Source organism: Anastrepha obliqua, chromosome 4, assembly GCF_027943255.1.
Source record: "Anastrepha obliqua isolate idAnaObli1 chromosome 4, idAnaObli1_1.0, whole genome shotgun sequence".
Lineage (NCBI taxonomy): Eukaryota > Metazoa > Arthropoda > Insecta > Diptera > Tephritidae > Anastrepha > Anastrepha obliqua.
In genome coordinates this window covers 7,975,651-8,119,829 of record NC_072895.1, presented here as the reverse complement: position 1 = coordinate 8,119,829, position 144,179 = coordinate 7,975,651, and the positions used below count along the sequence as shown (strand labels likewise).

General features: G+C 37.2%; 1 protein-coding gene across 1 annotated transcript; it reads left to right on the top strand.

The window, feature by feature from the left end:
* Window positions 1–57,330: 57,330 nt before the first annotated feature.
* On the top strand, window positions 57,331–141,273 carry LOC129245922 (calcitonin gene-related peptide type 1 receptor). The gene is given in 10 exon segments (XM_054884366.1): window positions 57,331–57,943; window positions 63,154–63,267; window positions 92,823–92,929; window positions 93,032–93,123; window positions 101,650–101,776; window positions 102,125–102,351; window positions 102,492–102,668; window positions 106,868–106,991; window positions 129,778–129,906; window positions 139,143–141,273. Coding segments are annotated over 10 exon segments (2,190 nt in total). The 5' UTR covers window positions 57,331–57,570; the 3' UTR covers window positions 139,863–141,273.
* Window positions 141,274–144,179: the final 2,906 nt, after the last annotated feature.

Here is a 144,179-nt window from a genome sequence, read left to right as displayed (position 1 = left end):
AATGTTCAGAAATTAGATTTGAGCTGTACGAATACGTATTCATATACGAGGGTTGCTCTAGAAGTCCCTGAACATTTAAAAAGGGAACAAAGCAGCAGAATTTGAGATTTGAAAATTTCAAAATACACGCCGATATTTGCAGACAAGCAGTAGTTGCGGTGAGCTATACAGGGTTTGATTGAAAAGTAATGAGCCTTATTTTTTGTAAGCAGTTTTATTAAACCTTTTGGCTTATACAACTAATATTCTTCAAAATAGGACCCTTGAGCGTCAATACACCGCTGGTAGCGGTCCTTCCACTACAGGAAACATTTTTTAAACTCATCCGCCGGAACCGCGTTTAATTCGGCTGTCACAGTTTTTTGGATCGCCTCGATGGAGTCGAAACGCCTGCCCTTTAGCTTTCTTTTCAGGCGCGGGAACAAAAAGAAGTCCGGAGGGGACAGGTCTGGGCTGTAGGGAGGGTGGGGAAGCACCGGAACCCCCATCTTGGCCAATGTAGAGGTGCAGAGGAAGGCGGGGTGCGCCGGCGCATTGTCGTGATGAAGGGTTCAATTGTTGACGAGTTCGGGCCGAATCCGGGCGACGCGGTTTTTCAGCCGAAGGAGCACTTCTTTGTAAAATGACGCGTTTACAGTGCTTCCTGGAAGTACAAACTCCTTGTGGACGATGCCTCGAGAGTCGAAAAAGATGAGCAGCATGGTTTTGACCTTGGACTTCGACATGCGCGCCTTCTTGGGTCGTGGCGACTGGCTCGTGTGCCACTCCGCACTCTCTCGCTTGCCCTCAGGATCGTACTCAAAGCACCAGGTTTCACCTCCTGTTATACAATTGTCTAAAGTATTATCCTGTTCGTCAATTTCCAATACTTCACGACTCTTTTACACACGCAATTGCTTTTGTTCATCAGTCAAAACCTTTGGAACCAATTTGGCTCACACTTTGCGCATTTCAAGTTTTCCGGTCACGATTTCCCGCACATTGTAATAAGTTAAATTTAACTTTTCACTGATCTCACGTAGACTAGCACAACGGTCAATGTTCAAAAATTCACGAACCCGGTTCACATCTTCGTCTGTTTGCGTCGTCAAAGGCCTTCCAGATCGCTGTTCATCTTCAACGTCTTCCCGACCTTCCTTGAACGACTTGTGTCACCGTTTTACCTGGGCACTGGACAGAGATTGGTCCCCGTAAGCCTCCTTGAGTAGCCCAATGGTTTCGGTACTCGTTTTGTTAAGCTTTGCGCAAAATTTGATCGAGTAACGTTGCTCCAACGATCGCTGTATTTTCGCCACTGCAAAATCCTAATACACTTTTAAAACAGCTTTCACTCGCGAAGCAATGTTGACTGCACCGCTGTTGCCAGCGAACTGGGACCGGTTTCTAGTGGAAGGTCCAACGATAACTTTCCCCCACCAGCCGATTCGGTTGATCGCTTGTCAGACGCTCCGCGCGGGAAGGCTCATTACTTTTCAATCAAACCCTGTATCTGAACCGAAGGTAGTATTAGAAAAGTGTGGTGGCGGAAGTGGCAACTTTTAACACAGAGGATCATCATCGGTTCCTGTTTCTCCCACTGGAGCATAGGGCCTCAGTAAAATACCTTCATCTGATTCAATTTTTTGCAAAAAGCTTGATTTCGTTCCAAGTTTTTCCTAACATTTCAACTTCCTTCTAGACAGTTCTCCACCAAGATATTTTTGGACAGCCACAGTACTAATAGCACATTTGTCGTAAAGATTCGTAATTTTGTACGTACGCTGAGGATGATCGAAGACCAGATAGCTCGGAGCTGGGCATACGCGCCGTTTGCTTTATTTATTCTGGCGATAACGTCTAGTTTCACACAGTCTTCAGCGGCAATGATACTACCCAAGTAGGTAAAAGTGTCAACGTTCTCAATTTGATCACCATTTAAGAGAAGCGGGCGGCGGCTGGTCGTGTTTTTTCATGGCTTTCGTTTTCTCGAGATTCACTTTCAGTCCTGCATTCGACGAGATTGACAACAGATCGTCAATTTTGTTGCGAATGTCGGTGTGTTTGACGGAGAGAAGGCATATATCATTAACCCCAGCAAGGTCCTCGAGATTTTCATAGAAGTTCCAGTAAATACTACAGCTTTTTAGTATACCGTCAATAACAATTAAAAAAATTAAAAATAATCAAGAAGACAACAGGGTGCCTTGCCATACGCGAGCACTAGTGGCATTGCTTTCCGAGAGATTACCATTGTGTAAAATTCTGCATTTAAAGTTGTTGTAGTTCGCGCGTACGAGAGATATTAGTTTCGCCGGGATCCTTCGAGTGTGAAACGCGTTCCATATCTTGTTACGAGAAATGCAATCAAAAGCTGTATTGTGCACATACTCGTACTTAGTAAAGCGTTAAAATCAAAACCGAAAGTGTTAGCGAAATGAGAATTTGTAATTGTATTTAATTTTTTTTTTTTTTTGGTATGCGGACCTTGGAGGTGAAATCTTCTAAAGATACGTATGAGCCGACTCATACATATGCCCGATTCACATGCGGTATTCCCCGGCTCTTTTTAACTGAGTTTCGTAGTGCCTGCGGACTAAACCACCCCTTCGACTCGCTGTTCTGCTCTTATCCCCTCGGTATTACCAATTCAGATATTCCTTCGAGGGGGTAGGATGTGTTTACTCACTCATGTCTGCGTTCATTGTCATCATGTCACAGCCTTCGCATAATTGTTGGGGCTACGTTACAACCATAGTCCCACGTTTCTTCAGATTCTAGCATGCATTTTAGTACTAGGTTAGCAGCTATCATGCTCTCGCTGATATTTGAGTGCCATATGCTTCGTTCCCCATCAAATCTAGAGCATTCTAACAAGACATACTCAGGCGTTTCATATTTTTCTTGGCAGTATAGGCAAAATGAGGAGTCTGTGGGCTTGTATTTGTACAAATACTGCCTGAAACAGTCATTCCCAGTTAAAAACTCTGTCAGCATGAAGGCAACGTTTCCATGTGTTGTCCGGATCCATTTCTGTATGTCGGGGATCATAGTGAAAATGGTTCTTCCCTTCCCACTATCCTTCCATTTGGACTCTCAGTTTTGCAGAGCGGTATCATCGATCCTCTGTAGGTCGTACCCACGCGTTTTTTGCATGCTGGTATTTTTGTTTCATGCATTCGAGGGGGATTCTTGCTATTGTCCCTGCTGTTTTGTCAGATATGGTCCTATAGCCTCTAATGATTCTGACCTTGCATAATCTGTACACCCGTTTAGCCTGTCTCAAGTAGCTGGGATATTTCACTACGTTGCCCCACACTTCCACAGCGTAAAACAGGATCGAGTTGCAGACGCTTTCTAACAGTGCTCTCATTTGTTGTCTTGGTCCACCCATATTGGCCATCAGTCGCGATAATGCCGCGCAGGATTTTGCAGATTTGGGGCTTGCGTATCCCAGATGCTTCTTAAAACTGAGTCTTCTGTCGCTCATTACCCCTAAATATTTTATGGTATCTGTTGATGTTATATTGTGACCACTAACCTTTATTTGAAGGTTTTCAACTTTTCATATAGAACTTTTCGGTCTTATGGTCTGCTAGTCTTAGCCCAGCCGAAATTGTATTTGATTGCTATATATAATTTCCTTTGGCTCCTGTTGGGCCGTAGGGTCAGAACAAAATGATTGAAATCATTTCGATTGAGAGCAAATTGTTTCAAGGAACTCTTAGTAGAGTTTGAGTTTTATAGATGCGTCGCCAGGAGGTATTTGGCCTTCCACGCTTCCTTGCACCTTGTAGATGCTACCACTGAGCAGCGCTGCAAACTTCGCTGGCACCTTTGCGCCAAGTGTGGCCTATTCGGCCAAATCGTCTGCGCTTGATGATGAGCTCGATTGGGGGTTAGTTAGTCGAAATAATCAAATCCTGGTTTAAAACAACACAAGACCACCAGATTCTCAAAATTATGCGTAAGCACAAGTTGATGAAAGATTGCAGCCTTCGGATGAGCATGGATGTAAGCGGCCAGGACTCGCAGCCATATAGGAACACCGATTTTTGATTTTTACGTTAGAAGTGAAGATTCGCAGCTTAGGCTTTGGCTGATATGGAATTTGAAACCCATATGTTGTACAACTGTGAAAATGCTGCACGGGCTTTGTTGATACGGTGTGCGATGACTTCAGTCGTTCCGCCTGCTGGTGGGATTTTACTTCCGTCTTACGATTGATCTCTTCTCCATACACAGTGAACCGGGGGTCTAGATTTGCGAACAATTTGAAAATAATTCAGTCTTGCCTACGTTTATTTTAAGGCCAACTTTGCTTGCGGCGGCGCAGAGCTGATTCAAATTTGTTTGCAGGTCTGACCTTTCGACGGACAAAAGTGCTATGTCTTCTGCCTACGCTGATTCTTCTAAATGTTCATGGAAATTCAGGGGTGCGCTGCGCTCGCCTGTGAGCGTTTTATTCAGCACATCGTCGAAGACTATGAGAAATAGCAATGGCGACAAGAGGCAATCGGAATTTACACACCGGATGGCGGGCGCATCGCAACCGAGAGACATCCGATGATGATGACTTTTTCTGGAATTCCTCTAGAAGGCAATGAAATCCAAATAGCGATCAATGCTGTCAAATCCGATTCTGAAATCGATCAAGCAAGCGTGAATATCCGACTGTCATTCATTGATTTGTTCTAATATTATGCGGAGAGTGACGATATGATCCGAGCAGGAGCGTGAGGTCCAGTTTCGCTTGCCTGAACGACAATGAAAGTTCTTAAAGACATTTGATTATAGATAATGGATAATGATTAGATTCTGCGGAAGATTTTTGGACCTTTGCACGTTGTTGATGGCGAATATCGCAGGCGATGGAACGATGAGCTGTATGAGCTTTACGACGACATAGACATAGCACAGCGAATAAAGATCCAGCGGCTACGTTAGCTAGGTCATGTCGTCCGAATGGATACAAACGCTCCGGCTCTGAAAGTATTCGATGCGGTACCAGCTGGTAGTAGCAGAGGAAGAGGAAGGCCTGCTTATCCTTAAGCGCTTAAGATTGTACGCCATGAAAAGTTTTCGAGGCTGCAATAGCCAAACAAAGGACTCACTCTGGTAACCATAGCATCCAATAACCATTACCGATATTTATCGCCGTTGACGGCGTCAGCTCGATTTGTTATGTATATGTGGGATGTGTCAATTACACCTTTCGGGCCCACAAACTGCACTCAACGATAGTTAATGCCCTAATGTAAATGCGCCATTTCGCAAACTCACAAAGCCAATGAGCCAGAAATGAAGCTCATTACCGCCTCCAAACGCACTGCGAATATTTTTCACTAAACTCTGAACATTGGTACTGATTTTGCAAATAAACTTTCGCAATTTGCAGACTTTGCTCAGATGCTTAGCAATAAGAAGTGAATAATGCGGATTACAAAGAGGGATGACGACGCATCACATTAATTATCATAATATCAGAGTATTTCGCTATTGGAAAAGGGTTTTAATAAATACACCGCGTTATAAATACACAAAATATGCGCATGGCCATTTCATGGCGCCAGCCGTATAGAGTGAAAGGAAATTTTTCAACTATGTCGGCAGAGGCGTTAATGTCATTCAATTTGCATATTGTGTGTGAGGTGCCTGATGATATGGTGCATTTGGGCGACAATTTGTGTGTTGATGTTGTGGAATTTGACGGGGTTTTGAGCCCTAATAATCACTAATTTGTTTACTTATTTTGCAATACGGCATTGGGGTGTCAGGATTTTAATTTTTCACTTCCAAAAACGTCATCGCTTGATTTTGATGAAATTTAGTGAGGATGCTCTACTATAAAGTAGCGTAAATTGTGCAAAAAGAAGTCGGATGTATTGAGTGAATACCTAGAAAATTTAATTAATGAAAAAAAAGAAACACATTTTTTTTTTTTTTTAAACAGAAGAAATCTTATAGAAATTTTTTATTTCATTGTTTTTTCCTGTTTTATTTTTGTTTTGGAAAGTATTAAAAATTAAAATTGTAAAGTAAAATAATTGGAAAGAATTGCAGATGAAATAATTGGCGATAAAAAAATACAAAAATACATTAAGATTTCTTAAAAAATACAAAAAAAAATGTTTTCCCAAAAAAATACAAAATAAAAAGTTTCTATAAGATTTCTTACATTTAAATTTCTTACAAAAATTTTTCCAAAAGATTTTTTTTTTAATCTTAAATTAATCTTAACATTGTAAATTAAAATAATTGGAAAGAATTGCAGATGAAATAATTGGCGATAAAAAAATACAAAAATACATTAAGATTTCTTAAAAAATCAAAAAAAAAAATGTTTTCCAAAAATACAAAATAAAAAGTTTCTATAAGATTTATTACATTTAAATTTCTTAAAAAAAAATGTTCTAAAAAAATCTTTTTTTTTAATCTTTAACTTTATTTTTAAATTTAAGTTTTTTTTCCAAAATTGTAATTTTTTTTTAATTTTCTAAAAAATTTTTGGAAAAAAATTTTTTTTTTTAATTTAAAACGTTTTTGGAAAAGTTTTGTTTTTCTTTAATCCAAAAATTTTTTTTTCTTTAATCCAAAATTTTTTTTTTAATTTTCCAACATTTTTTTTTCAAAATTGTAATTTTTTTTTGAATTTTCTAAAAAATTTGTTATTTTTTTAAGTTTTTAATATTCGATTTCTACGATATTTTTTAATTATGCGCAATTAAATAAGTGGACCGCCGTGGCCGAATGGGTTGGTACGCGGAATTCGGAGAGAACGTCGGTTCGAATCTCGGTAAAACCCCAAAATGAAGAAAAACATTTTTCTAATAGCGGTCGCCCCTCGGCCGGCGATGGCAAACCTCCGAGTGTATTTCTGCCATGAAAAAGCGCCTCATAAGAATTAAAAAAAATACCTGCCGTTCGGAGTCGGCTTGAAACTGTAGGTCCCTCCATTTGTGGAACAACATCAAGACGCACCCCACAAATTGGAAGAGGAGCTCGGCCAAACATCCAAAACAGGTGTACTCACCAATTATGTAATCCATGACAGAAAACTAACGCGGAACTCCAACATGCAGGAGAGGATTAGAAAGGCAACAGACGTCTTCTATGGATGCAGATGTGGATCCTCGCCTAGAGTTACTACTACATATTCTGGCTTGAGGGTAATATTGTAAAGCCAATTTCGTGTATGGAGACTTCATTTGATGGAACTTGTTGGAGAGGACATCGCCGGTGAAGAAGCGGGAGAAAGTCCAAAAGTCTGTTCTCATTGGTATCAGTGCGGCGTTGCGGATCACCTCTGCTCTAGCACTTAAGGCAATGCTGAATGCGGTACTCGCGAATATCGCAGGCAAAACTACCACTGTATATGCCGAAATCACATTTAAGTGTCCGGTCTACAAGCTAAACTTAAGCTACGGACACTTCAGTATCTGTAGAAACTTTCAGTACATCTTTATGTAAACTTATCTATGAATACGCAGCCTCGCTGGATCCCTGGAGGACTTTTTTCATTCTTATTTCATTCAAGGGAAGGATAAGCGGGCCACTGTAGTATCTTCCGAGCGAAGGTAATCGCGATTAAAGAAGCAGCTGAGTAGTTCCTTGTTTTTTTTTTCTTTTGTCAGGGCAGACTAGCAAGTACAGTACTCGAACACAATTAAGTCCATTGTACTGCATTCAGGTTTCCTATTTATTTTCTTCAAATCTACCCGACCTTCGAAGAAATCTGAGTAGATCTTGTGGTACCAAGGAGAGAAGGTGATCGCTTCTTAACACATCAGTGCCAAAGACCTCAAGTCTGATTCGAGTGAAGGCCGAGCAGATGCACAGAAAATGATTCGCCGTCTCATCCTCCTCTTCACAATCTGGGCAGAGTGTACTGTCTGAGATGCCTACCTTTCCCATGTGCTTCGCCCATAGAAAGTGACCCGTCATTATTCCAATCGGCTGCCTACAGTCCCTTCCGTTTAATGATAAGAGGATCTGCGACAGTCGGTCGTACACGATAGGTAACATAAGTTTTTTCTATTTCTAGCCTCTCTCAGCCTCCCAAACTCAGTTGTGGGTTAGAGTAACTCGTTTGCTAACCATGGCTTTGATGACCTTAGAGCCCATTCTGGCTAAAGAGTCGAAGATCCATGTTAGCATTAGGCTGTTATGTCTACCGACATAGTTCAGCCTGGATTTAGTTGCTTACTTGTGAAACTACTGTCAAGGAGGTAAGCATTTATTCCCACAGTCGACCGGCCAATAGGATGCTGGGCTCGTTCTTAATATCGAGGAATACCTCTCGACTATATCTGAATAATACATCATTAGACTCATTTTAGTACCTGATACAGGATATTACGGGAAGCTGCTATGCGGATGAGCTAGCTAGATAGGGAACCCTCGAGGAAGGAATATGGAGAGAATTGAGTTGGTCTTAAAAGCCGTGGTCTGCTCCTGAAAGAGTTGGATTTGCTTAAACTAAGCGAGTTCTGGGTAAGTACACAAACGTGAAAAGTCACGAGATCCTTCTGGCTACGGGTACATCAAAAGCACTCAAGTGGTGTCTAAGGCCAACAACGTCTCAGCTATTGAATATTGTGTATGTGTCATTTCCGGACAGTGCCCATTAGGTATAGCACTTTTAGTGGATGTATATATCACACACAGGATGAATTCCATTAGTAGTATTAAGCGTTTAACACAACTGTAAGTAGTCATCATTCGGCCTTCGCAGCCACTCTCAAACGTAACCCCAACTCTCCTATAATAGTTTATTTCCTTTTTTATCCTCTCAAAGCTATCACAAAGAACGAAATTTGTGTTTCTCGTAGCGGTGGGCAATTGCATGTGTTGCTCTATGACCTCTATGATGGAATCATCCCCTGCAACACACAATTAGTATGATTGCACCTAGACTCGCCTCAATTTTTGAGGCAGCAGTACGACTTAATTATATCCCCAAGAAATGGGCTGAGTTAAAGTGGTCTTCATTTTCAAAGCAGGAAAAACCACACATACGAAACCGAAGAACAATAGGCCGATTAGCCTATCATCCTTCCTGTTAAAAACGTTAGAGCGATTGCTAGATGGGCACATCACAGGAAAGATTGGCAACAAGCTATCACCCTCTCAACATGCATACAGCAAAGGTAAATCATCAGTAGAGACAGCACTCCACTCGCTAGTCGACACGATTGAGAAATCACTTCACTATAAGGAATACACTTTTGCTGTCTTTCTGGACATCGAGAGTGCTTTCAATAACATACACCCGGAAGCAATTACCAAATCGCTAACGGAAATGAGAGTAAACAGAGCGCTCGTCTCGCTGATAGAACGAATGCTACTCGGGCGGACGATACGCGCAGATTTGGGTGAAACATCCATTAAGAAATTGCCGATCAAGCGTACACCTCAGGGTGGGGTGATTTTCTCACTTCTGTGGAACCTGACCGTCAATAATCTCCTTCAGGAACTGGAAAAAATGGGAGGCAAGATAATTTCATATGCCGATGATATCGTAATAGCAATCTCTGGCAAACACCTCCCAACTATGTGTGATTTTCAACAAAGTCTGTTGAGCGCACTATGGTGCAAAAGTCGAGGACTAGAAGTGAATCCCGTCAAAACGGAAGTGGTACTGTTCAGCAGAAAACATAAAATACCTGCTCTTCAACAAATACTTTTAGGAGGAAAACCCCTTAGGGTAACAGAAAACACTAAATATCTAGGACTTGTACTATGTAGATAGGAAGCTAAATTGGGGGGCTCACAGTCGCAGATAGAGTAGGTAAAGCTACGACGGCGTTATACTCCTGCGGAAGGCTTATTGAGAAAGAATGGGGTTTGCAACCCAGAATGATACACTGGTTGTACACAGCAGTAAGTAGACCAATTCTCTACCACGGCATTGCAATATGGTGGAATGCCCTGAAGAAGGGCGTGAACATTAAAATAGTTGACAGGGTCCACAGACTTGCATCTGTTCTCATAACCAGTGTCAACCACACCATCGAAAGCACTATAAGTGATATTAAACTTCCTTCCGCTAGAACTGCAGGCAAAGTACATTGCGCGCAGTACAGCAATAAGGCTGGGCACTTTAAGCAAGTGGTCAAACACAGACTATGGCCACGGGAAAATCCTGGATGGCACGTTGGAGCTTCCCAGAAAAGTGGGGAAGCTTTTCTCGCCACTACAACGTTCGTGACCCTCCTACCCTCCAGGGAAGAGTGGGAACGGGACGTGGTAAGAAAGGATCTTGCGAAATTTTTGAATAGCACACATTGATTTCAGGAGGGATAGGGGCTAGTTCCCCACGCGGCATCACAATGGGCCAAGAGCCCGAGTGTGTCCTACAATGGACAACCGCTTCAACCTAGCCTAACCAACTCTATGACCTAATCTCACCCTAATCTAAGGGTGAGCCATATAGCGTTTGCTTTATGAACCACCTATTTTTTTGAGAATGGTAACACAAATGACATGTCCAGTGTGTTCATAATTTATTTAAAGGTTTGACATTTACGAAATGAGACGCTATACGCTGGAACAAAATTGGGAAATATTGAAAACCTATTTCCAAAGTGGTGAGTCTTCTTCTTCTTTTCTGATTTTCTCATCGGTGGCTACGTCAATAAGCAAAATTGTCGGATTTGAGGCTCAGAAAATCCACACGTTACTGTAGAGAGGCAAATGCATCCACAACGAGTCACTGTTTGGTGCGGTTTTTGGCAGGCATCATCTGGCCATTTTTTTCGAAAATGAGCGAGGAGCCGCGGTTACAGTAAATGGCGAGCGTTACCGTGACATGCTCAACGAGTTGTTTCCACAAATTGAAGAGGATGACATGGACGACATTTGGTTTCAACAGGACGGTGCAACTTGTCACACTGCCAAAGTTACACTCGAACTTTTGCTATCGTTTTTGAATTCCGATATCAATTGGCCGCCTCGGTGCTGTGATTTAAGCCCGTTGAACTATTTTTAGTGGGGAGCCGTTAAGGACAAATGCTATGCGAACCATCCAGAGACGATTGATGCTTTAAAACACGAAATCGAAGTTGCTATTCATGAAATTGGAGCCCAAACAATCGAAAATGTGCTTAAAACTTGGGTTGATCGAATGGCCTACTGTAAAGCCAGTCGTGGCAGTCATTTGAACGATATTATTTTTCATTCATAAATGGCAATGTTCAATCTTTAAAATAAAAAAAAAAGTTTGAAAAAATATTTATTACTTTTTTTTTTATAGCCGATTCAAAAAGCAAATTTTACATGGTCAACACTATATTATTGGTCCAATTTTTTTGGCAAATTTTTTGTGGCAATTTTTTTTTTTTTATTTAAAATTTTGTTATTAATTTTCGGTCAGTTTTCAAGCTTTAGGCACTTTTGAACCAAAAAAAAAAACCATTTCAAGGTGTGGTTTAAAAATCTGCAAATATTTAAGTTTCAGTTGAACTACAATACATTTTAGGAAGATGGTCTCTTGCGAAATGGTCGTGATTCTTTCGATCTTAAATTCGCTAAAAGCAAACTAAAAATGTGTAGCTTTAAGTCTTAGTACATTTTTCAACCATGACTTTTTAACAAGAAATATCTTACTCTGCTAAAAAAACAGTTCAAGAAATTTGCTAATATGCGTCCTTTGTACCCAGCCCCAATTGTATTCGAATTGTACATTGCCATAAATGTTTACGCATACAAATGTCACATATCCACGCAAGTATGTAGTGTCGGTGCTCAAATTTTAGCTTAAGAGATAACATTAATGAAGAGTCAGCAGCTTTTCATATGGAAATTAGACTGCTCGAATAAATGGCTTCATTGATTTCATTGAGTTGAATGAGCTTTTTGAATATAAAGAAGCTTATGAAGAGGAGCATACGAGTATACATATGCAAATGAATTTATGCATATCTTTTCATGAACGCATAATTGTCTGACTTTTGTGTGAGCGCATATAGATATATGAAATCATACATGCATACATACAACAATGAAGTGTAAAACATTCAATATCACTGGCTGACAACGAACACCCCAAGTGAGCTCACAACCATTAAAAGCGCCTACAAATGAGCTTGGCACTTAACACGACTACTGCTACTCACTTCAGTGCACTCGCTCACAAGCACATACACACGCGTACAAACAAGTTCACTTTCAATTCAATCAAACACAGACACAAATGTTTCTTTCTCACCATTGACTGCCAAGTTAGTCTAACCATTAGTAAAGAAAGCACTTCTCCTACTCCGCCACGCAATCACTGCAATGTGTCAAGCATTTCAGCAGCTCTGCTTCTACGAGTAGTCTTACAAAAATATCATTGCTTCTCGCTTGTGCGTGTGTGTGTATTTATGTATTATTCATGCTTAGCATCTTTTCATCATTTCGGTGCTTTTCTTTACAGATTTTGTTTTTTGTATTTTTATTTTTTTGCTGCGCACAGATTTTAGTCGTCTCATACTTTAATTTCGCATAACAAAACCGTTGGCGAAGGTTGTGCGTGAATATTAAAACAACAATAACAACTGTAATGAGAGCATGACGTTGCAGAGGCTGATGGCAGCCGCTATTTTCATTCGCCCCATTTCGTTCATAATTTACAAATTATTCTTGTCGAGAGCCAAGAGAAATACGCACATGGATGCTGAACTGAAAGTGAAAGCGTAAGAAAAAGAAAAAGCAAATATCGGACCTTTTCTTTATTTTAATTTTTTAATTTTTCTAATCTGCCACAAAGTGCACTTGCATACTTAGAATATCGCGTGCAATCAAAAGTTTTCGCAAGAAATCTCAATTGACATAAAAAATGCTGAATAACCACTTCAGCCACCTGAAGCGAAAAATTTTAATTTTAATTCGTTGTTGAATATTTTTTTGATTAGTTTAAAAGAAAAAGTATCCTTGGTCGTTCTGCTCTGTTTCTTAATTTATTTATTTTTGCTCTTCTAGCATTTTTTCTTTGCTTTTTCGCACACTCTTTGAATTATAATTTTTGCTGATGGTTAGAAGTAATTAAACTTAAAACTTTTACATTGCAGTTCTTCTTGTGACACTCATTGGTTTTTGTGGCACTCATTGTAGCGTGGCAAATTGAAAATATTTACGAGGTGTGGCAGTTAAAGAAAGAGACCGACGCTGTAATATACTTTATTTAGCTTTTATGCATATTTGCTCTCCTCTTCTATTTTGAAACCACTTGAATTTTAAAAACTTTTTCAGAGCTTTCACTGACTCAAAATTTATTCCCTTTAATGTAACCGCGAGAATGGTTGAGAATCCATGACTTGACTTGTCCTTCCACAAATATATGTACTCATTGTTGCCTTATTCGAATAATTAACCAACAGTAAAATTGAAGTTAAAAATTGTTTCGATATTGCCATCCATTTTTCACGTCGAAGTGCGATTTAGGCGTGAATCATCTTCAACGTCTTCTCTCCCATCTTGAAAACGCTTAATCCTCCGTTGGGCACCAGAGTCTGATCTTTTTTAGTCCTGTTTCAGGATCCTTTTGAAAAGTTTACATCCACAAAACGATAGCAAATTAAATTTAAGGAAACTACCTGGAAGCTCAATTTGTTATCTATAATAGAAATATGTTAAATTCACGTCCAAAGTCGAAAAAGTTTGGCCAGACCCAGGTGCCCAACGGAGGGTTAAGCCACTAAAAATCATTCGGAGTTGAATAACTCCAAAACATCGATTTATCGCATTTGAACTGGTCATTTGGGCTTACGAAAGGTCTGGTCACGTTTCATTCCGCACCAGTTAACTGAGGACCAAAAATTGCTCAGAATTCAACATTCGAAAGACCTCATTAAAGAGGCGCGAAAAGACGATAACTTCCTTAACAACATTGTAACTGGTGATAAAACGTGGAGTTTCCAACATGAACATGAAACTAAGTGTCAAAGTGCCGAATGGAAGACCCCAGAGAAGCCACCACCCAAAAAATCGCGTTTGGAGAAGTAAAAAATCAAGTCGATGCTCATTTCTTGTTACGATTCCAAGAGAATTGCCCACACGGAGTGCGTGCCGATGGGCCAAACTGTCAATCAAATTTTCTATCTTGGTGTTTGTGGCGTTTGTTGTATAGCATTCATCGAATTCGCCTTGAATACCGTGAAGGAGGAAACTAGTGTTTATTGCATGATAGTGCACCATCTCATTGATCCACTCTGTGACTAGTTTTTTTACTAGAAATCGCATTTTTACCATCAATTACTCATCGTATTCGCCTGATATGGCTACCTGTGACCTGCATTTGGCCATAAAAGAGAAACATTTTCCGTCCGTAGAGGCCGCCCATTCCGGCATTCTGAAGGACATTCCGGTCAATGACCTGAAACACTCTTTCGAAGAGCTTTTAGATCGCGCAAAAAAGTGTATCGAGGCCAGAAGGGACTATGTATTTTGAATAAATCAACTCGAAGTTATCAGAACAAAGCTCATTCTATTTTAGCTCAGTCTTGTTTGGATTTCAACTTATAAAAAGTTACTCAATGTGGTAAATATAAAATAGCGCAATACTAATTAATGCAGCTGCTACCATCTGTAGACCTCACTAGACTCGCCGTGACTGTACTTTTTTATTAATGACCGCAACGAGCCACTTCTCAATTAAATGTAGTCACAGCTTTTAACATCGTTCGTAATATTCTTCATACGATTTTATTGCTTTGAGCCAAATAATTTATTGTATTCCTACTTGTGCCACTTTGTACGTCAAACCAACAGCTAATTTCACACCATTAATGTTAACCGAGAATTTTCTTCGGTTGAGTGTCCGACAGAAAGTTCTACATACATAGAAAATACCTAGTAAATGTGCTTACAGAACTAAATGGCTTGGCGTTAAAACTTCCGGTTTTATGAGCATAATTGTGAAATGCACACAATTTATTAGCGCCATAAACTATAAAATTAAGTATTTTAATTGGCTGTTGTGTTTTTTGTTTTGCTTCCTCAGCATCCTCTTTCCCAGTACATTATTTCTGCTCATTTATTTGCTAGCAACACATTTCATAGCTATTTGAATTTGTACTGGAGTGCTTTGTAGCAACAAACTAATCGCAATTAATTCTCAACGCCTTATGTTGACGTCTCATTTGCCCCCGCCACGCCGTTTTGCCACCTCCGCCCAACCCTATCATTTCTCATTCTCACATTTTTATTCCTGCTTAATAAATTTGGCCACAAGAAGCCTTTTGTTAGCTGTTACGAGTTAAAGGCAATTAATTTCTTTAAATATTTCCGGCCAAGCCAGTACATCTGTATATGGGTGTATTGGTTGGGTGGATATATTAGGATGGAGTGAATTGTGCAAGGGTGCAAAATATTATTTTCCGCACTGCTTGTTAAGAGGTGCGCTCGACACCTTTCGTTTTTGAATAAAAGTTAAGTCAACAAACACTTGAACTCATTTTTGGTTAGTGTTGGTGTTTAGGTTAGGTAACTTATAATACTATTTAGTGTTATTGTTGTATTTGGTGACCTAAAATAACTTTCGGTCATGCAATGAACTTGCATTGGAGCTATGGCGCCCGGAAGTTTATGAATTTTTTTGCAAACTTTCGTTTATTTTTCCAAATTTGATAAGGCTGGAGGCACCTCAAAACATCCTAGGTGAAGTTACGTATATCTGGCTGATCTGAATAAATCTCACTTGGACCACAAAGGTCCAAAATGTCACCAGTGTTGTTGGAATCGAGTTCAACATAAGTTAGTTTGGAATGGTTGCTCAAGAAATGGATGCTCACTTGCACGAAGATAGATGGATTCGTCCTTTGTGATACCATTGTGGGGGAGGAAAGGTGAAAGAGAAAACCGATGCGATGAAAGGAGAGGACGGGGAGGGATGGTGGTGGGATGGTTAGAAGAGTGGGTTTAGAATGTATGGATTATGAACGATGGCTGTACTGCGTTTGCGTAAACAGCCTAGAGCTGCTGAATAAATTCATCCGATTTTTAATATCAACACCAGCTATATCAGCAGGCGTACCAAAGCAGTAAGAGCTAAGATGACTGGATCTGAACCCCGCCAGAGCAGGGCAGCTATGTCCCTTGTCTGCCCAGCTCATCCGCCTCGCAGTTTCCCGCAATGTCGCTGTGACCAGGAACCCAGATGAGGCTTATGTCAAAGAATTCGGACGCAGGCAAAAGTGAGGACAGTTAGTCATAATCCGTGATACATCTCTTGGCGAGTAGCAATAAACAATTTACACATTTTTGTCAGCAATATGCTTCTGATATGAAAAGTATACCGATCGCAGGCAGTTGTAACGAGTTCTGCTTAGAGCAAAGCTGTGATAAAGGAGGGGTTTTAATGTATCCCTTTCTTTTTCGCCCAAGTTACACGCGCCGTTTTGGTCCGATCCCATTTGAGCTACGTGAGATGGAGTGAGACAATCTCCCGCCACTCCTCCAATCAATATTTTACATTCTTTCCTTGAGAGGGTTGTTTTCGTGTTGCACGCTTATAGCATTATTATGGCAAACCTGTAAGAGGTCGAGGCTTTCGTTAACTCCCTCATTTCCCTCATGCTCTGGTTGGTTGGTAGGTTATATTGGTGATTCAACCAGAATCCAACTAGCGCTCCAGCACCATTTTGCTGCCACATCCTCATTACCAGGTATTTTAGGGAAATTTTATTCTTGACTGCACCTACTGGTGTGAACACCTATTCTGCTAGAGCGTTATTCATGGTAGATCTCCCTCTTGATTAAAGTAACTTTATGGTTTTCACTCAAGTTGGAAAGGCTATTCTTACTTTGTTCCACCACCATATAGGTTGTTGTAGCTGAATCCAGCGCCTGGATTGCAGCTGCGCTATCCAAAAGAATAGCGATATTGCCCTGAAAAGAGAAATCAACGATTGGAGACCCACAAGCCTTCACAATGGCCAGTACTTCCGCCTGAAACTGCAGTGTTTTTCATTACCTTAGGAAGACGTACAGATTTTTCAATTTCAAGTCTATGAGAATATATACCTGCTCCAACACCGCAATCCATTTTAGGGCCATCTTTATAGACTGTAGTGTCGAAGGTGTTAAGTGAGAGGCCCTTACTCCATTCCTCCCGCAATGGAATGTGAGTGTCAAAGCTTCTATTGAATGTTACCGTCGGGATAATATAATCAGTCCTCTCTGAGGTACCTGGTACCTAGTAAATCGTGTCTGTTTATACTTGCAGAGCGCTTCCATTTGGATCTATACGCATTCCGAGTTAGCCATTATTGCTTTAATAGCTGCGTGACTATCGATGAAGATGCTTGTGCGAGTGTCGATGAGAGTAAATTCCAACGCTAATTCAGCTGTTTTGGGTACAACATAGATCTTAGCTTAAAATATGCTGCAGGGATTGGAAGCCGGAAAGGCTTTGGGAGATCAAACTACGGGAAGAGACAGCCGCTCCTACTCCTTAGACGTCAGTTCGGATACATCTGCAAAGAAATTGTATGCGTGTTAATCGAATTCAATTCTCATTGAATGGTGCTACTCTCTTTATTTCCAATAATGCTGGTTTTATTTCGAATTCACGTGATTTTAATTTTTGTGTAGTATTTCATAATAGGCTAGGAAGGCGTTTACTATGTCCCTTTCGTGCGAAAATGTTGCTTAAAAGTCGCTAGGAGAGGTCTTGAAGGGCTGAAACTCAATTGGAATTGGTACGGCCCCTGTTCAGAATTGGACAACGAAGATGGCATGGAACTCGACCCAAGGACCCTCTCCATGCCGCGTCACTCTATGCCATCAGGAGGCGTACTTGAAAAAAAAATACAGTGTGGTGCTGCCGGAGGCTCAATTGTGGTCAAACTCTGGAAATGAGCCCGGCAAATACTGTTTTCGCATTTGCACGAATGGCTGCAGCACGGCTCCGGCTCTGTTGTCTACGTGGAATCCACCGGGGCAGAACTGCATTTTACTCTTGGAATGTATGTACGTATCTGTGTTTCAAGTGGAGGTGTTTGCTGTTCAAGAAGTAATGAATTTGGTTGTGGAAAAGAGATGAAAAGGCAGATCTGTATGTGTCTGCACCGACAGCAAAGCTGCGCTCATGTCCTTAGATAGCCCTTCAACCACTTCAAGGTCCTGAGTCCAGTAAATTCAGGCTGAACTAGTCGGTAGACATAATGCCCCAGGACGCCTGGATATCGCAGATAACGAGATCTCTACCTCTTGAGCCAGGATCCGTTCTGCCAATCCCTGCTGCAGCCATCAAAGCCACGGTTAGCAAATGGGATACTTCAACCCGCAAGCGAGCTTGGCAGGTGAACGCGAAAGATGGATAGAACTGATGTTACCTGTCATGCCCGATCGACTGCCACAGATCCTCCGGCCATTAAGCAGAAGGGATTGTACGCAGCTGGTTGGACTGATGACGGGCCTCTTTCTATGGCCTTTTTGAAAGCACATAGAAAAGGTAGGCATCTCGGACAGTGCACTCTGCCCAGCATGTGGAAAGGAGGATGAGGCGACGACCCACTTTCTGTGCATCTGAACAGCCTTCGCTCGAATCAGACTTGAGGTCTTTGGTGCCACCAAATCTACTCAGATACCTTCGGAGGTTGGGGAGATTTAAAAAAAATTGAAAAGGGAACCCAGCTGCAGTGCAGTGGACTTAATGTGGTCTGAGGGCTGTACTTGCTAGCCCGCCAAAAAAAAAAAAAACTGAAAAAAGTGAGTTACCCCTTTTATCGATAAGGTCCCTTAGCATAGCACCTACTAATCAAAAGAAATTGAAGATTGCAAAGTAGGCATAGTAAGGTGGACTACGGCAAAAATTGTACGTTTTTTTTGGGTTTCACTATACAACGACATGGAAGTTAATGAAAACGCTTATGATCTATCCATAGGACGGTCTTGTTAAACAACACATGCGCTGTGGATCAGGCGACCCTCATATTTACCAATAAGCGTGCAAGAGTTAGAAACTAGAAAACTAGTTTTGCAATTATATTTTTTGCTGATGCTCACAGACTAAGCAATTCCCATTAATTTTCCACGCCAATAAGGTCAAGTGTCATTAGAACTTGAACTACACAATAGACTTGGAAATGAAAAGAAACCATTTACGAACAAAGCAGCGGTCAATCCCCACAGCACAGCAATTCCCCATGTGCCAAATCTGCTGTGCCATTCCGACAAACCTGAGTTTCTGCGCCCTGCTTTACATTTTCTAGCTGCACTTAAGCCAATCAGCCTCAATGAAATTCTCAAACTTAAGTAATTGCCGGCAGAAGACTTCAAACTATGCGTAATTAAATTTAAATTCTCTAACAATAAAATCCATTTAACGAACTTGAGAAAAAGCTGAGTAAACCAATTTTCTGCCTGATTACAAGAAATTGAAGAACGAATTGTGTGCGTAGGAGCTGCAACTGCCGACACAACAAAAACTCAGATGCTAGTTTCATTATAGAGTTTAAATTAGATGCGCTCAACAAGTAAATTAAAAAAAAGGAATTTTCTCATTAGTTTGCTGAAATAAAACGAACAAAGCAATGGATCAGTTGCTAAAGCTGGTGTGCACTATAAAGTAGATAAAAATGCGAAGTGCAAAAAAACTAGAGAGGAAAAATAAAGTAAAGGCCAAAGTTTACTAGTAACTGCGACTGCGAAGTTGTTAGTGCGCCTCACATTTTCCGCTCCTCCCTCTCTAACAGCTGTTCTCTATGTCGCATTTTTCAGTTTACTTAAATCTGCGCGTCTGTTAGATGCGCTAATCACTCCATGAATAAGCGATTCTTTATTTAGTTACAGGCGTCAGATTTATTTTAATTCTTTTTCAAACATGGCAAGAGCATAAAATGGGAGGGGGCTCCATTTACACGTTACTTTTGCGCTAATTATCTTCTTGCACGCTTCCCTTTGGTTATAGTGGAGAAAAAAAATTGAAAAATGGGTATTTCATTGCATGTGGCAACAAGAACTCTGGCATAAAAATATCTAAAGTGGTTTTCAAAAGTGAAATATGATAATCTAGCAGACGCCAGGGGAAGAGGCTGCGGCGTCAATGAAAAAGAAGCTTCACTTCCTGAAATAATTAGATATTTAAGGGTGTGAGTGAAGTTTTTGTGGCAAAATACGCTAAAAAGGAGTTCTAAGAAATTGCCAATTCCGAGAAATGACGTGAAATTTACTAATTTGTCTAGTTTTCAACTGAATCATTTGCTGCTGCCACGCTTTTGTTACTTCAAGCGCTGCATTCTCGCACGGGCAGAGGAATATTTAACAGTGAATATGTCCACACGTATTTATAGATTTCCACTCGCGAATTATATATTTAAAATGAAACAGTGAGTAGTTTGCAGAAAACATGACTTTAGTCTTTAACGTCAACTTAAGACTAACCTGTCCATTCTAAAATAAATTGCTTATTACCTAAAACAAAGCTGCATTTTATGAACAGTTAAGCCAGAGAATGTTAATGGAATGTCAATGGCAATGTCCATTAACATTCTCTGCTAATATCTTGGATTGTGTTTCGAAGCATGCGGAAATTGAGACTAAGTTTTTGGTATGCTACTTAACCAGTTAGATAAAAGATAATGAATTGAAAATACTCAGAAAAATTAATTTCTCTATTCTCTACATCACTTTCCTTTTCGATTTGCTGATGGCTGAGTAAGGTGTTTGCTACTCGAGAAAATTAATTTCAATATTCCTCAGCAAATTTTACGGAATCATGGGGAAGTGAAACTTCTTAGGCGTCGATGGACGAGCGATAATGGAGAGTAAAATTTCATTTCGTTCTCACGACAGTCGGTTCTACGTCACCGGAAGGACCCGGACTTATATCCGGCCAAGGACTGTCATTTCAGCAGCATTCCCCATAAATGTATGTATGGGGAATTTTTATGCCGTTACAACAACAACAGTAAAATTTCAAGGCCATGCAACGCTTTGGGCATTTTCGTTCCGCGAGAGAGAAAAAAGATATAACGTAGAAGAAAAGGAGAGAGAGAGCTATACCTTACATATGTATCTTAGAAACACTTTAGGCTATTCACGTCTCCCTTTTTTCCTGTTAGGGATGGTAAGAACTGAATATGATTCCAATGCTGGGATTTCCAAAATTGTGGTAGAATTTAATTCACTTTCAAATCATATTGGCTTAGATTTTTTCTCAACAAACAACTACTTCAAATTGGTAGTAAAATGATTTTGATTTTTAACTAAATTCTTAGTATTTCCTAATATTATTTTGCTGTAAATTATAAGAATTGTTACCTCTTCCTTTCACTTACTACAATGAAACTAGAAAATTATAAGTTTAATTTATTTTAGATTGAATCATTTAGCATTAATCTGTTTTTCATAGTCTGCCAGAAATAAATAAATAAATAAAAAAATTAAATTTTTTTCAGAAAAAAGCTGGCTATACAGTGAACTAACTGCACTTGTAATATTATTTAGCTGTCCAAACGAATTTATTTTTATATGCGAAAGTTCTGCACTCAAATGGAAAATGAAATGTCGATAAAATGGATTGTCTACGCACTTTTGACTTTGCAAGACGTCTGCAAGCAAAATCACATTGAGATGTCAAATTTTATTTATTAAGAAAAAGAAGCTGCACAAAAATTAATTTCAAACTGCTTCAATTAAATAAAGACAGCTCAATTACTTTCAAAGATTTATGACACAAAATGAGTGCCTGACATGAAAGTGGGTTTACTTACTTTTCACTTAAACTATCAATTTAACCAACAATAGCAATTTATCTTTCCTAAGCAAGATTGTCATTTTTTACAAACACAAACGAATTTTGCTGGCTGCTGGTATTCTCTGCTACTTAATTGTAAAAACTCAGCATTTCAGTTGTCAGATACATAAATGCACACTTAGGGATTTGTCTGTGCACTTGAAATATATGAAGAGGTGGTCACAATAATAGCACAGCGATAGCTTTGACTTAATTTTATGTAGTTAAAGTGGGGTATCCAATTGTATTTTAAATCAATTTTATTATAATATAATTCACAAGATTCGAATTGATATTGTATTTGATCACTTCTTCTGTTGAATTTTTTTTTATTTATTAATCGAAAAATAAAAAGTTTACAGATTATCCGATAAATGTGTAGAATAACCGATTATTAAGACAAAAAATATTAAATGATTATTGTAACAGGTGTCTACTATTTCAAGGGTTGTTTGAAAAATCCGTGCGAAATAAAAATTTAAAGCAAACCTCTTTTTTTTCGCCATAGTCTCTATTCAAGCTTATACTCTTCGTCCAACGCTGTTCTAATTTGCTGATCCTTTCCGAATAATAGCATTTATCCCAGTTTTAAAAATAGCCTTGCGTGGCTGCAATCGCCTTCTCGTTTGATTAAAATCCTTTTGCCGCCAACCATTTGCAACACTTGGTGACAGAGTTTGGTGAAATTGTTCATGGTGTTGTCCATTAGGTAACAAAACTATATCCTCCGAATTTTTCTAAAAATTGAAATTTTACGAAAATTTGTTGAACTCTTTGAAATTTTTTTTTTAATATTTGAAATTTTAATGTTTTTATAAAAAAAAATAATTGTTTTTCTACAAATATTTTAATTAATATTAATATTTTTATAACAGCTTATAAAAAATTGAAGTAATTAAAAAAATTATAATATAATAAAGTCATGAAAAAAATTCAAATAATGTTTGTTACTATTTTGCAAAGAGTTACCTATTTTTTTAATACTTTTGTAGTTTTCGCATCTCTTTTATAAGAACAAAAAAAAAGTTTTTATAAAAATTTAAAAAAATATTAAATGAAAGTAGGTAATAATTTTTACAAAAACATATATTTTTCTTTCTTTTTACAAAAAAAAATAAGAAGAATTAAAAAACGAACTTAAAGAAAAACAGTTAAGACTTTGCAAAATGTAGCAGGTAATTAAAAAAAGTTATTTATATTTTTTTTTATTGTTTTTATAATTTTTTTTTTATAAATGTTTTTTATTTATATTTATATTTTTTCAATTAATTTTTTTTATGAAAACATTAATTTTTTTTATTAATATTAATATATTAATAATAAATATTAACAATTTTTTTTATTTCTTAATATTTAAGACTTTGTACCTGTGTTATTATTGTGGCCACTCCTGTATGTATGTATGCGTATAATGAATATTTCAACTAAATTTTCCTTCATGTGGTGTATGAATCGCCTTTGTACTCACAATAATGCAACAAATAGGCGATATCTTTCAGCATGCGGCTACTCCATTCCTAGTTAGTATTTGTGAATTTGTAGCAGGCATACTTGCATATTATGCCACAATAATAGTAAATAAAATAAATACACAGTTCTGCCGGAATGCACAACACTTGCAGCGATTGCAGTTAAATTCCTATCCAGTTACCATCAAATTTAAACTCAACCTAAGTCTTTCAGAGAAGAGAGAAAAAAGTGCGCATATGTCTATCGAGTGTCTAAAGAGTTTAAACCATTACCACAAATTGTCGAATTTATTTTCTATTTTTTTGCTGCTACACCACCGCTCATCCACTCTGCGCACATGCTTTCACACTTGATCGTTGGCACAGGCGTCGTGGCGTATACGTAACATTTATTGAACGCAAATAAATCGTAACTTATGCCAACATGGCAACTTTTCCGTACCTGACTGCTGTGTACTGCTACCGAGCATAGCCTGCAAGCAGACAGGCAAGCATGCGAATGTTATTGCAATAAAAGCAACAATAACTGCAATTGCAGCATTAGCTAAGCAGCAGTGGCAAGTGGCAGTTGTTTGCGGCGGCTGTAAAATTTATTGCAATCGCAAATAAAAACGTTTATTTTATTGTAGGCCTGAGCGTTGGCAACATCAGGCAGTGAATTTATCAGCAAATAGTCATCGGTGACTGTCTATTGCATTGCCATTTATGTACGGTTGAATAGGCGGCAATAGAGCGCAGATTTTCCATTTATCTGTATTATTATTACTGATTTATTTTGTTTGCTTTTTGTGTTGGTTTATGTTTTAAATTTTATATATTTATACACGCACGAACCCTATATGGATATTCTCATTGTTTATTTGCTCATTTATTTCAATAATTATTATTTGGTGTATGGCATATAAATTTGAGCGCAGAGCAATTGTTGTTGCTGCTGTTTGTGGCATACAAATTAGTGACTGCTGTTGGCATTTTTGCCGACTAAACAAATTAATACTGCATCGAATGAGATTATTTTGTCGTATTGCCACTGTCGTTTTGCCAGCTGGACAAAACTGGTTGAAAAGGCAGGCCAAATTCAACAGGCGAAATTTGAAAATTCAAAAATTATAATTGCATTTATTTATGCGTACGCATGTGTATGCACCTGCCAATGCGCATAAAATGTTTAATTTTAATGTAAAAGATTTGCTAGTTCGCAATTTCTATTTCACTTGCTCGTATGAGGAGATGTTTCTCTACTGAAATTAAAAAAAAAAAAAACAAAAAAAAAAAATATTTGATATCAAATTTTTATATACCAAAAAATCTTGGGTGAGTCCATTTTTCAACAAATACTAGTACTGACGAATTTCTAACTCATTTAAACAGGGATGGGGTTAAGATGGACGCATATATTTTACGGTTTCAGGATCCCTCCCCGTGGTCATGGCTGAAATTTTGGAAGGAGCATTGGCTGTACTCACTCAATGGGCTGCCAATTGCGCTCTTAGAGCGAACTCTGACAAAACGAAGTTGATGCTATGCACCAGAAAATATGAGTACAAAACTCTACCGTTGAGACTTCATAGATTAAACAACCAGTTTCTTGCGCTCTCGTCGGCAGTTAATTATCTTGGTGTAGTACCTGACCCCAACATCCATTGGAAACTGCACTCGAAAATCAAGTTAAGAAGGCCAGTATAGCTTTCTACTCCTGTAAATATACATTCGGGAAAAAATGGGGTCCAAGCTATGTATCGTACTCTGAATGTACAAGTTAGTGGTTCTGTCAATTTTGACATATGGTTGCCTAGTTTGGTGAGTAGCCCTTTGGAGGGACCATAATATAACTCAATTATAGAGAGTGCAGGGGACTGCATGTAGTGGCATCAGTGGAGTGGGTAGAACATGCCCCACTCTCGTCCCTAATGTCATTCTGCACTTACATCTCGTTGGTCTTCAAGTTCAATCCATTACTGCTCAGAGCGCTGTAGGTTGAAGAAGATTGGCTCCTGAAGGCAATCTCCTGGTAGCATTTTGAGGCAGATTTCTCCCTCTTCTCTGTTCTTCGCACAGATCTCTCCATCCGCAAAACTGGGGTTTGAGCGTTGTGCTAGAGCTTTCTTTCTAAGGAGGCTGGATTAGAAAAAGGGTAGAGTCTGCACGGCCATAGGTGTCTCTGTTTTCGCCGGGCATAAAACCTTAGAGAAAATTTAAATTGTCAATGAGCTTACCAGGAAGATAGAACCGGTTTCAGTTGCCCATATCTCAGACATCGGTTTTCCTTTGACCGTTGTTAAAGAGAAACTGCGGAATTACTTTCTTAAAAAAGCGCAAAACAAATCTCGAAATCACTTTGGATCCCCCGCCAATCATTTTTCTAACTCATAGCCACCGGTCACTGGGTGTTCGGAGCTCATGCGAAAAAGCTTGGACTTCCGTATAACCCCAATTGCGGAAACTGTGAGGATTCGGCAGAGAAATGGGCTGTTCAACACTTTCTTTGTCAATGCCCTCAGTTTGCCTTTTGGGGATAGCCTGAGGCAGTTCTACAGAGTTGATCCTGTTTCTCTCCTCCACTACATCAACAGTACTGGATGGTTGTGGAAGTTTTCCTTCTTTCCTAGCGTCGACCGAAAATGCATTGAGTATAGTAGAAACTTCACCAGTCGTACCTCAAATATTGTTGCTGTTTTCTATTATAATTTCAGTCAGTAATTCTGAACTCAATCGAGCTAATTCGTCTGAGGCACCTTTGCCTTCATTTTCCAGCCATAGTTTCCAAATACAGTGAGCCCTACATCATCGTACATAATCGAATTTATAGACAGATTTTTGGCTTACTATGAAACTAATTTAATAAGTGGACTTGAAGTTGCTGAGAAATCCCGTTGATTTTATATAATATTTTTTTCAGACGGTGCTGTGCATTTTCTGCACATAAAAAAAATGCATACTTTAGAGAAGTTTATTTATTTTTTAGGAATATAATTATTAATAATATTCGAAATTCAAATTTTTGAAGTAAAACTTCTTAGGCGTCGATGGACGAGCCAGAGTGGAGAGTAAAATTTCAAGGCCATGCAACGTTTTGGGCATTTTCGTTTCGCGAGAGAGAAAAAAGATATAAAATAAAAATAAATAAATAATTGGCGCGTACACTTCTGTTAGGTGTTTGGCCGAGCTCCTCCTCCTATTTGTGGTGTGCGTCTTGATGTTGTTCCATAAATGGAGGGACCTACAGTTTCAAGCCGACTCCGAACGGCAGATATTTTTATGAGGAGCTTTTTCATGGTAGAAATACGCTCAGAGGTTTGCCATTGCCTGCCGAGGGGCGACCGCTATTAGAAAAATGTTTTTATTAATTTTGGTTTGGCTGAGATTCGAACCTACGTTCTCTCTGTGAATTCCGAATGGTAATCAAAAAAAAAGATATTACGTAGAGGAAAAGGAGAGAGAGAGCTATACCTTATATATATCTTAGATACCCTGTAGGCTATTTTGCCTGAGTTTTTCCTTGTGGTTGCTAATTTCTAGTGAGAAATAACACTGCCTATTTTTTGGCGCTTGTTTGTTGGTGCAAACTTGTAGGTAATATATTTTTGGCGTTATAGTTCCTTGGTGCCTATTGTTTGGGGCGTTTTTTGGTCCCAATTTTTTTGGCGCTTTTTTTTGTGCTTATGTTTTGACGCTTATTTCTGTTTCTGGCTAGTGCCTCTGCATACTATAAAGTGCTATCCGTTCCGATGTAGAATTTATTGGTATTGCCTTGCGGTAATTTGTGCCGTTGCTGCGGTCCTGGAATCGCTACGTTTGTGCGGGTGGTAAACGCCCGGAGTAGTGCGCGTTGTTGCCACGGTTTGTGTCCGGCGTTTACCTACACCGATCGACCTTCTCCGTTTTTTGTCAATTTTGTCTTTTTGTATTGCCTGCAAATGTTGTGAATTTATTTAGATATATATTCTTTCTTTCTCTCTCTCTCTCTCTTTCTCTCTCTCTCTCATTGCCTCTCGGGTCTCTTTGTTTTGCTTCTGTTATGTGTACTGCGCTACACGCACTTTTTTTATTTATTTATTTATTTAGTAGAAATATAATTTTTCACAATTTTGAAAATTAATTTTTTTTATTTATTTATTTATTTATTTATTTGATAGAAATATAATTATTCATAATTTTCAAAACTCAGATTTTTTATTTATTTATTTATTAATAGTTCTAATTATTATTTATTCATATTTCTCAAAATTCAAAATTATTATTTATCTATTAATTAGAAATACATTTATGAATACTTATATCACATGACGAAAGCACTGGTAGCTAAGACTAGATGAAAAAAATGCCACAAATTGAAGTCAGCAACCCGGCCCTTCGTCTGAATATAGTTGGTCAATAATGTCCAGTGAGAAGACTGATACACCCTCACACCGCCCTGAATGCTGTGTGTAGCCTCTAAACACTTGAAAAGCGCGAATCTCGTGCTTACCTGAATTTCCCTTCAACTTCAGTATTTGCTTCAAACTTCCCTAAAACAGTTAATTGTTGCTGTATCACTAAAATTTTTAGTTTAGATAAGATCACCGTTCCTAAAAATTGGGCGAGGCACTCGTCGCCGATTTTGTCCACTGCTGTTAGTAAAAGTTAGTGCGTTCAAGCATTGGGTATAAAACGAATTTTCCAAGCCGCGCAACTTATGATGCCAACCACACGCAGGCCTTGTGTCGTGACTGCGGCACTCCTGTCAAAGCGTTGAGCGGCGGCGAAGTGTGACAAGGAAACGAATTTGCGTTGTGGAAGAAAAAAAGTTATTCGCTTTTCCTCCCTTTTGACTTTGACATTTCGGCCAAATTGTGAAATATCAAAGCGCCACTGTCATGCAATGACACGTGCACAAACTTGATGCGAGAGCACGCATATGTGGCAGAAACGTAGGCAAAAGCTTAAAACTGAGAGAAAAAAGTCAAGACAAACCACAGAAATGTGAACTGTTTCATAAATGGCAAAAGTGGTCAAAAAGTGAAAGTAAACAAGAAAAAAGTTTTAAGAGAATTTTCCCAACACGCGAATTTTTTGGTCGTCGCTTTCTGTCGCCCCTAGGCATTTAATTTCGTAATTGCGGAGAGTATTCCGCACTGTCATTGCAAATTTCGCGGTTTCCTGAAATTCGAAAAATAATCTGTGAGTACTAAATAACAACAAACGTCAACACGCAGCGATTTTATTGCGCTGTCCACTGACCACCAGTACTAAAAAGATATAAAAAGTTTTTTGTTGCATGTCAGATTCGTTGACGAAATGACAAGTTGAGCGCATGCTGACGTACTTCCTGGCCAATAATTCACGCTTGCTGATTAATTGATTTAAAATAATGGCATATCTGCATGTGTAAGTCCGAGAAAATACATTCTAACTGCGGAGAAAGTTTATTTGATTATTTTTTGCTGGAAGCAGCATTTGCAAACAAAAACTTCGGCTTTTTTCAAGTTCCCAATTTTATAGCGCATTAAATTTTAGTCTAACAAAGTGCAGTTTGGAGTCGTTCTCTCGTTCATTTTGGATAACTTACGACCATTTGGGTCACTGTCGTATATTCTTTAATACATAGTTTTTAAGACGTTTATGCATACTTCCACAATAAAACAAATAATCTACCTATTTAAGATGACATAGTATGCAAGGAACTATCCGCAAAAATATGGAATTACATCTTTAGTTATCCGAATGAGAGAAATCCGACAGTTCGTAGATGATTGGCGATTACAGGTATAAACCATCCGTTAGTCTCTTTTGCAATCTCTGATCGCTATATGACTACCACAACCCATTTTATATAAGTATTTAAAAAAATTGTGCTTAGTCATGTAGAAAAAGTTTCGTGCTCTTGACTCAGTTAAGTTAGAATAGGTTTGGTTAGCCTGGTTGACATTAAGTCACGCCTAGACCTTTTGGTCCCTCGCGATACTAGATGAATACTGAAAGTAGACATCATGTAGGATGTCAGCGCTTTAGCATCTAAAGTTTTAGAGCCGTCTGTATAGATGTGAAAAGTCCTATGGTCAGGCCATTTGTGCCATCCCTTCTCTTCAATTGTAGTGCAAAACCTTCTCTTCCGACTTAAGTACGGAGTCATGTAGTCTGAGCAACCTGAACTCCTCTTTCCGATTGAGCTATGTCCGAAGGTTCTACAGGCGAATATTTCAACAGCCACTAGTCTCCTGCTAGATTTTCCGCCATGAGGTCAATAGGTGGTATGCTGAGTATCATTTCCCGCGCCGTCGTTGAAGTGATTTTCATCGCTGCTGTTATGCACAGAGCAGCGAGTCGCTAAATCCTTTCCACTGGCATTAAGTATGTCAGTTTTCTTGTCGCATACAGCGCATTACTGGGCTCTTTCACCCTTTCCTCAACATTGTGCTTCCACAGCAATTGACTGTCTAGTATTACTCCGAGGTACCTCGAATGATCTTTGAGAAGTAGTTCGTTGTTGCCTAGCTTCGAAAGGTTCCATGTCGGGACCCTATACTTCTTGGTAAAAACTATGATGTCCGGTTCTTCCGCGTTTATCCCTAGCCTTGCGCGAGAGGTCCATTGGTGTGCAGTTTTAAGTGTGGTGTTCATCATATTACTGATGGTGTTCAGGTGTTTTCCCGTAGCCACTATAGCTATGCCATCGGCATACGCCACTAGTTTTGGTGCCCTTCCGTCAAATACCTTGAGCAGTTCATTTGCTACAAGTAACCATAATAGCGGCGATAGTATCCCACCTTCCGAAGTACCTCTGCATGCATATTTGGTGACGCTCGTACCGTTCCATTCCGCTCTTATCCATTCAGTTAAGTTCTTTTCAACGAAATTCAAATGCTCTATAAGCAGAGTTGAAAGTGAAAAATATAAATAACGATTTTTTTTTTCATAACTTCACAGAGATGTCTCGCTGCCAATGTAACTTATGCATATTAAATTTTTATTATTTTTTTTTTATATTTTCCATATTAAGCATCCTGAATTACCTGAGTTTATATTTATGAGCACAAATATTCATTTCGTTACTTAAATAATACTTACGCATGAATATATTTACGAGTGCATTCCTTTGCATAACCGGAGCCAAGTAAATAAAAATGTGTCCATTACGTTATCAAAATAACAGACAATACAAATATTGAATTGGCATAATAAATTGAATTCAATCAACGTGCGTGTGATGAAAGAGATAAAGGAAGAGAAGAGCATAAATAAAATAAATCAAATCCGATTTAAGGCAATAAGAGATGTGAATAAAAGCGTAGTATGGGAAAATAAATAATTTATTGGCTAAGAAAATAAGTAATCAAGATATGCGAGTGCATATATATAATACATATACATATATATAACTATATCTATATATATATATATGTATGCATACATTTATTAGGGTGCCTCTCCACAATGTAAAAATCGCTGGTTTTCCCACGTAACAGCCAAACAGGTTAACCTAACCTAACCTAACCTAATTTTATTTATATAAAATTCGATTTTTGATAAATAAATAAAAATAATAAAAATGTAAAATATAAAAATAATAAATATATATTTTAAATATTTTTCCGAAATATTTTGGCTGAGGGTTTAAAATATAATAAATTTTATAATTCCGATGGAAACACAGTACGGATTTTTTTGTATGAACGTTTTGACAAGTTTTGTCAATTTATTTGTGATTTTTTTTTATTGATTTTAGTAATATCTTTTTATGAAAATATAGTTCATTGAGCTACAAAATTTTCACATAAAATTCAACAAAATGTTCATGAAAATTTCAAATTTTGAATCATAATTTTTAAGCAAAATTTTAAGCACACAGGATTACAGTCCATTAAATTTTGGTATACATAATAACGTAACATTTTGAATTCGCTCAAAAATCGCGTTAGTTTTGGACAATTCTTTGAAACGTTTGCACGAAGGTCGGGTCCAAGAACAGTCACTTTAGCAGCTCACTGCTTGGCTTTTTTTTTTGTTTTTGGCGCGTACACCCTTTTTGGCCGAGCTCCTCCTCTTATTTTTAGTGTGCGTCTTGATGTTGGTATTGGAAAAATGTGGCCGCCAGTACGCAAACATAAAATAACTACAAAGTAGTAGCCAGTAGCCAAAATAGGTAGATCGAAGGCGCTCGCGAGAACTTCTTAAGGCTAATAAAGTCGCAGTTCTCGAATTGGTTGGGTATCCTTTGTGGATATCGTCCATTAGTCACGCGGTCAATTTAAGTATTGATTCTGAGTGCTTTACGGAGCAGCTGTCTGTAATATGAGATGGAATCAGCGCAGTACCTTCTCTTTTACTGTCCTATTGCCGCCAGCTTAAGATTCGGGCATTTTGGCTATCACCTTTTTGCTACACTTACGGATATTGCGGGTTTAGATATTATCCACCTGATGTATGAATTTATGCCTCCAACAAAGGCAGAAAATTCAATATTTGCCGCGATAGTAAATCCGTAATGGACGCTATATTAAACCATTCTAACGAAACTCCAATAATCACCGAAATCCGTAATAACATCGTATCAAGTAAAAATTCCATAAGGATCATGCGGGTTCCGGATCATGCCGGAATACAAGGCAATGAGGGCGCTGATACTAGAGCCAAAGAAGCTGCCCAGGAACCCCTTCACTTCAGTGCACATTTTACTACCAAAGATATTGCGAAAATTATACTAAAATCTCTTCAGGATGCATACAATAACCAATGGTTTAATTGTCAACACCACTACAAAAAGTACAATCCTACTGGCATCAAGGCCATATATCCTTCACACATGTCTTCCAAGAACCTCAAGATATTTACACCCCTTCGAATCGGTCACACTATAGCCACCCATGCCACCCCAACTCAGACGACTACACGACTTCACACCTCCTCGATACCTGCCCAGGATTGAAAAGCACTAGAAATGCAATTCAGCCTAACCTTGAACTTTCGAAGCTACTCAACAACACAGATGACAATAGCATTAACTTAATTTGTAAATTTATTAAACTAACTAAATTAAAACTTTAACTCTTTGTGAAAACTAGATATATATAAAATTTTACTCCGGTCCAACTCATACTACCCACTAATCTTCTAACAGTACTCCCTCAACTGCTCTCTCCCATCCTCTTGTATAGTTACTTACCTATATTATTACTTTAGTTTAGATACCATAAGCCGGTGCCAGGGCCGGCAGCCAGTGCTTATTTCGTAAGTGGAATAGTTATTATAACTTACTCTTTTAAATAAATAAATATCCACCTGATGAATTTCATCAATAGCTTGAACTGGTTAACCATTTAAACCATTAGCAAATGTAATTAGTAATTCGCCATCATCAACCTCTAATCCTAAGCTGTATTGTTTTAATATTGGGTAAATGTTGGATTTTTTCCTTTCCTTCTTGACTCTTTCAAAACTTATTTTCCTCTAAACTTCGTTGCATGCATTTTTTGCATATAAATCATTCCTATTTATACTAATAGAGTATTTTTTTTTTTTTTGCCTACACCTCTAATTAGCCATTTTACAACTGGTACCAATCTGGTCGCTCTCGAACTAGTATCACTTATCCCAGAAATGCCAGTTCATATAACAAAACATCCGCTGAGTAATTTTTCTGTTTACTGCAGGGTATATGCATCCATATTTACATACTCGTATACGAATTTGTCATTCATTTCTTTTCACAGACAGAAGATTATTCTGCTTTGTAAATTTTTTGTTTGTTATTTAATATCAGAAGCATTAAACATTGTTGTCAAAGGCGGAGTGACAAGTTGCAGATTGACAGGGTAATAAAGGGACAGCAATTTACAAGCATGTGTATATTTATATGTATGTATATTAGGGATGCCAATTTTCGGGATTCCATTAATCCCGGGATTCTCGGAATCTTATTTTTAATCCCAAGATCCAGGGATGGTAGTGATTTTTTTTTTTTTAATTTTACTCAGCCTGCAGAAAAATTTTCCTTAAAGTCCTACGCAACTTATCCTTCTGGCTAAATGTTGTAAATATCGGTGATTTGTAGCTGCTATTCATTCGCTTTTTAAAAATATATAGACAAACTCAGCCTGCAGAAAAATTTTCCTTAAAGTCCTACGCAACTTATCCTTCTGGCTAAATGTTGTAAATATCGGTGATTTGTAGCTGCTATTCATTCGCTTTTTAAAAATATATAGACAAACTCAGCTGTTTTATAAAAAAAGTTGTTGCAAGCGCTCAAAACTAAACCAATGTTGCATATAAAGCCTTCCTCTCCACAAAAAGAGAGATTTTTGTCATGCAAATTTTACTAATTGCAACTGATTTAAAAAATATACGCAAAAATCCCGGTCTTGAAGCGAATAGTTAAGGGATGTACGCAATTCAAAAAGACTGGGGTACCCGAATTGACCTCTTCAATATATATGAACAGGTTTTACTTTTCCTTCTTCTTCTTTTGTTGGTTGTCAGAAACTCACAATATAGGCACCTCTTTGACGCATCCACATACATTTGATGCCTAATTTGCATGCACAGATTAATATCTAAAATCTGCAAAGAACGCAGAAAAAAATAATTCCACATACCTACAAGCATAAAACACTAAGTGTACATACACACAAATATTCCATATGTAGCTGCTCACTGATATTTAAAAGCAAACACTTGAAAAACAAGTGCCCGTAAGCGCACCTACGCAAGTACTCGTATGTGTCTGCATGTCGGTAAGAAGTCAATCTCAGCCTTTTATGAGCCTGTAGTAAAAGTCGTCGCAGGATAACAGTTTTGTAACATCCTCGTACGCGCATTCACAGCACTTCAGCACCGCCCATTTACGCACAAAAGAGTTTCAGGCAAAATAACTGAGGAGGAGTTGGATAGATCTGCTTTTAAGCTGTCAACTTTTCCACTATTTTACGTGCCAGAAATTTATTTTCCTCAATCCTCCGCGTTTGCGTCTGATAGTGAATAGATATCCTTATATATGCATACGTATGTATGTGCATGTGTACATATATGTGGCATGCATGCGTTTATTTTGCTTGTAGTTAAATTGCAATTACCGCAGAATAACATGAAACTCACGTCACTAGTTTAAGGCCGTCTCCAAGCATATTATGGGTCATATGCGCTCGGTTCAGAATTACTGAGGATGTAAAGCATAAACATTGGGGTGAAGTCAATGTTTTTTTTTACCAGCAGTAAGTTTCCCTCTAATCCCAGAAATAAGGGTGTAATACAAGCATATTATTCTCCTCAAGGGAATGTTAAGTGTAAAAAAGCGAAAGATTTATGCGGCAACTGAAGAGAAGTCAGAGAACAACTCAGCACACCGCAGTACTTCTTGAGATTTGCGGAAGAAAATGGGGCTGTATTGGCCAAGTCCTTCGTAGATAATGAGATGACTTTACAAGGCCCACTATTGAGTGGATTCCCCAAGCTAACCGCAGTCGAGGAAGGACATCTGACTCTTTGAGGCGGTTGCTGGATTTGGAAACGCGCGCCATGAAATTAACCTTGTGGCCCTTGTTCAACTATTCATATACGTAATATAAAATATAATATACCATAAGAGCTGTACCGTATATTTATTGACTTTAAACAAGCTTTCGATAGATTACCTGCTAAAGGGTGATTTTTTAAGAGCTACAGGAAAGATTTTCAAAAAAACACACGTAAAATTTTATTTAAATCGATAGTACAGTCCATATAATTTAATGTTTGAAGATTATTTCATGCAAATGTTGACCGCGACTGCGCTTCAAATGGTCCATACGCTTAGTCCAATTTTGGCATACTCTTTCCAATTTTTCGGCCGGTATCTCACATATGTATAAATACTTTAATGTTGTCTTCCAAAGCGTCAATTGAAGCAGGCTTGCCTAAATAGACATGAGATTTAACATAGCCCCACAAAAAGTAATCTAAAGGCGTTATATTGCACGATCTGGGTGGCCAATTGACCGGTCCCGAACGTGAAATAAAATATTCACCGAACTCGCCTCTCAACAAGTCCATTGTTACGCGTGTTGTGTGGCATGTGGCACCGTCTTGCTGAAACCACATGTCATACAAGTCAAGCTCTTGCATTTTGGGCAAAAAAAAGTTGGATATCATTTCACCATTCACAGTTACGTTACGATTCGCTGCTTCTTTGAAGAAGTCCGGTCCAATGATACCTCCAGCCCATAAACCGCACCAAACTGTGAACTTCTCTGGATACATTGGTAGCTCTTGCAATTCTTCTGGCTGATCTTCACTCCAAAATCGACAATTCTGCTTATTTACGTACCCATTGATCCAAAAATGAGCTTCGTCGCTGAACACAATTTTTCGATAAAAAAGTGGATCTTCGGTCAACTTTCCAAGAGCCCAATCACTAAAAATTCTACGTTGCGGTTGGTCGTTCGGCTTCAAGTCTTGCACCAGCTGTATTTTGAAAGGCTCCACACCTAAATCCTTTCGCAAAACTTTCCACGTTGTTGAGTAAGAGAGGCCCAATTGCTGCGAACGGCGACGAATCGATAATTGATTGTCATCATTAACACTGGCCGATACAGCAGCGATATTTTCTTCAGTTCGCACTCTACGTAAGCGTGTTGGTGGTTTGATGTCCAATAATGTAAATTTGGTTCTAAATTTAGTCACAACAGCTCGAATAGCCGTTTCAGTGGGTCGATTAAACTGGCCATAAAATGGAAGAAGTGCGCGATAAACTTTCTTAACAGAACACAAATTTTTATAATAAAATTCAATGATTTGCAAGCGTTGTTCGTTTGTAAGACGATTCATAGACCAAACTGAAGATGTTTGACAGTGAAACAAAACACGAAGCGTGCGTCAGCTGTTTAAACCAACTGTTTAAAAAGATAATAGCTAAAAAATCACGCGTTAGTAAGGGTATAAATAATGTTGGTTGAATAGTAGGTAGGTGAAATGGTTGAACTGCCGGTCAGGCACTCCTCAAGTAGCACTAAAGCGCCATTTTGATATGGTTGAATGGTAAATGCTGAAATAAAGCCTTTTTATTTTGTTATTATATTTTTTTATTATTGAAGTATTTAATAAAAATTTCATAAAAAGAAATTGGTTTGTTTCAATCGAGATCCCGTAGGTAATATTTTGTAAATGTAACATTTTTACTTTTTACTGACTTTGAAAGTGGTGTAAGTCCTTCTGAAGTTATTAAAAGTATACATTTTTGTTAATCACACTGAAAAGATTATTACATTATAAATTTAAATCAATTTAGTGTTTAAAAAACAAAAAATAAATGTGATTTAACATATTGAAATATTTTTCAAACCATTCAAATGCAAACCCTTAATATAATATATATACCTATGAAATGAGACTTTCAGCTATTAGTCCATAGATGTCGATTGGAGTATTTTTAAACCTTCCCAAATGTCTTGTTTTTTTCGTCTGTCATCTGTCAACAATATTCAGTTCATTGTTTGTTACGTTTCATACACCAATGCATTTTTGACGCTTTTAAAAATGTCGAATTTTGTGCCTTCAAACTACGATTTGCGGACATCGTTGATTTTCTGTTATCAATTCAAGAAAAGCGCTTCTCAAGCTCATCAAATGCTTACTAGAAGCTTATGGTAGCCGTGCTCTATGTAGAGCATAGTGTTTCAGCTGGTTTGAAAAATTCCGAAGCGGTGATTTTAGCGTGGAGAACGAGGACCGTGGCCGGCCACCGAAAAAGTTTGAGGATGCCGAATTGCAAGCATTGTTGGATGAAGATGATGGTCAAACGCAAGAAAGGATGGCAGAGCAGTTGGGAGTGACCCAAAAAGCATTTCCAAACGTTTGAAAGACATGGGCATGATTTTAAAGGTCGGAAGATGGGTGCCGCATTAACTGACAATGTGAGAATGCACCGACACATCGAACAAGAGCGACCCGGGAATTGGTGGAGACGTACGATTGGGAACCGCTGGTCCATGCGACGTACTCACTAGACTTGGCGCCTTCCGATTATCATTTGTTTGCATCGATAGGCCACGCACTTTCCGAGAAGCGCTTCAATTCTCACGAAGAAGCAAAAAAATGGCTCGATGATTGGTTTGCGGCCAATTTTTTGGCGCGGCTCCACAAATTGCCTGAGAGATGGAAAAAATGTGTCGCTAGCGATGGCTATTATTTTAAAGATTAAATTTGTAACCATTTTTTGTTAATAAACGTTTGAAATTGAAAAAAGGTCTCTTTTCATAGGTACATTCATGTAACATAAAAAGGACTTACACCACTTTCAAAGAAAATAGCTCATTTGGTAAAATTTGCCCTGTGTTACCGTGCCCTCTAAAGTTAACTCTAATAAAGTTACTTCTGCAGTAGGCCATTGAACTATTTTTTGGTTTTTTTTTTGCGAATTTACCACTAAATTTTTTATTATAAATATTTTTCTTATTCAAATATGATTATAAATTGTCCATTATTTCTTCACACTCTTCTTCCCACTTTAATTCTCATTAACACAATGGTGCTAATAGTTTCCCTTCAAGGTCTTCCATCGTAGTTTCTTCTTCACACCACAAAACTCGGCAGCCCTTCAGCATTGATTTCTTCAAAGCAAATATTGTTCGAAAATTGTTTTCAATTAATAAAAATTTTACCACGAAACGATTCTAATGTTTTTTTTTTAATTTTTTGTTTATACTGTAGCAACATAAACAGAATAAAATTCAATTAATTCATGCGAGTATTAATGATAACATAAAATTAAAATTTTTTAACTGAAAAAGTTCTGAGTAAACAAATTTGTGTACCTCAGAATCATGTAAATCATATTTTCTATGTAAAATAATTTTTGTTAATATATTTTTTTTAACCTTTTTTACGAAATTCCTCAGTGCGCACTGATAGTGATTCACCATCAGTAATATTTCACGCAAATAAAAAAACTAAAATTTCAAAATAAATTTGCTGCCGCTGAGGCATTAAAACCCCATTACGCTTTGAAATTAAACATCAATTTTATTTTCGCCCATCAGTAAACAACCGCATAGTGTTTTGTTTATTATGCCAAACTCATTCCAAATTGCTTTTTAAGTGTTTTTAGAATTGATGGGCGCTTGAAGAGCAAACTGTTTTGATTTCATTTGGTAATGGCCCCTAAAAGTGTATTTATGTGCAATTAAATTGATACAATAATTCTAATTATGTCGGAACAATTTGGTAATGAATCGACGCTTTCACAGAATTAAGAAAAAAGAATCAAAATTTTCCAAATCATCGACTAGCTTTTTAAGCTTGCAACTCTATATTTCACTGGGTATATTTCGGCGCCTGGAACTTGCCGTGAAAATTAAGATATTTTTTCGTAAATTTTTAAACACTATTTCAATAAAAGTAACCCTTTAATGTCCAGAATTTCAAAAAAAATTATTTTTTTTACAGATTATTATTATTTATAAAGGTTTTTCCAATAACAGTTGTTATTGGTGAATGGATTACGCTATCGAGAGATGATTAACGACTTTTTACGGCCGGAATTGGATGATATTGATCTGGACAACGTTTATTTTCAACAAAAAGGCGCTACGTGCCACACAAGCAACGAAACCATTGATCTTTTACGGGAAAAGTTTCCGGACCGTGTTATCTCTCGAAGAGGTGATCACAATTGGTCACCGAGATCTTGTGATTTAACACCTTGTGACTTTTTTCTTTGGGGCCACGTGAAAGAAAAGGTCTACGTTGACAGCCTAGGGTCAATTCAAGACCTCAAAGATGGAATTCGTGACGCTGTCGAGAACATAAGGCCGCCACTTTGCAATTCGGTTATGTAAAATTTCATGAAAAGGATATTGTCCTCTAAGTGTGGTCGTGGTGGTAATTTTCCTGATGTTATATGCCACTATTAACGGCATACCTTCCTCTTTATAATGAAATAAACATCCGATCATTTATATTAGAAATAACATTTTTTCTTGAATATCAAAATAACACCTCTTATTAAAAAAACCCTTAGTTTAAGGCGTATTTCTGTGGAAGTTGATTGAAGTTATGGTAGAAAATGTAATTGGCCGACAAGAATTTGTTGCGCACAGGTAGCTGTCCTTGCTGAAAGTTTAAACTAGTTCTTCTCGCAACTACTTCTTCCAGTTCAGGGTTATATTGCGAAGAGCTTTCTATCAGTGAATCCTTTAAACTACCATGAAGCCTTAAGGGGGAGGTAGGGTTTAGCGCTAAAAAAAAAAAACACTTTTTTTGTGAATTTTTTACAGAAATATGGCTTAAGATACTTTAATAAAATCAGTTACATGTTATTGTACATCTTTTCAATAAGTTTTTAAAAAATATTAATAATAAAATATTGACAAATAAGCCCATGACAGAGTTTTTTTGGAGATATGTTTTTCGAGAGGTGCTCTGCGGTGCCAATCGGCATTCGTCGTAGAATCATCTGAAACTAAAAAAGTCGAATTTTTCAGTTAAAGTATGACGTAATGCTCCCCCCTATATTAATAAAATTTTTTTTTTTTTTCATTTTTGTAGTTTTGGTGGCAAAAAAACGTAAAACGAGCATTTTTGGCGAAAAATTTCGCCATATTTGTAAGTGAAAAATAACCTTAAAAAACAAAAAATAAAAAAAAACAGTGTAGGGGGGAGGTATTTTTGATTTAGAAAACGTGTGCCAAATTTGAAAAGAATCGGTGGAATACTTTCGGAGTTGTGATTGGCACTGACTTTTAAGAAGTCGTTTCGGGAAAAACGCGTTTGAAAAAATGACTCTGAGAAATTATCGATGCTCCGCATTCGAGGTAGAGTGCCTACAAAGGCTATAACTTTGAGAGTTCTGCTCCGATCCACTTAAAATTTTGACACAACATTCTTGAAATGATGTACTATAAGATGAGTGAAAAAAAAAATTTCGATTTTGTGACCCTACCCCCCCCTTAAAATGGTTAGAGATGAACAGAATATCATCAACAGATATCTGCATTCTCTCAGACAGTCAAGCTGCCCTACAGGCGCCGAATGCATTACAAATAACATCAAGGACTGTCTTACATTGTCGTCAATATCTTAATAAGATGACCAAACAATATCGTATCATCCTATGCTGGGTTTCAAACCACAGAAATATACTAGGGAACTGTAGGACTGACCAACTTGCCAGAGAAGGTACCTATATGCCAAACATAATTAATTTTATGGGAGCTCCTCTCGCAACTTGTAAGCTTCTTCTTATGAACGCACTAATCAGTTCTGCAAATCAAAGATGGATTAGTGTCAATACCTGCGAAATTGCCAGGCAAACATGGCCAAGGCTAAATCTACGTCTTTAAAAGAATATTATAAAATTGAGTAGACTTCAAATTAGCACCTTAGCTGGGGCCCTCACAGGACATTGTCTCATAGGAAACCATGCAAGGAAATTAGGCGTTCACATGCATGATTTCTGTCGTAGCTGCAGGAATGAGGAGGAGTTGGAAACAACTCAACACCTTTTTTGCACATGCCCAGCTCTAGCCAGAAGCAGGAACCGATATTTAAGATCCTACTTCTTCAAGATTATAGATAATCTATACACTTTAGGTATCAACAACCTTTTACGCTTTGTCAAAAGCTCAGGATGGTTTAATATGGAGAGGGAAATGGGGCCTAGCCCCGCGGCTCACAACGGGCGCATTTCGTGGTCTAAGTGGCATCGCTGTGTCTATGTGCGATGCGGCTGCTAAACCTAACCTAACTTACTTTTTCCGGCACGTTCTGCATGATAACTCACACAGTTTTTAATATTTTTTGATGCGGTTTTTTGTTTAAATATTTAAAAGTGTTTTCTCTAGAACTGATTTTTGCTATTTTTATTAAACATTTTTATAAACATAATTAAAGGGGGACATTTATGACGTAAAGGCACAATCTCTAAATGCCGCAAAATTGCAAAATTTTTCGAAATTAAAAATCCGGCTCCACAGACTATAACAACAACTTTATTTTACAAGAATTTTGTTACTTTTTACAGATCCATCAACATTTCAAGGAGAAATGATGCAACTTTTTTTCATTGTATTTTGGGTCACGTGATTTTTTATGTACTAATATTTGTAAAGAAAATTTTTTGTAAAATTAAGATAATTTTTTTTATAAAGTTTAATTACTAATAAACAATGTATAAAGTTTTTTTATATTTATTTCTTTTGTTATCCATTCTAAAAAACAGTTTTTCTTTTAGCGCATTTTTGGCGCTGCTGGCGCTTAAAGTATTGTATTTTCAAATCCTAACCACTACAGTAAATGTTGTGTGAAGAGCGCTTCATACTGTGGGGTTAGCCAAATCAAACGACGCATTTCTGCAAATTTTCGAAAGAATTTTCAAGGGATGTTGAAGAGCACACAGCTCTCTGAAACTCAATGAGATGCTTAGAGCTTCCCGTAATTCTCTTTCAGTCACTTTTGTTGCTGTTGCTGTTCTTGGATGTTTTTGAAGTGGATCGCCTTCAAGACTTGTAGGACTACGTTTGAATTCAGCAACCCACCTTTCTAATCTGCTAATTGATGGCGAAAAGTCCTTATACACTTTGAGCATTTCTTCATAAATTTCCTTTGCTTTTACAGCTTCCAAAAATAAAAATTCAATCACTGCACGCTACTTGATTCTTTCCATTGTAGAAAATACTGTGACAAGTCGATACTAAATGAAACAAAGAATGAATTGAGAGATTGAAATGAAACTTCACCTACGTTCGTATGAATAGTTGACCAACATAACAAAAAACATTCTTATCGAACAGCAAAACTTATTGCAGAACTTAGTACATCGTCTTTTGATTGAGCTCTCGGTCATACTGACGAATCCAAATTTCATCAGCGGTCACAATATTGTTGGGAGTTTCATCCAAATTTATTATGCCATAACTTCAAAATATCTTAAAACGTTTCAATCGACGCTGCAAATCGAGCGGTTTGAGCATTCGCGTTATTCAACGCCCATCAACTTTTTTATGTGCAAATATTCGTGCAAAGTTGCTCCTATTCATTTTTTCCTAATATGTAGTTTATCTGCTATCAGTCGCAATTTAGTTCTTCGGCCCACCACTACGAATTTTTCTACTTTTTTGGTCTACTTTCTTCGGTCACTTCCGCCAACTTCTCTTGGTCACTCTCTCTCGGTTCATAGGTTTATTTTCCTTTCTGAAATACCCAATATTGGAAAACCCTACATTGAGCCACAGGCTGACGTTTTAGCTGCACTTCATTAAAGTCAATTTATTAGCTTAAATGAAAACAAAACTCAGTTGGCCTTACCCGCCAAGTTTAAGTATTACTCACATAATGATTTAATTATACTCGTCCATGAGCTTAAAATAATTTATGCGTGGTGTGGATTTATGCCGCACAATCGTTGTTTATCAATTAAAACTATCTGAAAATTTGTTTATGCAATGATCTCGAATAAATGCGATTTTTATGGTGTACCGTAATAATCAGTGCTGCTCATGTGGTATGTAAACATACACACACACATATGCACATGTTCATATAATATAACAACACAATTGCTTTTAACGATGCATATTTAAGCCTTTACTCATGTACACACACACACACGCACCTGCACATAATTAATTAATTTATTCAATGAAGCTTGCAATTTTAATGAAATAAATTGCAAATATTTTATGCGCGGGATATGTTCGACAATAATAATAAATTGTATTGCTATTCCTCAATGCGCCCATAAGCCGCATTGAAAACAAATATCGATAGCTTTCGATGTAATAAAGTGTTTTTTAATTATTTCCGCCAAGCAATTAACGTTGGAAGTTGGAAAATAAAATGAAGCTCATCAACAAAAACTTAATTTTTATATTTGATAGAAAATAGAGGAATATGCGTCAATGGGAAAGAAAGCCATTGCCGTTAAATTTTATGAATGAAAAATGATTGAGCATCAACAATCTTCAATAAACGCATACAGCTGCGGACATAGGTATCAGACCGGGTAGCAAACAACTTTGTGTTTTTCGGCGTTACTTGCTAGTGTTTTGGATTTCATATTTTCTTGTTTTTTTTTTCTGGATTTTTTTGTTGGTGAAATATCTCGAATTTGAAATTGAAATTTGAAAAAGCTGAGCGAAGAAGCACCGAGAGATTTTTAACTCCTGAAACACTCAGGCTAAAGAGCCCATTGTGCTCTTTGAGCTCTGGAAAGTAAAAGGGTCGATAGTCAAGGAGGAAAGGAAAGAAGTAACACAGCGAAAGAGATAGGTTAGGTTAGATTAGGTTGAAGCTGTTATCCACTGTGGGACACACTCCGGCTCATGGCCCATTGTGATGCCGCGTGAGGAACTTGTCCTTATCTCTCCTAAAAGCAGTGCGTACTTTTCAAAAATGTTATAGGATCCTTAATTCCGACAAAGCTGAGATTTTACAATTCATTAAAGGATTGTCTACCCAAAATGGCGAGCCTACGTAGCGAAGAGATAGGATGGTATAGAGACAGAGGCGGAGACAGAGACAGAGACAGAGACAGAGACAGAGACAGAGACAGAGACAGAGACAGAGACAGAGACAGAGACAGAGACAGAGACAGAGACAGAGACAAAGACAGAGACAGAGACAGAGACAGAGACAGAGACAGAGACAGAGACAGAGACAGAGACAGAGACAGAGACAGAGACAGAGACAGAGACAGAGACAGAGACAGAGACAGAGACAGAGACAGAGACAGAGACAGAGACAGAGACAGAGACAGAGACAGAGACAGAGACAGAGACAGAGACAGAGACAGAGACAGAGACAGAGACAGAGACAGAGACAGAGACAGAGACAGAGACAGAGACAGAGACAGAGACAGAGACAGAGACAGAGACAGAGACAGAGACAGAGACAGAGACAGAGACAGAGACAGAGACAGAGACAGAGACAGAGACAGAGACAGAGACAGAGACAGAGACAGAGACAGAGACAGAGACAGAGACAGAGACAGAGACAGAGACAGAGACAGAGACAGAGACAGCGACAGAGACAGAGACAGAGACAGATACAGATACAGATACAGAGATAGAGATAGCTAGTCCTGTGATAATTTTCCAGATTCTTTGGCAAATCTTAAAATATCCTTCAGTGTCAGAGAACAAATATTCCTTATTCTCGTGACATCCGAACCATTCGTAGCCTTACTCTAGCAAAGGCAGGACACTCACAAAGAAAATGCTCAATGCTATCCACCTCTTCTAAGCAAGACAGGCACATTGGGTTCTCAATGATTCCAATGGTGGTCATATGCTGACTCCATGGGTTGTGTCCTGTACTAATACCGATCATCAACCGAACGTCTTTCCTTCCAAGTTTTAGTAGAAAGTTTGACAGTTTTCTGTTCGGACTTGTCACAAAACACTTTGCAGTTCTGCAGCATTCCAGACTGGACCATCGCTCTTTATGTAAATTGCATTCATAATCGCTGATCCAATTCGTGATTTCTGTAGAACTGATTCCAATTATTGGCTCTGGTCCTTGTTGGGTAACCGTTGATCCCCAGTCGACTAATTTATCGGTCATTTCGTTTCTTTAAACACCCCGGTGTTTTTGAACCCGTATAAGTACAAGTTTAAGCCGTTTTGCAACATAATTAAGCTGCTTTTTGAAATATCTTACACAACAATATGATTTTAAACAAACAGCCATTTTTGAGGGTGTCCTGGTGAAAACTTTAAAATGCAGACCGCAGAGTTCAGGCATGAAAGTCTTAACGTTGAAAAGCTAAAGCAATCCGCTTTTAAAATATATCCACTTTTAGCTGCAGAAAGCTCATATTTTTCGAGCTATTTGTCGTGAAAAATTTGAAACTTGTTAATGACATATCACCATTTCGCTTTAAATCCAAATAACTTTAAAAATGTAAGCTTCCTGTTGCTAAAAGTGAATACATTTGAAGATGGGAGGACTTCAGCTTTTCAAAGATATCACTTTTACCCCCAGTCGAAAGTTCACCCGTCTTTTGACAAGTCCTTGTTAAAATCCTATACCGTGTCTGCGCCGAGACCTGGAAATCAGGGAAGCACAAAGACAAAAAAACAGATTCTCCAAGCAAAAGTAGCCAATAATAATTGCATATGCCATAGAAATCGGCTATGAAACTTCCCGGTTACTCTATAATAATCCATAACAGGCTAAATGAAATCGAATAGGCTGGTAGTGTCAGTATTCAGTGCTTGCAGTGCGCAGGGCATGTTTTGAGGATGCATGCCTACAATCCCACAAAATCTTCTGGCACAATTTTGGGGGTAAAAGTAGCCGAGTAAGATCCGATAAACCTTAAGTAGTCACTGCTGAAGACGACGCAGATGTACGGGGTATTAAAAAAATGGAGTTCAGTGACTAGCTCAGGCATTCTGCGCCGACAAATTAAAACCAATAGGCAACGTTTTTCAGTGGGGAAAAAATACAAGTATGCTAATATGGTTTTTGCATTTCTATACGATAATTTTTTATATTTACTAATTTTTAAAGTATTTCACAGTCGCTAGTACAAGTTATACGGAAAAATTGTATCTGCATATGGCGCCACAGATTGTAGGTATATACTAATGCGTCATACTCAGTTTTCCAATTTCTTATTAATTTAATGTTTTAAATGTCTTTAATATTTCAGAGGACTAAGATTTGAAAAAAATAGCTTTAAATACTTGTACTCACCTTTTGACATTAAAGTGGAAATTCAAATCATCAGTATATTACTGGAGCGAACAGAAAAATAATATAAGCAGCGACACCTCTTTTACGAGGGCGGAAACTTATTCCCATACCCAATATAAATCAAATTAGTATTGGGATACTCTACTTAAATATTATCGAAATATTGTAAATAAATCAGTTTTTTTTTAACTGACCAATCTTGTGGCTTTTTGCGCTGAAGCCTTCTTCTATTTGTGTCAAGAAGAATGGAGGCCTCTGTGTTCATGCGGTTATTCAGTATCTCTTTATGAGAATTGGCTATGTTCTTTAATGTGTCTGGAACTGACTCAAGAGCGAGGTCACGTTGACGAACGAAGCTACGGATATACCAAGGGGCACCTTATTCTGACAACTCCATAGCCGAGCGCCTTAAGTCCACACAGGCTTTACCATTTGCTTGTACAAAATCATCTTATTTCGGTGTTGTTAATTTGTTGCTGTTTAATTGGTATTAGTACAGCATTTTATCTGCAAAATCGTGTTATCTCCTTCATTCGAGATTGGATTGGCAAATAAAGAAGAAGATGAAGTTGTCTATGAGCTTTTATCTAAATGCTATGCAGCTTTGAATTTTTTTGGACGAACGTTTGCGTTTCAAATGCCGTCTTCGCTCAAACTCGTTATCCTGAAATAAACTAAACTGATTTTCCTTTTCATACATGGGATCTGAAAATGTTCAAGGGTTGAACAACAGGCTTGCCAAATTCTACTTTTTACTTACTTTTTGGATAAAATTTTTCCCCCTTTCCACTTTTCACATTCGATCGCTTCTTTCAAATTTACTTCTATTGCGCAACCATTTTTCAGAAATCACAAATACTTTCTGATCTAACCAAGCCCACAACGATTAGAAAAAATATCCTCATCACTGAATCTTTTACTCGATAGACCCCGTAGCCCTTTTCAATATATTCTAGCAATAGACCAGCACGAGTTTTTATATTCGCAATTGTATTTGCAGGCTTGAAAATTTCCATTGATATAATCATTCAATAATCTACGTGTTCCTTTGCACGTACACAATAAACATACAAAAGAGCTGTAAAGTGGATAAAAAAAATTTATTGATAATTAAACATTTAAAATGCAAAACGCAAAACGCAATTGAACGACAGCAACACCTCCAAGCATCAATAAGCCAAGGAAAACGTCGAGAGAAGAAGAAGACGAGGCAGAGGGGAATATTTGCATAAAATAAACAACAAAGTGACATAGGCATTTCCAATGTCAGTAATCAAAATAGTTTACGGCTTTATCGCACAGGTGTAAATTTGTGGCATGCAACTCAAGCATGCAGCGGCGCATTTGAAAAGGTGCTAATTGAGAATGCAGCGAATAAGCGAACATAAATATTTAACCAAAGTGAGCAAGTACAAAATAAACTCAACTTTTTATAATATCCATATGTAAGTAGGTATTTAGTATTGGTAATTAAGAGTCGTCTTGTGAAATAGGCAGGTAAACGTTTTGAAATAACTAAATGTAGAAAAAATTGAATGAATTCCATTTCCAAGCGAAATTTACATAGATTTAACCGATTCTAGTCCAAGTAATTCAAATATTTTGGTCACTGTCGTCAATTTTTCTGAAGAAGGCTGCAAATAATCTTAAGTAATATATATTAAAAACTAAATTTTAAAAATTTTGAAAAAATTTAAAAATTTTTAGATTTCATAAATGTTGCTAATTTTAGCAGAGAGTTTTCAAGTGAAATATTCTCGGCTTTAATTAACCTTTTTTTTTTATTTTTTTATTTTTTAAAATAAAATGTGCTCTTTGAAAAGTGTTTCTGGAAAAAAGTTAATATTTTCTTTGTTCAAAATTTGTTGGAAAAGTTTTTTTTTTGTCATTTTTGAAAAACATTTCCCTTAGATTTTTTATAATTTTCATTAATAGCTGATGCTATGCTCGCTAATACAGAAATACAAATTATTTTGTTTTCATGGACGAGCTTACTAGAGTTTTGTAATTTACCGTTCTACAAGTACAACTAAACAAATAGTTCCACTTGACCCTTTACTGCACGAATTAATAAAGCGTTGAAAAAATTGCTTCATGGTTAGAAAAACATTATTTAATTATCGATAAGATATGTTAAAAGAAAAATTACTAAAACGTTTTATGTTTTTTTTTACGGAATTCTATATAAAAACTAGTTATAAAGCATAGAAAACAGTTGAAAAGCGCAAAAATTATAATCCGTCGTCCGCCACCATAGCTCAGCCAGCAGTCCGTTGGCTCGCGCGGCTTTGTTGGTTTTTAGCCGCGTTATCGCTATTCTCACCTCGTTATGGTCGGGTAGCAGATCGACAACTCCGTCGTCAACGATTGGGGTATCGGGATCTTCACATTCTCTGTGACATGCGCATCTGTGACTATTTAACAGGTTCGAGAAGTATTCCTCCATAGTTCAAGTACGCTCTGAATGTCAGTCACCAGATCGCCCTCTTTGTTTTTAAAGGAAAACGCCCCGGTCTTAAAACCTTCTGTAAGCCGCCGAGCTTTCTGGTAGAATTGTCGGGCATTGTTCCTATTGGGCAGCATCTCAAGCTCCTTGCACTCACGTATTTCGGTCTCTCGTTTCTTCATTCTAATAACTCGTCTCTCTTCCTTTTTGAGCTCCCAGTATCGATCCCACATGGCTCGCATTGCGCCCGATCACAGCGTGGCTCTATAGGTAGCATCTTTTCTTTCTACGGCACAATGACATTCCTCGTCGTACAAATTGTTTTTTTCGGGCTCGCCGGAATCCGATCTCTTCTTCGGCGGCGGTACGTAGAGAACGAGAAATGTTGCTGCAGTGCTCGTTCATGCCGCATTGTTGGGTAGTGCTCTCCGAAAGCACGAGTAAGAGTCGATTGGCGAATCTTCTGGCTGTCTGTTTTGATTGCAGCTTTTCGATGTCAAACTTTCTTTGCGTAGTTAGAAATACGTTTTTTGCTGCACAGAGGCGTGTACTTAGTTAGGCCGAAACAATGTAGATAAAGCTTAATCACTTTTCCAATAAGAGATGTTATTTTGACAAAAGATCAATGGTTTGGTTGCTTGTGTGGCACGTAGCGCCGTCTTGTTGAAAATAAACGGTGTCCAGATCAATGCCATCCAATTCCGAACATAAAAAATCATTAATCATCTCTCCATAGCGCAATCCATTCACCGTAACTCTTGCTCCAGCTTCTTTTTCGAAAAAGTAAGGTCCAATGATTCCTCCGGACCATAAACCGCACCAAACAGTCACACGTCGAAGATAGAGAGGCTTTTCAACAATAACTCTAGGATTTTCTGAGCCCCACATCCGACAATTTTCTTGTTTACGAAGCCACCGTGGTGGAAATGGGCCTCATAACTCAAGATGATTTTTTCATTGGATTCCGGATCATTTTCATGCATTTCAATGACCCAATGATGATCTGCCGGCTTGAGTTCTTATATTAACTTGACTTTATAAGCCTTAAGACCCAAATCTTTATGCAAAATACGGGGTAATGACGTTTGTAGAATGCCTATTTCCAAAAAACGACGAGGAATGGACAAACCTGAGTTTTTTTAAACATTTCCGGCTACAACAGCAATATTTTCGGCTGTTCTTGAGCGACGTGCATGGGTTTTATTCTTCATATCACTAACTTGTCCCAGCAACTCGAATTTTTTCACCAATTTCTGTATTGCGGTCCGACAAGGTGCTTCACGATGACCCAAAAATGTTCGAGTCTTACGAGCCGTCTCTGCCAAATTTTCACCATTTTTATATATTAGTGAATAGTCAATGCGTTGTTGAAGCCTGTGTCGTTTCATTTTTATTAATGGCATAGTTTCTATTTGTCAAATATTAAAAAATGGCAGCTTCGAAATGACACCAACCGAAATAGCGGGCTATTCAAAAGCGGGTTATTGGAAACCCTTTATATCTTATGTGCCACTTGGGCAATCGTAAAATAAATTGTAGCAAGGAAAGATAATAAAATTTCCCATACACGCATCAGTTTTCGCTAAGCCTAATAGTTTCTGAAAAATTGTTTAATAATTAAATATATATTTTTTTATTGGCAAAATTAAAAAGAATTTAATTTATTAATATTAAATTAAATTTTCTCTTGACAATATTTTAAAAGTAACCTATTTTTTATAAATTGTTTCCCTTTCTTCTAAAGCTGGTTCCTTTGCTTCCTTTGAGGAAAATCAAGTTGCAAACGATGGATAAATAAGATAGTTGTAAATGATCATCTGAAAATAACCCAATTACGAAAAGTCAATGTGCACTTACATATTTTTATTTTTATGCTAGCAATACCTGTTTGACACTAATACCATCAAAAATTTTGTTAACTGATTTTTTGTTACATCCGATACTGGACAGAGTATTTATAGTAGGTATTCATTACTGACTCATTTGCATACTTTTAGGCTGAATGTATTAAAGAATGTGTACACCCTGTGCAAATGAAGAGACAACTTTTTTCTGTCCACTATAAAATTAAAGTTAGGCCTCTTCTATTCGTCATTTCCCCGCTCCCCATCTCTATGCTCGATTAACTTAACGAAAAGTTCGCATGCGAAAACAACAACAAAGTTATCAAGCACTCATTAGGGCGGACTGCCCTACCAGCATATGTAATTTAAAGCAGTTCTCTTCTTGCGTTGCCGACAAATGTTCATTTGTACCACTTGCTTCATCTATTCGCCACTTGCTAAGTCTTGGCGAAAAAAGAGGCCTAATCTTATTATAAAAAAAAGAGTAATAAATCAAGATAATTAAAAACTATCGGTATATCCATTCCTTTAGGATAATAGCGCCCTCTCTCTCCTCTCCTGTCAACTGTCAATCCTCTGCAGAGCACTGAAACGCCTTATGAGCTAGTGCCATTCTGTTCAATTCATATTTTATTTAATTACGTCGACGCTTATTCGGACCCGAAATAAATTATAATAAAATTACCCACAGGATAGCGTTTTGGGGCCCATCCTTTACCCCTTTTTTTACATGCAGTTTCCCTACCGATCAGAACTGTGTCACCGCACCGTTTGCAGACGACACCGCTATCTTGCCAGTAGAAAATACGAACACAAATTGCGTAAATTGCAAAAAAACATTTAAACAGAATCTCTGAGTGGAGAGGTACTTGGCGCATAAAATTAAATAAAACAAAATCCGTTCATATTAGCTCCATGCACAATAAAATGTACATCTTCCACTATATAGGTATAAATGGAGTGCCAGTCCCGGGCGCTTAGTCGGTATTTGAGTGTTAAGTCTGTTTGCCGTTATGCTAACCCAACCTAAATTATGCTGTATTCCACATTTAATATATTTATTTTTACGAATATTTAATTTTAAAATAATAAATAAATCACCTTATCTAAAATAAGGTGCGTTTCATAATCATAAGACACACCTAATTTTTCAAAGAATTTTAATTTATAGATTTCAGAGGAAAATAAAAATTTTACACATCGATTAAAGTAACAAAAGTTATCTGTTTCATTAGGTTGTAATGGTTGCCCAATAGGGCCCACTTGGACGAAATAGTTTGGTTCGTCCTTTGTGTTACCATTGAAGGACAAGGAGGGGGGAGAAAGGGAAGGGATGGGGAGTGGTGAGTGCTTGTGGACTACGAACGGTGACTAGTCCGCGGTTGTGTTAACCTCATTATGCTGCTGATGTAGTTCATCAGATTTTTGTTATCAACGCCTGCTATATCAGCAGGCGCAGAAAAGAAGTGAGAACCAAGGTATTTGAATCTTAGTCCTGCGAAGGCTGGGCAGCTTAGGAGCAGGTGCTGAGATGATCCCACCTCATCCTCCATACAGCTGACGCAAAAAGGACTCGAAGTAATTCCGAGTCTCACGGCATGGGTACCTCGCGGACAGTGCCCCGTGATGATGGCCACGAAATTTGAGAGATGACATTTTGTCATCCCCAGGATATCCCTCGAGCGCCTCCTATCCAAACGTGGCCAGAAGGACTTCGCGACCCACGTTCGTGTACTTGCCCAGCGTTCGCTGAGTTGGTGCATAGCCCATCCTTCCAGGAGTAGAGCGCAGGTTGTCAAGGGGATCCCGATCCTCTCCTTTCGCGGACACATTGCCTCACAGGTCCCCTGTCTGGCCAGCTCGTCGGCTTCGCAGTTTCCTGCAATGTCACTGTGACCAGGTACCCAAATTATCTTAATATCGAAGAATTCTGATGCAATCGAGAGTGAGACCAGGCATTCCCTGACCAGCTTCGAGTGCACCATAATAGAGCCTAGAGCCCTAATGGCCGCTTGGCTATCGGAGTAAATATTTACCTTTTTTGCAGTTATTACGCAAGTAAGTAGCCAGTCAGCTGCTTCTTTAATTGCGGCCACCTCTGCTTGGAACACACTACAGTGATCCGGTAGCCTGAATTTGAGTTTGATGGGGAGCTCTTTGCAGAATACTCCTCCTCCAACCCTACCATCCAACTTCGAGCCATCCGTGAACAGGTTAACGACGCCCTGTCCCTAGGTGTTGCCCCCGCTCCACTCCTCCCTTGGTGGAATATAGGTGGAAAAAGTTCCGCTTGGACTTAGCGAAGGCACACACTGGTCCGTCGACGAGGGGATGAACTCAAAGTTTCTGAGGATGCTTGAGTGCCCATATGTGAGGTTGAGCTTATAGCCCAAGCCCCTCAGTCTGATTGCGGTACGAGCAGCGGCAGTTCTGCCTGCGATGTCTATAGGTACCACATTTAACATTACATTAAGCGCCAGAGTAGGAGTAGTTCGAAGCGCCCCACTGATCCCAATGAGAGCAGACCTCTGGACTCTCTCTAGCTTTTTGACTGATGTCGTCCTCTCCAGTGAGTTCCACCAGACAGTGACTCCATATAACAAAATTGGGTTTATTATGGTGTTGTAGAGCCAGAATACAACTCTGGGCGAAAGGCCCCACCTTTTGCCAATTGCGCCTTTGCACCCATACAAGGCGATTGCTGCCTTCCTTACTCTCTCATCAATGTTGGGCTTCCACGTCAGCTTGCTGTCAAGGATCAGACCTAGGTACTTCACCTTGTCAGAAAGCACCAGCGGATCGCCCCCCATCGATGGGAGTTGAGCTCTGGGTATTTTATATTTCCTCGTAAATAGGACGAGCTCCGTCTTAAGAGGATTCACCGATAAGCCGCAATCTGCTGCCCATCGAACAACTACGTTCAGATATCCCTGCATTAAATCGTACAGGGTATCTATAAACTTTCCTCTAACAATTAATGCCACGTCATCCGCGTAGGCAATCACCCTACAGCCCCTCCTCACCAGCTCCTCCAGCAAGTCATTGATAACAATGATCCAGAGGAATGGTGAGAGGACCCCGCCTTGCGGCGTGCCTCTGCTCACCTGCCGGCGGAGAGAGACGCCGCCCCACTCTGCCACGACCGTTCTGTCGCTGAGCATTCTGTAGATAAACCTGGAAAGATCGGCTCCGACCCCCAGTCTATCCAGAGCTTTAGTGATTGCCTCCGGGAGAACGTTATTAAAAGCCCCCTCAATGTCGAGGAAGGCGCCGACTGCGAGTTCTTTCTGATATAGAGACTCCTCAATATCTTTAACAATTGTGTGCAGAGCAGATTCCACTGATCTGCCTTTACAGTATGCATGTTGGGCGTGCGACAAACGCCCCCGAGGAATTCCGCTTCTTATGTGTAGGTCAATCAACCTCTCAAGGGTTTTCAGCAAGAAAGATGAGAGACTGATTGGCCTAAAATCCTTTGGGGAGACATGCGAGCTCTTGCCAGCCTTGGGTATAAACACAACCCTCACAGCCCTCCAAGATCCCGGTATATAGCCCCTGGCTATGCAGCTCGCATAGATGGGGGTCAGCCAGCGGCATGACACCACTACAGATTTCTGCAGTTGGGCAGGTATGATGCCATCAGGACCAGGTGACTTGAAGGGCCCGAAGGAGCCAATGGCCCAGGCCAAGCGGTGCTCATCCAGCAGCCAGCCCCGGTTCTGAAGACCGGTTGGTGTACTTCCCGAGCTGGTGTTGCTAGATACCGGATTCGTTGGAAAATGAGCGTCGAGAAGCATTTTTAGTGATTCCTCGCCGCTCATCGCCCAACGTCCCGATTCATCCCTCAGGTATCCCAAGGGAGCCGAGCTCCTCGTGAGTATTCGTCTGAATCTTGAAGACTCATGACAGCCCTCCACGCTTCCACAGAAGTTCCTCCAAGAGTCCCTCTTGGCCTTCCTAATTTCGGACTTGTAGATTCCAAGTCCTACTTTATACAGTTCCCATCCTGAGGGAGACTTAATTCTTTTAGCCCTATTAAAGAGGCGTCTGCACGAGGCCCTAAGCTCAGAGAGCTCTGCTGTCCACCAAGGTGGTTTCTCCTTCTTAGGGAGCGTTCTAAGTGGACAGGAGCTTTCAAGAGCCTTATTACAAGCTGAGGTGAAGATCTCCACCAGATCATCGATCGCTCCCTCCGAGAGATCTAAATTTTCCCTGGGTGCTTCGGGGAGAAGGTTCAGCAGATTCCTGCCGTAAATATCCCAGTCCGTTCTCCTCAGATTCCTGTAGGACAGTCTTTTTGGACGAGTTTCAGTGAGAGAGAATTGAATATACCTGTGATCCGAGAAGGAGTGAGTGTTAAACACCCTCCAATCGGAAATTCGGTTTAACAGTGAAGAGGAGGCCAGAGTAAGATCCAGCACCTCATCCCTGGTTGCGGTAATGAAAGTGGGGTCCTTACCCCTGTTGCAAATAAACAAGTCTTCGTTTAAAATAAAATCAAAAAGTGACTCACCTCTTGCATTTATGTTGGAACTTCCCCAACAGGTATGGTGGGAGTTAGCTTCCGTCCCTACAATTACGCCGGTTTTCCTGCGTCTCGCTTCAGCCAGGGCTTCCCTCAGCATCATTGGAGGTGGCTCCACCTCGTCCTCATGCGCCATATATGCCGACATCAGCCATAGCTTTCCCGCAGGGCCCTCTAGGCTCACAGTCACAATGTCTTCATTGCTAAAATTAGGCAAGATAAATGCATTAAGTTCCTTCCTGATGAGCATACAAGATCTTGGTTTACCTAACCCGCTGTACGCCATCAGTTTGTATCTTTTCGTCCTGAGTCCAGAAATGCCGCTACTGCTCAGCCACGGTTCCTGGATCAGAACTATATCAACTCCACCTTGTTCAAGGTGGAGCAGTAGATTGGCGGACGCCGCCTTAGAATGCTGAAGATTTATCTGAAGAATAATCATCTTCGATAATCCTCTCCAGCATCCCAAGGTCGGTATCCTCACATTCCGAGGCCAGAAGCCTCTCCTCCTCCGCCCTGTCGAAGAATGACCCTACGCTGATAACGGACCCTGGTCGTGAGGGAGCGTCACCAACACTGTCAGCCTCCGACGTGACGGAGTCTATCTCCATGTCCACAGGAGCTTCCTCAACTGTGGGCCCTTCTTCCTCCCGCACCTCCGGATGAGCAGAGGCATCCGCTCTGGTATCGCTTTGGTAGACCCTAAGGTCAGAGTTTAGAACTTTTTTTATATATAAAATAAATGTTTAGCAAAAACGAATTTCCAGGCGTTTCAAAATGACAAGACACTGTTTAATTAAAGTGATCGTTTAACAAAAATATACTTTTCTCGAATTTTCTTCTGTCCTCTAGAATAGTTTAGTAATCTATGAAAGCGCCATTTGCTTTAGCGACACAAAATAAACTTTTTTCCTCGATTCTGCCAACTAATATGCCAACTAATATACCCAAAAATTTTTCTATTGCGGAGAACACGTCGGCCAGTTCATAGTTTCTATGGAACACTCGGTCAAATACTGCCTTTTTCCCCTGCTTACGTGAATTCGGTCGTTGTCTTGCTGAAACACGAAGTGCACTTCCCGATTATACTGAATAAAATGGAAGAGAATATTTTTCAAAACGTTTTTGTAGACCCCACTATTCATACGCGATGATGTAAACTGTATACCAAGAATTGCTTTCGATGTAAATGCACCCCAAACTATAATAGAACCGCCACCGAAGTTGCGATTGGAAGATAAGAGGGGGCTCTTGCGCAAATCTCTCCAATAATATAAAAAAACCAATCGGGTCCATTAAGGTTCCATTTTTTTCATCCGAAAGTTCAACCTTTTTAAAAAATAATATGAAATTGGGCAACATTAAAAATATTCCAAATACCTTACTGTATCCCAGTTAGTGTCTAGGGGTTTTTCTACAAACTGAAGATGCGCCCGCTTGAGCCGTGGCAAAAGATGGGGTCCTTTTCTTATTTTTGATAATTTTTTAAATTATTGCACCTCTGTAATGTGCGCCAAACTGTTGTTTTTGAAACGTTATTTTGAACAAAAGCGGCCAAGTTGGCGCAAGACTTAGTCGAGTTAGAAGCTTTTCTTATGATTGCTCGCTGTTCTCGACTTGGTAGTGATAATTTTCTTCAAACGGGCTTCAAAATATTGTAATACTCAGTACTTCATAAAAAATTCCGGATAATACAGAGACTTCTGCCTGTTTTTTCAATTAATTTGATTGACAAACCTAAATCATTGTAGGCCAAAATTTTTCCACGCTCCTCTTGTGCTAATATTGAACCCCTCGGCATCTTAGATTAAACTGAATGAAATTATACAATTAAAGTCATCCAAAACAACAATTAGCTCCTTCTATCTCTTCAGAAGCTTATTTGCGACTAGTGCCTTCTCTTTATGAAACGCCGAAAAGACTAGCAAAAGTGCAGCTTCTTGGAAAAAGATAACGGTTCTACAAAATAGAGTGAGCTTTCGCACCAGAAACAATTGATGGAAGTCTTAAGTCTATAACTATTAAAATGACGCCAAATAAAAGCTACTCCGGAAAGTAAAAGCAAGCTTATGGTAGTTCAAAAATTGTATATCAAAGATGCCCTATGATTATGATACGCACATTATTATCTATATACAAATCATAAGAGAAAGTTTTTGTGAAATCAAGAATATCTCCTTTTAAATAATAAGTCGTAGTAGTAGATTATAAGAATTTTTTATCTCAATACTCAGTATTTACTTTATATCTACATTCGATTATTTATTTTATTTTTGTCTCTACTTATTTACAGTTCACTAAAAGGCTACCACCAATGGCTATTAATTTTCAATGGATTCTATTGGAAAGAGCAAGAGTGAATATCAGTATCAATAACAAAGGAAAACAATCGAAGTTACGAGAGACAAGAGAGCTGCGCAATTAGGAGAGTAAAAATCTAAAGTAGTGGGAAAGCGAAAGAGCAGAGACTGTTGAGAGAAATTCTGTGTGTACTTGTATACACATACATGTATACACCTGAGCAATTAAAGCAGAGAGAGAAGAAAAAAGTGTGATTAGGCAAATATCCACTACAAATACTTAAATGTACGTACACACAACCTCACATATAGAAACCACAAGGCATTCAATAAATCCCCGGAAATATATAAGTATTTACAACTAACGAAATTTTTCGTATATATATCTACAGACATATATGTGCATATACATACATTTATAAACGCTAGTGGCAAGGATGCGTTACGTCACTGAGTTCAATTGTAACTAATCCCACATCTTTGCATCTTAAAGCAGTGACCTTAACCCTTGCCACATTGTCCAATGCTAATGTACCAGCTACAACAATAGCAAAAGTACACGGAAACATATTCCATGCAGTTAAATGATATCCTACTAAATATCCAATAGTGAATAACTAAACAAAAATAAACTCCGGTACGACAATGAATGTCCTTGCCAAAGCACAGCATTTCGCACACACTTTATGGATAGCCGGAATTACTGCTGCCACTGCTGCAGCTCATCATGCGAGTGCACACACTCCAAGCACAGATAATTTGCTGTCAGAATCAACAGCAACAGCAACAACAACAAACACGACTTTAACACTAGCAGCCCGAATGTTGGCGGGCTTACCAACATCCGCCGCAATTTCAGACTTTGCGACAACGGATATGGCGCCAGTTGAAGAGGCGAGTAGCAGCGATGAGAGTGCGGAAAGTGAAGGTGCTGCAGAGACGCAGCCGGATTTTTTCGATGTTTTACGGAAGGAATGCTATGAGCGGTTGAATAGCACGGCGACAAAATTTACGGCAGGTGAGTGGAATTGAGCAAACAAGTGGAGGTAGATGTTAAGGCATGTGTGTGTGTGTGTGTGGTCTAAAATTTGGAAAATTTTCATCTTTTGTTTTAATGCCCATATCTAACGTAAAAAATAGAAAGGTTGAAATAAAATAAAATGTATAGCTTACGGCAAAGTTGCAAGAAATAGAAAAAAATTATAAAGAATGCCTTTGAAAAAGCTACAGTGCGGTTAAAAAAATATTCGTATGAAGTTTGAGAATAAAAATTTATAAACTACTTATTTTTAAAATTGACAAATATATTGAATTGAAATAAATAAAAATAAAATATTGAATTAAAAATACTAAATTGAAATAAATAAATAAATAAAAATAAAAATTGAGCAAAAGAAATTAGGCACAGATTGGCATCCTCAGGGAAGCAGAAGCCGCGGCCGGCCAAAAAATACCTGGCACAGTGGATCTATCCTGCATTACTTATCGTCCATGAACCCCAGCTGGGACATTGCTAAGTCGACAGCTTCTAACCGCGTACGTTGGGAAGCCTTGTAGAGGTCCTATGCACCTCAAAGTAGTTTCAGAGGAAAAATAAAAAAATACAAAAATAAGAAAAATTAAATAAAATAAAAATAAAATAAAATAAAATAAAATAAAATAAAATAAAATAAAATAAAATAAAATAAAATAAAATAAAATAAAATAAAATAAAATAAAATAAAATAAAATAAAAATAAAATAAATAAATAAATTAGGCACAGAAGTACATAAAATTTTCGGTGCAAGAAATGCAATGGCTTTTTTAATCTGTAATATCACGAATAATGTAAAAACAAATTTTAATTAGGAAACCCTTCATTTTGTGTACTTAGCAAACAAATGGAACACTGTGCTTGTCTGCTTCTCTGGGTGCAGGATTAAACTTAAAATCACAGAGCACACAAATTTGTGAACGAAAAATTGCAAAACCTTTTCTAGTAGCATGGATATGTATGAATGTGTGTTTGGCTATACAAACAAAGTTGTGTGGTTAGCAAAATTGCCAATGTTTTTTTTTTTTTTAAGTAAAAATCATAATACACGGGCACAAAAAACTTGGCTTAGCCAAAAATTTCAATCCTATTTTTATTTTGATATTTTGTGTAAACACCAAAACAAAAACACTCCAGGCTACTCGTACATTAACAATTCAGCGCTTACCCCTTGGGAAAAAGCTCTAGCACCGAAATAGTGCATTAGTAATGAATTTAAAGGGAGTTTGAGAGAGGGACAGATACTACCTTCTTTCATCCGAACCACCGTTGAGTTTTCCACTGTGATACCTTAGAGTGCAGAAGCTATCATCCATTTTTTTAGGATAATTTGCTTGAAATATGGAGCTCGCGAAAAAATCTATAGTAAGAGTGTAATTCTGCATTATAATTCATATAAAGTGTGGTTAAGTTTCAAAGGCCGGTGTCTATTTTGAATCAAATACAATTCTCTTAAGAAATGTTTGTAATTTCTCTTTATTATGATAATATTGGTATGGCTCAATTACGCATGGAGCAAAATATCGGCCAAATGTCCGCCGGGGTTTCGCCGGCACACCTCCATCCGATGGTCCGAATTTTCGATGACGCTGAAGCATAATTGAGGTTCTATGCCGTTAATGTGCTGAATTATCTCATCCTTTAGCTCTTGAATTGTTGCTGGCTTATCGACGTACACCTTTTCTTTCAAATAACTCCAAAGAAAGAAGTCCAACGGTGTCAAATCACATGATGAATTGGCCGCCAAATTCACATCGCCGCGACGTGAGATTATTCGGCCATCAAATTTTTCGCGCAAAAGAGCCATTGTTTCGTTAGCTGTGTGACAAGTGGCACCGTCCTGTTGAAACCACATATCGTCCACATCCATATCTTCCAATTCGGGCCATAAAAAGTTCGTTATCATTTCACGATAGCGAACACTATTCACAGTAACTGCCTGACCGGCCTCATTTTGGAAAAAATACGGCCCAATGGTGCCGCCGGCCCATAAACCGCACCAAACAGTCACTCTTTGTGGGTCACTTCTTGAAATGGTCAAGACGCTGTAGTTCTTGAGTCAATGGCACCTTGTAAGCGTGTAAATGCAAGTCTTTAAGCTTAATGTTCATCAACGACGAGCGTGAGAGGTGCAATTGTTGGGCACGACGACGAGTTGAGGTGGACGGCTCTTCAACCACACTATCGCGAACAGCAGCAATGTTTTCTGCAGAACGAGCTGTACGTGCATGCACTGGTGTTTTCACATCTCCTACAGACCCGGTTTGCTCAAACTTTTGCACAATTTTTCCGATTGTACGCAAATTTGAACGATTTTGATTTGAACGCCTGTTTTCATAGTAAACCTGAATAACTTTAACGCGTTGCTCGATTATGTATCTTTCCATGGTTCAAATTGAGTTAGTCTGGGACTGAAAAATATTAAATGAAATGCAGAAAAAGTGGTGATGTTTGGGTGTGGTTTACATTCAACATCAGCCCTTGAAATTTAACCCTTTAAATCAAACTTCCATCTTCAAACTTTTTAAGCAGAATAAAAAAAATAATTGAATAGCAAATCAAATGTTAGTACTTAAAACAAAGTACAAATTTGAATTAACTCAAAATTCTCGTTGATTTTTAACATTTTTTTCTTTTGCTGACGGTGTTGGATGTTTTCTTCCATATAAAAAATGTTGCGCAATCGTCGTGTGGAAAAAATGCGCAACACCGTTAGGGATAAAAATTTGTAAAAGTCAATGAGAACTTTTATTCACTTGAAACTTGCACTTTTTACTACCCTTGAATTTAATTTGGTCATACAACTGCGGACCCAATTCCTATATTTTTTTTTGTTTAAAAAGTGTGAAATTTTTACGAAAATATTTAGATTTTTTATGCATTTTGTACAAAGTTTTAAACTTCTATTGAAATAATATGCGTTGTAGAATAAACTATATTTTGATAAAAAGAAAAATGAAAAAAATAATCACAATATTTTGATAATGTAGCTTTTCGTGTGCTGTATATACCGTTATATGTAATTATGTAATATAATATAATTTATGTAATGAATTAAAATACAGAAATATGTATTGGCTTATGGGAAAGGAATCAGCACTATCCACCAATAATAAAATGATTGTATATAAACAAATTCTGAAGCCTGTATGGTCCTACGGCGCACAGTTATGGGGCTGCTCCAGCCAAAGTAACATTCAATCTATACAAAGGCTCCAAAACAAAATTATTAAATGTGCAGTCGGTGCTCCGTGGCATATCCGTAGCTCCGATCTTGAACGCGACCTAAATATTGACTCGGTGGCAGACACGATAAAAAAGATAGCAAAAGCCCATATGAAAGGTTAAAAAACCACGTCAATACGGAGGCCACTATTCTCGCTAATCCAGCTAATTGGAGAAGAAGACTGAAACGCAGAAATCCCAAAGGCTTAATGTACTAACCACACCTTAGCGTTAATTGTTGTATATACCTTATTTTCGAAATTCTAAACAAAATGCTCGTTAGTTAATAAAATTTTTCTTTGTAACTAGTCGCAATGTACAATAATAAAAAAAAAAAAAAATAAATGTAATATATATATTATTAATGCAAAACTTTATCCAGACATTCAAAACTTGACCCTAACTCGAATTTTTCACCATTAAACTTGAAAAAAAAAACTAAATTCTTGCATCCTGACTCGCAACATCAACGCACTGCCCTAAAATCAGTAGCCATTTGATGAGACTTTGAGTTGAACACCATTACACAACTTAACTTAGTGACGTCATCAGATAAGTGGTGCACAGTTATTGAAAAGTACTAGTGCTGAAGCAGACATTTACTGCATTACACTGAAACCCCGACTTAGCGAAGTTGAAGGGGTTGGACAAATTCTGCGTTATCTCTGCAGTAGCGTTGTGCCATATTGATGCAATAACAAAAGCTCGTTACTACGAAAAATGCAAAATTTTTGAAAAAAAACCGTTGTGGGTGTAATTTCGACTTTTTTAATTCAATTTACATTTTGTAATGTCAAAATTTTGTTATATTCAATTTTACGTTTTTTTCTTAGTTTAAATTTTTTAATGGAAAAAAATTTTTTGTATTGAATTTTTGGCTGTTTTACTAATTTATTCATTAGTGCAAAATATTTTGTTCCATTGAATTTTTCTTTTTTTTCTATTTTAGTTTCAAAAATTTGAATATTTTGAATTTTTCTTTTTTTAATTTGAATGTTTTAAGCCAAAAAATTTTTGTATTCAATTTTTTATTTTATTTTTTTCTTAGTTTAAATTTTTGTATACCAAAAAATGTCTTGTAGTGAATTTTTAGTTCTTTTATTAATTTTTATTTATTAATGCCAAGCAATATGTTATATCGATCTTTCCTTTTTTAATTTTAATTGTTTAGTGTCAAAAATATGTTGTATTGATTATTGTAATTTTTTAATGTCAAAAAATGTATTGTGTTGAATGTTTTCGTTTTTTTTTTAGTTTCAATTATAATATTTGAATACCAAAAATTTCTTATATTTAATTTTAGGGTTTTTTTTTAACTTTAATTTTTTGGTTTTAATTTCCATTTCGAAACTGTTGTTACATTGAATTTTTCTTTTCTTTTATTTAAAATTTTTAATGTCAAAAAATTTGTTGTATTCATTGCTGATTATTGTAATTTTTTAATGGCAAAAATTTAGTTGTAATAAATTTTTCGTTATTGGTTTTTAATTTTAAATCTTTTAATACCAAAAATTTGTTATATTGAATTCTTAATCTTTTTTTTTTAATTTCAAAAATGTTGTAATATTGAATTTTTTTCTTTTAATTTTGGTTTTTAATGTGAAAAAATTTGTTGCATTGATTTTTGTAATTTAATGGCAAACAATTTTTTGTATTGAAATTTTAATTTTTTTTTTAACTTAAGTTTTTTAATGCCAAAAAATGATATATTGATTTTTCCGTTTTTTTTTTGTAATTTTTTAATTTGAAAAATTTTGTTACATATATAGAATTTTTTGTGTGGATATGTACCTACGCGCACCCATTTTCTGGCACTTGCATGTGATTTTTACACTCGCATCTACGCCAAACTGTCATAAAATCCGCCACACCAATTCACACACACACACAAACATGCAGCCAACCACACATTTTCCTCCATTTTTTATCTACCAATGTAATGTTTTTCTTCTTTTATACTCACAACCAGGTGAATCCTACTGCGCTGGCACTTTCGACGGTTGGCTCTGTTGGCCGGATACAGCCGCTGGCACATCCGCCTACGAACTCTGCCCAGAATTCGTTACGGGTTTTGATCCGACAAGTAAGTTTCCAACATCAAAGAAGCATTTACGCAAAACATTAAATGCCCCCAACAAAGAAACGTAGAAAAAATTGTATTTCTTTAAAATCGGTATTTCTTTATTGGCTACATGCATATACAATATTTACGCGTAGTATGTAGTTGTGTTTGTGTTCTCGTACTTTGTGTGCGAAGGAAATTGCGAAAATTAAAGAGGAAGAAGGAAACTACCAACTGGAAAGCTTAACCTTAATCGATTACACGCGCGAAGTTGGCCCTATAAAACTGTCCACAACAAGGGACTACTACAAGCAAGGTATACTACACATACATATGCAAGCTATACGTGACTTTCTCTCCTCGCAAATTGCGTTTTCTGTGTACGCGCGCATTTGAAATCCCACTCAGTTTTCTTACATAAACTTCGATCTTGCTTTTATTCGCACATAAATTTGAAATGAAAACTCAACCGCCATCTGCAGACATTCATGCAGAAAACATGTAAAAAAGGAGAAGAAAACGGAGACTTGTAATACACACTTATGGTATTATTATTATTATTTTTTAATATAATTCAACAAAAAAGCAAATGGTGCAAACGGAATATGCTAATACTTAAATGTTGAAATAAACAGGGTTAAAGTCCCGCAGATAATAATAGCTACCCGCATGTATCTAAATATGCCTAAACAAATCAGCATAACAAATCCTCAATGACAGCAAAGACATACCCAAATAAAGTCTTTCTTAGCTAAAGTAATTGCTTGCGATAGAGTCATACCTGCGCTCTACCTTCACTAAATTTTGAGTTGGGTAGCTTGCCCGCAGCTTGTCTTACTGAATGTGCATACATATGTATGTGTGTAGGTAACTTGCATCCTAGTCAAATACACTGGGTGCCCTCGGTCGTTCAGTTGAGATGTTCTGCGTGAGTGAATACGCAAACGCGTTTCTATTGCCATTGCCTAATTCGCGATTCATTCCTTTCACTCAAAGGATATTGATAATGCGATTTGCTATTTTTAGTTGCAGATGTGGACCCACATCCAAAGGTGATGTACTATTCCTTTATTCATGTCGCCCTTTGCAATGCAAATTTGATTAATTCAAGTTCGGGGTGATAAAGAGAAATTCATTACAAGAGAAATCTGCTACTCTGACGAATGTAATTAAAGCGATTTATTGCTTTCTATTGAGTCACTAAATAACTTTACGTAATTTTTATTTGTTTTACTGACATTTTGAACTCCTCGGAATTAAGCAGTGCGTAAACAAAATTCACTTTGTACCTGCTTTTACTGCGAAAATACGCAACACCTGGAAGACTTTTATCCAACTGGAGTCTTTGTAGTTAATTTCATTCACTATACAACTAATTCATTTACCATCAAATTTATATTCAACAAATTCTGATTAAAGAAAATTGTGTGAGCGAAAAGAAAGAGGTACTACGTGGGGCTGAAGGAATTAAGTTATTCAAACTGATAAAGCTGTAGTTATTTTATCTTAGTTAAGCGGTTATATACCTTGTGAGCCCGAAAAATTCACGATTGTCATAATTTTTTTTAAATATGTTTTAGAACTTTTATTCAAATGAGACATATATCATACTGAAGGGTAACTCTCGAAGAATACATTTTGGTGTTTTTATTTAAAAAAACGTTATTATTTGTTGTTGATATCGCCCCTCCCTCGAAACGCCGTTTTTTAGAAGAGGCTTGCGGGGATCACGGTAGCGCATGAATAGCTCAACTGAAATCAAAAAATTTAATGATTATTGTAGAAAAATGTTTTCTAGTGAATCTGAACGGTTTATCTACTCAAACAAAATTTAATTAAATTTTCTTTTTGCACCAAAAAAAAGATTTTTGAGGGGTTGAAAAATTAAAAAAAAAAAATTAATTATAGCGAACTATGCAAATATTTATAAAAAGTGAACCGTTCAGATTGACGAGGTTGTAACTTCGAATATTTAAAAAAAAAGTTTATGCAAATCGGCCAAATAGTTTTCGAGAAATAATGATCACCGCGACGGTAATTTTCAAAAAACACGACTTCGAAATAATCGTGTCTAAAGTTTTGCGTGCACATCATTTATGGATAATTTGCGCGCTTCCCCGGTCTGTAACTTTCATTCTAGTGCTCCGATCTCTATGATTTTATATTTATGAATTTATATTTTTAAGAAGATGTAATTTTAGAATATGCTGTAAAAAAATGTTCGACTTTTTAGTCCAGCACAAGGTATGTAACCCCTTAATTTAGCGTTCACAGCAGCGGAATGATTTGGTGCGTGACTACCAATCGGGAGTGCGTAGGTTCGAATCTCCGTGCATGGGCATCAAATAATAGAAAGGTGTTTCTAATAGTCGTCGCTTCGCGGCAGGCAATGGCAAACCTCCGAGTATATTTCTGCCATGAAAAACCTCCTCATAAAAACCATTTGCCGCTGGGAATCGACTTAAAATTGTAAGTCCCTCCGTTTGCGGAACAACATCCAGACGCACACCACAAATAGGAGAAGGAGCTCGGCCAAGCAACTAACGGGAGTGTAAGCGCCAATTATTTATTTACGTTTTAATGTAGCACAACTACTTTTCTCAAATATGGGGATCGTGGCGTAGCATATAAAGGGCTTACTCGTCAGAAGGAAGAACTTGAGCAAGGAGCAAAAGATATCCCTCTTTATTATACCATTTCATAAGCAAGTTGAGACGCACAAAAACGTCTGAACGAGTGAAACAAACGAATAACGTAACTGGTTTTTGAAAATTTCATACTTACAGGCAGGTGTAATTATAATCACACCTCGTGTAAAAACAAACAAAGGCAAAAGGGCACGCCTCTACAAATAGAAAAACGGCGAAAATAAACCAACCTGAATTTTTAAACTAATGAGAGAGCAAACAAAACCAACAACGAAACCACAACCCGTGCACACGCGTATGTATATATAAACTACGCAAAGGTAAACGAGGAACATCACAGCAAGTCAAAAAAACTAAAAACTACAAAACAGCAACCACAATAAATAAGTGGGAACCCAACCGAGTGCATAAAAGTCTAAGCAAGCAGTTGGCACACCAACTGAACTGCTGAAATTTTTCCAGCCGTTAGTCAACAATTTACGCTTTTTACGAACACCCGCTAGTTCCTGCCATTCTTCGTGCGTTTTGTCCGCTCAGCAGAATACTACGGCATCGCACTTTTTAGCACGTCTGCAAAATATGAGAAGTCGGTGATTCTGTTTATGCATTTTCTGTGGTGACACAGCTTGTGCGGTGAGCCAATGTTAGATACCAACAGAGAATGGCAAAGTGCCTAATTGGCAAACATGCCATGGCGCACAGGCGTCACGTGGTGTAGGCCTTCTTTTGCTTGAATTCAAAGCGATAACCGCTTAAGCGATTTTCGTTTCTTTCTCGTGCTAACAGGCGCCCCTTGTAAGCGCACCAAGTGAAGTCAAGTTCTACTCCACCTGATTTTTTCAACAGAAAGGAGGTCCTTCTCTTCCTCTGCTACCACCAGGTGTTACCGCATTGAGTAGTTTGAGAGTCAGAGTGTTGGCGCTGCTGGGTCTTTATTGGCTCCACTATGTCTATGTCATAGTAAAGTTCATTTAGTTCATTATTTCATCGCCTGCGTTTCTCGCCGTCGTCAATGTGCAAAGGTTCGAAAACCTTCAGCAGCATCTTTCTCTCAATACACTGCAAGGAAAACCGCAACGTGTTGCAGGCCTCATTGCGCTGTAGGTCGCATTGTGTAAAATCTTGCCTAGTGGATTTATCACGTGACGAAAATGGGTACAGTGATATGATCAAATTGGGAGGTGGCTAAGAAAATCAAATTTTCTCCAGTTTTTTTCACATTTAGCGCTAATCAACTTTTTGCATTTCTTTAATGTCAGCGAAAAGTTCAGATATTTTTGAGAGCAATAACTGCCTTTCGGCTTGAAGGGAACTAATTGCATCCATGGAATGAGCATTCTCGGATCGAAGTGCTGCGATTTCAGTCAGAACTCTTTGTTGGCTGATTTCAGATTTACTTTCTGGGACTGGTTCTGGCACTTGTTTTTGCGGTGAGATGTTCGCACTCAAATTTGTTGACAACATTTCGGTAAATATTACCGCTTTGTACATCGCAATTTGGCGTAGGAGCAGAGCGTATAGACCTCCGACGCATAGCAGTACAATTTATGCAAAAGAATTTTTGATTAGGAACTCCACATCAGCAGCAGAAATGCCGCATAGCTTAAATGAAAAAGTTCACTGCATCGGGCACATTGAATTTTGGCTTGGTTGCGATCAACCTTCAACCCTCGTAAACAGGGCATTTGATAATTTTATTAAATAGCTATATATTAAAAAAAAGAGTCACTGTCTCATATACGCAAATTTTCAAATTATTAACTGTTAAATTATAAAATTACAGCTTAGTAAACACGAAAACTGTGTGGCAAAAAAAAAAAACGAATACGTCCGCACTCACTGACTTACATTTTGCATTTATAAGCTAATAATATTTTTTTTTTTTTTGCTCAATCGATCAATGGCACAATTTATCTTAGATTTGACTTCTCTCGTTAGGCGATGGACATCAGTTTTTGTTACGGTATCTGCTGCTCTCAGCCAATTAATTTTTAGCTGTTACTGATTTGTAATTTCTTTTTTCTGTTTTATCAGTTCCCTTATATTTTTCAATGGGTCGCAATTGTGGACAGTTTGGTGGGTTGTGATCTTTCTGAAGAATATTTACCCCGTGATTTTTATACCGGTTCATAGTAAGACGGCTATACTGATTCGATGCTAGATTGGACCATAGCAGAACTGAGCCTTTATGTTGTTTTATGAATGGCAGCAACCGCTTTTGCAAATACGCATTCTTATAAATTTCTTGATTTATACTGCCCGAAACGTGGGTTTCGTGGGTTCAAAAAATCGATTTTTTTTAGCTTATTAATTTCTACAACATCTTAAGAATATTATTTAAAATTTGCAAGTCGATCCAAATAATAGTTTCGGAGATACAGCCTTTGGAAGGTGTGCGCTCCAAGCAACTTTTATTGTTACTCAAAACCTTGAACGCGTTTTTCTCGGAACCGTGTTTTCAAAGTCGGTTGTCAAATGTTCTTGAAAAAGTACTCAACCACTCTTGGTGAAATTTTACACAGGTGTTCGAGATACAATTTACTCGTGCTTGAACGAAGGATTTTTTTTTTATTACAACTATTTAAAAAAAAAAAACAAAATGTCAAGCAAATTTTACCGAAATTTTCATTTTTTTGGAAAACTGTCTGCCAAAAGTTTCTTCCTTCGTTCAAACACGAGTTTATAGTTTTAACTAAAACACTTATTTTTGTTTTTTAATTTTTGATGATGTCAGGAGTTATGCTGACAACGCGGACGCACCTTTTTTACGAGGGGTCACCGGAAATGACGTCACAATGGAGGAGTTTTAATTTTTTTCTTTTCTGAAAATTTCAGAAATTATTCTTTAAATATGTATCTATGAGACAGAAATAAGTTTTTGATTAAATAAATATTTTTTAAATAGAAAAAAGAATATTGAAAATAGGTATTTTTTTACTCGACGAAACCCATGTAACCCCTTTACATAAGTTTCAACGTCCATAACCACCCAGCCGTATTTATGAATATCTTGACTCTTATTTGGTTTATCATTGCGATTGGGCTCCACAATCTTTTTACATGATCGTTAACCTTCACTTTTGCATACTTCTTAGGCGTATCCTTCTGACTTATGCAGCTGTTTGTCGAAGTGAAAGATCAGCTTCTTTCGAAATAATGACACCATTCTTTGGCTTTTGTTTCCGACGCGAATCCTTTTTTCTTCCACTGTCAGGCTTTCGTTCCACCCAAAACTTTTCTTCAACTAAAATTTTTCATATATATCTAAGTTACCATACTTTTCGGACAATTTAAAGTTGTTGGTTTGGCATTGATATTTTGAAGGGAGGCGTAGCAGGCGCAAACGCCAAATTAATAATGACAAGAAACACTACGTATATGTATAATTATTTTTTAATTATAGTTAGTTTTACGCAAGTGATGAGTTAACACAAGCGACTAGTTTTTTCCTGTCCATCAATTTAATTTTTTTAGAGTACTTTAAATTTTTTAAAGGGAAACCGTGTCAGAGGTATCCATTGCGTATACTTAACTTCATCTTATAAAGGCAGAGTTCAATTATTATTTTTTTACGTTTTTATAAAATAGTAAGTAGAACAAATCTAAGGTATGTATTACTACATTTATATATACCTTGACATAAATTTTTTTCAAAATAATTTATTGGGAAATTTAAAAAATATTTTTTGGGGCATTTTTCCCCCTATTCACTCCCCCTGGGAGCATAGGGACTCGACAAGACTCTTCCATCGTACACGCTTCGTGCTGTTGTTTTTGCACCGTCCCATGACATGTCGGCATCTGCTAGTTCACGCAGCAACGGCCTTCTCCAAGTGTTTTTTGGTCGATCGTGACCTCTGCTCCCTTGCGGGTTCCAGTCCAGTACCATCCTCGTGATGCTATCTGGTGGTTTTCTCAGTGTGTGGCCAATCCATCGCCACTTTCTGCGTTGGATTTGCCTAAGGATGAGTTCCTCGTTCGTTAATCTCCACAGTGCGTCATTACTGATGGTGTTTGGCCAGAATATTGTAGCTTCTGTGTAATGATGTATTTGTCCTGGCGAGAAGTAAGCATTTTTTTTAAAGGTGGACACATCCTCTTTTGTTTGCTATGCATATTTATACCATAGAGTGAGCATAAATATTTAAATACATTTCGCTCTTTGAAATTTTGAAGTCTTTTGAAAAATAAAAATTTATATGAAAGTGACGACCTGAATATGCAGTATTGCTATAGAAAATATATAGTTTCAAGTGCATATGAAATTTAAGCTAATTGATTTTACTGTCGCACGTATAATAAATGAAATATTTTATTCAAAGTTTCCCCGTATATCGGTTTCCCCGTATTCGTTAAAAAACTGCCTAGAATAGTAAATCTCCGTCTGGATAGAGCAGAACAGTGGTACATAAGGTGCAAGATTGTCTCTTCCTTTTCCTCATCAAGACAACTTCTACAGAAGTCATACGCCTGCACACCCATCCTTTAAATGTGTCTACCTATTACGCAGTGCCCCGTTATGACTGAAATCAGTGTGCTAAGACTGTGTTTATTTTGGCTTAGCGGCCACAGTTGACGGACGATTTTGCAGGTGGCTCCATTACGCTATCTTTCGTTTGCTTTCCCTACGATTTCTTCAAGGACGAGTAGCTCACATGTTTGTAAGGGTATGCCTATGACATTATCTACGTACTCTTCAGTCAATTTGGTGCTGAGTCTCGCTAGTTCATCGGCTCTGCAGTTACCCTCAATGTCGCAATGGCCAGGAACCAATATAATCCTTAAGCGAAATGACTTAGCCAACTTATTAAGAGATTTGCGGCATTTCATGGCTACCTTGGAGGTTATCGACTATTTTGTGAGGAATTTTATCGCTGCCTGGGTGCCAGAGAAAATGTAGATGTCATTTCCAAATATCGCATCACTCTGTACCAGTGTCCCGACTTTCATTATTGCCATCAGTTCAGCCTGAAAAACATTACAGGATGCTCGGAATATACATTTCCACCCATCCTACCCTCGAGCTTTAAGCCCTCTGTGTATACATGGATGAACTCGCCCTGCCTTACTTCGTCGCGCCCCCACTCTTGCCTTGATGGTAGGAGGGTCGTGAACATTGTAATGGCAAGTGTAGACGGGAGTGCATAGTCCACCAATCCGGGAAGCACCGAAGTACCAGCCAAGATTTTGCCGTGGCCATAGTCTGTGTTTGACCACTTATTTAAAGTGCTCAGCCTCATTGTCGCACTACGCGCAATATATTTTGCCTGCAGATCAAGCGGCAAGAAGTTTGATTTTGCTGATTTGCAGATTTGCTAAGAATAGGAAGACTTTTTTAAATAGACGGGATCGAGGAAACTATTTTTAATTGTATTTTTTTCGAATTTCCTAAAGATTAGCGACATCTACTATTATCTATTAAAGCTACATGGTAAGCTACGGGGGCATCCGAAGCGGTAGAAATAGACTGTCCCCAAGGAGTAAGCAAAAACGGGGATCTTCTCACGGTTCCAGAAGCAAGACGTTGACAGGTGAACTAGAACGAATATCTGCAAAGAAAAGAAAAACAACTAAACGTGTCCCAATTTCAACAAATCCAGAACTGACTGTGTTGTCAAGAAAGATAAAGGCGAGCAGACATAGTCAGAATCATAACCGCCTACTGGTCTTTGAGGGGCCATTCGAGGAAGTTAGGCTGGCCATACAACGGCTGCAATCAAGAAGAATCTAAAGAAACAGTCTTTCATTATCTGCGTAAAAACCCAAGGCTGGGTGCTCCACGACATAGAATGCCGGGAGAATTCTCGATGCTTCATTTGAAAGAAATTACGCAAAAGAAAGTAGACAACATAGGCAGATTCATAGTCAAATCAAGATGGTTCGAAAAATAAAAAGCAGTGGTTCTACAAGGGAAGTCTAAAACGAGCATCTTTTGTGCTAATTGAGTCTGGGCTGTGTCACTCCGAATAGCATTTAAAAACCTTTTTTTCTGTTTTCTTTTTTCCACTTAAATCACGAGCTTTCGGAAAGAGTTGGCTAAAAACTTTTTGCAAAAATTTTATGATTTGAAAAATTCCAACGAAGTTCAAACATTCACCTACTGGGGTATACCCACACATATTTAAGTGCGTTTTCCCCTTTCATAAATACTTTTTTCTGTTGTTTGCTTGTTAATGTTTAGTTGCTGGTTTCCGTGGCGTGGCCATGTGCTATGTACGTGACATTTCGAAGCCACCCGTAGGGTATTTGTTTTTTATGCGTGTAGGATTTTTTTACGAGAATGCATTTACTTAAAAATGAAAACACGACGAGCACATACTCCCTTATAAAAATGTGCGCACAAATTCTTGATTTTAATGTCTTACATACTTTTCAGCTTTAAGGTCACCGAGTACCAAATATGCGAATTCTACAAAATTTATGCAGATTTATTACATTTAAGCAATGAAAATAAAGTATGATGAGACTTTAACATATATGAGCATAAACAAAATGTCATCAGATAATTTAAACGTTTTCTTTTATAAAGTCACACTTTGGGATGAGGATATAATAATCTGACCGCCTGCAAGTATGTAATGGGTACGACAAAATTGAATATTAAAAAAAGGGAATAGGTAAATATTCCAGTCAGGATTATTCTTACGCTCCTTAAGTGATCTTTCGAAAAACTGACGTTGTTTTTAGACTTAAATGTAAGGCCGCTGCAAATTTATAAAAGTATACCATTTTTAGTTTCAATAACTTTGATATAAAAATATAGTTAATATAGAGTTTTCCAATAAGAGGTGCTAAGATCAATGGTTTTGTTGCTTGTGTGGCACGTAGCGCCGTCTTGTTGAAAATAAACGTTGTCCAGATCAATACCATCCAATTCCGGCCATAAAAAATCTATAATCATCTCTCGACAGCGCAATCCATTCACTGTAACTGTTGCTCCAGCTTCATTTTCGAAAAAGTAAAGTCCAATGACTCCGCCGGACCATAAACCGCACAAAACAGTCCGACGTTGAGGATGGAGAGGCTTTTCAACAATAACTCTTGGATTTTCTAAGCCCCAGATCCCACAATTTTGCTTGTTGACGAAGCCACCGAGGTGGAAATGGGCCTCATCACTCAAGATGATTTTTCGATGGAATTCCGGATCGTTTTCATGCATTTGAACGACCCAATCAGCAAAGACACGACGTTGTTGATGATCTTCTTGTGTTAACTGGACTTTATAGGCCTTAAGGGGGGGCGCCTGCTTTAGAGGGTTCAAAAAATCGATTTTTGTTTTTGCATAAATGACTTCCCGAACAATCCAAGAATGTATCCTCAAAATTTCAGAAGCAAATTCAAAATATTTTCGGAGTTACAGAAGAAATTCTGAGCAAGCGTCGAGCAGGTGCGATTTCTCGGTTTTTTATTTTTGCGATTTTTCCTAATTGGCGGGAAAGATAGGGATAAAGTTAAACGTCCTATCGAAACGATATAATATTGATTGTATTCGGAATTAAATTCTCTTCTAGTTGAACCTAAAAAACCTTAAGGAAGTTATGATTAACTCACTTTTTAAACAATCTGAAGTGAATTTGTTTTTTCAAAAAAATTATTTTTTTTTAATTAGCGAAAAATTGTTGAATTTCTCACTTTTTGTTTAATTTTCTTGGTTTAACTAGGAGCTAATTGTTTGGGTTTTTGGTTTCTGATGAAAATTGCGACCTGCTTCTTTCCCGCCGCACGACACATGCACACTCGAGGCGCCTCGGCAAAATGCTTGTACCAGGTATAATATGACATATATTTTAATGAAAAAATTTGAGAGGTCTGTTGAAATATATACCAATAAAAGCTGAAAGTTTCGTTTCAATCGAGTATTTCTTTCGTTCCCAAAAAAATCCACGAAAAAATCGATTTTTTTAAGCCTCTAAAGCAGGCTCCCCCCTTAAGACCCAAATCTTTATGCAAAATACGGGGTAACGATGTTTGTGAAATGCCTAATTCCAAAAAACCACAAGGAATGGATAAACCTGGGTTTTCTTCAACACTTTCGGATACAACTTCAATATTTTCGGCTGTTCTTGTGCGACGTGCACTAACTTGCCCCAACAGCTTAAATTTCAATTCTTCATTCAATCAACAGCTCTGGCTGTAGATATCTGCCTGTTGGGGGTCTCATAATGATATCAAAACGGCGCTTTAGTGCTACTTGGTGAGTGCCAGACCGGCACTTCAACCATTTCACCTACCTACCTACCTATAATTTTATAATTTTTGCAATTCGAATGGCCCCCATATCTCAAGCCTAGATGCCAGTAGTGAATTGTTCCTAGATGTTACCTTTGTTCTATGTCATCTTTGATATTTTTAAAGTAGACAGATGCGTAATTTTACACGATAGAACTACAAGCTAAAATTTATGAAATTTATTATGAAAATGGTCGATCTTTAAGAAAAACATTTCGCAAAATTCATAATTTTTTTGGCGGAAATAATCATGCCACTCAAATCTTGCTGAAAAAAATTTCATGAAACTGATTCTATTGAGGATAAAAAAAGGACTGGCAGACCAAAAAGTAAACGTTCTGTTGAGAATATTACTGCTGTACTGCGCACATCGATAGCCCGACATCTCAACAATTAAGCATTCGTGAATCCACTGTTTGCGCATTTAAATGCAGCCATATACAAATAATTATTAAGAGCTGTACTTTGAACGAAAATGTAAAACCTGCAAGAATTTAAATTGTCACATATTTTATTTAAAACAACATCTAGGCGCGTCTTTTGAAAGGCGCTTTATATCTCTTTAGTGAAATGTTCCCGACAATTTTCTTCACCATCTGGAATGTTGTTATGCAAACATAATATTTAATGTCTTTGGTTTCACCGAAACCAGAAATGCCACGATTCTGTCCCCAATCGCCCACTTTATGTCATTTATCCCATTTGTGTCCCTCCAACTGAACTCGCCGCCCCATTTAAGCTTAAATGCAAACACAACAGTCAGCCAGGCTAAAAGTTACAAGCAAAGTCATAAAATTAAAGTGATTTGGTTATTTTTGCTTGGCTTTTCCAGCCTATTGACTCTTTTTTAATGTTCTGCCAGAAAAAGCACTGCGTAGGCAACTCCTGGTCTATTAATGGCCGCTCACGCATATATTTGCCCCACATTACTTAGAGCAGCAAGGAGCAGACTGAAATTGGATATGTAGCTGTCTGTAGCAGTGGTAGAAGGATTTCGTCTGCCATTATCGACACCCGCGCTCACAGATGCTTCCTCGCATAATAGATGTGCATTCTCACACATTCGTGCAGGCACTGACCAAATTAATTCATTGCGGCTACTTTCAAGCACTCGTGCAACACACTTTCGTCCCACTGAATTTGGCACTTTTGTGCTACTTTCGTATTAAACTTCACGCAAAGCTATATAAAATAAATCTGGGGCAAAAAAATACAGGGTGGCTTATCTAATTTAGCTATGCATAAAAGGAGCATACAAATTTTGTAATCAAGTTTATTTTTATTGAAAAGAGGAAAGCGTGTCCTTAACATGCGAGGCAATTAATTTATTTAAAAGATTTCCATAGCTGGCTTTGCGTAGCCAATTCTGTCATCTAAAATTTGTACTAAATTTTCTTGAGTTGTGGCACTTTTCCCACCTATAGAAGCGCGAATCTCATATTTTAACTCTTGAATCATTTATAGGTACTTGACGTAATATTTATCTTTATGAGCCCCTAAAAATAGAAATAAAAAAATAGTCGTCTGGAGTTTTTAGGCGGCCAATAAGCATCGCTATTTCGGGAAATTATTAGATTTTCAAAGCCCGTGCGCCAAACGTAGAATGTCAGATTAGTTGAGAGGCACGTCCTGTTGAGAGCAACTGCCGTCCATATCTTTTCTATATCTCGTGTATATCGCCTTGAATTAGAGCAAACCAAAACTCAGTTAATTTGGCATGCCAATGCGTGTCTTCGGCAGTAATGGCTTTTAGCTCCTTTAATGAACAAAATAGTCCAACAATGCCACCCGTCTAAAATCCGTACAAAACAATCACTTGTCGTGGATGCTTCGGCTTCTCTATGTTGACGTGCGAATTCTCCGACTCTCAAATACGTCAATTCTGTTTGTTAACAGAGCCGGCGTGGTGAAAATGGGCTTCATTTGAAAGGAAGATTTTTCTTTACAGTCCTCAATCTCAACTAAACATTTCTCAGCCCATTGAGCAAATTTTCTTGAGGCGAAAAGCGAGCCATTTTTTCTCATGTCCATAAACTAAGTTCCTAACCAATCATGAAAGTAGTACAAACTGTCAACGTCAAAAAATTATATTGATTAAAATCCGAACTAAATATGAACCCCTCTGTACCTCCGAAGGGCGTTCAATGTAATCTCGGTACCATTATGGAAAACAACTCGATTTGATTTCAAATAATTTTATTTTTCAGTATAATCCGCCATAACCTCAGCTCACTTGTTATATCTTGAAATACATTTTTCAGTGCCCTCTAAAAATGTCTTTCTTCCTTGTCCGAAAAATGAGTCACCTTGAGCTCTTCATCGCCAACTTTTTTGACAGGATTCTCTCTTTCCACATATGAGAGCGTAATATAATCATTAGGGATCAGGTTTGTGCTATACGGTGGGTGATTGATTTCTTCGAAGACATAAGCAAACCGAAGCGTTGTCGCACACTAGTAGCCTGTTTTCTTCATTTTTTTAATTGTTTTACTTCTTTTTCTGGCAGACGGGGTGATTCGACATTTTTTAGCAGGGTCTGCTCCTTCTTTATGCCCTTGCATAGGCACTTGTTTACCTTCAAAGTCATGGTGATGAGGCTATTTTTTATCTCCATTAGCAATAGAGTCGAAAATATTCTTTGAATTTTCAGCTTCAACAACTTTCTGTAGTGCTCCACTCACGCTCGTTTTTTGAGGTAAGGCGAGCATTTGCGGCACCCTCCGTGCACTCACTTTTGAGTGATTCAGATGATCATGAAGACTAGTGGGTATGGTAACAATGCATAGATTAGTTTTTTCTACTAATGAATTACCATTTATTAGGGCTTCCTCTTGAACAAATTTTTTTCAAATTTTTTTAATAATGGAGCCACCGATCGAGAGTCACCTTCAATGCTTTACATACACATTCTAAATTCTCTTGATCACTTTTGTATTGTAGATAATTATTATTATTTATTTAATGCATCCCAAACGAGGAATAGATCACTCAGGCAAAAAATATTACAATTAAGAATATAAAATAATAAGCAACTTTATAAACAATAAAACGTTTACTGTAGAAAGTTTCGGACTATATGACAGGAATTAAGGTAAGCTGCTTTCTGCAATTAGAGATTCTGGGAGTTGAAGTGTTTTAAAGTTGTCTACTAAATTTGCATGCATCAGTCCATATGCAGAGATGATAATTGGTAGTATGCACATCTTTCTTAGCTTGCACGGGCATTTGACATCGATGCCTAGGTCAGAATATTTTGAAATCTTTCCTGAATATGTTTTATGCGTCTTCCTGTTAAGGTGAACTGCAACATCAATTATATAAGCAATCTTATTAGATTTATCAATCAGAAATATGAGGGCCTATTACGATCTCTCGTTGCATTCAGTAAAATGATTTAGTCGTAATACAGGAGGAGGTTGGGGCCTTCATGCACTAGTTTCACATGAAGTGTTTCCGCAATGTCATTGTGGTGCTTCAATGCATGAATTTTGTCAGCATGGCGCATGCAGCTAGCACGAGGTCTAAAGTCTCACTCCAGCAATTGTATCTTCGACACCATCCGCAACGGCTTTTGGATCTTGCATTACATAATTCATGTGCACTCCATTTTGAATAGCCAAAATGACACCCTCTATTTTGGTGAATATCGACCTGTTGTTATGCCATAAGGCCGAACATTTTTTATCGACATGTGGGCTCGTTAAGACTTTTCATAAAACGCCGTAAACACCCATTTCAGAACATCTTTGAATCTTTTCATCTGCTGATGTGGTATTCCTGACTTCATTGATTCCTTCAAATCTGAGTTTGGTATCCCCGCAAAACTAATACGACTATGCCAGATGAAGTCGCTCAATACCAGCAGCGCCAACAGAATTGGGAAGAACCTCTCCGAGACGTTTGATACCAAACGAGGTTTCAGACAGGGTGACTCGCTGTCGTGTGACTTCTTTCACCTGATGCTAGAAAAGATTGAGCGAGCCGCAGAACTTAATCGCTCAGGCACAATATTTTTTCATAAGGGCGTACAATTGTTGGCGTATGCCGATGATATCGACATCATCGGCCTTAACAACCGCGTTGTTAGTTTTGCCTTCTCCAAACTGGATAAAGAGGCAAAGCGAATAGGTCTGGTGGTGAACGAGGACAAAACGAAGTACCTCCTGTCATCAAACAAACAGTCGGTGCACTCGCGTATCGGCACCCACGTCACTGTTGACAGTTATAATTTTGAGGTTGTAAAAGACTTCGTCTATTTAGGAACCAGCATTAACACCGATAACAATGTCAGCCTTGAAATTCAACGTAGAATCTCTCTTGCCAACAAGTGCTACTTTGGACTAAGTAGGCAATTGAGCAGTAAAGTCCTCTCTCGACGAACAAAATTAACACTCTACAAGACTCTCATCATGCCCGTCCTAACGTATGGCGCAGAAGCTTGGACGATGACAACATCCGATGAAGCGACGCTTGGAGTGTTCGAGAGAAAGATTCTGCGTAAGATTTTTGGACCTTTGCATGTTGGCAATGGCGAATATCGCAGGCGATGGAACGATGAGCTGTATGAGCTTTACGGCGACATAGACATAGGGCAGCGAATAAAGATCCAGCGGCTTCGTTGGCTGGGTCATGTCGTCCGAATGGATACAAACGCTCTGGCTTTAAAAGTATTCGATGCGGTACCAGCTGGTGGTAGCAGAGGAAGAGGAAGGCCTCCTCTGCGTTGGAAAGATCAGGTGGAGAAGGACTTGGCTTCACTTGGTGTGTCCAACTGGCGCCGGTTAGCACGAGAAAGAAACGACTGGCGCGCTTTGTTAAACTCGGCCAAAATCGCGTAAGCGGTTATCGCGCCAGTTAAGAAGAAGAAGACTCATTCGAAGCGGGGTGTAATTATCGGCCGCAGCTATTACAGCCTTGTGCAGTTCAGATTAGGAACACTTTTATTGAAAATATGACCTGACGTTTAAGATTAGTTTATCATGGATAGGTCCAACATTAATCAGTCCTTCGCCGCCCACTTTCCTTGTTAGCATCATTCGCAGGACAGAGCTCTTGTTGTAGTAGCATAAGCATTCCCCGTGCATATACGAGGAATGCTGCTGAAGTGACAGTCCTTGGCCGGATATAAATTCGGGTCGTACCGATTACGTAGAACCGACTGTCGTGGGAACGAATTGGGAGGGACCTCCCAGAGAAGAGGGAATGGCCTTGTCCTCGGATGACGAGCATTGTATTTAGTCAGAATTCTATTCATTAGTCCCTGCAGAATTTCTATGTCAGTAGATGACCATTTTACAATTCTGAAGCTATACGAAACACCGAAGGAATGATACATGAATTTTCAGCGTGCATTTGGTTTTCTCCATTTAATTGAGTTTTACATACAGCATGAAAATGCCTTTTAAACTCTGCTAACAGGATTTTCCTCATTGGCGTGTATCTATGTTGTTGCTGTACATAACTGCAAGATATTACACTTGTATGCCTCTGCTGGTTCCAATTTCCCCAAGGACAAGTCGAGAACCCATTTTTCTTTTTGGTATTGTGATCTTTCGGCACTTTTCAAGTCATATCTCTGGAGAAGATTTCGACCCATTTCAAAAGGTTTTCTAGATGATTGGGCTTGCTGGCAAAAAGCTTCAAATCGTCTACATAGAAATCGAGGTAATGGATTTATACTGACATTCTTATTATTTTTATTATTATTGCCTTTTCCGGCCACCGTAGCCGGCTCAGAGAGAACGTAGGCTCGAATCTCGGTGAAAAACCAAAAAAAAGAAAAAGTTTTTTTCTAATAGCGGTCGCCCCTTGGCCGGCAATGGCAAACCTCCGAGTGTATTTGTGCCATGAAAAAGCTCCTCGTAAAAAATATCTGCCGTCCGGAGTCGGCTTGAAACTATAGGTTCCTCCATTTTGTGGAACAACATCAATATGCGCGCCACAAATAGAAGGAGGAACAGGGCCAAACGTCCAAAAAAGGGTGTACGCGCCAATTATATATATATATTGCCTTTTTCCTTCTTTTGCGAGGGATTTAATCACAGCGCAGTGTTCGATTTTCTGCCACATTGTCGCCTAAGCTATTGCAATCGTCTCACACCGAGGATTACTGCATAACTAATCAGCGCAATTATGTGAAATTTCGTATTTATACCATTAAATAATGTGGCTATTTATTGCAATTAGTATATTGCCTATCGCACTAGTAAATCACCTCTATACCGAGAATGCATTGAACGTTCCTCGTACCACAATTTGTACTGCCATCGAACAAGCAAGACCATAAGTGTTGTCCGATACTCGTATTTACTCATTTTTATAGCTCAGCACACCAAATTTAAGCCAATTTTACGCTAGTTAAGGAAAATTAAAGCAGAGGAAAATTGTGTTGCAAGCAGTAGTGTTTATATATGCAGAGCATTTGCCACCTTGCAATGTTCTTCAGTTTCCTTAAATTTGAGCCCAGCACTTCAGTTCTCTTCGCTTGCCCGCTAATGCTTATCTGATTCGACGCGACTGGGCGAATAACCGTAAACTAGTAATATTCCTCCCATCATTTCTCCCGTCGTTGAATCCACTGCCAGCTGTCTGTGTCTGTGCGTGCTTAAGTGCTACTCCAACGCAAGCTGTGTAATTTTTATTATTTGCTTTTCGTAGGCCAGCTGTCTTTTGCTAGCTCATTATGACTGTAACTGAAGTATTAGGTTCAAGGGTTGGCACACAGCCCACACGTTTGCTGTTTGCTATATTTGGCTATGGCACAACATGTTGGCGCTTTTTCTGTGTTTCCTGTGCTCTCAATTGTGGTTTAGCGGTTTCCATTTGGCCTGCTTTTGGCGTTGCTTATTTTCTATGTAGTAGTTTTCAGCGCTTATTTCCATTTGTCTCACCCGAGTGCGTCAACTGTGTGTTTGTGCGACGGCTTTTAGTACATTCTGTGGTCAAATCGTACCAGCTGTGCTATAAAAAATGTGCGTGTATTCTTTTGTGATTTTCCTTGTTAAGTTGATTTGTATAGCGATTTGTGTGCATTTGCGTTGCGGTTGGAATGCTTGTCGACTTTTATTGTTTCCTTTTTAAAAACAACTATGCTGCCATTTTTGCTATTTCTATTTATAATTCTAGTCTTCCTTTTCCTAATGTTCTGCACAAAAATCTATTCATGCCGTCGCTAGTTGCGTACGGAATATAAAATCAACATAGCGATATCGTTCATTCCGTGCCTGGGGTGTAGTTCGAAGTTCGGTTAGTCTGCGTGATTTTAATTTCACTACCAACAATGCTTGAGTGGACTGTATTTCCCCCTTTGTTTTTGGTGAACCCCTTGTCCCATTGTTTCTGTTCGACCATTAGTTTTTATGGCACATCCTGTCCACGGATGCTATCAGCATGTGTTGATTTTTTTTTGTGTTTGTGGTACTAGCATTCGGTGCTGCCGAAAGTCATTGAATCGTTTGTGGGTTCACTGGTCGCGTGATATCCTTTGGCCACTCAAATTTGATAAGTGCTTTTGTGGCTGTAGTACGCTAAGTTTAGTATTTGGCTGAGCTTCCGGCTTTGCTGGTACTGCCGAAAGTGAATGAAAGCTGAAATAATACAGCAGGAAGTAAGCAGTTTTGTGATTCCCAAGAATTTTTTTTCGCATTTTTGCAGTTATCTTTTATTTTATTTTTCTATTTATTTTATTCAAGTATTAGCTAAGTTGAGATTAAAATTAGATAAAAAAAGATAACCACAGAACTGAAGTGAAAATCTTAATATTGAATCATTTATTAACACAGCAATCAAGGAATTTTAGGAGAGAAGACACAAAATACATACTAATAACAGCCCAATTGAAGATTCGGATAATAGGAGCACTGCTTGGAATAAAATACAGACAAATATACCGAAAGCTGCGGAGGAAGAAAAGCTGGCGAAAGAAAAGTCAGCACAAAGAGTTAAACAATAAGCTATGGTATTGTGAGGCAGCCTCGGGAGTCTAGCGTAAGTGCACTAGCTTGCCTTCCCAGAGATGATGGGTTCGAATCCCACATAAAGCACGGTCCTCGCACTTTTCCTAACCTACCTACTTTCCCTGTTTCTAAAAACAAAAATCTCATTCCTCAAACCCCAAAAATTTATCCTTTCCATCCTTACACCCGCACAATAGTCAACGCATTATTTGTATTGTGGCTGCTAAAAAAAGCAAAAACAAATAAAAACACACAGTTACACAATGCATCAGTGGATAGGAAGCGGGCAGCCGCGGTAATAGCACAGACACACCCCTTTACCGAAGTCCTCAAGCATCTGTGCGATCATTCTGCCTGAAAAATGTGACACACAGATGGCGCTCCAAGCAGTAAGAAGGCATTGTTCCTAAGCAAAGACAGGTGGGCATTCCCACTACTTAGGGCTGGTAGCGGCAGGCTAATCACCTATTCTGTCAGAAATCTAATAAATTAACGAAACCAACGCAAGACAAGTCTTGTCAAAACCCTATGCTCCCGAGAGAAGTGAACAAGGAAAAATAAAATAAAAAATTGTAAGGAAGCACCAATGAAAAAGGAACGACTATCTGAAATACAGGCGAGGAGAAATAACATACAGTTCCTACAAAGAAACTAGCAACAAAATTAACTCTTTGATTGCATAAACAAAAGAAAATTTTTGGAAAAACTTCACAGCGAATAAGGAGTATGATCTTTATAGCTAATAAACAAAGGTTTAGAATATGTTAAGAAGTAGACAAAAACCAATTAATGAGCAATAAATTAATTAATATAACACTATTTCCTATTTCACTTTGATTTTGGCCCAAGATCATCTGGCTTTCAGGACACCTATGCCGCCAGAAATAAAACCAACTGTGGGTCAGTTACCATACCCCGATCCAACCCAATATGAAATCGAGTCAATCACAACCAAGCTTACATATAGAAAATCTTCCGGAAATGATCAAATTGCAGACGAAATGCTTAAGTAGGGCGGTTCCTCTTTAGTATCGGAACTATTGGGTTGGTAACTAAGTAACTGCGTATTTTTTTTAGAAAATCAAGGACAATTTTTTTGAAAGGAACTAAATAACTTTATTCTGTAATGTATTGCTTTCAGGCAGCAGCATAACCCCACGTTCATAAAACTTCTGGTTTTTATTATCAAAAAACTTAATCAGGTACATCATCATTATTGAAATTTTTACCATTCAAGGAGTTTTGTAAAGATCGAAACAAAAAGTAACCAGATGGTGCAAGGACAGGTTTGTATGGTGGATGTGGCAAAACATCCCAACCAAGCCCATATGACAAAACTGTTCCTTTTGATTTTCAATTTTTCAAAAAATTTGTTTACTGATTGACAGCTGAATTGCCAACTATCCAATAACAAAATGTGTGTTTGCATTTGTACTACGCCTGCAAACCTAAAAATTCAACTGAAGCCATCTTATGAGTGAAATACGAAAGTAGTTCAGCAAAAAAATAATACCGGCTCAATGGAAGCTTAGTATAAAAATTCCACCCTTTAAAAAAGGACACAAAAAAAAGCGCGAAACTATAGAGGTTTCAGCCTGCTGGGATCAGTGTCGAAGCTATTCACTAAAATTATTGCGACCGAAATATCTAGAAAAAGAATAAACAAGGAGCAACTAGGGTTTCGCCGCAATCGCTCTACAATTGATGCCAATTAAACAAACCGGTGTGAAAGTGTTTTGTAGATCTTACCAAAGCATCCAACAGAGTTAAGCTATGTGACGCAATCAAGTACCTGAAAATATAGTAGCGCTAATACAGGACTTCAACACTGACAAGAACACAATTATTCGGGCAAAAGGCGTATAATCAAATCCGATACTTATTACAGTGGGTATTGGACAAGGTGACAGCCTAAGCCCAATACTGTTTATTGTGATTATGGAGGCGAGTATTAAGAAAGTACGAGAAGCAGCAAAAATATTAAAATAAAGTGCAGCACTGACGAAGTGTTGATTTGATCAGAAATTGAGCATAACCGCCACTGACTTCACCTTCTGTTCGAATTTGATAAAGCTTGTCAGCCGCTTTAATATGGAAATCTCAGCTGAAAAAACCAAATCTCTGGTAATATCCAGAAATCCTCCCCGCCGTAAACTCAGCCTTTATAGCAGACCAATTGAAGAGGTGGTTGAATGCAATTATCTTGGAACGCTAATAACCAGCAAAAAAGTCATAAAAAGAGGATCGAAAATCCATATTACTAAAGCGGCTGCCATATCAGGAGGTTTAAAAGATATAATCTGGCGTAATAAGTAAATGCGTATAAAAAGTGAAACGCCTATCTCTAAAACATGCGTGCGACCAATACTAACGGATGCTTCAGAAGCGAGAGCTGATACAACATAACAACAAGCAATAACTGTTGAAATGCATACACTTAGAGCTATCGCCGGGCACACTCTCTACGATAGAAAAACGAGTGCCGAGATCCGTGAGGTGTGTGGATACCTCTTTACATCGAGGAAAGGATACCTCTGATACCCTGTTCATATCGAGCATAACAACAAATTCACCAGAAAAAGGAGAAAATAATGGCGAACTCATGTTGAAAGGATGCAGTTTGGCAGAATAGTCAAAGTAACTATGCAAGCTAAACCAAATGTTATAAATCTACAAGGACGATCACCTAGAAGATGGAACGAATGCTGGACAGTGAGCTTGCAAGATGATTTCACCTAACAAAAAATACAGTCGCCAGTCGTTCATTTCCCATGCTAACCGGTGCCAGTTGGAAACACAAATTAAAACCAAGTCCTTCTCCACCTGATCTTTCTAACGCAGAACAGGCCTTCCTCTTCCCCTGCTACCACCAGCTGGTACTGCTTCGAATTACAGGGCCGGAGCGTTTGTATCCTTTCGAACGACATGACTCAGCCAACATAACCGCTGGATCTCTATTCGCTGCGCTATTTCTATGTCGTCGTAAAGTTCATACAGCTCAGCATTCCATCGCCTGCGATACTCGCCGTTGCTAACGTGCAAAAGTCCACAAATTTTCCGCAGAATCTTTCTCTCAAATACTCCAAGGGCCGCCTCATTGAATATTGTCATCGTCCAACATCATATCTTATAATTGAAATAAAAAATAATAATGGCCCCTATTATGAGTTAGATTCGATCTTCGATATTCGTTGGTTGTCGAAGATCGAAAATCGAATGTCAATTTGGTATTATGAGCGGTGCAGCCCTGTCGAAATTTTCGTTGAATACCGAATTTAGAGTCGAATGCAGTTTTGCTTTCGACTGTGTTGCGTATTGTGGGTAAACTTGTTAAAATGTAAGTAGTTTGCGATTATTTATGGTTTTATAGTAACCAAATAATAAATATATACTAATTTTCTTAATTTTATGCAGGTCGAAAGTCGTGAGTACCAAACAGCAATTAGAAAGGCTAGTTTCATTAATGGAAGAGAATCCACATTTCGCAAAAGGGATTTGCACCAAAGTTCAAGCAGCAAAAAAATGGGAGGAATTTACAACGGAGCTGAATTGCTTGGGACCACCAGTTAGAATGGCAGCAAAATGGATTAAGGTTAATAATGGTTTTTTTTTTTTTGTGATGTTTATAGAAATACATTTTTATTTTCCCTTGGCAGGTTTGGGCTGAAATACGTAGAGGAACTGAAATACATATTTTTTTCGAATGACGAATAATTAAATAAAGAAAATTTATAACAAAAATAAAACAGAAACTGTGGCGTAAAGATTTCTATTTAATACTTTTTATAATATTCTAAGAATTTAATTTCTTATGTTTTCTGCTTCTCCGTTATTTGGCTCCACTTCAATATCATCAGCGCATCATTGAGGGTCTCATCGGAACATTATAAAACATTGAACATTATAAAACAAGCAAATGTTGTGCAAAGCTGCACACACGTTAATAATTGTTGCTTTTTTTGGATAATAGTGAAGAGCTCTTGGCTCGGGTGCACTGCTGCAACAGGTTTTCTGTACTGGACAGTATGTTCATAAACGCCTCTTTAGATGATCTAAAGTTCTTTAAAAATCTGTAAGGAGATTTGTGTGATATTAAGTACGTCAACACATTTTGAAAATTCTAAACGTACTCAGTGGAAGCCATTTCTAGGGGGTTGGATGCGCCCCTCAACTGTTTTCTACTTCTAGCTGGTTCCGCTAATCTTTCATCGTCCGATAAATCGTCGAACCACAACTCCGTTGTACTTATTTTCACAAAAAATACTTTTTTTAACTTTTAAGAATGTTGTTAGCAAAGAATTTCAATACAATCGGTTTTTCTTTTATTTTGATTTGCTGTATTAGCTGAGAAAAAATTATCTATTGTAAATGCGTCGAGCGATCGAAATTCACAACAGTCCTATTCTTCAACGAATGAGCACCATAATACCAAATGAAAATTCGTTCGATCAGCACTTTCGACTACAGTCGAAGATCGAATGTTGCTCATAATAAGGGCCAATATATGGCCCGTGCACTTATGTTAGGTATTTGCTCATAAGAACCATAGAAAGCGCTATGGCAAAGAAAAAAGTGTATTCGGCGGACTTTCTTTATAAACGACCCAACGCTCTCCATTGAAGAGAGTACTGCTCAACTGCTTCACCACGCCTTCTAAGACATACCCCTGGTACACTTTTGCACCAGTCTTAACCCCCAGTCGTTTTCGCAGAAATGAAGGGATGTAACACCTTTACAAGACACTCCCCACCAAACCATTACGGAGGTTGGATGGTGGCTACGCTGAACCCTTAGAACAACATTTTTTGCATCTGTAGAAGTTTAAGCATAGATTTTGTCATTTTGCTTATTAAAAACTTCTTCAACAGTGAAAATTGTCTCTTTTGTGAAAATAATATTTTCATTAACCGCATCCTACCGAAGAAGCCGCTTGCATCTGTCGAGTCTAATTTTCTTCAAGCGCCTTGTCAAAATATGATAAGTCGAGCGACGGAAAGCTTTCATGTGGAAACCATCTCTAATTAGTCTTCACATGGATCTGGTTGATACATTAGTTTCCCTGGATATGATTTACCGCTTTCTAAGGGAATTTCTGCGAATTCTTTCTTTCTTTTATGGCTGCACTGGCTCAAACCACGCGAAGACAACCTCTTCTTTTTCTATCTGTCACTGGAAAAACGATTGATGGTGCAAAAACATTCTCGAAATATCAAAGTTGTTCAGCAATTTGTAAATCTCACTTGCACTTCTACCAGACTCCCGTAAAGCCATGACTGTAATGCAAGTTTTCTTAGCTCCCCACTCCATTGCTAACAAGCGAAATTTGCCACGAAACTGAATAGAATTTGTAAGTAGCATACCTACATACGAACAAAAGCAAAAAATAACACAATTTTTTTCCGCGAGTTTATTCTCACCCTATGAATTGAAAAATTTGTCACAGAATTTATAGTAAGACTAAGTACAGTACTAAGTAATACTCTCTCTCCCATGGTCTTTCTCACTGTCATACAACATAAATAGGATAATAGGAGTTCCTTTCCTGAAAGAGTTTCTGCAGTGATGTATTTTGAATATTCTCCATAGTATCGAAAGAGAATTGCTGAAGTGTTCATTTAATCTGTTGAATAGGCAAAGAAATAACCGCTGCCTAGAAAATGTTATTATCCACCTTTGTTTTTGCAAATAAGCTTCGTTTATTTTAACCGATTCTGATGCATCTGTTTTTCTTAAGACGCTTATGCGAAGTGACTTGTCCTACTTTCCGTATATTTCCTCAGAAGCATAGCCATCAAGTGCACAAATTTATATAAATACCCACACATATGTACATAAATATATGCTTTTTCGGCAAAGTAATTTATTTGTTATAAATACAAGCGTATTAATTTGGCAATGAAAATTAAATTAAACATAAATTTATCAGTTGCTAAAATGAACCCAAATGCGGCTATCAAAATATCAGGCACATAATTGCCTAAATATTGATTGATGTGGTATTAAAATTCCTGAAATATAAGCATATAAATATGTTGAATTATGTAAATTGGGATTTATCAGCTTCTACAGCTCTCGCATTTATTTGTACAAATATATAATACAAAAACTTATTTTTTAATTTATGTTAATTTATTTTCATTTGCTCTGTTGCCGACTATTTGCAGTAGCGCTACTTGAGTTGCTTGTAATTTAATGTGAAATTTCGCATATTATTATTGTTTCCCTTTGGCAGTAAAGATACTTTAACAACTTACGAATGCAATTACAAACCACAAACTAAATAGCACTTCATGTCACAAAATTCATTTGCCAAGAAATGCAATAAAGCAAACAAAGCCCAAATTGCTAACAGACAATACTGCATACCTGCATATGCCATAAGCACACAAGTATATGTATGTACATACATGTGTATGTAGTTATTGCACAACTAGCAAGAAGCACAAGAAAGGAAGATGTGGCGTATACTTAACATTATAGCTGAATGCTTTGTCTGCTTAAAAATATAGTTTGTAATAATAAATAGTGTACCAGTCAGCTTAGTATACAACTGTTAGAAATTTCTTTTAATTTAAAAAAAAATTGGAAAAATGGGGCAAAATCATGGAATAAATTACTGCCTAAAAAAGAATATCGCTGCTACCTGGCAGACCTTTTATCATTACTCTATGTTTATGCCACAACACAACCCGTTTAACTCATAGCTTCAAACTTCGTACAAACTAAAATAAATCAAAAAATTTTCATCAACATTTCAATTTATTTAAGCAGAATTTTTAAAAAATTTCAAGTATGTGTCTTTACAACCCATTGGACATTACAGCACTTGTTATACGGAAGAAAATTCATAACACCGTCAACAAAAAAATTATCAAAAAAAAAAAAGAACGCGAATTTTGAGCCACTTGAAACTTGCACTTTCCACTTTCATTTATGCAAGATTTTTTTCTAAAAATTCTTATTAAAAAAAATGAATCTTAAGAACATATACACCAAGGTTGAGCCTAGTTTTACATGATTTTTCTTTTGTAGTATGAAATATATTTTTATTGAAATATATTCTAAACCACATATTGTGAAAGAAGATGCACTTGCACAGCGCAGGACGTTGCTATTAGCCTATTTTTTTTTTCTTATGTTGGTACACCTTTCATATGAATGGGTGTGAAGTTTCATTTTAATCTATGAATTCATTGATTGCTTACAAGTCATTTAGTTTCGACGTGTCACAGTATTATTTACATTGGAAAAAATCAAATACAGTGCAATGATTGAATTTTTATTTTGAAAAGTTTAAAAGCAAATGAAACTTATGAACGAATGTTCCAAGTGTATAGAGACTTTTCGCCATCATTTTTTTTTCCTTGTCCACTTCTCCTCGGGCTCGACAAGACTCAATCTTGCATTAGTTTCGTTAATCTACTTTGATTTCTGACAGGGTAGGTGATAAGCCTGCCGCTATCAGTCCTAAGTAGTTAGAATGCCACCTGTCGTTGCTTACGAACAACGCCTTCTTACTGAATCTTAAGAACATATACACCAAGGTTGAGCCTAGTTTTACATGATTTTTCTTTTGTAGTATGAAATATATTTTTATTGAAATATATTCTAAACCACATATTGTGAAAGAAGATGCACTTGCACAGCGCAGGACGTTGCTATTAGCCTATTTTTTTTTTCTTATGTTGGTACACCTTTCATATGAATGGGTGTGAAGTTTCATTTTAATCTATGAATTCATTGATTGCTTACAAGTCATTTAGTTTCGACGTGTCACAGTATTATTTACATTGGAAAAAATCAAATACAGTGCAATGATTGAATTTTTATTTTGAAAAGTTTAAAAGCAAATGAAACTTATGAACGAATGTTCCAAGTGTATAGAGACTTTTCGCCATCATTTTTTTTTCCTTGTCCACTTCTCCTCGGGCTCGACAAGACTCAATCTTGCATTAGTTTCGTTAATCTACTTTGATTTCTGACAGGGTAGGTGATAAGCCTGCCGCTATCAGTCCTAAGTAGTTAGAATGCCACCTGTCGTTGCTTACGAACAACGCCTTCTTACTGCTTGGAGCGCCATCTGTGTTTCACATTTTTCTGGCAGAAGGATAGCACAGATGGTTGAAAACTTCGCTAAAATGATGTGTCTGTGCTATTGCCCGCTTTCCCTTGTTGGCCCCACTGATGCATTGTGTAACTTTGTGTTTTTCTTTGTTTTTTTTTTTAGCAGCCACAATGCAAATAATGCGCTGACTATTGTGCGGGAGTAAGGATGGAAAGGGGTTGACGAATGGAATTGGAGAAATTTTTGTTTTTTGTTTTTTAGAAACAGGGAAAGTAGGTAAATTTACAAAAGTTCAAGGACTGTGCTTTACATGGGATGCGAACCCACACCCTCTGCGGGTGGCAAGCTAGTGCACTAACGCTAGACTACCGAGGCCTCTAAATTCAAACGTGGTCCTACAAGCCTTGAAGACGATCCACGTCAAAGATGTCCAAAAACAGCAACACACCAGCAATCGGAGAAAAAATACAGGAACGCGAATTGGGAAATCGTCGAGTGACTGAAAGAGATTTAGTAAAAGCCCCAGGCATCTCATTTGGCAGTGTATACAATATTTTGACTGAAGTATTGGGTTTCAGAAGGCTGTGTGCAAAATAGGTGCCGCATTCGCTAACAATGGAACAAAAACACATTCGAATGCGACTTTCTCAGCATCATTTATGGCGTTTTCGAAAGGATAAAGTGGATTTGGTCGATTCATCACTAGAGACAAGACTTGGGTCCATCACCACGACCGTAAATAAAAACAAGAGGTTATGATACAGTGGTATGAACCCAGTTCTTCAGCTCCGAAACGAGTTCGTGCCCAAAAATAGGTCAAAAATGTGTTAGCATAAGCTTTTTGGGATACGAAAGGAATTTTGTTCGTAGATTACTTGCAGACTGGTAAAACACTATATTCTGAATATTATTGTAAACCTTTAGACCGACTGAAGGAAAAATTCGAGAAAAAAATACCCTTTCCGAGCAGGCAAGATTGGAAAGAGGGGAGAGTTGGCACGGATATAGGTACCTCTGTTTTCACTGACGGAGCCAAGATGGAATCTGGAGTGGGAGCGGCGATTTTCTCTAAATCAGCCATCATTTCGTTCTCCTTTAAACTACCGGAAACGAGCAGCGTTTTTCAAGCAGAGGTTGCAGCTATCTTCTGGTGAAATCCTGTAAAAAGGAACTCAAACGTCTCGAACGTAGAGGAAACAATTCCCTTATCTGGGTACCTGGGCACAGGAATATAGAGGGCAATGAAATTGCCGATGAGCTTGCCAGGAAGGGGTCGACAGAACCGGATACAGTTGTCCCCTTCTCAGACATCGGTGTACCCTTGACCGTTCTTAAAGGGAAACTACACAATTTCTTTCTAAAAACAGAGCAAAACAGATGGAGGTCTGTCTCATCGTGGGCTTTTCCGAAAACACTATGGCCTCAATGCGATATAAACAGAAGGGATAAGGTGATGGAACTCTCTCGCCATTCAATTTCCAAACTCCTTGCGGTATTGACTGGTCACTGGGTGATCGGTACTCATGCAAAGAAGCTTGGAATTCCGTACAACCTCTATTGCAGAAGCTGCGGAGATCCTGCAGACAAAGAGACTGTTGAACACTTTCTCTGCAAATGTCCGGCTCTGGTGGCTAGGCGCTTGAGATTCTTTAGCGTGCCCTTTGGGTATAGCTTGAAGAAATTCTCCAACCTAGATCCCTTTTCTCTCCTCCACTACATCAACAGCACTGGATGGCTGTAGACGGTTTTCTCTTCCCTAAATTTTTTTCGCAGGCAGCGGTCCACATTATGGTATCAAAACGGCGCGTAAGTGCTACTTGAAGTGTACCTGGGGTACTCTTGCCATCTAACCTACCAGTTTGCAAAAGAAAAAAATTCATTTTTCAGCAGGACAATACATCGTGCGAAGAGAGCATTTTGACGCTGACTAGAATCCATGAAGTAAATTTCGAATTTTAAAGTTTTCACTGTATTCACCAGATTTGGTCCCCAGCGCCTTTCATCTGTTTCGTGATATAAAAAAATTCATGCGTGGAAAGCGTTTTTCATTTTTCAGCAAATGATGAGGTCATAACAGCCGTGGCATCGTTTTTACAGCCCTTTCAGATTCTCACGTCAGGCATGGAATTCATAAATTGGAATCTCGTTGGAGTGTATTGATGTTCTGGGAGACTATACTGAATACTGAAGTGTATTTCAAACCATAAAATTATGTTTTTCTTATGGACCCGGAAAACTTATTGAACAACCTAGCATACATATTATTGCTATAGACTTGTTTTGCTTGCCTGAAAAGCTCAGAAGTAAAGTTAAGAAAACTCTTACGAATACTCCACGTACATACAAGTAATATTCATTAAAACATAAATGCAACCAACTGTGCGGCAGATTAATTTTTCGGTTGCGTTGCTACATTGCACAACAAACTGCAATTTCTTCATTCATTTTGTACAGCATACAAGCGCAGATACACACGCATATACCTACTTATACGCATATTAGCACTTGCATATATACAGCCATTTTATGCGAAAATAATGGGAATGCTGCATATTGCAGAACACCCGCATATTAACCTCATTAAAATTTTATTGAAATGTTTCTTATTCTTCTTACACAATACGCTACACTTCCTGTTGTGTGCTGCCACTTGCCACTTGTGCCACTTGCCGCCTAAAGGAAATGCGCATAAGGAATGCGGAGCAGATGGTGAATGGTATAAACATCCGCTAACGAATAAAACTTGGTCTAATTACACGACCTGCGTCAATATGGCGGATTTGGAGGTGAGGTGAAAATGCAGATAATTTAATTATTGAATTTTATAAAAGTTTCAATATTTAATGTGATATTCTATTTATTTTTCCCTTTGTTTTCAATACTTTTAGTGGAGGCACAGCATCAACCTATTCTATGAGACCGGTTATGGCATATCGTTGGTAGCAATTTTGTTGTCTCTCGCTATACTGAGCTACTTTAAGTAAGTATTAATCAATTTTTGTGTATACTGAATTGTTTTTTTACGAGTATGAAATATTGATGTAAAACTGTGAATGGCAAGGTTCATGCAAGTAGATTTACGCGGATGGAAACCATGTTGCTGTATGAAAATTTGAATGCAATATTAATTAATTTGTTCAATAAAAATAATAATAACACTGCGTTACAAAAACGAACTTTTTTTCTGTCCTATGAACCAAATATACTTTTTCGGAGAGGGGAGAAAAAATAAAAATACACGTGTATCGGTGATTTTCATGTACACGTCAAAATTTTTTTTTTTTATGTATCAAATATAGAGCTCGTAGTCCGCCTGTATGAAAAACTTTGAATCAATTTTTAACCCTTTTTCCGTGATCCAATCGCGCTGAATTTCTGCAGGCAGACTCGTGGAAATGTTTTTATTATGTAAAATTAAAAAAAAAAAAATTGTATCAATTCTCAGATTTTCTTGAATTTTTTTTTTCTAAAAAAAAAAATTTTTTTCTAAATTTTCGGCATAACTTGAAGGGACTCCAAATTTTTAACCAACTTATTAACATTTAATTTATTGTTTCATACAACACACTCTGTGCCGTTTGTGTCTTTCTGTATATTTCATCTTACGAAAAATGCAGTGCCCGACTCGAAATAACTTTTGTTACGTTTGTGGCTTATTCGCACCAAGTAAAAATTTTAAAAATATTACGAAAACAGTGGTTAATTCGTTTCAGAAAATATTCAAGACTGCTCATGTTCCTTACTTGTGGTATACTCCGGAAGTCAGGACATTGCGGCTGTTGAAAAGCGCTTTAAAGGACAAGACATTACGCATATGCTTGGCGAATACTGTTAGTCTATTTGTCGCGATACTGACACAAATGCTTACAAACGCAAAAATAAAAGGCCTAAGTTTCTTTAAAAGCATTAAAATTTTTAATGTAACAATTTTTAATTTTAATATAATAAAATTAATAAAAAAAATTCGGGGTTTTATATTTCTATTGTAATGCGGAGTGAAATACCTTTCTTTTGATACCCACATCGGCATATCTCATGCAATTTTTTTTTTTTTTTAATTTCGAACAGGTTGCAACCCTGTGAAACATTGTCAGTGGCAACACCTAGGTGAAAAGTCTAGAAATGTAATACACTATCTGTGTGCCCAATTTCATTCAAATCCGTTAAGCTAATCCTGAGATCGTGTGGCTATATAGATATGCATACAAGAATTGCTCGTTTAAAGTTATAAAATACAAAAAAAAAGAAAAAAATTGTGACGTGTACATGAAAATCGCCGATACACGTGTATTTTTATTTTTTATCCCCTTTCCGAAAAAGTATATTTGGTTCATAGGACAGAATGTGTGCAACGCGGTGTAATAGTTCGAAGCTACAATATTGTAACAGTGGTCGCTAAGCACGAAAATATAATTTCTTAACGCATGGAGGGTTCACAGGTTTATGCCATGCTCGCTCTCAAATACGTGGCGCCTTTCGGATTCATCTCTTCTCTTACCCATATAAACACACAAAAAAAAAAAAAACTAAAATATCTTCATTGAAATATATCCAAATACTATTCTGTTTAATTCCAAAAGTACTTATCCAGATTTGCGGCTTAAATCAATGACATTTTACTCCTCAGAAAACTTCACCTTCCAGTCCACGTACAATTTTTTATATTTAATTCAATTAAGATCTTTTTTATTTTGGCATACCATGCCCTGTACAGTGATAATGAAGTTGTGTGTATGTTTACCCACAGGAAATATATATTTAAATGCGATAAATGGCTTCATTTGCAATTTCCAACGAATCAGACACACTCCACGCAAGCTATAAAGGAAGTGCTTGAGCACCGAGCAGAATTTCTAAAGTAGTCTGCAATTGAAAAATTTGAATTATAAAATAATCAGTATGAGATTGCGATAAAATAGACGGTGAAGTCCAAAATAAACAAACTGAGCTTAAATATGATAGAAACGGCAAGAGCTTTGTTCTGATAAAACGAGTTTATTTATTCAAAATAGTCTTCTCTAGTCTCGATGCAATGATTTGCGCGATCGAAAAGCTTTTCAAAAGAGTGTTTCAGGTCATTGACCGGAATGTCTTTCAGGATGTCGGTACGAGCCTTTTGGATGGCCTCTACGGACGCAAAACGTTTTCCTTTCTTGGCCAAATGCAATTATCCGAATAGGTAGAAATCACAGGGAGCCATGTCAGGCGAATACGGTGAGTGATTGATGGTTAAAATGCGATTTCTAGTCAAAAAATCAGTCTCGAGAGTGGATCGATGAGATGGTGCATTATCATGCAATAAGCGACAGCTTCTTCATTCGCTATATTCAGGGCGAATTCGACGAATTCGATATAACCAACCCTTCAAAGCGCCGAGATAGAAAATTGCATTGACGATTGCGCTCATTGGCACGAACTGCTTGTGGACAATTCCCTTGGAATTGTAAAAACAAATGAGCATCGACTTGATTTTTGACTTACCCAAACGCGATTTTTTGAGTGGTGACTCATATGAGGCCTTCCATTAGGCACTAGGTACGTTTCATCACCAGTTACAATGTTGTAAAGCAAGTTCTCGTCTTTTCGCGCCTCTTTAATGAGGTCTTTTGTATGTTGAATTATGAGCAATTTTTGGTCCTCAGCTAATTAGTGCGGAATAAAACGTGCACAGACCTTTCGTAAGTCCAAATGATCAGTTCAAATGCGATAAATCGATTTTTTGGAGTTATTCAACTCCGATTCCATGAATTTCAACGTAAATTTGGAAACAATTTCGATGGAGTTTCCGGTGATTACTGATTTTGGGCGGCCCATATGATCATTGTCATTTATGTCCCCACAACCATCTCTGAAACGTGTAAAGCACTCATGAACTCTGGCACGAGACAGACAATCATCGCCATAAACATTTTTCATCAATTCATATGTTTCAGTAAACGTTTTACCGATTTTAAAACAAAATTTGATATTAGCCCTTTGTTCGAAACTCATTGTACCGATGGCACAACATACTGACATTTTAGATGCAATAACTTCGCTTCCACTGAACCGAAGGTCACCAAGCTTTCACTGGAAGACTGCTATAACTTCCAACCCACAAACTCATTAAAAAGATGGCACCATCAAAACATTTTTCTGACGCCAGTCTTGTTTATGTTGGACTTCACCTTGTATGTAGTTATGTAGGGCTATATGAAAGCGGTAGCAGATTTTTTTTATTGTATATGTAGCTTTATTATAATTGAGATGGTGGCCTATTAGGTGTTCCACTTTCGTCACTTTACTCACTTAAGCCTAACTATAGATAAAAATCGTATCTCTACGTCACTACATGGGAAATCGGTGGAGATATCTCTACATAACTTATTTACATGGCAGAGAGTTCATTGCACAAACAGGAATTTACTTTAGCTGCCTATCTTGATATTGAAAGGGCCTTTAACAATGTTGAAGGGGAGGCAATAACTGCAGCACTCACTGATCTTGGGGTACAAACGGGCTTGGTAGGCTTCATTGACAAAATGCTAAATAGCAGAATCATTGAAGCTTTTTATGCCTGTAAGAGAGTTTTAGATAAGACCTGGGAAATTAAACCTAAGGTTGCTCATTGGCTTTATACTGCTGTCGTCAGACCCATTCTTCTATGGAAATGTTGTCTGGTGGGGTGTTATGCAGAAAAAAACCTATCCTAATTTATTTAATAATAAAATAATTTATTTAATATTCAGATGACGTAGCCGAAGGGGTTGGTGCGTGACTACCATTCGGAATTCAGAAAGACAACGTCGGTTCGAATCTCGGCGAAACACCAAAATTAAGAAAAACATTTTTCTAATAGCGGTCGACCCTCGACAGGCAATGGCAAACCTCCGAGTGTATTTCTGCCATGAAAAAGCTCCTCATAAAAATATCTGCCTTTCGGAGTCGGCTTAAAACTGTAGCTCCCTCCATTTGTGGAACAACATCAAGACGTTCGCCACAAATAGGAGGAGGAGCTCGGGCAAACACCCAAAAAGGGTGTACGCGCCAATTATATATATAAATATAAAAAATAATAGCATCTACAGAAAAGCAACCACACAATTAAATCGAAAAATCGAGGCAATACCCACACTTGATATTAGTTGGTTGGAATGGCAAATGCAAAAATATTTTATTCGGCGACTACTTGGCTGCGCGCGTGGCGCTTAGCGGAATCGGAATTTTTTTTTCTTTCGCTTTCACCCTTACGTTTTCTCTTGAGGTGAACGCATCTCTAATTGGCAATACCTGCGTTTTATATACCCACTATTTATTAAACAGCATTTTTTGGCAGCTATATTAAAAACTCTGGCGCCAAAATGCAAACTGCAATCGCGGAGTATTTTCATATACTTACACATAAAATTATACAAACACATGAGTTATGTTCAAAATGTGAGGTGACTTCTCAAATCTGGCAGATGACGTAAATACATTAAGTTGTTGACTTCCTTTAATTTTGTAGTGTTTTTTCTCCACAATTCCAATCGTCAATGAAGCCAAGTACTTAGTATTACACTCGATGCAAAACTACGCTGGAAAGCAGTGAGTTTAGCAACACAGTTTAAAAGGAAACTTTAAATGAACTTTAAAGTATTTGATGAAATCTAAAGAATATTTTAAAGCATACAAATCTGCTTAACTGACTTAATTATGTGAAATTTACTTCGGAGCTCAAAAGGATAAAAGGTCGATATATGGAACTCCTCAATAATGAAAATCAGATAAGAAATAGCCTCGCTATAATACAAGAACCATTTTTATGGTGTCGAAATACTCCAATATATGATTTAAGTACACAGCCTTTTCCATGTTTTTATTTTTTTTTTTTTTTGTTTGGCGACCGACCCGGTCTGGACATATGTTTTTTTTTTTTGACAGATATACAGGTTACCTTCTACGATCGATGAAAACTAAAGAAAATTTTGCATTTTTTCGCCAAAAAACACCAAAATTTTTCCTCCACCACCGATCTCCGGTAAAACTTTCCAAAACAAAATGTCCAAAAGAAATGGCGGAGGTTTGCCTCGACGTTATCTCCATAAGGACAGCATCGTTGGAAGCACTCTGGGGCTGTTTGGTGTGAGTTGGTTCGAATATTGGAAAAAACGTTAGAAGAAGTGTATTACCATATATCTGAGGGAACTACATTGAGAGGAACAAAATAGGTGTTGAATAATAAATCAATATTCTTCGAGTCACCTTATGTTTTGAATACACTTCCTATGTGCATTAAGAGACTTGACAAAATTTTCAAGTATCTCGCAACATATTCAAAATACTTTCATGCAAGTTTCGTCAATTTTTTAATGCAATTTTCATGAAAATTAGTTGAGATACCTGACCTTTGTTACAATTTTATTGAAAAAGCGGCCGCTATAGCCGAATGGGTAGCTGAGTTCGAAACCCCGATCATGATAGAAAAAGTTTTTTTCAAATAGATGTCGCTTCTCGGCAGGCAATGGCAAACCTCTGAGGGTATTTCTGCCATTTAAAAGCTCCTCATAAAACATCACCTGCTGCCCGAGGCCGGCTTAAAACTCTAGGTCTCTCCATTTGTGTAAAAGTAATGGATCAAAGGATGTATGCGCCAATAGTTAATATTTTCCTATCAACTGAGCCCTTTTACTGGGATACAATTTAAAATATAAATGAAATTAATATTTAAAAAAAACTTTAAAATATAAATTATTTTTAGGGAAAACTTAATTTTACAAGATATGATATTTTCAACACGATTTCAAGTTGAAACGAGTATAAATAACGAATATTAATGAGTAATATCAAAATATTTTGATGAAAGCCATAAAACTGATATATTTTACCATTCGAGTGGAAAGCAGCTAGTTTTTTTTTACTGAACTCGTAATGTACTTATGAGTATGTATGTATGTGTGCACATATAAAAATAAATAAGTATTCAGTAGATCATGAGACTGCAAACTAAACTTCGTTTTCTCACCTGTTCAACTCTGTTTGTTGTGTATGTAGAAAGTGCAAATGTTCACTGGGGAGATAACCACGAATTTCTATACTCGCATGTTAATGGCATAAAAAATGTTTTAGCTGTTATGAAAAGCAACGTAAATGGTTATATAACAACGTTGACAGTGCAAATGCAAATGGGATATTCAGAAAACTATTCAACTACGTATTCGAGGAAATTAAATATTTTTTTCTCTTTCCGCAAAAATCATTATAAATGAAAAAAAATAAATGTGAGTGGTTAAAAGTTAATAATATTTTTCTTAATAAAATTCGCACAATCAAAGAAAAGGTACTCAAAAAAAATTAATAAAAAATACCTTGGCTTTATTAGCTTGCACTTTTGAAGGCATGTATGCAAATATTCGGAGAGTAGTCACTTGTCACCGTAATGACCATCCTTATACAGACCTCTTTTACTGCTTTAGGAAATAGTTGGCACAAGTACTAGTTAATTACGTCCATCTACAAATCAATCGAAGCGTCGCTACATACAATATTATGCAGTTACGTGGCATTTTTCACTGGTTCACCTTACGTTCAGGGACTACTCAAAATAGCTTTAAGTGAAAAAATATGAAAAGAAACTAAGGGACATTTTCTAATAAAAAAACAAATTATTTCACAAAAAATTAAAAAAAAAATAGTAGTTTTCCTATAAAAAGAGGTACTTTCTTATAAAAATTTTAAAAACTTAAAAAAATAAAGTTGTTCCTATAAAAGGAGATATTTTCTAATAAAATGTTTAAAATACTTAAATAAAAAATATTTTTTGTGAAAATTTAAAAAATATTAACAAACAATTTTTTTATAAAATTTAAAAAAGATTTAAAAAAAAAATTTTTTCACACATTTTTACACAAATTAGAAAGCAAATGTTTTTTTGCAAAGTTTAAAAAAAAATGTTTTGCTATAAAAAGAGATATTGCCTTAAACAATTTTTAAAAACAATAAAAAACAAAGTTTTTCCTATAAAACGAGATATTTTCTAATAAAAATTAAAAAACAAAATAAAAAAATAAAAATAAAAAATAAAAAAAAGACTAAAAAAATATTAAAAAAAAATTATATTTAAATTTTTTTCTAATAAAAACATTGCTTCATAAAAATTAAAAAAACAAAAAACTATTTTTCTACAAAATGAGAAAATTACAAAAATTTAAACAAAACTTTTAACATTTAAAAAAAAACTATTGTAAAAAAAAATATTCTCTTTTAAAAATAAAAAAAAAATGTTATAGTATAAAAAGAAACAATTCCTTATATATTAAAAAATTTAAAAATATCAAAAAACTTTGAAAAAATTTGAAATTTGAAAATTTTGAAAAAAGAAATTCTTATAAAAAGAGATATTTCCTTAAAAAAAAATTTTTAAAATATTAAAAAAAATTTTTAAAATATTAAAAAATGTTTTTTTATAAAAACGTAAAACAAACAAAAAAAAATATTTTCTTGAAAAACTTTCAAAGATATTAAAAAACAAATTTTTTTTATAAAAATTAAGAGAAATGTAAAAAACTTGTTTCTAATAAAAAACTTTTTTTAGAAGAATTTTGAAAAAGAATTTTATTATAAAGAGATATTTTCTTAAAAAAATATTAAAAAATGTTTTCTTTTATAAAAACTTAAAACAAATGTAAAAACGTTTTTAAATTTTTCTTTAAAAATTTTGGAAAACATGTTAATAAATAATATAAAACTGTCCTATAACAAGAAATATTTTCTTATAAAACTTTTATAATTATTTTTTTTTTTTGAAAACTTATGTTATATCCGAATATGTTGCAATTTAAAAAACTCTAGACCAAAATTATCAGCATTTTATAAATCTCAAATAAATTTGTTTCGAAAATGTTTTTTAAAAATTGACTGCAATGTCCAAAATAATAAAAGGAAAATAAATAAAAGAAAAAATAGATTGTGGAGGACTCGAAGAAATACCAAGTCTCACCCTCTAGGTATCTAACCCGCACTTCCGGAAAGGACACTTACACAATTTTAAACCTTCTTCTTGTTCGCCTTAGAAGCTTCTGCAAGGGTTTTCAATCTACCCGTGGTTGGGAAGATCTGGCGACTATGCACGTTTGTGTACTTGACGCGAAACCCACCTTTCTAGTAGCAAACGAACGTTTTTTGTGGCAGCAATAATCCTCTCCTTACTTGGAGTCCCTACCTAGCCTGTTCATCTGGCCAGCAGATCCCCGTTATGTGCATGAGACCATGAGTTGAAATGAGCCTAATATCGAAGTATTCAGATGCGGTCGAGAGATAAGTCGGTCATTTTTCGAGTAATTTGGAACGCATCAACTTCGAGCCCAACACACCAATTGCCGTTTAGCTCACAGAGAAAATGTTTACTTTCTATGTGTATTTTCCCCTAGAGTTTTATCTTCTCACTTATTCATTTGTGTATATTAAAGGCAAATTTATCCATATTAACACTGCCCGCCGCACTTCCATCAACAGCTAATAAATTAACTACTCTTTCCGTCCATTGCAGATCGCTGAAATGTGCGCGCATAACACTGCACATGAATTTATTCACATCATTTGCAGCGAACAACTCACTCTGGCTGATTTGGTATTTGGTGGTGATGCCCGACTCGGAAATGCTGAACAGAAATCCGGTACGTTGTAGTCCTTCTTCAAAAGCTTTAGCGCCTCGGGCGTGACAGAAAAAGCATCTACCACAAATACATTAATTTAATGGTAGAGCTTGTCGTCGCACCAGTGCACACAAAGGAAATTTGCATACTATAATTGCATGAAGGCAATAAAATGCACAATAGTCGAAAATGTTACGTATACGCCACGCCATGTGCGCAAACAATTTTTTAATTTAATTTATTTTACAATACTTTTTTTAATATTTTCAATTTCTGCCGCTGTAACACACAAAATTCAATTCAATAACCGTTACCATGCCAACTGCTCCTATTATATTTATTTGCGTTCATTCATACGTTCTTTCCTAGCCCACATGCGTTGCGCTGCATATAATACTTCACTATTTCCTGCTCACAAACTACGCATGGATGCTTTGTGAAGGCTTCTATCTGCACACAGTGTTGGTGTCTGCATTCATCTCGGAGAAGAAACTTGTGAAATGGCTTATAGCGTTCGGTTGGGGATCACCGGCAATTATCATATTGATTTATGGCTTGGCGCGCGGTCTTGCTGGTTCAGACAAAATCATTACTGAGTGAGTATGAATTGCAGAAGTGGTTTCTTATTTGATTTAAACGAGCACAATTGTATAACCCTTTTGGGGTAAACCAATTTGGCGCCAATTTAATTTTTAATTTATTTTTCTCCATTTTTTTCTCATTCTTCAACTTTTAGATGCTGGATGAATCCCTCACCATTCGATAGTATACTCATGGTACCTGTTTGTATTTCCATGTTCCTGAATTTGCTGTTCCTATGCAATATAGTGCGCGTTGTGCTGCTCAAGTTGAAGGCACCAGCCAGTATACAAGACAGCTGCGGACCCTCACGCACCGTCCTGCAGGCATTTCGGTGAGTTGCGTTGTAGGAGTATTGCAGGCCTGTTGGCAATTTAATGCTTTCCGACGATATTGCAGATTACTGACCTTACTTTCCCAAATATAATTATTAATTCGTAAATTTCTTGTTGCACTAAGCAAGTAGCTTTTCACGATTTTTTATATGAAGGTAACTTTACATATATATATCTATATACCCGTATGAGGTTTAGGTTCTTTTTTCGAAAAACAAATGTTTATATACAATCTTGTGTAGAATTACGCTTTATATTATATCGTTTTTATTTGTTGTTTCGATTCTCCTTTCATCGGTCTTATCCAGGACTTATTTTGAACAATAAGGTCCAATTAGTTGGTCGATGGTGAGCTTCAGACTTTCACACAATACACTCGCTAGCACTTATAGGCGATATTTAGAAGACTAATCCCGTAGTAATTGGTAAAATATGTAATTTGTAAGTGAGCGATAGATTTTCAGAAAAACCGTAAAAAGGCGTTCACTTCAAACCAACGTTAACGGTAAAAAAAAAATGTTGTTCTTAAAATATTAAACTAGGATCTTATAGGAAATTTATTCTAGTTTTCAAAACCATTCTCCCCTTTATTGTGGGGATCTTAGTTGCTGATTTATCAATGACTAGCAAACCCGGCCCCCTTCGCTGGGCACACTAAAATATAATAGATATGGTTTAGAACAGAAAATATATGATTTTCATATTATTTATTTCTTTATTCTTTATTCAAGCGCTTTGGCATAAAAAATATTTTTGGTTTTTCTATTTGTTTTTGAGTAAATATAAAATATAAATTGAAAATCAGGAAAAAAGAAGATTGTTTTTAAATTTCAAATCAACGCATATGAATAATCAATCGTCTTTTTTCCTGATCATCCATGAATTTTTCGTTTCAATTTATATGTTTTATTAAGCATTGGAACTTTTTAACCATTATCCATTTATATTTTTCAAAAAAAAACGAAAAAAAATTTTTTTCCACAAACACATAATTTCATTCGGATTTCACATTAATTCTCAAATTCCGTAAGAAATTATTCACTGTTCCAAAATCCACTCCAAAAAAATTCACAAACAATTTTTACATGTTGCACTTACGTCTTCTCCTTATGGCATCCAAATCAAAAAGAAATATTGACACATTGTAACTCACACTGTCAATTTGACAGTTCAGTTCCGCCCCAAGCGTTAGAAAAGTAAGCGACATTATGGCTGGTTCAAAAGAACGCTGTACCCGTTGCCAGTGCTCCGTATTACAACCAAACTTTACGAAACCCATTTTCAATACTTACTTAACAATGTGCGTAAGTTTGGTTTAATTCGGTGCAAAGACACGGCGGGTCCACGTTTCGGTATATATTTCGAGACCCAAGTCATCAATAGGTATGAAAATTACCCCGTATTAAAGCACTTATCAACAGCTTTCATTTGATACCCATATTGTACATACACAACCAAAGGTTACCCAGGTCCACGTTTTGACCTATATCTCAAGACCCCAGTCACGGAGCGGCATGAAAAATACTCTGTACTAAAGCATTCACCAACAGCTTCAATTTGATATCCATATTGTACAAACACATTCTAGGGTCCACGTTTTGTTCTCTATCTCGAGACCCTAGTCACGGAGTGACTCTGAACTAAAGCATTCACCAACAGCTTCCATTTGATACCCATATTGTGCATACAGATCCGAAGGTTACCCGGGTCCACGTTTTGACCTATATCTCGAGCCCTATTTCCAAAATAAAATATAATCCATGTTACTCGTGGATGATGTAGCTTTCGAATGGTGAAAGAATTTTTAAAATCGGTACAGTAGTTTTTGAGCCTATTCATTACAACCAAACAAACAAACAAACAAACAAAGTTTTCCTCTTTATAATATTAGTATAGATCAACGATAATATGGTATTTTTTCGTAGAATAGGGATATCTCAGAGAGAAATGATCATAGCGAGAATTCAAAAAAAGCAAATTGAAGCTAAATAATCAGGCTAGTTGATTGTACGGCTAGTTTTAGTCGGAAAATTTTACTGTTAATTTTTGTGAGAAGGGTATTTTCACCTCGTCATGGTCGAGTAGCGGAACGACAGTTCCGCCGTCAACTAGTATCAGGATCCTCACATTCTCTGTGGCATGCGTAGCTGTAATTATTTAACAGGTTCAAGAAGTGCTCGCTCTATAATTAAACTACGCTCTGGATGTCAGGCACCAGATTGTCGTCTGTGTTCATACAAGAAAATGCCTCTGGTATTGAAACTTTCTGTAAGCCGCCGAGGGATTGGCCTCCAATATCGTGTGACATCACACCTTTGGACTTTTATTTGTGTGTGAACTTCTATTTTATATTACCTCATTGTTTTTAGTATTTAAGGTTAGGTATGGAGTCGAAAACTACCAATGCGGATTTCGTAGAGGCAAGTCTACAATCGACCATGAATACGGGCTAGATGTTCACTGCCAGCGTTAAAAGAGATATGATCCAGCACATATTGCTTATTCTTGGAATACCTGCCAAACTAATAAGGCTCGTTAGCGCAAGGCTCACAAATACACAAGAAAAAGTGATAATTCAAGGGAAGCTCACAGAGTCGTTCCCTATTGAAACAGGTGTAAAACAAGGTGATGCCCTATCAACAGTCATATTTATTTTGATGCTGGAGTTTGTCGAAAGGGGAGTCAACAAAGGTGGTACCTTGATAACTAAAACAACCCAAATATGTGCTTATGCAGATGACATCGCTATTCTCTCAAGAAATAGGAATGACTTAATTGAAATTTTCTTAAAAATTAACAAAATTGCGAACGATATTGGCCTTTTTGTAAACGAGGGCAAAACCAAATATCTGTTGAAATCGAGGCGGCCTGCACAGATGCCAAAATTTCCATGTGGGAGCCTATACTTTTGAAGCAGTGCAGCATTTTAAGTACCTAGGAGTTATGTTCGCATGTAGCGGTGATTCAACTTCCGCCGTCAGTGATCGCATCAATGACGCAAGCAAAGCGTATTACGCCAACTTTAACTTGTTCAAGTCCCCAATTTGTTCACTATGTATATTAGGGCGGGTCGATTTAAAAATCGCTCATTGCTCTGTGAAAATCGTATTCTAGGGACCAAAATAAGAAACTTTGCCGAAGGAACCATATCTCTAAAACGAATTCTGATGTCTCCCAAAGTGGTTCTGATGGTCAATGAAATATTGTTGGTTGGTGGCATAAAGTAAATTTGAGCTGTCATTGCCTTCATATTAAGCATGCAATCAAAATATTTGGAAAAACTTCAAGATCAGATGATTAGATGATCAGTTCATGCGCAGTCAAGCTGGGTTTACCATTTATTCTCCATTGCAGTGGAAACCTTTCATTCAGAACCTTGGGAACTATTGAGAACTTTATCTGTAAGTGTGAGGGCTTAACAGCCAGACGCTTAAGGTCGACAGCCCGGGACAGTGCCCCAATGTAAGTCCCATCAAGCTTCTCCGTTACATCAGCAACTCTATTCGGCTTTAGATACCTTCTGCCCGTTGGAGGTCTCAAAATGGTAGAGGTTCTTTAGTGCGTCTTATTGAGTATTGACCGTTTGATCTACCTCGTTGACTGTTTTTAATGCCCAAACTTTTTTTATGGAGAAAATACATAAGTCCATTAGGAGAAAAAGTATCTAAAATGATTGAAATTTGTATGAAAAGCTTTTTAATTGGTTGATTTTTTTTAACTTTAATTTGTGTGGCTCATTTCGCAATTCTACATTTTTGAACGCATTCTGTGCATGAAGAAATATTTGGAATAATTGCTTTGCGAAATGGAAGAATTTGCTAAGATTTTTTCTGCAAAGAAAATTCTGAAATTTCCAAGGCGAATCTATTAAAGGTGGTATCGGCAAATCAGCTGATTTGTTTTTCTTTTTTCTTTCGCCATGTTCATGTGGCTGTCAGCCCAGAATGAATCAAGGCGAATTCAGTTTTTTGCTTTCTACGTTTCTAATAATTTGCTTTGACAATTACACGTACAAAGTATTGTTGTTGGTCTACCACCTTTAATGAATGCACCTTGGAAATTGCTGTTTAATTTCGATACCTCATTGTGAAAAAATATTTTAAAAAATTTATTGATTTAAGTTTCAAAGATGTAAATTTTCGATTCTATACCGTACCGCATTTTTATCTTATCAGCTCTCTTTATATCTTTTTTACAGCGCAACACTTCTACTTGTGCCACTCCTAGGACTACAATACATTTTGACACCATTTCGGCCAAAAAACAATCATCCTTGGGAACAGACTTACGAAATTATTTCAGCATTTACCGCCTCATTTCAGGTAAGTGCTTAATACCAAAAGTAGATTACACAGCAGTGCTTAAAATCGATCAGACTTCATTTTTTGCTTTGCATGCCATTAAATTGAGTCTTTATTCACTCAATTTCGCCCGGTTTCAAGAGAAATGTTTGAAGTGGCATAAGTAAGCATATGTGTACACGTATGTATGTATAAGTATGTGTGCGAACAGTAGGTATGTAAATAATTGGCAACTCACTTCGTGTGGATTTTTCTCTACTACAATTGACAACTCAATTCCTTGCACTTCCTTTCCTCTTGTCTTGTGTACTCCTAGTTTGCAGCAATTACTCCAACGAGATAGTCACCCGCACACTAGAATTTCAAAATCAGACAGGAACATATGCAAGCTTTTGTTTTTGTTTGCATGTATATCAAAATTAGACAGGAATATTGTGTAGGTGTAGAATAAGCGACAGCTGCCAAGTGCAATAATGGGCCATGGAAATGCGTTTAAGGCTGAGCACATGGCGAAGGCAGTTGAAATTAATTTATCTCGAAGTGTAACCGAGGGGAATTTGATCAGTTAACAATAACTGATTCAGCCCAAATAGACAAATAGACTGATGAGGCAAGTCATTTAACACCATGTAAGGCATGTTGTCCAACAATAAATTTTCTAATCTAAGCGATTAAAACAGAACAAATAGTTTCGCACATGAAAGCACAAAGCTCAGGCAGTATTAAATGATTAGTAAACGATGATTAGATATCAAATTGAAAGGCTGTGATATGTCAAGTTTCAAGTTAAGTTTGTAAGTGAAACTAATTTGTTATTAAACGTTTCCGAAATTATTGTAAAGGGTGGTTAAATTTCAAGGGCTGATGTTGAATGTAAACCACACCAAAACGTCACCACTTTTTCAGCATTTCATTTGACATTTTTCAGTCCCAGACCAACCCAATTTGAACCATGGAAAAATGCATAATCGAGCAATGCGTTAAAGTTATTCAGGCTTATTATGAAAACGGGCGTTCAAATCAAAATGCATATCGCGCACTTCGTGTTTCAGGCAGTTACTGTGAATAGTGTTCGCTATCGTGAGATGATAATGAACTTTTTACGGCCCGAATTGGAAGATATGGATGTGGACAATATGTGGTTTCAACCGGATGGTTCCACTTGTCACACAGCTAACGAAACAATGGCTCTTTTGCGCGAAAAATTTAATGGCCGAATAATCTCATGTCGCAGCATTGTCAATTGGCCGCCAAGATCATGTGATTTGACACCGTTGGACTTCTTTCTATGGGATTACGAGTATTTGAAAGAAAAGGTGTACGTCAATAAGCCAGCAACAATTCAAGAGCTAAAGGATGAGATAATTCGGCACATTTACGGCATAGAACCCCAATTATGCCTCAGCGTTATCGAAAATCTCGACCTTCGGATGGAGGTGTGCCGTCGAAGCCGCGGCAGCCATTTGGCCAATATTTTATTCTATACATAATTGAGCTACACTAATATTATCACGATGAACAGAAATGACAATAGTTTCCAAAAAAATTGTATTTTATTCAAAATCAACACCGGCCCTTAAAACTTAACCACCGTTCATATCTTTTTATGGATTCGAAGCTCTTACGAAAAGTTACTATCAATTTTTGTTTTGCCAGTACTGCAGTCAGTGGGTAATCAATTCTTGACATACAATAGGTTTCCAGATTTAAGTCAGTCAGCACATAATTCATAAATTAGAAAAAAACGGGTTTCCCTGCATTTGCATTAAAATAAATAAAAATCAAGTTGGTAGTAGCTAATAGCGGAATTGGGAAACCTTTAGTTTATTCTAGTCCATTGCAGTAAGCAAAAATTTTAAGGATTTTAAACTTCGCGATAGCAAAGCACTTATGCTAATGAAATATATAAATCAAACAGCCGGAATTTTCCCACAGTGGGAACAGGCGGAATTTTCCCACAGTGGGAACAAAGATTCCCTTCTTGCCCACCCTGGCATTGAAGTCGCCAAGCACGATTTTTATGTCGTGGCGGAGGCAGCGCTCATAGGAACGTTCCAGGCGCTCCTAGAAGAAATTTTTGGTTATATCGTCCTTCTCTTCCATCGGGGCGTGGGCGCAAATAAGCGAGATGTTAAAAAAACGGGATTATTGCGAGACTCTCGCGCACCGGAGTGAACGCCAGTACTTGGCGACGAAGTCTCTCTCCCACAATAAAGCCGACACGCTCCTTTACATGACAGTAAAGTAGTAGACGTCGCAAGGTACTATGGTTTTCTTGCCTTCCTCCATCTATCGCATTTCTTGAATGGCAGTGATGTCAGCCTTTACTCTCACGAGGACATCAGCCAGTCGGGGCAGAGGCACCTTCCCCATTAAGGGAGCGCACATTCCAGGTGCATGCCTTCAAACCACAGTCTTTAGTTCGTTTGCAGGGGTCGTCATCAGTAAAGGTAGTTCTCATCCGAGGCTTTTTTAATCTTTTCATTGGGGTGGATTTTTAAGTGGCGGGTTCCAAACCCAGCACACAACCAGCTATACTGGAATGCTTCGTCTTCTCATGTTAGCTCACTACTGAACGGATGTTCGGAAGCTAGCCAGAGGATACGCGGGCTAGTCCCGGGAGTTGTTAGCTGCTTGAGCCATATGCAGAAGAATCGTCGTGGCCACTCCCAAGTGAATGGCGATCAGTAACTATCCCCACTTGCGTGGACATCTACATATGGAACCATCATCCATATAAATATTTTACTAAATGTAATGAAACTATTCTTTTTTATTATTTCTTATATTTTGTTTTCTGTTTTTTGTAAGAAAAGGTCAATTAAGAATAGCAACAGTGGGACGTATGATCCGCCACAAAGGCTAGCACATCAACATTTTGACGAGAGCTATGCAAAATGTCGCGAATTTGTTAAATAGAAAAATTCCTCATAATTTTACGACAAAAATTAAAAAAAAAAAAACTTCTAAATTGCACTAAATACTAGAAGAATTCAATAAGATATGTCTTTTTTTTCTTCTTAATTGCCGCGATAAACGCTTACGCGATTTTGGCCGAGTATAACAAAGCATGCCAGTCGTTTCTTTCTCGTGCTAAGCGGGTCCAGCTGGATCGAAGTGACGCCTCATCGGTTGTTATCATCGTCCATGCTTCTGTGCCATATGTTAGGACGGTCATGATGAGAACCTTGTGGTGTGTTGGTTTTTTTCGTCGAGAGAGGACTTTACTACTCAATTGCCTACTTAGTCCAAAGTAGCACTTGTTGGCAAGAGAGATACTCAGTTGGATTTCACGGCTGATATTGTTAAAACTTTCATTGTATGTTAGGTGAGACTCAGGGCTTTCCAACCTTGTACAATTTTTGACAATCGGTTGGAAATTGGATGTAAAACAATCACAAAATGCAAGAAAAAAGCCTCTCTGACTCGAAGTTTACTGAACATTTTTTTGCCGTAAAAGTCCCACAAGTCCCTCAATTTTGCTTCGTCTTACGAAAGCTTTCTCGATGATAAAAATATTTACATTTTTTGCGCAGTTTGCTTCCCACAAGCGCCCACTATGAGGCAACCTCTGTATATCGCAGTGGGGATGGCGTCTGAGGCACTCACAAATACATTTTAAGGTGCTTTAGATTATTACAACTTGTATATAAATAAAAAGATATATCTTTACGGCTTAGATTGAAATTCAAAAGCTGATTATTTATTCATTTATTTAATAATCCAAAAATGTATAATAATATTCCTTACAGACTATGAAAAACAAATTAATGCAGATTAATGCTAAAGACTTAAATTAAAAATAAATTAAACCATTATAATTTAATATAATTTCATTTTAATGTAAAAAATGAAAAGTTTCTTAAAGTTTAAAAGGAAATATTAAAAAAAAACTAAAAAAAAAAACAATTTATTTAGTAACACTTTTAAGTAGTACTTTGTGGCAGAAAAATCTACGTCATATGATTTAAAACTGAATTAAATTCTCTCAAAGTGCTAGAAATCGAAGAATTGGAAGCATAATTAGTTCTAACCAGAAAAAAATATCATTTCGTAAGCTTCGCTGAGGAATATACAAATAAATTTTCTCAGGTACCGAAAACTTAAGTGAGGCAGTTACTACGATATTCAATGTCTTTCCACCAAAAATTAAAGCTGTACTGTTTGCTTATAAAACTGGTGATACGAGGCGTATAAGTAATATTTATATTTAAAATTACTCAGCAGTTTTCACCGCAAAAATTTTGTTATCCTGTGTGCGCCCTGTGTATGTGTGCGCGTGTTGGTATGAACAAACGAGTTGGCAAACATTTATTTTACTCTGCTTTCTAATTTTCAGTTGACTATGCGAAATTGAGATGTTTACTTGTTCTGCATGAGTCCACACAGCCTCTCACGCCAATCTCAGTGTTCAACAGCAGAATGTTAACATTTAACATACTCGTACTCAGGCGGTAATTAAGAATAAAGCAAAGCATGTCTATTTACTCACATGTATTCAAGTGCGTACGTGTGTTTATGCACAGAAGCGTAAATGTGTACTAGCGCATGCATTCGTATGTATTATTTATTATGTTTAACATGTTCGTGCATGTACTCTGCAGTCAAAGCTATTGGTTCTGAACTAGCTAGCTAAAAGCTGGCCTGGCAGCTCAAGTAAAGAGTTCACATGCTTTGTTCTTTTTTCCAATATATAGGTATATATATCTATATATATATATCACCTTGATCCTGAAGTTACCGGAACAACCGTCAGGTGACGCCCTAAGTTGACTTATTTGAGGCCTGTTTTTTTGGTAAATTACCACATCTGGGACTAACATTTCTACCAAAATTCTATCTTGAATAAATCTATCTCTGCACGTAAAGAAACCTGAGAAATTTTGGTAAAGTATTCCGGTAACGATACTCTAAAAAGAACAACTGTTTACGAGTGGCATGAACTTTTCAGAAGAGTTCGTGATTCCAACAAGGATTACCAACTGAGTCAGGATCAACGAGTAAGTGGAGAGTTCCGAATGAACCAAGACGACAAACCACGCCGCTTTCAGCCGAAAAAGAAAGCGATGCTCACGGTTCTTATAGATTGCAAGGGCATTGTACACTACGAATTTTTGCTAGAAGGCCAGACAGATAATGAGGACTATTATTTGAGGGTTATGAGACGTTTGCGTAAAGCAATACGCCAAAGAGAAAGTATTAGTGGGAAAAAATCCCGTGGATTTTTCACTATGATAATGCATCGTCGTACAGTGCCATCATTACCGTTGAATTTTTTTCGAAGAACGAAGCGAATACGATTCAAGAGCCATCGAATATACCTGATATGGCTCCACGCGTTTTGTTTTTTTTTGTTTGTTTCGGCTACAGCGGCCGAAACTGATTTTTTTAATATAGCAAAGACTTACGAAATGTCAATTTTCATCTGATGCATCAGTGTTATACCAGCTAGCGAAGTACATAGGAAATTTCTGATGACTAGTTTATAATGGACAATAGAGAAATAACGCCATCAACATTTATACTCATCTAATCCGCAACTCGTGGAACTTTGAAAAAATAGAAGAACATTTACTTTGCATACACCTCACATTGGTCATTTTACAACTGGCACCATTCCAGTCACTCTTAACACAGTTCATGAACTAAAATTTTTGCTTACTGGTTTGATGATTCGCTGCAAGGTATGTACCATACATACGCATATACTCTCTATTCTCCAGTTTGAAAATGAATTTTAGGAAATTAAAAGAAAATATTCAAAGAAAAGTTCAGTGAGTAAAAATGGATCTGGGAGTAGAAAGAGCAGCTCGAAGTTTAAAAAATATTAATTTATCAGTTAGTTCACGTGCCTTGAAAGTTAAAAGCAACTACATACCATTTAAATGCAGTTTTTTTTTGAAAAATAAAAAATTAACTCCAACAAAAATCAGAAATATAAGCAAAATATAACAAAAGGTATACATATCTCACCTAAATTACTCACAGTGGTTGTTAACTTTGATGGCAATTTTAGTCTCTGCTTAATTTGCTTTATTTTGCCATCTGACACTTTGGATAGGAACTGATATTTTTTTAGTGCCTTAAGCGAGACCACTAATGAATTGATGTATTTCAATAGCATAAAAAAAATGCATACTTGTCTATAAAGAGGCAAAGAGAAAAGTAGAAATAAATAGAAGTTGCAACAAGGGCGCCTAGAGCATACTCGCATGTGCCAAATTATTGCCTCACATTGAGCATCATGATAATCACTGATTAATTTTGCTATCCTTCTGAATGATAAATGATATTTAGCTTGCGGCATTTTCTTTTTTTTATTTCTTTTTATGTTGTTGATTCGGTTGCATATTCGAATTTTGTGTAGATTAAGTAAGAATGGCACAACAAGTTAATGAATCTGTTGATAAGAATGCGTGATCATACTAATTTTAGTGAATCAGGAGCCCGTTTAAGCTGGCCTCACCTATAAACATCATATTTTATAGAATAAGCCGATTTTTTTTTTAATGGAAACGCTAAGTAATTATTTGTGGCAAATTAATGAGTTTATGCGCATTCTGTTTACACGCCCGTCTCGCACGCGGCTTCAAGTTATCCTTATTAAGAATGTTGCCTACGATAGTAGTTAATTGCTTTCTGTCGATACCTGACGCTGCCTTTTCATCGCCAAATGCAGTTTCGCGAATAAATAGCAAAGCGATTTCATGCAAAGCGATCAAAGAACGAGTATTTTGCATGCTGTCGTAAATTCTTCTGAAAATCGGTTTACTCGTATATAGACTTGGGTATAATAACAAGAAGTAAACTGAAAAAAAATTTCAAAGGAAAATGCAATAATCAAAAATAAGATATTTTCGGTTCTTTTTAACAATTCTAATTTCAAATTAAATTAATACCATCTAATTTTTGGAAAGAAGTTGTGAAAAAATTGATTTTTTAGTCGCAATTTTTTTGCAAAAAAAATTATTTTTGTTACTTTCGGAAAAAATTCTATCTATAATATAAAAGTGAATCGCAAAATCTGTTGGTAAGCGCATAACTCAACAACGCATAGACCAATCTTAACAATTCTTTTTTTAAAATGTTCCTTGAAGTCCAAGGATGGTTTGTACGGCGAGAAAAATTCGAATAATTTCCGGGAAACCCTTAAAACAGCCCTTTTCTTTTTCCCATACAAGTATTGCGTGTTCGCGTTGGAGGATCTAATGCGTTCACAAAAAAGCGATAATATCGTGAACCCGACCAAATTGAAAAGTCAAAAAATGTAAGAGCTATAGATTTGATTGGCCTCGTAATATTCTTTCTTTTGTTTTAGTTTCATGTTGTTCATGTATGTTGCCTGTTCCCACGTTGGAAAACCATCAGATTTGTTTGTATATTCACCAGGTAATAAAACAAAAAACATTTTATATCATAAAGCACTACAATAAAAACAAAACAGATTTTTGTTAATAATTATGATTCACTTGATTTACAATAAAGCGTTTACTGAAAATACTTATATACATTTTATTTCATTATTCTTTATTATATCGGTTATTAACTCTTTGTTAATAATAATAAATAATTAATTATCTCTATGTTTTGTCATTGAAGCACCCACTTTGTAAATATTTGTCACCTTTCGGTGACTATTTTTCAATCAGGTTTGAGCCTTAAGCTCCCCTCTTAGTTGGAAGCCCTCTGGCAAACATCACAGTCGGGGGTTTAGTGGGTCCCAAAAGGGTGGCCAAAGTTCGTGGAGGCGAAGCTACTTAGGTCGCCCGAGCTGACTCTTTTCTTTAATTCTCCAGAACAGAACCGTCACCATGATGATAGGGCGGTGTGTGAGGGTCAACAGAGTAAAAACGTCTTAAGGTCGAAGTATAAACTGTCACATTCACAATGTATTTGACAGAGCGAAGTCTGGCGGGTCCGCTAGTTCAAAATATAAACATAAAAAAAATATTAAAAAAAAATTTAGAAAAAAAACAAAACACTTTCTTATCTTCTCTTAATAAGATGAAATAAACTAAAAAAAATTTCAAAGAAACGTAAAATAATTTTGAGATTTTTTCAATGTGAAAAATTAAAATATTTTAAATATATTATTTCCCATCTTATTTTTATATAAAATATAAAATATTTTAACTTTTATTTTTATAAAAAAATATTTTTAATTTTATTTTTAATTTTAAAAACAAAAAAACTGTGGAAATTAAGTTTGGAGAAAATTAAATTTTTTCGTTCATCATTTTTTGAAAGAAAAATACTTTCTTATTATTTTTTCGAAAAGCTGTATTAAAAATATAAATATTAATAATTTCTTTTAGAAAAACATACTTTCTTGTCAATTTCGTAAAATACCCTTCAGATTTTTTTCTTAATTGTTTTTCATTACTACTGAGTAATCCCTGAAAGTTGTATAGCGTTTTCAGGTTTTTGTTTTTTTAATTTTATTATAAAAGATACTTAAAAAAATTTTATTTCAGTAACCCATGTTTCTTTTTTTTCTAGTTTTCAGAATAAAATATACTTATAAAAAAAATTTTTTTTGAAATAGATTTATTTTTGCTCAATTTTTTTTTTGAAAAAAATACTTCTGGCCACAATTTTTCTACTTTTTCGACTTGAGCTTCCAGGTAGCTTCCTAAAATTTAATTTTCTATCGACTTATGGATATAACCTTTTAAAAAGGATCCTCGAAGAGGACGAAAAAAGGCCAGACCCGGGTGCCCAACTGAAGGTTTTAAAAAGGTGTCCAACGGAGGGCTAAGAAATATTTAAAAAAGTTTTTTTTTTTAAAGTTTTTAGAAAAAAAAACTTTTAAAGGAAACATTTTTTTTTTGCTCAATATTTTTTTGAACGAAAGTACTTTCTTTTCAGTTTTGAAAAATATTCCCCTGAGTTCTTTTTCTTAATTTTTTGAGTAAATGCTAAGACTATACTCAGTAATCCCTGAAGTTTTCATAGCGTTTTTTCTTTTGATTTTAATTTTTAGAATAAAACATACTTAGACAAATGCTTTATCACAATTAAAAGAAAAAGAAATTATTTATGTATCATTTTTGTAAAAAACGTAGATTTAAAAAAATTTTTTTTTAATAATTGAGACTATGCTCAGTGAGTTTCATAGTGCTTTTTTTTTAAATGTTTCAGAATAAAATATATGGTTTTGTTTTAATTTTTGGAATTTAACACGTTCCCGCCGGCGCTGTTATTCATGGTCTTCGCCCACAGACGGCAACGTTTACATCTTTTCGCTCTATCGGAAGCGATTGCAGGTTATATAAAACGAAATTTTTTCATAAGGGTAGTCGTTTATGGCTTCTCATCTCATAGGTACCGTCTAATAAAGTACCATTGGTGGTACACGCCGTCCCATGAAGCAATCTTGTGCGGGCCACCGCTGGTACGCGCCGCCCCATGAAGCAGACTTGTGCGAGCCACCGGTGGTACGCGCCGGCGTGAACGTGTTAATATACTTAAACTTAGGGTTAAATATACTACAAAAAATGTTGTTGTTCAAAATTAAAAAAAAAACATACCTTCTTATCATTTTGGTAAAACACTTAAAAGTTTTTTTTCAAATATTTCTTTCCCATGAATAGCTGAGACTATACTCAGTAATCCCTAAATGTTTCATGGTGGTTTCCCTTAACTTTTCAAGTTATAATTTCTTCTCCTTTTTACCACTTCCCATAAGGATAAGCTTTCATCCGCCACACTTAGATTCACCGCAGATTTTCGGAGAAAAAAGAGAAATGTTTATGTTCACACAATCTCATTGATGCTGATATCAGTATCTTTTAAGGATATAATTATTTTTTGTTCTCTTTTGTCTAACCTGTTCGCACGTGGCATTTTGATCTGCCTCTAAAGCTTTACTCTACAGCAGAAGCTGCTTGTTTGCCTTTTTTATATTCTTATATTCTTCTTAGAAAACATAAAACATTAAAACTGGTTGTAATAAATCCACTTCCCCATATTCCATTTCATACATATAACAAAGCTGTGTGACGGGTTAGCGACCTTTCGAGGCTATAAATATAAAGAAATTTTTGCTGCTTATTAAATATTTATTAAACACTTGATATTCAAGGTCGAAACCTTTTGCATTAGCATTCAGTCTTATATATATTTTTTGCGAATCAGAAAATTAATTTGTTTGATTTACTTTGTATTTTTGTTTTCATTATTTTTTCCTTAAAATTTAACCTTATTTTAGTAATCCTTTTGCTGATTCGTGAAGTATGACCGAGGTAAAAACGAAAATAAATAAATTGCCTCGAATGCCTTGAAGCGACCAATGCATACACAAGTATGGAAAAACCAGTTAATAAGCTTTTGTACAAAGCAAAGTAGGAAATATACCATAGACGCTCGTAAAGACCAACACAATAAAATCGCAAGGAGCCAGTGCAATGAGCACAAAACCTGAAAAAGGATCTAATTTTGTTTTGTATTAAGGTATAAAAAGCAAAACAAAAAAAAAACGAATATAAGAGGGATAATAACTTGAATTGCAGGCAGCTGGGAAAAGTAATTATAATGAACTAATTGATGTTTTATACTCCCATTTTTTTCTCTTTATTTTTCTTTATAATTATGGAAAATGTTCGGAAAATATGGAAAGTACACATAAAACTTGAAACGAGGTAAATTAGATTTTTTTTTCAGCCTTCTGAAGAGGCAAAGAAATTTTAAAACACACAATTCTTAAATCTACTCGCATGTGCCAAACAATTCAAAAACTAAAGAAGTTGCGCAAAGTTGCGTTCATCACTGCAAAGAAGTAATCTTCCTGGCAAAAGCTGAAAGCTGAAGATAAATGGTAGCGACTGCAAAGGCCAGAATACTAATCTCAAAAAGCTGTGGATACACTTGCCGACGCGATATAACAAAGTGCACAACTACAGAGATAAGGATAAGAGAACAAAGGGCTGAAAGTGTGTAAATGCAATATGCGCGTGTTCCAGTAGCCACATTAAATGAAAATGTGCATGTTAATACTCTCTGTACACACTGTGTAAACACACTCTTCCCCAAAAGTCAAAGTACGAGTCAGTCCAAGTGTTCGCCACTTAAAATTATATATTTCTTTAACAACCAGAAAATAATATTATGACTAGTAGTCGTACATTTTAGTAAAGACGACAAATTCTTCTTGGAAACTCGCTACTTACGTCCCACAAAAGGTTGTGTACTGCCACAGTTTAGTCCAACTACTACTTATTCTAATTATTTACATAATTTTTTTATTCTCTATTTTATTATTTCCAGTCTGTAATTATTGTTGGCTTCAGCGGTGTTTAGTTATAATTTTACTAACGTAAGCTGGATTTCTATAATTGTATTAATATTAAAATACGATTAAGATCTGTGAGCGTTTTGCGCTTTAATCATGTTGGCTCAAGTTCCATTCACCGTAAAAAAAATACCAATATAAAGGGTGGTTAAGTTTCAAGGGCCGGTGTTGATTTTAAATAAAATATAATTTTTTTAAAGAAATGATTGTCATTTCTCTTTATTATGATAATATTGGCATGGTTCAATTAAGTATAGGACAAAATATTGGCCAAATGGCTGACACGGCCTCGGCGGCACACCTCCAAAGACCACCAAATGCAAATATGGCTAGATTTATTAGAAAAAATATACGAATTAAAAAAATAGAAACTAAAATTATTGGAAATAAAAGAAGAAAGGAAAAAGGAAGAAAATTTAGCAAAAAAACGGCAAAGAAAAAATGGAAATGAAACAAAAGCAAAATGGAAATGAAACTAAAAAAATTGGTTTAGAATTAAATACTTTTGTTCGTATGCATTGTCTACTCATAAATTATACTCAGTTTCGTGGCAAATTGCGCTTGTTAACAATGGAGTGACGGGATAAGAAAAATCGCTTTGCAGTCATTGAATTACCTAAGTGTGGTAAAAATGCAGGAGACATTTACGAATTGCTGAAAAAACTTAATATTTCGAGGATGTTTGTGTATCGCACGATTAATCGTTTTTCCCAAACCTCTGAAGTGACAGAATGAAAAAGAAGTGATCGTCCTCGCGTGGTTCGAACCAGTACGGCCATAAAGGCCGTTCGAGAAAGAATTCGCAGAAATCTCCTTAGAAAGTAGAAAATCATGTCAAGGGAAATGAAGGCCTTCCGTCGCTCAACTGGTCATCTTTTAGTAACACACTTGAAGAAAATTAAACTCGATAGAGGCAAGCAGCTTCTTCGGTGGGATGCAGTCAACGGCCAGGAGGATGTCTTAGAAGGCGTGGTGAAGCATTTGAGCAGTGCTCTCTTCGATGGAGAGCGTTGGATCTTCCAACAAGATTTCGCTCCAGCCCATAAAAGCAAAAACCACCCGAGAGTGGTTAAGAACCAGTATTCCTGGGTTCAGAGGCGGAGAAGATTGGCCGTCTGTAACTCCAGATCTGAATTCATGGGAGTTCAATGATTTCACACAAATTTAGAGAGTTTAAACAATCTTTGGTTCGAGCAGCGATGTCCATATCCATGGAAACCGTGCGACTTAACTTATAATAGAACTTATGACACGACTACTTATAGATAGGTTGTCTCAAAACACTGCTCGCAGAAGCACTGCTAGTTGGTGCACGCACGAGTTACTGCTAAAGAAGACTTAATTATATAGCTTTCGACCGCATCGCCTTCTTTATATTGGGCTCAGGAATTAGTTTTTTAGCGGTTTTACCGCAGATTTTTTTAAGCAAAAAACAATAATTACATCAATAAGCTAATGAATTTTATATTCACCGTTGCTGTTTACAACTTCTTCTCACTTCTCGACCAATTTGTTGATGCCGTTCCGCCAAAAATCACCTGGTCTGGTTTCAAAGAAGTTGTTGAGCCAGTCTTCAGTTTAAAGGACTTCTTTGTTATCGAAGGTAACGCCTTTTATAAGATTTAACACGAAGCACAAAAGCTGGTAATCGGTCGGTGCAAGGTCCGGAGAATACGGCGGATGCTGAAGGACCTCCCATTCGAGCTCTTAGAGTGCGACTTTGGCGACTTGTGCAACATGTAGCCTGCCGCGTGAAGGAGTGTGGTTTGACCATGTCGATCAGTTCTTTTCAGGCGAATAGCCTCACTTACGTGGCGTAGCTGGGCAATGTAGAGCTTATTGTTGACTGTGGCATTTTTTTCGAGCATATCCCAGTGCACCAAGCCCTCCCAGTCCCACCAAACACATTTCATGGTCTTCTTTGGATGAACATCCTTGACTCTGTGCTTTGACCTATCTCTTGGAATCACCCACTACTTTCTTTGCTTCATATTGATGTACTCGTATAGGAACCATTTTTCATCTCACGTGACGGTACAAAAAGTGCTGTTTATGACCGCGTATTGCTCGATGGCGGACGAGATGCTGAAAAGCTATTCAAAGGCAATTTTCTTTGTTTTTTCTTTGAGCTTGTGAGGCACCCAGGCCCCCAATTTTTCGGTAAATCCCATTGAATGAAGTTGATTGAGAATCATTTTATGTTCGCATTTCATTTTTTCCCCCGCTTCACGACTGGTTTGGCGACCGCTCGCCTTCAAAAGTGATTTGAGACGTTCTTCATTGAGAAGGCCTTACGCTACGGGACGTGTCATCGACGTCAAAGTCGCCACTTTGGAACTTTGCAAACCATTTCCTTGCTGTTGACTTGCCTATCACACCTTCACGTCGCAAATGTCCTGGTCTGATTCGGTAACTTTTTGATCTGAATGAATAGCAAAGAAGAGCAAAATAAAATATAAAAACGCTATGAACTTATTCCCCAATCCAATAGTACTTTGGAAAATATACCCAAAACGCATTTATTGATATTTTAGCTCCGACTTTTTAGAATTGAGACTTGACAAAAAAAGTTCTACTACACTGTTTCTTGTAGCAAAACTTTGTCGACCAGTGTGATGGATTTAACTTTTGGGAGAAGTTCCAAACAGAGCTCTTTTTAAAAAAATGGGGAAAATATATATTATTAAATTTTTTATTATTTTATTTATTTATATTGAAATTAGTAATTTAAATGAGAGAATATCCATCAAAGAAAGAAGTTTCAAGAGCTATAAAATGTCGCAGCTTTTATGACTTTTTACGTATTTTTTCAGGTGCACACTGACTTTACTGACTTGACTCACTAAAATACAGGCACAATTTCTATTAGCTGAATAAAATGTTTGCATTGTTTCGAGAGATTTTAAAAGTATAATTTTTATTTTAGCAGCAGTTTTAAAAAACTTCTATTAATATTACTTTCATTAACTTTCATTCTGCACCTTTACTTGTGTAGAAGACTGTATGAAATGGGGTCGTACAATGTGTGCTTGTCGCCCTTGCTGCTTACTTCAATTCCATGCGTGTCTGATTATCCTTTGTATCTTGTTATCTCGCTGCTATAGTACTTCCATGGTGTTGCATCCAATGAAAGGAAAAAAATTAAGAATTTCTTTTGTCATTAAAATGTAACCGTAGTAGCAAATGTCGTCCTACTGCGTACGTAACTAATGTTTACTATGTTTTATTATAATTAAGATGTTATGTTTGTATGTAAGTAAAGTAAAGTTTGTCTGATATAGGCCTGCTGGTAGTAAAATACTGAATAAGGAGTCAAAGGGAAGAGAAACTCACGGAAGCAAAATTAATTTGCCAAACATATTAAATAATTAATTCATATGCTTTAAATGACATGCCTTGCATTGCTTTGCTATAAATCCTGGGTCTTGCTTGGCCTATGAACCGGTGCTACACACGCCTGCAAAAGCTCAGTAAACTGAAAGTAAAACTGTAATTAAATTTAATAATATTTTGGTTCCTACAGGAATGAAATGTGCCCACTAACTTTTGTTTTTATATTACGAGGGTTGCTAATTAAGTTTTGATATAGACAAGTGAACAAAAAAACTCAATTTAAAAAATGTTTCATGAGCATTGAAAGCCGTGACACTGGGACAGTGTGATGCGATACCTGGAGATGATATCTACATTTTCACTAATAGCGATAAAATCCCTCACAAAACAGTCGACAACCTCCAAGGTAGCCATGAAATGCCGTGCATCTCTTACCGAGATGGCTGAGTCATTTCTCCCAATGATAACATGAGTTCCTGGCCATTGTAACATTGAGGAGAACCGCAGAGCCGATGAACTAACGGAAATCGGTACCAAATTGATTGACAATGATATATGGTATGTATACCCTTGCAAACATGTAAACTACGTATAAGCGAATGAAAGATGGCGTAATGAAGCCACTTGCAATCAATGCTAAACGCACGGAGAAGAAGAGATAATCAGAGTTTTAACACACTGATTTCAGTTATTACGGGGCACTGTCTAAACGGTAGGCACGCTCAGAGAACGGGTGTGCAAACACTTGACTTCTGCAGAAGTTGTCTAGATGAGGAAGGGGATGAGACGATCCCGCACCTTCTGTGCGGCTGTCCTGCTCTATTCAGACGTAGACTCGCCATTTTGGGCGGGCAATTCTTTAATGAATTAGAACATCTCGGCTCTGTCGACATTAAAGATCTTACGAAAATTTTGAAAAGTGCACATTGGTTTCTGGAGCGATAAGGGCTAGTTCTCCTGACAGTGGACAACCGTTCGCAGCCCAGAATCACAGGTGAATTAGAACGGGCCCTGACTTACATTAGCCTAACTCACATTTTTAATCAAGATTCAGGCCTTATTTACCAAAGAATTTTGCCATGTTGAATATGAAGCTGATTGAAAGTGTAAAAAATTTTAAATTCAATATCTCAAAGCCGCCACAGCCGAATGGGTTTTTACGTGTTTAGCAGTCGGTAGACCCGCGTCTTTAAACCCAGCATTCGGAGCCACTCAACCTATCTCAGTAAATTCGTCTTCCTGACTATGCCAGCGTATTCCAGGCAGAACTTTTAGCGATCAGAGAAGCATGCAAATCACTAAAACTCTACAAGGAAATTGCTGCAAGAGTAGCTATCTTTTCAGACGGTCAAGCATCTATCAAGGCCTTAGACTCTAACTCCATTTCATCCAAACTAGTCTTGCAGTGTAGAGAGGAACTAAAATTGCTTAGTCATTGGCTTGAAATTACTCTGACATGGGTTCCCGGTCACAGGAACATACGGGGTAATGAGATAACGGATGAGCTAGCAAGAAAAGGTTCGACACTAGACTTAGCAAAGGCGGTGATAGTCACCACCCCACTTAACAGAATAAAAGCAACTATTGCTTCACACTATCTTGCTTTAGCCGAAAGAAGAATGAAGCAATAACTATATGCTTTACAACAAAAACACATGGCCGTCATATAAAATCCAAAGGCCGAATCATCTGTTACGATGTTCTCGACCAAACATTTCACGCATCACTGCAACCCTGACAGGTCATTGGAAAGTAGGGGATCATGCAGCCACACTCAACTTCCCCTTCTCCCCTTCAATTCCATCTGCAGAAGCTGTCAGGCGGAAGAGGTGAAGGAAAGTCTTTTGCACTACTTATGTGAATGTCCAGGGCTAGCTAAGACACGACTCCGTCCCTTCGGTAAGCCTTTCTTACACCAAATTAATGTGATCTCAGACATCGAGATAGAGAATTTGGTGCTATACTTGGACCTCACTAAATGGATCTGACTTAGAAATAAAAACAAAACAAAAAAAAACACAAAAAAAGACATCATCACACGAGTACAGTGGTAGTAAAACGGTCACTAATTAGAATTATTTCAGTGGAAATACTCAACTACAGGGTGGGCCAAATAAGACCTACTAATGTTAACCACAAATAACTTTCTTATTTTTTGACATTTATTTTTCTCTTTTTGTAGGTTATAATTGAATTGTTGGAAATTTATTAGGGAGTCCTACAGTATAACACAACGCGTTAAAATTATCGAGCTTTTCTATTCTTGTCAACGATCAATTGTTTTATCGCAGCGTAAATATCGGCAACATTTTAATTCTAGATCAGCTCGCACAGCCTTCATGATTAGAAAAAAACTGTAGATTGTGGTGCTCTGAAAATCCAAGGGCAACACACCAACATCAGTTGCACCCATCTAAATGTATTGTTGAGTGCGGTTTATGGCCACTAGAGTTATCGGTCCATATTTCTTCGAAAATGAGGATGAAACGCCGGAATCGATTTGAGGAGCTTCTTACAGAAGATTGATTGAAAACTTTTTGCGGCCAATGGCGGAGCAGTATCCTAATTTGTGGTTTCAACCAGACGGAGCAACTGCGTATACTGCTAGGCAAACTATAGACCTGCTGCGTGAAATTTTTGGCGAACGTATGATTTCCAAAAACTCAGATTTCCCTTGGCCACCTCGCTCGCCATATTTGACTGAGGCCCGACTTCTTTTTATGGGGATATTTAAAAGACAAAGTGTATTTTAATAAACCAGAGACTATTAGACAGCTGAAGCAAAATATTCGAGACGAAATACTGAGCTTTCAACCAGAAACATTATGTGGTGTAATGGAAATCGCGTTAAAAAGAGCCAATCTTTATGTCGAGAAAAATGGTGGATATTTGTCTGATGTAATATTTCATATATAATTTCCATAAAATATAATCAATGTATAAAAACAATTAATCCAAATAAATGATTATTGTAAAATTTATTTGTGCTCAACATTCGTGGATCTTATTTGGCCCACCCTGTATTTCAACAGCAACACCAACAAGACCTCCAAACATTTAATTTTCTGGTTTTATGATATTTTCTAGTTTAATCTATGCTTTCAATTTTCTCAGTAAACAACTTTCATTTATAGACTTGTTTCTTTAAACCGGGTTCAGTATGCGATGTGGCTCGACAATGCCCCTTACAATTTTTTTAATTTTTTATTTAATTTCTTTTTTATATTTTTTTTTAACTTTTTTTTAATATTTTTTTTTTTTTTTATTATTATTATTTTTTTTTTTTGCAGCCAATATGTGGCTGAAAATTCCAAAGAACTAACATAACGAATGTATATTTTGTGTACCTACTTTATGCATAGTCTCATGTCAACACTCTTTGTCGCCATAACTACGAACATCAATATTTTTCAAATAAAGTAGGTTTTTTTTAGTTTCAGTGGAGTAACCTAAGGGTTGCAAACCTATTGAAGTTGCAAAAAATTATGAAACGATGTTTTAGCGCCTCTTCAGCCTTTTCTTTTATTCCACTAGGAAAATATAATTAAGATTTAAGCATATATTTTTATATTGTAGCCAAGAGGATTAATGTTTTCTTCCATTTAATTTTATATTTTTTATTTATTTATTCCGCGAAAAATATAAATAATGTCTTTAATGTTTTTCTGTCTGCGAAACGATTAGGAAATGATTTCGGAGTGTGTTTGGGGATGAAATCATAGAAAATTGGTGCATCAATCTTTTTCAGTCAGACAGATATGCACTTAGCAGAGTGCTTTAAGTTTTCCAGTAGTCATTGCAACTGCTTGCGAAATTCAAGGAAGGAAACAGAAAACTACTTGACACGCGTATCTGTGACTGTGAGATTTCACAGTCATTTAACTACGTGAAAGACATCACTGTGACAAAAACAAGAAAAAAGTTACAAAGCAGTAGTTTAGTTTTTCTATATCTTCTTCTTGGTTTTTGTTTTCGCACGAAGCAGGCAAACTTGCAAGTTGCGTTTCTCTTTTAAAGTGATGGCTTTGTTTTTTAAGTCTTTTATTTAAGACACAGAGATAACAGTTATTTTGCTTCAAGGCTTGCGCTTGAGTACTTATTTTTATTTTTTGGAAAAATTAGAGCTTTGTGTTTACCAAATTTTTATGTCGCAGCAGCGCCATGCCAAATAGTTGGAAACCTTGAGGATTGTTGAAAAAATCGAAAGATGCTAGAATCGCATGCTCATTTTTATTAATGCAGGCTTATCAGTATAAAACTCAGTAAATGGAGCCGTGCTTGAAGTCTCGTAATTTTGAAAAAAATAAGAATTCTATTTATTCAATTGAAATTTTGTGCTGTGGGTTAGTCAGGTTGAATATTGATGAGAAAGGTATAATTTATTGAAAAAATTGTGAACTAATATTTCATAGATATTTTTTGTATATATACATATGTATATATGTATATGTATGTATGTATGCACGTATTTAACTAGTGCTACCTAGAATTCAGGTCCTAAGCATATCCTCGCACAAAACTGTATAATTTCGCACCCAAAATAAAGCACCCAACTAAGAGCTGGAGACGGTCTCTTATAAAAGAAGCAGAAAGTATTCATAAGCATCAAACATTTATTTAAACACATTTTTTTTTTTTTGTTTCCAGTGTTTCTAATTCTTCTTCCACTGTCGCTCCTTTACGCACAAACTGGGTCAAGCGCATTCGCTTTCCACCAGGAGCTGCGCCCGAATAGAAGTTTTCTTTTACTTTCGTCTTTGTCGCTCTTAACATCATTGAAATGCGAAATAAGCGCATTTCAAATATACTTTATGCACACATCTACATATCTATATACATACTTACATACATGAATAGCGATGTGCGTACAGCAAGGGCACTTCTTAAAATGTTACGAAATGCTGCTAAAAATAAAATCTAGAAATATAAAATGCGCGCTTTGAAAATGCATCGAAATTAATGATGTGTACGGAATAATTTTAGCTGCTTTGCTTTTGATAACTTAAGAATTTACTGCTGTATTCGAAATGTAGCGAGAAGAGAAAGTTGCTGCTCGTGCAAGCAAAGTATTTTCTACTTTTGTGCATTTAATATTGGAGACTTAAGGATTTTAATAGCAAAAGATGAAAAATTAAATTTTCAGTGGAATTTCCAATAAAGGAAGTTGTGATAGTTACAAATAAATTCATTCCGAAACATTTAATAGCGAAGGAGCTGGCTAGGAGGGAGATTTATTTTAAATCAGTCAATTCTGCCCAATATATGGGCATCCCCCTATCGTCAAACGACCTCTGAATCCAAAACATTGGATATAATATCAGTTGCTATTTTGGCTGCATGAACTGTATCGATATCGATAACTATTTCTTGAGAGCTGAGAATGGCAAACTGTGTTGTCATTTCTGTCCACTAAGGTTTGGCAAGGCATCGTGAATCAGTTAATGCCACCAAGTTGGGGAAATATGCTTAGAAAAAATAAATCGAAGTTTATAAAAGACCGGCGGCATCATAGGTCCTTATTTCTTTCGAAATAAGGAAGAAGCTGCCGCTACGATAGCTCGCGACTGCTATCGAGCCATGCTGACTGAATTTCTGTTTCCACAAATTAATCAGCTAAAACACGACGACATGCACCCTTTTGTTTTGGGTGTTTGGGTGTTATATAAACATCGCCGACTTTTGGTTCCAACAACACAGTGCAACCTGCCATACAGCGTGCTTAATAAACGATTTATGAGAGTGTTCGAATGGACTATATAGCTCGTAGCCGCGACGGACATATGCCAGATACCAAAGCCTAAAAATAAATGTCATGAAATTATCTACCAGGTTGGAATAAAAAATGCATTCCAACAATATTTGCATTTGTATTATCCTCAAGTTCTCAAGCTCTTAAAAAACACCCGATACTTCTATTATAATAGAAATTGAAATTGGTTTATAACACCGGCAAAATATTTTCACACACATTTTATGGAGCTCCGCGAGTTCTCCATGAAATTTTTGTTTAGCCTTGAATTACTTGTAGTTCATGTTTCTCTACTGACAATTATCTTTCAACATATGGGCTGAAAAGTCCGGGCTCTAACACATAGATGGCACTAGTTTTATTGCTTTCGCCCCATTTTCTAGGTGCTATTGACCTTAAAACGACAGCTGTTAAAATTTCATGATATTCTGTTCATTAGTTCGCACAAACAATGGATCAAAAAGATTTTCGTGTTTTAATTTTACATCGCTTCTTGATAGGATAGGAAAAAATACCATACGAGCGAAGCAATGACTTTAAAAGTGTCTATCAGAAACAACAGTAAAATAATGGATTATATATATATATAATATATAATATATAATATATAATATATAATATATAATACATAATATATAATATATAATATATAATATATAATATATAATATATAATATATATATAATTGGCGCATACACCCTTTTTTGGGTGAGCTCCTCCTCATATTTGTGCCGTGTGTCTTGATGGTGTTCCACAAATGGAGGGACCTACAGTTTTAAGCCGACCCCGAACGGCTGATATTTTTTATGAGGAGCTTTTTCATGGCAGAAATACACTCGGTGTTTTGCCATTGCCTGGCGAGGGGCGACCGCATTTGAAAAATGTTTTTCTTAACAATGGTTTGCTATCCTCAAAATTGGTCGGAGAGAGAACGATGATGCACAACGCAGTGGACGTCCAAATGAAGCGGTAACACCAAAAAACATCAAAAATATTTAAAAAAAAGTCTACAAAGTCATATTGAATGATCGAAAAGTGAAGTTGCGTGAGTTAGCTGCCATCGGAAACATATCAAAAGAACGTAACCACGAAGATATAAAAGTGGGCGTTTGCTCACTGTAGACCAAAAATAAGAAGGTGTTGCTGATTCTATGCAGTATTTGGCCATGTTGAAAAATAATAAACCGCAATTTTCGCGTCGATATGTGTCAAAGGACAAAACATTCATTCATCCCTTCACTCTGGAATCAAAACGATCGTCATCTGAGAGGGCAGCAACCAGTGAACCTCGTCCAAAAGACCCGAAAGTACAATAATCGGCTGGAAAGGTTATGGCCTCGGTGTTTTGGGATGTGCATGGTGTAATATTCATCGACTATCTTGAGAAGGAAACCCCAGACAACAGTGAATATTACTCGTATATGGGGTTATTGGAGTGTTTGAAGAGCGATATTGCAAAGAAACGTCCGCATATCGCAAGAAAAGAACGTTGCTTCATCAAGACAATGTACCGTAAATTGAATTTGGAGTTGCTTCCACATCAACTACTGGCTGTTCACAAACCTAAAAAAATGCTCGTTGGTAAGAAATTTCGCTCAAATGGAGAGTAACTGAAGAACTGAAACTGAAGCCTCTTCTCAGGCAAAAGATAAGTCGTTTTACAAAAGCGGTATTGAAATCTTAGAGCGGCGCTGATGAGTAAAGCGACTTTTGTACAAAAAAAAATGCGTTTGTTTTGTTGGGCCCGGGACTTCTCAGCCCATGTATGATTCGGAATTCCATCGAAAAATCATCTTGAGTCATGAGGCCCATTTTCACCTCACTAGCTTCGTCAATAAGCAAAATTGTCATATCTGGGGCTCAGAAAATCCAAGAGTTATTGTTGAAAAGCCTCTCTATCCTCAACGTGTGACTGTTTGGTGCGGTGGAGTCATTGTACCTTACTTTTTTAAAAATGAAGCTGGAGCAACAGTTACGGTGAATGGGTTGCGCTATCAAGAGATTATTAACTATTTTTTTGGTCGGAATTGGGTGGTATTAATCTGGACAACGTTTATTTTCAACAAGACGTCGCTACTTGCCACACAAGCAACGAAACCGTTGATCTTTTAGCGGAATAACACCTCTTATTAGAAAACCCCTTACAATTCGCAAAATAAATAAAACTTGTTTTGAGTGATGGAAATCTTTATTTTGACCTCTAAGCGCTCCACTGCTCGCTTATTTGTATACAACAGCTGTCTAGTTCAGAAGGGTGAAATATGATTGGCGTACAGCGCCATTGGCAAAAATTATAAATCTTCAGATGGGTGATTAATTTTGCGCCACCTTTTATATATGTATTTTTTTCAAGAAGGGCCCTCATATTTAATAATACATTTTAACTTTGACATTTTCCTCCTATAAATAATTTTTGTGTGCTTCTGTCTTTTCAGGGTCTCTGTGTTGCCACATTTTTCTGCTTCTTCAACGGTGAAGTTATTGCCCAGGTGAAACGCAAATGGCGCATGGTTTGTTTCAGTAATAGGGCTCGTGCAAATTCCTACACAGCCACTCAGGTCTCGGTAAGATTTTGTTGGCTTTGTATGCATTTTCGCTTATTCTAAAATTCTTCAGCGTGGCGTTTTTCACTTAGCTTTATAATGCATTTGAAAACTTGTAAATAAGCTTTTGTACTTGTTATTGTTGCTATGTAAAACACTTTTTTGTATATACTTGTATTTTTAGTTACATATGAGCTTATGTGTTTGCTTCATAAGTAGTAAATATCTTAAAGATTTTTCGCTGTGTTTGATATATACTCATACAGTACATTAAATAACTATAGCACTGGGATTTAAAGACAAGTTTTGAATTTATTTGTTTCTAATAGTAGTAGAAGTTTTCATATAAAAATATAATTTATTGCAAATCTTATAAATCGAGTTTCTAGCTTTAGATTAGGTTTGGCAGCCGCATCTCACATAGAGACAACGATGCCACTTAGACCACGATATGGGTCTTGCATTGCAAGTTTAAAAAAGAAGCAACAAATTTTTAGGAAAATTTCCCATTTTTTATTCTGAATTTTCAGAAAAAATTTCGGAATGCAGTTTTATGGCCTTTTAAATTATAAGATGTGCACTTTAATAAAGTGCAAATATCAAGTGGTTCAAAAATTGTTTTGATTTAATTTTTTTTGTTTTTTTTTTTTTTGACGTGTTGGGTATTTCCTACCGTATAAAAAAAGTTGAACATGCGGTATATAGAGAAAATTCTCAATATCGCCGTTAAAAAAAATAATTGTGAAAAATCAATGTGATTTTTGAGCTCCTTCAAACTTGCTTTTTAGTGACTTTTTCTTAGAATTCTGATTAACCCATCAACGACAAAAGGATATTTAAATACCCCAAAAACAGAGCCCACTCACATCGTTATAGCTGGGACACTATAACAACTGCCTCAGAGATTTTTTTAAATGTTAAGAAAATGTAGTGAAATTTATTTTTTGTTTTGTTTTATAAAGTGCCACGAAATACCGCACGCTTTTTCTCTTTTCTTGGATGAAAAAAAAAATTAAGGGTTCAGATACCTGTTAACGGCCATATTTTCCCTGATTTTGTTTAAAATTATTTAAAATGAAGAAGTCAATATATTTTTTTCAAAACTGGCATGCAGTTTATTTATACATTAAAATAGTATACAATTTTTTTTTATTTTAATCATTGGCGGATGTACACTCAATTCTTCCAGAAAGGTCGCAGCGGGGCTTCTCAATCGGCGGGCATTGTAGCATCGGCGTCAGTGGCCTGAATACAAAAAACCAAAAATTTTTTTCTTTACTAATGTCATAATTTCTAAATAAATTAAACAAAAAAAAAATAATAATTCGCGGAATAAAATACTTAAAAAAAAAATGAATTTTGGGGCGAATTTTTCTATTATTTTTGCTTCGAAAAAATTATTTTTTCAAAAAATTTTCGAATGGTAAACTCACATATAAATTAATATCATAAAAAAAGATGTGTGCAAAATTTCAGGGAGATCGGTCAGTAACTTTTCGAGTTGTCGTGTACGCCAATTCGAAAAATATAGTTTTGAGAAAAACGCTTCTAAAGTCGGCAACGTAACTATACCTCTCCCAGCGCTCGAATGCAAAAAATATAGTCGTCACGGTTGATGGTTTATAATATAACAAATACTTAAATTTACGTTCTAACAATTTTTTGACATATTCGTGAAAGATTATATTAACATTTTATGAAAAAAAACAAACATTTTTTTCGAAATTTTACAGGTATCTGTCCCCTTAAGATCCATTATTTGATAATTTGTAAAAAAATTGAAAGTTAGAAAGCTAGCAGTTAGAATTTCAGAATCAGTTTGTTTTTTTATGCTCTAAACGCAGCATGGATCAATATGTCCTGAAGGGCCTCGCCTCATTTGAAACGATGTTTTTGGTAGCTTCTTTAAAAACGTGTAAAACGAAAACGAAAAAAGATTTTTTATTTTTGTTTTGAAGATTTTGTGTTTTGATCTATTATTAAAAAACAAAAAAAAAATTTTAGCTATACGAAGTTTGTTCAAAAAGTTGTCAGCCTTCAAAGCATAGTCATCCCAAAAAAGGTATGACACTGGCGCCACGGATTCCGAGACTCACAGGTGTCTGAAATCAGAAAGACAAAAAGGTTCTTCTTCATTATGAAAGTCGCTATCGATCTTAAAAAAAAATTGGCAAAATGGCGGATGTCCAATGAAGAAAAATCGTTTTTAACTATTTTTCTTTTTGACTTTAAAAATATTGACGAAAAAATATTGATTTTTTTCCGAATGATCGTTGGTTGGTTAGAGTGGTGATTCATCCAGAATTCAATCCGAATGATCGTAGTGCACATCGATTGTATGTCATTTAAATTTTATTTCATTAAAATCGGTTAAGTAGAACCGGCTATATTTGTGTCCATTGTTCATGTGAAGACCATTTTTGAAAGCTGGCAACTTTTTAAACAAACCTCGTATGGCCAAATTTGTATTTTCTAACAATGGATCAAAAAATAAAATACTGAAAACAAAAGTAAAAAATCTTGTTTCGTTTTTGTTTTGCATGCTTTTAAAGAAACCATTTCAAATGAGGCGAGGGCCTTAAATAACCATCCGGCGAAACGAGTATAAAATATTCGATAATACTGACTTTCACATATTTTTTTCTTCCCTTTTATTATTTTATTGAAAGAAGCGAAAGGTAATATAAAACAAAAATATCATCCTATCTTTTTCGCATCGGGTTCGACTGCATTGTGATGGTCAGAAAAACAGTTTTTCGGATAAAGCAATGCGCGACACTTTTAACATCCAAATTGAGTTTCCAATGTTTCCACAATGTGATTCAAACCATCCATCTGCTGTCCATCATCTCGGTTGGCTAGTCGCCGTTTACAAGTACAAGCACATCAGGTACCCAAGCTTCGGCAGCTTCCACCCGTAAATCCAAGTGATTCATATTTCGCACAAAATACTTTCAGTTTCCAGGCATTAACCATAGCTGCCTTAGAAGCATTCGTTAGCAACGACTAATATAACATTTCCTGCCACGAATTTTCCTGAGATAATTATGCATGTTTTATCGAGAGAGTTTACGCCATCCATGCGATGATTGTACTCGTAAATAAGCAACAGTGCTCAACAGTAATCATTTTCTTGCTTTGCGATCATGTCTCTTAACAGTAGCTACGCCATGCTCATACTTGAGAAAATTGGGCATAATTGTTACAACCTGTTAAATGATCATCATAAACCAAATAGTCATATATAACAGATAAAATTTAAAACCATCAAACCAAAATAGTCATATAAAGGGTGATTAAGTTTCAAGGGCCGATATTGATTTTGAATAAAATACAATTCTTTAAGAAATTATAGTCATTTCTCTTTATTATGATAATATTGGTGTGGCTGAATTACGTATGAAATAAAATATCGGTCAAATGACTGCCGCGGCCTCGGCGGCACACCTCCATCCGATGGTCCAAATTTTCGATGACGCTGAGGCATAATTGAGGTTCTATGCCTTTAGTGTGCCGAACTATCTCATCCTTTAGCTCTTGAATTGTTTCTGGCTTATCAACGTACACCTTTTCTTTCAAATAACTCCAAAGAAAGAAGTCCAACGGTGTCAAATCACATGATCTTGGCGGCCAATTGACATCGCCGCGACGTGAGATTATTCGACCATCAAATTTTTCGCGCAAAAGAGCCATTGTTTCGTTAGCTGTGTGACAAGTGGCACCGTCCTGTTGAAACCACATATCGTCCACATCCACATCTTCCAATTCGGGCCATAAAAAGTTCGTTATCATCTCACGATAGCGAACACTATTCACAGTAACTGCCTGACCGGCCTCATTTTGGAAAAAATACGGCCCAATGATGCCGCTCAACCGCACCAAACAGTCATTCTTTGTGTGTGCATTGGTTTTTCGGCAATCACTCTGGGATAATCATTCGCCCAAATGCGGCAATTCTGCTTATTGACGAATCCACTGAGGTGAAAATGTGCCTCATCACTGAAGATGATTTTCTTCGAAATTTGGTCATTCACTGTTGCCATTTCCTGGCACCATTCTGACCATTGATGACGCTTGAAATGGTCAAGAGGCTTTAGTTCTTGAGTCAATTGCACCTTGTAAGCGCTTTGTGCATAATGTTCATCAACGACGAGCGTGAAAGGTGCAATTGTTGGGCACGACGACGAGTTGAGGTGGACGGCTCTTCAACCACACTATCGCGAACAGCAGCAATATTTTCTGCAGTACGAGCTCTACGAGCATGCACTGGTGTTTTCACATCTCCTATAGAGTCGGTTTGCTCAAACTTTTGCACAATTTTTCCGATTGTACGCACATTTGGACGATTAAATTGACCGAAAAAATCACGAAGTGCACGATATGCTTTTTGATTTGAACGCCCGTCTTCATAATAAGCCTGAATAACTTTAACGCATTGCTTGATTGTGTATCTTTCCATGCTTCAAATTGAATTAGTCTGAAATTGAAAAATGTCGACTGAAGTGCACAAAAAAGTGGGACTTATAGATTTGGTTCACATTCAACATCGGCCCTTGAAATTTAACCACACTTTATAATAGAAAAAATTAAAAAAAAAATTTTTGAATTCGGGAATTACCGAATTGTCAACCCAGCGTGCAACTGGTACTTTGTTATTTTCGTCAAATACTAAATACGAGCTTCATCTCGGTTTTTTCTTCATATCACTAAGGCACACCAAAGGAACCTCACTAGGTTGTTCAATAAGTTTTCCGGTTCGACAAGAAAAACACAATTCTATGACTTTAAATACATTTTACTATTCAGTATAGTCTCTCTGAATATCAATAGACTGGTTCCATTAAGATTCCAATTTATGTAGTCCATCTCTGAAGTGAGAATCTGGAAGGCTTCCAAAATGCGCTCCCAGAGCTCTTTGACCTCATTTTTTAATGAGTTTTTGCAAGTCTGGAAACAGATGCACGTCGCTAGTGGCCAAATCTAGTGAATACTGAAATCTGATATCTCCAAAAATTCGAAATTTAATTCATGGATTTTAGCCAGTCTCAAAATGCTCTCTTCATATGATACATTGTCCTGCTGAAAAACACATTTTTTCTTTTCCAAACTGGGTATTTTTTCTCGAATTTTTCCTTCAGCCGGTTTACCAGCTTGCAAGTAATACATACATAAAATTCCTTTCGCATAGCAACAAGCTAAAGCTAACACCTTCATGGCCGATTTTTGGACACGAACTCGTCTCGGAACCGAAGATCCAGGTTCACACTACTCTTTAGTCTATAATTTTGATTTATATGGTGATAGACCCAAACCTCATCCTCAACACTCCGATGCACAAAATTCACTTTATCCTTTCGAAAACGCTTTAAATGTTGCTGAGAAAGTCCCATTCAAATGTGTTTTTATTCCATTGTAAGCGAGTGCGGCACCAATTCGGTACACAGCTTTCTGAAACCCAATACTTCAGTAAATATATTGCTTATACTGCCCAATCAGATACTAAGAGCTTCTAGTAAATCTCTTTCAGTCACTCGACGATTCCCCAATTCGCGTTCCTGTATTTTTGCGACCATTGCTGGTGGTGTTGCTGTTTTTTGAAATCTTTGACGTGAATCGCCTTCAAGATTTGTATGAGGACATTTAAATTGAACAACCCACTTTTCTATAGTATTAATTAATGGTGAAATGTTCTTATATACTTTCAACATTCATTCGTCAATTCCCATTAATTGTAAACCTTCCAAAAATAAAAAATACTTCATTTTTTTCATTGTCGACAACACTGTGAGACGGTGATACCTAATGGTTTGTAAAGGAATACTGAACTGTCAGATTGAAATGAAAAGTATACAACACAAAAAAATAGACTAGTGCCAACTCTCTTATCGAACCGCAAAACTTATTGAAAAACCTGGTAGTTCGATTATCACGCACAGTTCCCGTTGCAAAGTATCCATTCCAGTTCAAACGCCGCAACAATCTATAACTGACAAAAAAGTTAGCGAACATCCAATTGTACTTCTCGGGATGTTCAAGAAGCGACAATAATTGGAGAACAATGGTTTCTGTACTATTATAATTATTACTGAATTTAGTAGCTGCACCAGCATAAGGGCATCTTATGCTCAGAACTCTAATTTGCTGACTTAAGTAAACACACTGACAAAATTTCAATAAAATCTCACGACGGTATCTATGAGCAGAATTTAATGCATTAAAAAGTTTGAATATTTTACGAAGTTTGGTTAATTTTTTCTAAACCTGCACAATTGCTAACACATACATTACATTTCCGCCTTGCTTACTTGGTGCTTGGTAGTGCATGGCGTATGAGCAACAAAATGTATTGTACGCCTTACTGTTTTCTCTGCATGTCATATTAGTTGCATAATAACCAACTTTTAACATACGCAAGTACGCGTACTTGTATAATATTTTAATTATGTTTATCTTGCGTAAATAATAGTTTTCCAACTCGACTCAAGCCGCTGAATATAAGTAAGCAGAGCGCGCTAACAAGGCTTTGGGTGGTTTTAACATTGAATATCTCTTTCATTGTTCAGCCTATTTTGGCAAATGTGCGCACGTTGTTGAAACGAGGTTTAGTAGATTCTAGGTAAAAATCAATACGTAGCAATGAACGCACTGAAAATGTTAATCTTTACGTTGAAAGCAATCGGTCTACTTTAACCTGTAACATGGGAATATCCATAGGAAATTTAGAAGGAAATTCCTTGCATACAGGCAATACAATTCATGAATTTGATGAAGAATTTTTCGTACGCGTTTTATTTGATCGCAATATCTCAATAAATGCTGCTTTATAAAGTTTTTTGACAAGTGTTTTCTACTTCACATCATTAAAAAAGTTATAAGGAAATTATTTTGTGCAGGGTCCAGCATTCGAAGTGTATCGAATTAAAATGTCCATAAATTTTGTTTAGCAAGTTACTTCTATTCAATTCAAAGTAAAAAATATGTGACAGTAATACAAAATTAAGAATAATTTTACATTTGCTCGATATAACCACCTTTTGCCTTGACTATGGCCTTGAGACGGTCCAGAAACGAAATCGCAAGCTGCCCGAATGTACTTGCAAGTATTTTGGTCCACTCGTGGACAATGGCTTTTTTCAGCATCTCGAGACTGGTGAACCTTTTAGTTCGAACCTTGTTCTCCAAAATGGTTCAACGCGCATACGATGGCGTCTGGTGAATTTCAGAGTAATGGTGTGGATGTTATGTTCATTCACTTAAGCTTTGTGAGATGGAAACGGTGTCTGCCCATGGCCGCAAAGGAACCTCCAGAATACTTTCCCGATAATATCGCCCATCTGCGCTTACAGCGGCCCATTTGCCTGTGGGGGTCAATCAATGACTTAAACTCTCGTGTGAACGGTCAGTAAAATAAACCCTGTCGTTTTGGGAGTTTACGAATTACTCAATTGAAATATTTTCTCGTCAAAAACACAATGTTCGGAAATTGACCACCTACGGTCAAACGAAGTAGTTCCTTAACTCTCTCAAGTTTGACTTATTGCTGCTTTGGTGTGAGATCATTCTCCTTTTGGATCTTCTAAGGCTTGACTTTGAGATAATTTTTTGGTATGCGGCGAATGCTGCGGTCAGATATTTTCAGTTCTTTTGACATTTGATTGGCACTTCGTCGGGGGTTTCGCTCAAGTCCCTTCTTCACAATTTAGACCTTTTCACGTGACGTTGCAGTCTGTTGATGACCACCTCCATGACGTTTCGCGATGCTACCAGTGTCGTTGTAATGATGCGATAAACGAAAATTTCTTTACTTTAAGGTGCTCACAAACAATCGCTGGTTGTGACTTTCCAGCCAAATATAATGCAACCACGTTATTACGTTTGAAATCCATTACTGATATTCTTTTTTCGCGTTCACTCTCGTCAAAATGCTTCCGTGCGCTTATAAATAATACTCTGTACTATCATTCAGCCAACTTACAGACAGCTGATGCCCGTACATGCCCGTGCATCAACAGCGCGAGCGGTCTGAAGTAGGTTACACTTCGAGTGCCGCACCCTGTAAATTAATTTAAAAACTAGTGTGCCAGAACACTAGAACTAACAGTTAAAAAAAGAACGTACAAGCAAACCAAAAAAAAATTTTTTAAATAACCTTCAAAAGCAAATATCTCGAAAACAGTTAAGTTTTGGACAAGCTAAAATAAATCAAAAAACAGATAAATGAAACTGTTCTTATTAAAGGCTCCTTAAACATCTAGGTCCTGGTGGTCTGTGTTTATGTACATAACTTCATTCGTAACTTTAAAACGTAAAGTTTCGAATTGTAACCATAGCATTCAAGCTGACAACCCTGTAATCTAAAACGTTTTTTTTATTTCGGCAATAGACTTAGATTAGATGGGTTTGTGTGGGTGGAACAGGTCCAAGCACTTAGTCAGAAGAGTATTGTAGTAGAAATCATAGAGAGACAGGATAGATATTATGTGGATGGTAAGGCAGTAAAACTGTTTTGAGGTCAGGTCACTCTTCGGCAAATCTTTTGGATTCATTGATAAATCTTACGAAGTCTGGAAAAAGAAGAATATGAACCTTAACATATTTTTCGGACAGAAATGCGCTCAGTCAGTATGAAGAAATTTACAAGAATACCGACCGAATCAACTTCTAGTAAGTGAAAAATAAATTGAACTAAATGTTTAGATACGTTTTAATTTTCAAAAATAAATTGTCTTCTTTTGATCGATTTGCACGATTTTAAGGTTTATTGAACATATCCATCTACTTTGTATGAAATCTGTGCCTCGTTTTACACAGCTTCGTTTTTGCACGATTTTTCCAAGAACGTAACTACAGTGCAAATCGAGGTATGAGTGCACTTATATTTTAGGATTATCAAACTTCAAGCTGTAAGAAAGCTTTCTGCAAAATTTTTTTTTACTTACTAACTTTTTGGCTTAGTTTTGTTTTATGGAACGTATTCTGCTTGCTTTTTATTATTGTCGCATGGCTTCTTAATATTTATCAATTAGCAGCTTGAAGCGAAAAACGAAAAATTTCAACACTGCTATCCACCCGCCAATGTGTTTCGTTTCTTTTCTTTTCTTTGAACATTTCTTTGTATGCATAATCGTTACCATCAAACCAAACCACCAATCAAACAAACAATCAAACAAGTACAATACTCGTATTAATGCTAAATCCAAATAAAATCCCTTAAACCAACTCGCAATTATTTCAAATCGCAGTTCTTCTGATTATAGTTCGTGCGATGCGGCCCGCCCCTGCCCGGCGAAGAGAAGGTATGACTAAAGGACATGTCGTCGACAAAAGCACGTCGCGCCTCTAGCGCTGTCACTGGTCGTGGCAGTGGTGGCTATTCTGGTCCAGGCAGCAGTAAATCAGCCGCCCGCTTGCGCAGCAACAGCACCGCACCCAGCAGCCAAAGAACGCATACCAACGCGTCGTCCACGACGGCGGGAGTTATGGGTGGATTGCGCAAGTTGCCTTTTCTGCGGCGAAAGACCGTCGATCAGTTGCGCATATGCCAGCCGTTGATGGAAGAAGGAGCTGGGGGTGGTGGTGGTGGTGGTGATGGGAGCAGCGGCGTAGGCGATGAATTTGTTAGCAGAGCGAGTAACTGCAATAGCCAAAGGAAATGTGCGACTGGAACAATGGTAGTGACAGCTGAAAATATGTCGACGACGGCGATGGCGACGATAACAACAAATGCAACAATAACAACAGCCACATTTACAGCAACAGCAGCAGCAACAACAACGAGTAACTACTACAACAATAGCAACAATAGAAACAGCAGCAGCGGCAGTTATAGCCTCGATGGCAGCAGTATCGAAGGCAGCAGTCGCGCTGGCGGCACTTTACTTGTTACCACCACAGCTGTGCATACCAATCCGAATACTTGCACATACAACAACAATTTGCACTTGGATGGTAACAAAATGGCCGACGAGGCATTGTAAGCAGCACTACAATGCGATGCAAATGAAATACGCGCGCTAAATTCCACAGCAGCAGAAGTGTGGGGTGGCATGTGGCTGGCGGTGGCGATGTGGTTATCAATTGTGGTATATGGTATGTTTAATGGTGGGACATATGTAGTTTGATTTATTGTAGGATATGAGATATTTATAGTCCATACGTAACCCATTTCAGCACACCCTCAGGACTAAGAGCTGCGCTAATAGCAAACAAATTTATGATTACTTATGTGTGATTGCTTGGAATAAGTTGAAAAGCGCATTGCTTGTTAATGCAGGCATGGAAGTGAAAATTCATGCGGCCTTAATGCAAAATAGTCAAATAGTGAATTAGTGTGTTCGTTAGTTATACTTTAGTAGAACTTTTGAGTAGTGAAACATAATTTATTCTTTGCGCGCACAAACTCAAATGTGAAAGGATAACAGCAAGTAATGAGTAGATCGTGCATATTATTTGGATTGCAAGGCAAGCAATTAATTTAAGTTTGCAACTATTAAAAAGTAATTAATTTAGGTTTCAACTAATTATAGTATTAAAGGTAAAGGGTTTTCCAATGAGGGCAGATTAAAAATAAAATTGCAATTAAAATGGAATAAAAACAGTGTGAGAGCGAATTATTTTAAATTTCTACATATAATTTTAATCTTCGAGTCGTAACCTCTAAGTCGTAGCAGTAAAATTGTCTCGCAAATATAAGTAAAAAGCAGCAACAAGTCAAACATCCAACGTATAAAAGCAACATTGTAAAATAGCAGGCAGCCGAATGTCGGAACTAAAGTACTGATGAAAAGTAAAGTACTACTCAAGTACTATAAAGTACTGTGGGCAAAAAGTAAGGTGAATTTGGTTGTAAAATGAAAAGTCTTTATTTATTCTTGTAAATCAATTTCATCCCCTTCAAAATAACCGCCTCTCGATGAAATACACTTATGCCAACGATTTTTCCAATCCCCGAAACATGCCAAATAGTCCATTTCCGGTATAGCCATCAGAACCTTCTTCGATTCAGATTTTATCTCCTCAATCGACTCGAAACGCGTTCCCCGGAGTGGTCTCTTGAGTTTTGGGAATAGCCAGAAGTCACACGGAGCCAAATCAGGCGAATACGGTGGTTGCGGAACGATATGCAGGGAATTTTTGGCGTAATGGTCACGAAGCACGAGTGCAGTGTGAGACGGTGCATTACCGTGATGCAAAAACCAAGAGTTGTTGGCTCATAATTCTGGTCTTTTTAGACGAATTGCTTCACGTAAACGACGCATAACGCTCAAATAATATTCCATATTAACAGTTTGGCCAGGTGGAAGGAATTCATAGTGCACCATACCACGAAAATCGAAAAAAACTGTCATGACCTTTATTTTTGAACGACTTTGACGTGCTCTTTTCGGTCTGGCCTCGCCTTAAGCACGATATTCGCTTGATTGGTCGGTTGTTCCAGGGTCGTAAGCATAAATCCAAGTCTCATCTCCCGTAATGATGCATTTGAGCTTGTCCTGATAGTCTGAAAGCATTGTTTCACACACATCAACGCGACGACTTTTTTCCAAGAAATTGAGAGTTTTCGGTACCAAACGAAATTTGACTTTTCGTGGGCCCAAATGGTCTTTCAAAATGGTTTTCACAGATCCTTCTGATATTCCGATCATATCAGTAAGGTCTTTAACAGTCAACCGACGATTTTTGAGCACTAACTCCTTCACTTTTTTGACGTGTTGGTCATCTGTTGACGTCGATGGTCGTCCGGAGCGCTCCAAGTCATCAACACGTTCTCGACCCTCTTTGAAGTATTTGTACCACTTATAAACATTTTTCTGCGACATGGTCGAATCACCAAATGCCTTCTGCAACATTCTAAACGTTTCCGCAGCCGAAATTTCATTCCGGAAACAAAATTTGATGGCACTTCTCTGCACTTGTAAAGCAAATGTAAACTTGCATACCTTAAGGGGGAACGCCGCTATGAAAATTAAAAAAAAAATCAATTTTTTTTTGCATAAATTTTTAGTATAACTACTCAAGAAAATGTGGTAAAAATTTTAAACCGAAATTAGCTTTATTCCCGGTTCTATGTGCACTTAAGTAAGCGGCCGCCGGTTCGGCCCCGTAGAGCTTACGATACGATGCTTTATTTCAAACGCGTTTTTCTCAAAACGACTTTTTTTGATACGGTGGCAACGATTTCTCAAAGACTAATGAACCGATTTTGATTTTCTTTTTTTCAAAATTTTTGTTTTTATCGCATTGGCTATCGTTGTACGTAGCTGATTTTCAAAATTTTAAAAATAACTATTTTTTTGGGCCTGTTGAAAATCAAAAAAATGATGAAAAACACACATCGAAATTCAAATCACCACCATTTTGTCAAAAACAAAAAAAAAGGCTACGTACAATGATAGCCACTATTGTGTAGAAAATCGTTGGGTTTCTGATTTCAGATGATTATTCATTGCTGTATCGCTGCCCCCAGATGACGTCATTTTTTTTAACTCGTTACGTTTATTTACATAAATTTGTCACTTTTCAATATTTTTTGATAAAAATTGACATCAGCATAGTTTAATACATATGTATATAATAAATTGCCTCTTGTCCGATCCTCTAATAATCATTCCTACTTACAAAAAAAAATTCCCAAAAATCTACTATGTTTTGACCTCCCACAGTGGCGTTCCCCCTTAAGGGGTTGTATACAGTTAGAAGGCCGAAAAAAGCAAATTTTCCAAAATTGTTTCTAAGAAAATTTTAAATTTATTGACCAAAAAATTTTTACACATATCTGTATTTTAAGACTTGGTATTAGTAAAAAAATTTTTTTGAAACTGAGCTACAGTTGATCTCCGGGAGCTCCTCTCAAAAAAGACGTTTTTGCGGTGACCACTATGTCTCTGAACAGGAGCCGCTGAAAGTAAAAAACCAAACAGATTCGTTAAAGTTATCCTAAATTGACTAATTAATTGAAGGAATAAGCAAAATAACGTTTTTTGACAAACAAAAAAATATCGGTTTTTGACCAAAATTTCGACCTCAAATTGTTTATAAAAAACATATTTATCGGTGAGAAAAAATCTTCGATTCATTACTAAAAAGAAGCTCGTGTTAAAATTTGAGACTAATAAGTTTAGCCGTTTCCGAGCAGGCAAGACTGGAAAGAGAGGAGAGTCGGCACGGACATTCGTACCTCTGTTTTCACTGACGGATCCAAAACAGAATCTGGAGTGGGAGCGGGGGTTTTCTGTAAATCAGCCAGCATTTCGGTCTCCTTTAAACTGCCGCAAACGAGCAGCGTTTTTCAAGCAGAGGTCCTCGCGATCATGCAGGCGTGCAAAATGCTTCAAGATCGCTGAAGGGAAACTACACAATTTCTTTCTAAGAAAAGCGCAAGACAGATGGAGGTCTGTCTCATGGTGCGCTATTTCGAAAACACTATGGCCCCAATACGATAGAAACAGAACACTTAAGGTGATGGGAATCTTCCGCCATTCAATTTCCAAACTCATTGCGGTGTTCACTGGTCACTGGGTGATCGGTACTCATGCGGAGAAGCATGGACCTCCGTACAACCCCTATTGCAGAAGCTGTGGGGATCCTCCAGAGAAAAAGACTGTTGAACATTTTCTCTACAAATGTCCAGTTTAGCCGTTTTCGAGTAATGTTGGTCACCGACTTTGAAAACACCATTTTGAGAAAAACGCGTTTTGAGTTTGAAAAGCACTTTACATAGATAAATTTTTTTTCAACTTACATGGAGTTGTCTATTCCAAAACCATATAGTATACCCCCTGCCGTTTCGGTAGCTTTTAATAACTCGAACTGATGTTGACTGCGGGCCATTCTTCCATCTCGGGTGCTCTCACGCGCTCTGAGATCGGAAATGTTCACACGCTGCTCATCTTCTTTTTCGGCATATGAATGCGCATTGGGCCCAAGTGTAATTCCTATTGCCTTCATATAGTGCAACAGTGATGCCATTCTCTCATTAAATATGCAGGCAGCTAGGTTTGCAACAACATTATAAAAGAGGCCAATAGGTCATGAGAAGATGAAGATACATGCGTAACAGCCAGGCTACTATGGCCGCAAATAAACAAGAAAAGGACAAAGGAACTGCTTAGCCTCTTAAGAGCAGATATCTCGAAGGTCGTGGCTTGTGTCACCGGTCATTGGCTATTTGGCAAGCATTCCTTGCGGCTAGAAGTTTTCTTCCATGAATATTGTAGAAGTTGTAAAGATGAGGAAGAAGAAGAAACATTTGAGCACTTCCTTTGTAATTGTCCAGACTTAGCTAAAATCAGAGC